This window comes from Pseudonaja textilis, chromosome 2 (assembly GCF_049901715.1).
Source record: "Pseudonaja textilis isolate UNSWEBS1 chromosome 2, rPseTex1.2, whole genome shotgun sequence".
NCBI classification, from domain to species: Eukaryota; Metazoa; Chordata; class Lepidosauria; order Squamata; family Elapidae; genus Pseudonaja; species Pseudonaja textilis.
In genome coordinates, this window is record NC_141991.1 from 41094814 (window position 1) to 41234997 (window position 140184).

General features: G+C 37.5%; 1 protein-coding gene across 1 annotated transcript; it reads left to right on the forward strand.

The window, feature by feature from the left end:
- Nucleotides 1–51721: 51721 nt before the first annotated feature.
- Nucleotides 51722–120088, forward strand: LMCD1 (LIM and cysteine rich domains 1). Its single transcript, XM_026722647.2, has 6 exons — nucleotides 51722–51889; nucleotides 83805–83893; nucleotides 91306–91561; nucleotides 105706–106041; nucleotides 113621–113836; nucleotides 116199–120088. The coding sequence occupies exons 1-6, from the start codon at nucleotides 51863–51865 to the stop codon at nucleotides 116355–116357; spliced, it is 1083 nt and encodes a 360-aa protein (XP_026578432.2). The 5' UTR covers nucleotides 51722–51862; the 3' UTR covers nucleotides 116358–120088.
- The last annotated feature ends 20096 nt before the right edge of the window (nucleotides 120089–140184 follow it).

The window sequence follows — 140184 nt, forward strand, 5'->3', positions numbered from 1 at the left end:
CAGACTCCACTGCTAAATTTTAGGGGTGCGAGAACCGAAATCAATAGAGTTGTTGCCTTTCAGAGGGAGAAGAATTTTAAAAAGGCAATTCTCATTCTTCTTTGCTCTGTCTTGCTTCTTCTGTCTGAAGGCATGCTGGTCTCCGCTCTGGTGATTTGAAGAGAGGATAACAAGACATGCACATTTTCTGCCTCACATCCTTACAGTTGGTGAGAATAAAAGGAATATCCCATAATAAAGGAGAGGGCGGGATTTTTGGTCTAGATAGCCCCCACCAGCAACATCAGGGAAAGGGAAAAAAATTAACCACAGTTTCTCTGTTGCCAAATCTTCTGTTGCTGCGAATCTTCAAGTAAACTAATGTTTGTTAGGGTGTATAACTTTTTGTGTTTCTATACATATACTGTAAAAGTTCAAGTTTCTGTGTGTGACTGTTACTTGAGTGCTGAACTGGTAGAATTAGCTGTATTAACTCAGATGATAGAGAAAAATCTCTATAAAATCAAAAGTTAGCACTATCAGGAAAAATGTTTAGGTAAAGGAAGAAGAGAAAAGATAAATTTTCCCTCCAGTTGGGTTAAATTAAAAAGTTGACTTTAATCTAAAGGGGTAACCTTCAAGTGATCCCCTCAGAGATTAGAATGGCCCCATCCTTTCCAAAGGCTTTTAAAACCTGGTTGTGTTCCCAAGGCCTAAATGTGTTAAGGGTCTCATTTTCTAACTTTGTTAACTGGCCAAGTATTTTGGCTGTTGTATGTATTTATTTTGGATGTTTGAATTAAGTAAATAAATAGCAGGCCTCCACTTGTAGCATTTTTCACTACTGGAGTAAATTCATAGCCAACTTTTCCTCTAGAAATTGAAAATCCTGGACATGGTATTCTTTCCTAATGTTTTGTTTTGTTTTCCCCACACTAATTTTGTGAGGTCATTTATGCTGAGAAAGGGTGACTGACCTAAAGTCACGCGGTCCGGTCTCATGCCTTAGGGAAGATTTGAATCTGGAGCTCTTAACTTAGTTGAATATCTTTATCACTACACCATTATTTTAAATGCTGGTTGGTCTTTACAGGGAGGAAACCAAATCTTCTAAGATGACAACTACAAAATTGAGAATGTATTTAAAAAATTGTCATGAATTCCTTTTTAAATAAAATGCTCTTATGATCCAGCTGTATGAACTCAGCCATAATACAAAAAAATGGAGTCCCCTAGTGTCTGTCTGTTTTCCCTATAAAGTTGTTAAGAAAAACTTCTGTGCATTCTTGTAAAGTACAAAACAACCTATATTTTAGAAAACTGCACATAGTGGCATTCGTTCTTATGAGACACGGGGAAAACCAAACAGAATTATTTCCACAGTCATGTAATTAGAGACTCTTTATTGGCTAATTGGAATAAAATAAAGAAAAAACACTATCTAAAGATCCCGATTTGGATCTCAACAATGGAGGCGATGATACATCCAAACAATCTGCATCTTAACAAGATGATAAAATAGAAAGACCTACTGGATGCACAAGGAACTTCAAAATTATGGCAAGATCTCCAAGAACAAGAGCTACAAACTGACGGGTGGTAGACAGGATAAGAAAGCTTTTGGAATCTACAGTAAGCCACAACAATTAAATAAAATCTTACTAGGTTCAGACAAAAAAAATAGAACCAAATTTTACAACTACCTATTAGAGGCAGAACTAGAGGAGGAAGTAGTCAAAGACAATATGATAGCTTGGAGTAGAAATATAGGACGTAGCATCACCTTAATAGAATGGGAAAAGGTCTGGATCAAGAATAATAAAATTGGCAACATATAAAGAAAATGCCTATAAAATGTTTTACAGATGGCATCTCTCTCCTTCGAGATTAGTGAAGATGTCTCCTAACATGAATCAGAATTGCAGGAAATGTAAAAAGAAACACAGAACATTCTACCATATATGGTAGTCCTGTACAGAAGCCCAAAGATACTGACGGAGAATCAAAAAATGGTTGGAGGAAATAACGGCTGAGCAGACTGAATTAAAATCAGAATTCTTCCTATTAGGGATATTCAATAGGCAACTCCCCACAAAAGCCAAATATATAATATTACACATACTTACTGCAGCTAGATTAGCTTTTGCACAATGTTGGAAACAAGCCTATATTCCAACAGAGGAAATGACTATTCAGAAAATAGTAAGCTGTGAAGAAATGGATAAATTGACCCTAGCATTTAAGGATAAAGATTCATCAGAATATTACAAGAGTTGGGAATGTTGGTATGAATGGATAGAACCAAGATAGATAATATAATAGTAAATATTATTAACCCATAAAAATGGTAGTAACTATATACTCGCATTAAGACTTAACTGTAAATATGACACCAATAATGATAGCAAATAAGGAACCACAAACTGTCTATAATGGAATTGCCTTTTATTCATTTTTTTCTCTGTTTTTCTATGTTGTGTATGTGTTTGTTTGTTTATTTTAATTGTATATAAAATAAAGTTTGCTTTTTTAAAAAAAAAAAGAAAAGAAAACTGCACATAAAATCAGCAATTCCTTGTAAAATGTATATAAAAACTAAAGTTGGGGATACTTGTGCAAAGAGCATGCATTGAGGGAAATATACCGAAAAAAAGATTCAGAATGGGGAGCACCATTTTTTTTAAAAAAAAACAAAACTAAATGTATATATAAATGTATATACAATCTTTTGAACAACTGCAGATTTAGGGACTTCTTTTAAAAAATAAGCTGCATTGAAAACTGATTAACATTGCAGTATGTGCAGCACTTAAAAAAATCTTAATGTCCTTTCCTATGGATTCTTGCTTCAAGATGTAGTAAATCCAGTTACACTTGGAAACACTCTTTTTTGATGAACAGATCAGAGGCGGTATTCAGCCAGTTCTGACACGCTCTGGAGAACCGTAGTGGAAATTTTGAATAGTTCGGAGAACTTGCAAATACCACCTCTGGTTGACCCCACCCCCATCTATTTGCTGCCTCTCAAGTACCAGTCTTCTTTTGTTGCCCTGCACAGGAGAATGGAACTGGAAAGCAGGTTAGTAGGGTAGGGAGAAAATGGGGATTTACAGTATATCCTTCCCCTGCCATGCACACCAAGCCACACCACATCCACCAAGCCATGTCCATAGTGTTAGGAATATGAGTCACCTAACAGGTATTTGGGTTAGAAATATATAAACCAGGATAGACATTTTAATACTGTCTCTTTAAGAGCATGCTAAAAACTGCAGTTGGGTGTTGTTACTCAAACAGCCATAAAATGGAGCCAGAAACCTGGGTTGTTTTAGTCTTAGTCTCAGAAGAGTCTCAGTGAAGTGAGTGAGTCTCTGTTTTTCCTTCTGTTGGAGTGTATTGCAGTTCCTCCATTTTTCCTAATTGACTACTATTTCTGGATTTGATGTAAGTCTGATACTGAACTGTTTTTGATACTGGACTTTGTTATTCGATTATCCCTGGACTAAAAACTGACTGATCTTACCTGTGGATGACTTTGGACTGATTGTGTTGAACTTTGCTTCAACCTTTCTGGAAGTAAAAACCTACATTTACTGTACAGTGTATCTGTGTGCTGTGTGTGTATTATTCAAACACTTCTCTCAATATGTCTCCCTGAATGCGCTCATTCTCCTAACAGGGAATTACCTCAACACTGGTTATGGGCCCAGGCCATACTAGGCTCAGATAACTTATAGTGTGAATGCACAGTACTGTATACAGACAGCTGTTTATTGTTTAATTGTGGTTTACTATCCTGATAAAGATGGCACAAGACACTTGAACAAGTCTATCACTGATAACCCGGTTGGATGGAACAAACTATGTTTCCTGGTCTATGAAGTGCAGTCTACTTCTACGTAGAGAAGGTTTATGGAATGTAGTTCAAGATCCACCAGATGTAAATGCTTGAGATCCAGAAAATGAGGATGATACCAAGAAGATTGCTGACTTTAAACAGAACAATGAACGAGCTCTTTGTATAATTGGACTAACACTGAGTGACCAGCAGCTAGCCCATATTCGTGGAGAAGAATCTGCTGCTAAGTGTTGGGAGAATTTGAAGAGGATTTATGTTCGTGACAGTGTAGGTGCATACATACATCTTACATGTATATTGTTTAGAGCACGTCTTCTGAAAGGTGGAGATATGTTAGCTCATCTAAACTTCATGAAAAGAACTTTTCAAGAGCTACATGAAAAAGAACTGATATTTTCAGAGCTGCATCAAGTTTACATCATTCTTTCCTCATTGGATGAAAGTTATGATGATTATGTATCTTCACTGGAAGTCCTGCCCAGAGATAAACTGGCATTGACTGAAATAACTGGAAGATTGTTAGAAGAAGCAAGAAGATGGCTGGATAGAAACCAACTGAGGAAGGAACAACCACAAGAAGAGGATTTATCTTCAACTGCCTATAATGTTAGGAAATGTTTTTCTTGTGGGGCTAGGGGACATATCGCTAAATTCTGTAAGAAAGGAAAACAACAGAATACTGGTAATCACCAGAAGGCTAAGAAGAATGCTAGTTTAGCTATGACTACCAATTCAACTGTAAACCATGATTTGTGGGTTGTTGATAGTGGAGCATCGCAATGCATTACTAAAGATAAAAACAGGTTTATAAAGATGTCTACAAGTAAACAACATGTATCATTGGCAAATGGATGGAAGATTAACGCTTCAGGTGAAGGTACTGCATATTGTTCTTGTATAAACATTTAACTATGTTATATGTACCTAAACTAAAATTTAATTTATTATCAGTAAGGGCTTTAGTTAATATTGGTTATGTAGTAACCTTTAGGGGAGATAACTGTACAATAGAGAAAGAGGGTAAAAGTGTTACTGCTACATTAGAGAATGATTTATATGTAATACATGGTGATTACCAGTATTCTGTTGTTTTCCTTTCTTACAGAATTTAGCGATATGTCCCCTATGGCTAACTCAGTTTATAACAATGTTAAGCCACATGATGAATGTATACATTTACTACATAGACGTTTAGGGCACATTAATTTCAAAATGCTCAAACAAACTGTTGAATTGTCAGAGGGAGTAAAATTGAAACCCTGTAGCAAGTATTTAAACAGTAATGCTTGTAGCCAAGATAAAAGTAAGGTTACTCCTGCAAACAGACTTAATGGGTTTCAGACCAAAGAACCTTTAGAGGTTGTTTTTGCTGACATAATTGGTCCTAAGAAACCAAGTTTAGGAGGTGCCTGTTATATTTTGAGTATTATGGACCATTACTCACAATATGGTTTCTGCTATCTTATGAAAAACAAAACAGAAACATTCCAACATTTCTTTAACTGGCTAAGGTTTGCTGAGAAAAAAATGAAAAGTAAAGTAATTACTTTAGTTACTGATAATGGGACTGAGTTTGTTAACAAAAGATTCCAAACAATGCTGAAATTGGCTGGTGTTAAGCATAAACGTTCTGCACCTTACGGGACCACAACATAACTCATTTGTAGAACAAAGAGGGCAAACATTACAAGCTATGGCTCGCACTATGTTATCTGATTCAGGTTTACCTGAAGCACTGTGGGGTGAAGCCATAATGTGTAGTAACCATGTTTTAAACAATGTAGTAAATACAACAACTGGAGAATTGCCATTCACTCATTGGCATGGCAGAAAACCAAATTTAAGTTACCTACACACATTTGGAGCCCCAGCATGGGTGCATATTCCCTCACAAGTAAGACTGAAAGGGCAACATAGAGCTAAGAAGTTATTTTTTGTGGGTTACAAGGCCAACCATAGATCATTTATATTTTGGGATCAAGGCACAGCTCATGTTTATTGTAGTGCTAGTTCAAAATTTCTTGAGCACGTTGGGTGGAATAAACTGGAACAGGAATCTAGCAATCATATTATTATTGACACCCAAATAGTCCCTAAAGATAAAATCAGTAAACCCCAAATAGCCATTAAAGAGGAAGAACAGGAAGAAGTAGAAGAACAGGCACAGGAGAAGGTAGAAGAACAGGAGCAGGTGGCACAGGAAAGTCCACCAATAAGCCCTATATTACCAAGACATTCAACCCAAGTAACATGACCACCTGATAGATATCAGACTAGTGTTGTATGCCAAGTGAATACAGTTCCAAGTAACTATAGTGAACTAAAACTGTATGGTGCTAAGGATCAGGCTGCTTGGCAGAAAGCAATGGATAAGGAACTAGAATCTTTAAAAAGACTGGAGGTATACGAAAATGTTAAGTTACCACCAGGTAAACATGCCATAGGATGCAAATGGATATATAAACTGAAGACAGGTATAGATGGGACTGTTACCCATAAAGCCAGGTTAGTAGCACACAGATTCAATCAGACAGCAAATGACTATGATGAGGTGTTTGCATCTAGTCTGAAGGCATTAAGGGCAGCATTAGTGTGGGCAGCTAAGGAGAAATACATTGTAAATCATTTGGATGTAGAGACAGCATATCTGCATGCACCGTTGCAATACACTATATATTTAAAGAAACCTTTACGTCTCAAAAATGATAATACTGATAAAACAACTGATTGCTGGAAATTGAAAAAGAGTCTTTATGGTTTGAAGCAATCAGGATATGAGTGGAACCAATGTATAGTTAAATAATTAACTAAGATAGTTTTTGTAGCTGGCATGGCTGAACCATGTTTGTTTAAAAGAGAAAGTAATGGTATGATTTCATTATTGTTATTATTTACTGATGACATAGCATTAATCACCAAAACTGAACAAGAAGCTACTGAGATAATTTCACTATTGGAAAAGAAATTTAAGACAAAACAGTTAGGAGAAATCAAACAATATCTTGGTTTAAAGATACATAAAACTAGGGGAGGATACAAGATCTCACAGGAAGATAAAATTAACCAATTACTAAAAAGTTATAAAATGGAACTTTGTAGGCCAGCTAAGACACCAATGAGCCAGGAGTTTAGCCATAGTGATGTACAAAGTCCCGGTTTTGATAAGAACATTTATCAGTCCTTGATTGGTAGTTTATCTTCTCAGTAATTGGTCAAGGCCAGATATAACATACTGTGTTAATCAATTAGCGAGATTTAATGCTGAGCCAACTCAAAGGCACTGGCAAGCTGCTAAATATATGTTAAGATATCTGAAACAGACAATGCATTATCCATTGTATTTGGAGCCTAAAGATGAACTATGTCTAACTGCATATGCTGATGTAAGTTTTGCTACAGACATAAATACATGAAAATCTACATCAGGTACTGTTAATTTATTGGGAAAAGCATTGATTGGATGGAGATCAGACAGATTTTAGACAGAAACATCTAAGTTTGTCAACAATGGAGGCTGAATTCTCATGTTTGTCTTTATTATGTATAGATTTAGTTTTGTATAAGCAATTATTAATTGATACGGGAATTAATATAACACATCCTATTGTTGTTTATGAAGATAACCAATCAGCAATACAGATGGCTTCAAATATTGCTGTTAAAACAAGAACTAAACACACAGATTTAAGATATTTAAATATGAGACAATGTGTGCAAAGTAAGATGATTAAGCTAGAATACTGTATGTCAGAAAACAATATAGCAGATCATTTTACAAAGGCCCAAGGCTCTATAAAGCATAAGGTGTGCTGTGAAGTTTATGGACTTAGAATGTAAGGTTGTATATATTGTCTTACCCAAAAGGGGAGAATGTTAGGAATATGTGTCACCCAACAGGTATTTGGGTTAGAAATATATAAACCAGGGTAGACATTTTAATATTGTCTCTTTAAGAGCATGCTAAAAACTGCAATTGGGTGTGGTTACTCAAACAGCCATAAGTTGGAGCCAGAAACCTGGGTTGTTTTAGTCTTAGTCTTAATCTCAGAAGAGAGTGTGTCTCAGTCTCTGTTTCCTTCTTTTGGAAAGTATTGCTGTTCCTCCATTTTTCCTAATTGACTGATATTTCTGGATTTAATGCAAGTCTGATACTGAATTGTTTTTGACACTGGACTTTGTTACTGAATTATCCCTGAAATGAAAAACTGACTGTTTTACCTGTCAATGACTTTGGACTGCCTATTTTGGACTTTGCTTCAACCTTTCTGGAAGTAAAACCCTACATTTATTATACAGTGTATCTGTATGCTGTGTATGTATTATTCAAACACTATTCTCTATACGTCTCCCTGTATGCGCTCATTCTCCTAACGGGGAATTACCACAACACATAGAACTTGTAGTACAAAAATTTGAATACTACGACTAGAACAGATCACAGGATTTTGGTCCCAAGGTCCCATCCTGGTGACATAACTGAGTCTATGGTCTGCAGTCAGCATAAGTCAAGATCTTTATTTGCGTCAGAAGCAAATTCCAATTGTAGACATATAACCTTCAATAATCCAGTCATATGGTTTGTGACACACAAGCCATATGACTTCCTATCTGTGTTTCCTTTTTGATTCACAAGGAATTTGAATTAAGAAGCTTTTTATTATCCAAAAAGAAGCAACATCACTTGAGGGTGAAAATGAATTCATACATTACAGGTAGTCCTTGACTTACGACCACAATTGAGCCCCAAATTTCAGTTGCTAAATGAGACTTTTGTTAAGTGGTTTTTTGGCCCATTTTATGACCTTTCTTGCCATAGTTGTTGAGTGAATCAATGCACTTGTTAAATTAGTAACATGGTTGTTAACTAAATCTGGATTCCCTCTTACCTTTGCTTGTGAGAAGGTTGCAAAAGGTGATCACATGAGCCCAGGACCTTGCCATCATAAATTTGAGTCAGTTACCAAGCATCTGAATTTTGATCACATAACCATGGAGATGTTGTAACAGTCATGTGAAAAATGGTCATAAGTCACTTTTTTCAGTGATGTTATAGCTTCAAACGGTCACCAAATGAACTGTTGTAAATCGACTCTCTCCTTGTTTATGCCTCTTTTTGCTAAGCACAGTTGTGTAGAAGTATAACTGGTATTGAGCCATCCACAGCCTATCCAGGATTGCCTTGTAGGAGATCTATCTGGTACAATCACAGCATATCAAAGACTTGATTATGCTGCCATAGCATCTCCAGCTGCAACAGAAATTCCCCAAACCGGAAATACCATGGTCTGCCTGCAAAGCACATTTAATTAAAATTAATGAAATCTGACAGATTGGAATGACCTTTGTTGTAAAGAGATCCTTTACTTCATTTAGAAATGAAACATTTGGGATAGCATTAATAATGGGCGGTCTTAACAGCAGCAGCAAAATGAAATGGAAGGATAATTGGTGCAATTTGTAAAGCAGTGACAATTTAATTATTTGGAGTTCTAGTTAGGCTATGACAAGCAGAGAAAAGAGGACTGACTGAAGCTTAATACCAAATTGCATAAATCTCTCCAAAAACCCAAAAAGTTTGACTTCCCTCTTGATTGTCAGGGAAGGCCTCTGTCTCTTGGAACTTTATTCCTTGAGATTGATTTATTCCCAAATGTAAATTCTGGCTCTGCATTTACAAAAATCCATTAGAATTAATTGGCATGAAGCTTGACAAGATGTTAAATGAGCTTAAAGCCTGTATTAATTAATATACTTGGGAGACCAGAAACAGACGGAGGAAAATGAATTACTTTCATACAATTTATTGTACTTGCTCTAATAATCTATTGCAAGTTTAATCTCTTTAAGCAAAGTAAAATCCATGATGTTATCCTGTTCGTGAGTTCAGAATAGCCCCCTAGTTATTAACTATACTAACATAGTCCATGATAACATAGCCAATTAAATTATACAGATTGTAAAGTTATGTAATTTATTACCAAGTTTTAATTATTTTATATTACTGCTGTGTATTCAATAATCTCCTTTATTTTGCATACCACCTGGAGTCTAATTGCGGGACACGTAGTCCTCAACTTATGATCATAATTGAGCCCAAAATGTCCATTGCTAAGCAACATAATTGTTAAGTGAGTTTTGCTCCACTTTATGACCTTTCTTGTGACAGTTGTTAAGTGAATCTGCAGTTGTTAAGTTACTAACTTAGTTCTTAAATGAATCTGGCTTCCCCATTGACTTTGCTTGTCAGAAAGTTGCAAAAGGTGATTACACTGCAACCGTCATCAACCATCATGAATACATGCCAGTTGATGAGCATCCGAATTTTGATCATGTGACCATGAGGATGCTGCAACAGTTGTAAATGTGAAAAACAGCCATAAGTCACTTTTTTATAATTTTGAATCTTCACTAAACAAATGATTGTAAGTCAATACACTACCTGTATTTTAATTTTTTAAAAAAAATTAAGTAAATATTAGGATCAGGATGTACTGTTATATGAGGTATGGAACAAAATGCAGTCCAGAGTTGTTGTATCAGTGAGATGGGTGGCATAGAAATTAAATCAATACATAAAAATGGCGGACTCTACCATTTCACATATGGAAGCTGACAAAATAGGCAACTGAATCTTACTATGTACTATAGCAAGCTGAACAATGTGCTCTATCACAGCGAGGAGAATAGTCTAACAATTAGGGGGTGATGTGACAGAGAGCAGATCTTCTAATACATGTTGCAGTTTTCCTCATCCCACAGTATCTGCTCTCCTAGGAGATATTTATTGTCTATCCTCATAATGTTTTATAATTGAGACTATACTGTATTCTAATAGCTATCACCGAAAAGATGAAAGGAATCTAACAATCACTCCTTAGACATCTTAACTATTCTAACTTTAAGCAGAAAGTTAAATTCTAGGCTACAGTACTGGCCATTTTAATTGTTTGAATAACTTTTGTTTGTTTATATATCATTTTAGACTGTTGTATATTTTAGTTTAGTTTGGTTTATTGTCATTGCACTTCGTACAAAGAAATTAAATGTAATTTCAGTGTACATTATAATTATAAAAATAAAACACAAACACATCCTTCGCATTCTATACAATTAAATTGAAAACCCCTGATATTGCATTAATATTGCACTATACAGTAGAATTCAATATAGTTACTGCTCTGGGATAAAAACTGTTTTTCAGCTTATTTGTCCTTGTTTTTATTATCCTGTACCAACTGGCAGATGGTAATAGTTCCAAAAAAAAAAAAAAAAAAAAGGTGCCCAGGATGAGATGGATCTCTAAGAGTGTGTTGAACTCTCTTAAGGCAGAGGGTGCTGAAAAGCTCTTCCAAGGGCAGCCAATGATCCTCTGGGCAATGATGTTAACCCTCTGGAGTGCTGTCCTATCTGCCACTGTGTAATTGGCAAACCATACACAGGTGCAGTAAGTTTAGATACTCTCTATGGTGCAGCGGTAGAAGGTCACCAGCAGTTTTTCATTCAGTTGTTGTTTCCTGAGAAGTCTCAGGTAGTATAATCTTTGCTGAGCCCTTTTGACCAGTGCTGCAATGTGAGCTCCCCAGGTCAAGTCCTCTTTTATGATAAAACTCAGAAACTTAAAACTGGCTGCTTGCTCCTTTCGGTCTCCATTGATAAGCAAGGGCTGGATGTCTGAACTATTCCCTCTATAGTCCACTATAGGCTCCTTGGTCTTATTGGTGTTAAGGACCAAGTTATTGTTCTACACCACAAAAGCAACCGGTCTACCTCGTCTCGATAGGCAGATTCAGACACACACACCTGGAGATGAGTCCCACCATTGTTGTATCATCTGCAAATTTAATCATAGTATTATTTTGAGTTTCTGATGGCTAGAAAGGATGGATATGAACTTTAATGAAACTAATTTTCTTCACTTAATCAGAGAAATTTCTGTAATTTCAAAAGCAAGATAATTTGCTACATCTTTGTATTTTTTCATGGTTTTCTTTTGTATCAACTCTAGTTTTGTACGTAAGACCAAAAAAAAACCATATACATTATTCTTTCTTATTCTTCTTTTTTATCCAGAAAATTAGGGTATACAGTGGATATAGAAAATCTACACACTCCTGGCATGTTAAAATGCCAGGTTTTTAACATGCAAAAAATTAAGATTTCAGATTTTTTCCACCTTTATAATAGTATGTAAACTGTACAATTCCACCAAAAAACAAACTGAAACCTGAAAAAAATAATTAAAAAATAGAATTATAATAGGTGTATTAAAGGTGATTGTTCACTCCAAGATCCTTCTGAAAATGCTATTCTTAAGCCATGTACCACCATACTGTATATGATGACTCCATAGTATGACTGGCTATGTGGTGTCCTTCGCCAATGGAATTTATTGATACATCAAAAAGAGATGAGGGTACAACTTAATTACAAATTAAGAAATCATTAAAAATATAATGGAATTTATTGTCGGAGCGAGTTCAAGGTGCTGATATTAGTCTATTAAAAAACTGCACAGTTTTTTATTTACTGTGACCTGCAATAGTTTACAAATGTCAGGCTGATTATTATTATCTTACTACAAATGTATATATCTGTAAGATATCAATCCTGTGCTTGGAATGATTATCACTGAGATATTGATGACATTTATTATTATTTCACTTATTATTTCAATCTATATTTTATGCAACTTTTAAAAATTAAAATTAAAGAAAATCTGTATGTTTTGTATACATTGTTCTCTACCAAAGTGATATATAACATTTTATTATGTCCTAATTTGAAACAAAATTGCCCCTCTCCTTTTTAGTATGTAAGCTTTCATGTTGCATATTAGACTCTTTCAAATATATTCAGTGTTTATCTCTAGGGGACATGTGCTGAGGGAGGAGATCATGTCCCTTCATTAAACAAATCTGGACTGAATTTTTGTACATCTCTGCACTATGTTGGAAGGAATATTATCATCCATTTGGTTCTTTTCAAATAAGATTGCCACAAAGAAGAAGGAGTTATCCTATTCTCCAAAACACCTGAAGGCAGGACCAGAAGCAATGGATGGAAAAGCAACTGTGAGCTAAGGAGAAATTTTCTGCCAGTTAAACATTTAATCAGTGGAATGACTTGCCTTCAGAAATTGTGGGTGTTCCAACATTGGAGGTTTTTAAGAAGTGATTGGACAACCATTTGTCAGAAATGGCACTTGTCTGCCTGAGCAGAGGGTTGGACTAGAAAACCTCCAAGTTCCCTTCCAATTCTGTTATTCTACAGTATTCTGTTAAGTTATTCTTACTAATAACATGTATCTATAAATTGAACATAAACACAGTTGTCTACAAAGTCATCTTGATAATAGCATTGGAAAATTTGTGTTCACTGCCTAGCATGCCTCTGGAGACATGGGTGGCCATAATGAATGGATGGATGGATGGATGGATGGACCTCACAGTAATCTTTTTGCACACCTTAGCAAGATGACTTTTGTCTACTTATTCCTACTTTCCATTTCCTGTTGCCAGACCAATTAACCAATTGCCAGGCTGCCTGGAACAGGACTTGATGTCCATCACTCCACCAGTCCATCAATTTTATTAGATTTATTAGGCATGGATTGGCCTTGTCTGAAATCAATCAGGCACACAACATTGTTTAACTAGATAAGTATCTTTATTGTAAATCAGAATGAAGCATCATTGAATTATTAATTGCTGTCTGTCAGCATTATGGTGACATTCTCTTCTTAGATCCATAACAGTTTAAAATCATTGCTGCTGCTTCCCACTTTGCTCATGTTTCAACAGACTATTTGCTTTGTGCTTAATGGCCTTGATACTGAATTGTTGTTTACTATTGACATAACTCACAGCTCTACCTTAGAGTTAAGATTCTCAGTTATCTCACCAATTGACAATCCATTCTAGTAGCCAAGTTGTTTCCTTCTAAAAAGGCTTATTCTATGAGTTTCATTGTTTTTCTCTTTAATAATCATTCCCTTTTTAAATCTAGATCCACATCATCATTCTTAGGAATAATTGTTGATGTACTGAGAAATTGCACATATTTGTAAATAGATGAGTAGTTTCACATTTCATATTTCAATTTCATATTCAGGTTCTTTAAGAGCTCATGATAGATAAATTCTGGACCTTTGATATTATTTAAGTTGTCAATTTAGCTTATAACCCCATCTCTCATGTATGTCTCAGTTTAATCTTCCTCAAACATGGACATGTGTTCTCTATATTCTCACTAGTGAAGACAGAAGCAAAGGATTAATTCAATTGCTCCATTATTTCTCTATCTTCCTCTACCAAAATGTCTATTGCATTTAGAATAGAATAGAATAGAATAGAATAGAATAGAATAGAATAGAATAGAATAGAATAGAATAGAATAGAACAGAATAGGAATAGAATATTTATTATTATATATTATTATTTTGACAAGATTTCTGGGTTCTGAAGAAAAAAAGTTTTTTTTCTAATTTACAGCATACCTGACTCTTCTTATTAACAACCTGCTGCCATTTTAGAATCTGTGATGCCTTTTCTTATCCTAAGTATATAGAGCTTCACATAGAGATATACTCTACGTGAAGAGAACTGACCTGGGTTATTTTCCCTTTCAATTTTCTTTTCACTATTCTCTTCGTGGTTATCCTCTTCCTCTTCAAATGTGCTTGTGTTGAACTTGTTCAAAAACAGGGCTAAATCTCAATTCTGCCTAAACAACATTTTTCCATTCCTTGTTCAGTGACAATCACATCCTGCCTTTTAGGGAATGAATGCAGAAGGACCATCTGGAGGAATGGGGTACAATGGAAAAAAGGCTGAAATCATTACCAGAATTTAACAGGAATGGCATAGAAAAGATGTCGTTGAGCACAACATGTGACCATCTGTATTTCACTGTAACTCCAGTTGCCACATCTGCTCAAGGCAATGGGATTGTTTAACCACATTTCTAGATTTCTATAGTACTAAATTATGATTTAGTACTATATTAAATATAGACATAATTTCCCCTAAAATTCCAGATGGTACTGTACATGCCATAAAGCCAAGCAGGCATGTTTTAATGTTTCCTGAGCATTCAGTGGATATAAAGATACATAGCTTTGAAGTAGAAAAGGCTGGAATGAAACTCTAAAGTTGAAGACATTATAATAACATCAAAGTTCTGGAACTAGGAACTAACCGGTCATATATCAATGATATCTCCCTGGTGTTCTAGGACATGTAAGGAACAGTCAGATGAAGATCAAAGACATCCAGCTCTACTATGATGCTAGTAATTTCAAAGGTGACCTGTCTCCTTGAAGGCAGATTATACACTATAAATGCAAAGTAGTAGAATCAGAAGATTGTGATTATTTTGGTGATAGTGAAGGTTTCAGTCTAATAAATCAAAGTGTAGCTGTTATGTCTTTTGTCGCTTCAATTTTGTTGTCTTAATCCTGAAGAACTGTATGACATAGAAAACAATTAATCTTGCAACATCATAATGTCTGCACTTTTTTGTTTTACAATCTAATGCAAATTCTTCTCAAATTCTTGCAACTTTCCCATAGCTAATTGTAGGGAAACAATCAGTCACTTAAAAAGTGAAATGAAATGACCCAGTTCAACATTGGTATGGGATAGCTGTTATCAAAAGGAGTTTTGTAGAAACAGGAAGAGAGCATCATTAGCAATTATACTGGGGCCAGCTTTTATAAACAACAAAACTGAATAAATCCTCTATAGAAGCTTATGAATGATTTATGTATCTGAGTGTGTGGGCACATATGTCTGTTTAGAAAATTCTTGCTTACTTCTCTAGATGGCAGTATTCCTTAATATAACTAAAAGTCATAAGAAACAAGTGCTACCTTAAGACAAAGAATGGAAATTTTTTTTCCATATTTTTGTCCACACTATTCTACTATATATTATTCTAAACTGAAAGAGACACTTACTGGTCCTTCATCATTGTGAGAGCAATATTCTTCACCACTGTGATTTTGACAATTCACTTTCCAGTGATTTAGAAACACATACCTAGTCAAGCCTTCTAATTTTCACAACATTATTACATGAAAAGGAACAGGGAACGAAATGCACAAATTCCTTATGTGATTTGCCACCTCCCTACACACACACACATACACACACACACACACACACCCCACCCAGATCTCTCAAAATTCTAAATAGCGCAGGGTGTTTAGAGATAGGCAGCAGCCTTGTGTTTAGAGATGTTTCCTCCCTAACCCTGTTAAGGATAGTGATGTAGGGGCAAAGCTAGTGATCTTATTTCTCCTCCCCAGAGGTGGTATTCAGTGGTTCTGACCAGTTCTGGAGAACCAGTATTGGAAATTTTGAGTAGTGTGGAGAACCATCAAATACCACCACTAACTGGCCCCGTCCCCATCTATTCTCTGCCTCCCAAGTCCCAGATGATTGGCTGGGTCTTCTTTTGTTGCCCTGCACAGGAGAACGGAGCTGGAAAGCAAGTTAGTGGGGTGGTGAGGGAATGGGATTTTGCAGTTACCTTCCCCCAGGAGTGGAAAGGAATGGAGATTTTACAGTATCCTTCCCCTGCCATGCCCACCAAGCCACGCTGTGGCCACCAAGCCACGCTCACGGAACCGGTAGTTAAAAAAGTTGAATCCCACCACTGCCCCTCCCTCATGAAATTCTACTTAATTGGAGGGGGGAATTAAAACTCCCAAATGTAAGCATTATACTTTGGCTTCCCCGGGCTTTGCACACTATCATCACCAACTGCAACCAACTTTTCACATTTATGACTGTGGCAGCAAGCCCATGGTCACATGATCCAAATTCAAATGCTTGGCAATCGGCATGGTATCCTGAGGTCATGTGACCACCTTCTGATCAGCAAAGTCCCCAGGGAAGCCAGATTCACTCAACAATGCACTTAACCACTTCACTGATTCACTTAACAACTGTGGCAAGAAAGGTCGTAAAATGGAGGAAACTCACTTAACAGCCATTTAGCTTAGCAACAGAAATGTTGGGCTCAGTTGTGGTTGTAAATCGAGGACTACCTGTACATATCAATGTGATGGTGGGAGGGACTGTATAATATTAAGGTAATAACCATCAGTTATGGTGCACACTTTTATATAATTGAGATATTAGCAACAGTGCCCCTTTCAGATACATATATATTCAATTGCCAAGAGTTGTACAGGTAGTCTTCAACACACCACAGTTCATTTAGTGACCATTCAAAGTTACAACAGTGTTGGTAAAAGTGACTTGTGACCATTTTTCACACTTATGACTTTTGTAGCATCCCCATGATCCTGTGATCAAAATTCAAATGCTTCGCACCTGCTTCATCCTTATGACCACTGCTGTATCCCAGGATTGTGTGACTAGTTTTTGCCATCTTCTGGCAAGCAAAGTCAAAGCAGGGAAGCCTGATTCACTTAACAACCATGTTACCAACTTATCAACTGCAATGATTCACTTAAGAAATGTGGCAAGAAAGATCATAAAGTGGGGAAAAACTCACTTAACAAATGTCTCACTTAGTGGTTGAAAGTTTGGGCTGGATTGCGGTTGTAAGTTGAGGGCTACCTGCACAAGATTTAACTTTTTGCTGGAGGCATCATCTCAGCAACATTGATACAAGGTGGAGTTTAACTAGAGCTGTCATGTGACAAATGCCTGAGCAGGGCTACATACTCATCCCTAAGTTCTATCTTAATCCAAAGGGAAATAAATTTAGAGGTGCTTCATTAGATAAATCATACATTTTATAAGACACAAAGTAAGAAAATTGAGTTGAAACGAGGGATAAAAATAAATCTGTGTGAATTAAATCTATGAGCCTCGTATGATTGATTGATTATATGCTATCAAGACATTTTTGATTCCTAGCAATTACACAGAAAGTGAGCCTCATAGGCGCATATATTATTCAGTTTCATCAATTATTCAGCAAATCTATTACAAAAAAAATTACACATCTGTAGTTACAGGGATTTGAAGAGATTTTTTTTCTCAGTAAGAGCAGTTCTGTATACCGCTTACTAACAAATTACATGTGTTTGTTTTCAGCGAATCTATCATGGTGTGCATTTCTTTTGTGAGTACCATAGTAACTGGACTTATCTTTCTCACTTTATCAAAGTGCACCTGTGAAAAGAAATGGAATGTTCCAAAAATGGAGTTTTAACAACTCACCACTCCACAAAATATCCCGAAGAGAATATTAGCATTAGCACTGCGGCACAGGGATTCCAAACTGCTAATCTTTCAATATTGCAATTGGATTTTAGCAAAGGTGAATTTCACAAGGAAATTTTAGGAAAGAGTACTGAATAGAAGAAAATCATTTTCAAGTATTCTCCTGTTTCTAAATATGAACACTGTTGTGAGATGTTTCCACCATCAATATATTTCTCTGAAGCATTTCCCATCAGGTTTTTTGGACCATCTGGTCCAAAATTATCCCATTTCTGCTCCCAAGTCTAATTCAAATGTACACATGGAACAACTAATGAACGTAGACTTAGACTTTATTGGCACTTTGTATGTACACTGATCATACATGAAAGCATCAGCGTACATTAAAATGAAATTTCTTTGCATACAGCTCTCAAAGGGTCTCCACTTTTTAAACATGACTAAATAAATAAATAATAAATAAATATGCATGTATCCACATATTTTATATGACACAGAGAAATAACACAGTGTGATGACCCGGGCATGGCACAAAGGCAACACAGTCAGATAATCAGTAGGAGTCCCTTTATTAGCTCCAACTTTGCCCACAACGTCCTGGTTACCTTCTGGGCTAGAGAAAAACTCTCTCAGAAATAGCCTTTGGCTGCAGAGATTCAAGCCCAAAATGTTGTCAACAAAAAAACTATAAGTTATAATCAAGGCAAGTTGAGGTAATTAGTCTGGCAGAGCAAGAAAAGGAATTCCAGACGTGAAAGAACACCAGTAATTCAACCCAGTTGGGAGGATGCCAGGAACACGATAACCAAAGTCAACACAAGATAAATTCATGTTTGTTCCAGGCAACCGCCGCTCTCAGCTTCCTCTTTCTTAAACTCTCTTCCCAGGTGTGCCTAATGAAGGGAATCAGGGCCCTTTCTTCCCCCATAAGCCATGCAATCCACATTGCTCTCTTCTCCGTTCTTCCCTGCGTGCCCTAGGATGAAGAGCAGGTGGGCCTGGGTCTTCCTCTGAATTCCCTCTCCCTTGTTCTACCTCTTTCCTGCTCTGCCCAGCTGGACTTTGCCCTTTCACAGTTTCCTCCACAGCCAACAGAGCCACATTCCCACTCCCTGCCAGCTGTTCTTCCTCCTCCTTAGACTCAGACTCCGATAAAGGCATGACACACAGTCTAGTTCATGTACGTGGTGAGAGAAACAAATCTTGTGAGTTTATCTAGGGATGGCCTAGGGAACAAAGCTGTTACAGAATCTGCTAGTCCTGCTAGAAATACTTCTAAACCTTCTCCCAGAGGGGGAGCAACAGAAATGGACCATAAAGTGGATATTTATAGGGGTCTTGAACACTGCTTTGAGCTCTAAGCACATAGCACTTATGAGCAGTATCCTGAATAATGGTAAGTGAGCTTCCTATACTCTGCTCCACTTAACAATCTCTGAATGGACTTTCTCTCTGAGGCACTAAAGCCACCAAACTAAACAGTGATGCAGTTTGTTAAAATGCTCTCAATCATGTCTCTCTAAAAAGTGGCCAGGATAGAAAAAGAAAGATGTGCTCTCCTCATCCAATGCGAGAAATGAAGATGCTGTTTTGCATGCTTCACTAAAGATGATTTGTGGAGAGACCAGATTGTTAGTTATCTGAACCTCCAGATACTTAATACTGAACAAGGAAACAGGAAGGGAGAGTGGTTTACGCCATCTTGTAGTTTTAAATCTATAGTACCGATTAAAAGACAAACTGTCTCTCCCAGCATCCAGATAATTAGAGATTGTGTTCTTATTTGTCAAGAGTCTAGTTTGATTAAAGGGCCAATCCAGCTCAAAACAGGGACAGATGTCCCACAGCTGATGAAGCTGTTGCTTCAGTTTTCTTCTGCTAGTTGTCAGCAAACAAGAGCATTACTATTCTAATGATTTATTGGGTGGTGAGATCAGACTCTCACCGGATCACTGAATACATCTGGGCTGGACTAAGAAAAATTATGACAGGTCCACAAATGTTTTAAGCATGATTCACAGATGCAAGGTCTTGTTTATTGACACACTATCTATAATTTCAATAAAATCACCTCAGGAGAGAAGGAAGAGTACAGATTTTTTTTTTCAAAAAAAACACCCTCATACATACAAAGATATATATTATTCCAAGTGAATGGCCCCTTCTTATCCCAGGTTAGAATGCCATCAGTAATCTCATTTTACACTTACAAAGTCCTCAATAGTTTGTTTTCAATATTTAAATCAGTGACATTTTTAAATAAAGGAAGAGAGTTCAGCTTTCCTCCCTCTTTCAGCTTATTTATCTTGGCAGGATACAGCTTTAGTTCTCTCATCCCCATGATGACAAATAGACCTAAGTGAAAATAAAGGGAAACAGGCAAAAGGCAAAATTAATGTGATAAACTTTGGCCTGGTAATGTGAGGGTTAGCCTCATGTCATCATCCAGGATGTTGTGGAAAAATGAAGCATAACATCTTCCATTCACTCCTTTGGTGAGTTTACATGTGCATTCTCACATGGTATGCTTTTATAAGATCAGCATTCAACAATGCATTACTTGGTCAGAACAATAGCTAATTAAAAACATAGTATGTGATGCATTAAAAGAAATCAAGCTGGAAAATGGCCCATCAAAAGCATAGATACTAAAAGGAGAAAATGTGAGAATTTGTTTTTTTTTTATTTTATTTTACTTGACTAAAGTTCAACTGGTCTATGGAGATTCTCAGTCATTTGGGTCATGGTTGTCCTAAAGATGCTTTTTTCAAGAGGCAACTGGACTTTCTGGTTTTTCTTTGAAGACATTTCATTTCTCATCCAAGAAGTGTCTTAAGCTCTGATTGGATAATCGGGAATGGAAGGATTTATACTCCTTGCAGACAGCTGGTCATTTGCATTCTTTTACAAAGTTGTTAAGGCCACCGGGAGATTTATCTGTGTCATTAGGGTCACCTGAGTGGTGCAAATGGGTGTGTATCCTTCTTGGTACATAGGAAAACTAATCCACCAGGACTAGAATCAACAGTCCATCTGCATTTAAAAGACAAAGGCCACTCTTTTGAAGACAGCAAAGTCCACATTTTGGACAGAGAGGACTACTGGTTTGAAAGAGGGGTCAAAGAGGCCACCTATGTCAAAAGTGAACAGTCCTCTTTCAACAGAGGGGGAGGAAAGCAACATCATCTATCTCATCTATAACCCAGTCCTTTCAACAGTTCCAAGAAGGCTCCTCACCCACTCACATCAGTCAGGTGACCCTGATGACACAGATAAACCTCCAGGTAACCTTAACAACTTGCGAAAAGAATAAAAATGACCAACTGTCTACAAGGAGTATAAATCCTTCCATTCCCCACCATCCAGTCAGAGCTGAAGAAGCTTCTTGGATCAGAAGTGAAACATCTTCAAAGAAAAGCCAGAAAGTCCAATTGCCTCTTGAAAAAAGCACCTTTGGGATAATGTTTCACTACAGTCATACCTGATTTTGAGTGGTTTAGCTATCTTTTTCTATAAATAAGGCTACAAAAAATACAAATCATATACAAATAATCCTACCTTACTAACAATACCCCAATACTATTTAAATAAATTCTGAATCTACAACATTCAGAAAGTTAGAGAACAACATTATTTGAGGATACTAGTTCGGCTTCCAACAATGGAAGAACTGGTTCACAAATATTGTTAGGTACAAAGATATTTTGAGTGAAAAGGGGGAACTCAAAACTAAACAAGAACTGAGCAATCAAGGGATTGATATGACATGATACTCACAAGTGCAGATACTTGTGATATGAGAAAGATGTTAAACTATATGGTTTTTATAAAGAACTAATAGAATTAGACAAGATATTAACAGGGACAGAAAAAAAATGATAAAGAAAATGTACATTGCTGTCACATGATGTTTCACAATGTTTTTCCCGTTTGCGGAGCTAGGCTAGGTGTGGCCTGCATGTGACACATCCAGCCCATGGGCTGCCAGTTTGACACCCCTGTTCTACCTGATAAGATCAGGTATGAATAATTGATTGGAAGAAGAAAACAAGCACTACTATGTATTGTACCCAAAAGCAAAATAGTAACTGGCAAGTGGTTTAGTAATTCCTTCGATTATTCCCTACCTTAGGACAGGTCTTCATTTCTTTCTTCTTGTTTTCAAAATACTTGTAAAGCATAGTCTGCATTTCTGCTGAATAGCATGTGATATAATTAACTAATATTGCACAGTTGCAATTTTTTTAAAAAAGCAACAAAATGTAAAGAAGCAATCATATGAATATTTTGGAAGGAAACTAAGTTCATCCAGTTAACTAGACTTTCATTGTGATAGTTTTGCAAAGACACATTAAAGACCTGATCCATTAAACTGGAATGTACCCAAAGATCATATTTTATATTAAAATGAATAAATGTAAAGTTAACACAGAACTTATTTTAAAAACTGTTTTTTTCAAAAACATAAAATAGAGATGAGTTCTTAATCAGCTGCTGTGATTACTCTTGTAGTTAGAGAAAAGAGTTTATGTGAACATACAAAACCTTCAGTTTTTCATGAAGCCTAGATTTTTAAAAAAATTGAAAAACAATTGTTATTTTATTTTTGGCTTTTGCTTCAGTATCATACAGAGTTCCAAGAGCAGTAATATCCATTTTATAGTTTTGGACAAGGACAAAAGTTATACTGAACTAAGAAGTCAGTTCCAAGAGGAGAAACAGGGGAAATCTTACAGGGTTTTGGTCTATTTGGAGAAGGCCCAGTCATTTGTAAGTTGGGGAGAAAAATAATTTAAAAATAAGACCAAGGTTTAGTTGTGTATACTTTCCCCGCATTTTTATATTGTTTGACTTACTGCTGTGCCAAAATCTGTGCACTTTTTTAGAACTGCAAAAAGAGATTTCCCTACTCGTCCATAGTCCTATGGTGACTGAATGTTAGTGTTTGGGGATAAACCCCCTAGCAGAGTGTGCAGCAGCAGTCAAGCCAGGAAGCCAAATGAGAGTGAGGCTGGGCCCTAGAGTATACACACACTTGAGACAAAAACACTGTTTGTGGTTGTAAATAGATATTTAATTCATACAGAGATTAAGAATAGTCATTCAGTCCATATATCAGTATCCAGTATATCAATCCAGTTATCAAGTCTCTTTAAACAGTAAATACAATGTCTTTATCTGCTTGTATATCTTCTTCTTAAGATACCTTTCTCTCAAGTACTAACGCTGAATCCACAGCTCACCAGTAAACAGTCCTTGTGTTCAGGTGAAATGGTATCTGGCACAGTAGCCTCCAAGGTAAGCAGATAGACGTTCCAATAACAGTAGGCAGCAGACCAGGAACAGTAACCAGGTGCATGCAGAAGCCGGACTCAGACAGTTGCATCCAGAAGCCGGACTCAAACAGTTGCATCCAGAAGCCGGGGCTATTACGTTTCCCCTCCTACCTATATGGCTGCCTGCAACCGCACCCACAATGACATTGCAGTTTCTTGTGCTTAAAGCTACATAGCACTTAATCCTAGGTTTATATATTTATTCAACCCAAACCAGTTGGAGTATCCATATACCCAACATTCTCCCCTTTTGGGTGATATAAATATATAACCTTTACATTCTAAACCCATATTTTTGACAACTCTCTAGATGCTTAATGGCACCTTGGGCTTTAGTAAAATGATCAGCTACATTGTCCTCCGACATACAGTATTCCAGCTGTATCAATTTACTCTGTACAGATTCTCTTACATTAAGATACCTCAAATCTGTATGTTTACTTCTCGTTTTAACTGCAATATTTGTGGCCATTTTAATTGCTGCCTGATTATCTTCATGTACAACTATAGGGTAATTTACAGTTATACCCATATCCTTCAACATTTGTTTGTACATAATCAACTCAGTACACAAAAATGATAAACAGGAGAATTCTGCCTCCATAGTAGACAAACTTATATGCTGTTGTCTAATTGACTTCCAGCCAATTAATGTCTTACCCAGCATTATGGCTGTTCCTGAAGTCGACTTTCTAGTATCTCTTTCTGATGCAAAACTAGCATCTGCATAAACACTCAATATGAGATCACCTTCTGGTTCTAAATACAGTGCATGGTGTAATGTTCCTTTAAGATATCTTAGGATTCTTTTCAATGCTATCCAGTGACATTGAAGTGGGTCATTATTGTGCCGTGCCAGCTGATTAATACTAAAAACAATATCTGGCCTTGACCAATTGCTAATATATGATAAGCTACCAATCAAAGATTGATACAGTTCCTTATCACACTTGGGACTTTGAGTATCCATTTTGCAAATATCCTGACTCATTGGAGTCTTTGCAGGCTTACAAAGTTCCATTTTATAATCCATTAGCAATTTCGATATCTTATCTTCTTGAGATATCTTAAACCCTTTCTGTGTTCTCAATATATTCAATCCTAGATATCTCTTTATCTCTCCCAATTACTTGATTTTTACCTTCTTGGCTAATGATGCAATTATTTCATTTGCTTCATCATTAGTCTTAGTTATCAGAGCAATATCATCAGTAAACAACAATAATAATGATACCTTCCCATTCTTTTCTCTCTTAAATAGACATGGGTCAGCTAAACCAGCTTTAAATCCTATATTGGTCAGTTCCTTCACAATATACTGGTTCCATTCATAGCCCGATTGTTTAAGACCATAAAGGCTCTTCTTTAATAACCAACAATCATTATCATTATTATTGTCTCCTTTAAATCCATTAGGCCTTTTCATATACACAGTATGTGTTAGTGGAGCATGCAAGTAAGCAGTTTCCACATCTAAATGGTTAACTATATATTGCTTGCTTGCTGCCCATACTAATGCTGCCCTTAAAGTTGCTGCTTTCAGACTAGGTACAAATACTTCATCATAGTCTTTTGCACTTTGTCTAAAGCCTTGGGCTACTAGTCTTGCCTTATGGATTGTGTTTCCATCCTTATCTGTTTTTATTTTAAAAATCCATTTGCAGCCAATGGGTTTTTCATTACTAGGTAATCTCACATTTTCATACACTTTCATATCCTTCAGAGATTTCAATTCTTTATTTATTGCTGCATACCACTTTTCTTTTTCTTTAGAAGGATACCTTTTTATCTCATCCACAGTAGATGGAACTCTATTTACCTGGCACACTGTATTAGCCTGGTATCTATCAGGCGGTCTAGATACACGTGTAGTCCTTCTGGGAATTGCTGGGCTTGGTTGAGTTACAACCTGTTTCTCATCCTCAGCTATTTCTTCCTCTAGGGGCTGTACTTCATCCTGTACTTCTTCCTTTACTTCTTTCTTAAAGTTACAGGGATACTTAATGGGATTTCTATAGGATTCAATAATCACCTCATTATTGCTATCCTGCTCTAACTTATCCCATCCTACGTGCTCTAGAAATTGGGCATTGGCACTACATAACACTTTAGATGTGCCTTTCTCCCAAAATCTATATGCCCTATGGTTAGCTTGATAACCAACGAAGAATAATTGTTTAGCTCTATGTTGCCCTTTACGCCTGAGTTGTGTAGGGATATGCACCCATGCTGGTGCACCAAATGTGTGCAGGTAACTCAAATCAGGCTTCCTGCCATGCCACATGGTGAATGGTATTTCACCAGTGGTTGAGTTAACCACATTATTTAATAAATTATTAGCACACATTGTGGCCTCCCCCCACAAAGAATCAGGTAACCCAGAATCAGTTAACATAGTACGGGTCATCGCCTGCAATGTTTGGCCTCGCCTTTCAACATATGCATTGTGCTGTGGTCTGTATGGTGCAGATGTCTTATGAGCTATTCCAGCTGCCTTTAATCTACTCTGGAATTTGCTGTTAACAAACTCCGTGCCATTATCTGTCACCAAGGTTATCAGTTGCCTTTTAGCCTTTCTTTCTGCAAACTTTAACCAGTTGAAGAAATGTTGATATGTTTCAGTTTTGCTTTTCATTAAGTAGCAAAACCCATATCTAGAGTAATGGTCCATAATGCTCAGTATATATCGAGCACCCCCCATACTGGGTTTCTTAGGACCAATAATGTCTGCAAATACTACTTCTAAAGGTTCTTTAGTTCTAAAACCATTTAGCCTATTTGCAGGCATTATTTTACTCTTATCTTCACAACAGACATTACAACGCAAATATTTCTCACAGGGTTTTAACCTTATACCTTCAGATAACTCTACTGTACGTTTTAGCATTTTAAAATTTACATGCCCCAAACGCCTATGCAATAAATGGATACATTCATCATGAGGCTTGTCATTATTAAATACAGTTTGTGCCTCCCCTTTCTTACTATCATGTAAGACATACAATGCTCCATTTAAAGCTGCAGTTACCTTTTTGTTATCCCTTTCCAGTGTGCACTTATTATTCTTAATATCACAATTGCCAAACATGGCCAGTTCAAAGGATTTCTTTGGCTTCTTTAAATTCTGGCGTTTTCCTTTTTTGCAGAATCTTGCCAAATGTCCTCTGCCTCCACAATTAAAACACTTTTTAATTGTGTATGCCGTTGAAGATAACTTCTCTTCTTCCGGGTGCTTTCCTTTACACAGCTGGTTTCTCTCAGGCCTTGAAGATAATTTCTCTTCCTTATGTTTATCTTCCCTCAGCTGTTCACGGTCACTCCTTCTCCTGGCTTCCTCTAATAGCCTGCCGGTTATCTCAGTTACTGATAAACTGTCTTTAGGCAATACTTCCAATGCAGTCACAAAATCATCATAGCTTCGATCCAAAGAAGACAATATGATGTATACTTGTTGCAACTCATTAAATATAAGCTCTTTTTCTTGCAGTTGTTGAAAAATGCTTTTCATACAGTTTAAATGAGTCAACATGTCCCCATTTATCTCAAGATGTGTTCTAAACAGCTTCCGTGTAAGATTGATATGAGCTCCTACACTGTCTCGAACATAAATCCTTTTAAGACTATTCCAGCAGTCTGCAGCGTTTTCCACCCCACGGATATGAATGAGTTGCTGGTCAGACAGAGTCAGTCTGCTCATTCTTTCTTTCATAATCCTGTATCAGTTTATAATCCTCTTCATCATTGGGATTTAAGTTTGATACATCTGGTGGGTTTGTAATTATATCCCACAAACCTTCTCTTCGTAGCAGTAAACTACACTTCATTGACCATGAAACATAGTTTGTTCCATCTAGTCTGGCTATCATGGACAGACTTGGCAAATTAACTTGTGCCATTGCTCTGGAGAAAAATAACTATTCAACAAACAGTTTGTCTTTGCAGCAATGTGTAACTCTTGACCAAAACTCTCACTGCTAAAACCTGGTTTGCTAGACTGTACACACTGCTGGGCCCATAACCAATGTTAGTGTTTGGGGATAAACCCCCTAGCAGAGTGTGCAGCAGCAGTCAAGCCAGGAAGCCAAATGAGAGTGAGGCTGGGCCCTAGAGTATACACACACTTGAGACAAAAACACTGTTTGCGGTTGTAAATAGATATTTAATTCATACAGAGATTAAGAATAGTCATTCAGTCCATATATCAGTATCCAGTATATCAATCCAGTTATCAAGTCTCTTTAAACAGTAAATACAATGTCTTTATCTGCTTGTATATCTTCTTCTTAAGATACCTTTCTCTCAAGTACTAACGCTGAATCCACAGCTCACCAGTAAACAGTCCTTGTGTTCAGGTGAAATGGTATCTGGCACAGTAGCCTCCAAGGTAAGCAGATAGACGTTCCAATAACAGTAGGCAGCAGACCAGGAACAGTAACCAGGTGCATGCAGAAGCCGGACTCAGACAGTTGCATCCAGAAGCCGGACTCAAACAGTTGCATCCAGAAGCCGGGGCTATTACGTTTCCCCTCCTACCTATATGGCTGCCTGCAACCGCACCCACAATGACATTGCAGTTTCTTGTGCTTAAAGCTACATAGCACTTAATCCTAGGTTTATATATTTATTCAACCCAAACCAGTTGGAGTATCCATATACCCAACACTGAAAAATTCTTTCCAATTTCTCTTTAAGGAATGTTTTAGTTTCTTTTAATATTGGAGATGGTGAAGTGTGTTACTGATGCTTTTGTTGTGGGTTTTTTAATGCATACTTTCTTATTTGAAGCTGCCTTGAATATACACAGTCTCTAATCTCACAAAGGCAAAGGGAAGATTATGTCTATGATGTTTCCCTTAAAGCCAAGGAAACTAAGATTATTATACAGTGAAAGATCTTATTACCAAATAATACCAGAATATTATGCTTCCCTCATATCTGTGATTCTGCTCTCTAAAAGGAATTTCAGAAACAAATTCTCTTTTGCATGACAGTGGCATAAAAAGTATAGCTATCAACTTCTTCATGGCACTGGGTTTTTCTAACATAGATTTCTTTTTAAATAATGCGTTTTAATTTGTTAGGCTATCCCTGTCCCAATTTTATAGTGGCCAGTATAAAGACATATTAAATAAATAGAGTATAGCCTTTACAGGCAGAAGATTTTATGTTTAATTTTTTGCTTTTCTAGTTAAGAAAACAAAGGATCAGGTAGTAAGTCATGATATGAAAGACCTTTTCTTCTGACCTTAACAGTTGACACTCCTGGACTGGATAGACAAAATAAGGCAGCTCTTTGTGGTCTGAAAATTTTATTTTCCTGGATTATATAGCCTGGGGCATGTGTGGGGGGACTGGTGCAAAGAATGGTTAAATTGGTTTCTTGTCTTTTTTGGCAACTTGCCCTAAATGGTAATAATTTACAAAAACATAATCAGACAGGTGTGCTTTTAAGATCTGTCAATTTTTACCCTGAAAACAAATTGCCACTTAGTTGATATTATTCCACAAAGTTATGTCACAGACTCAACCAAAACATAAAATTGTCAGTTAAAACTCCCATCTCCTATTTCAGCTTGTTCTAATATTATTTCCTTTCCTAATATCTTCAGAGACATTGTGAATATATGGATTGTTTTCTTCTACTCCCGTTGTCTCTATTCCCTAGAAAATAGGAGCCCAATGAATGTTGTTTTTTAATTTTAATGATTCAATGAAGATAGAATAGCTTCATAAGTATCCCTGATAATGATAAAGAGGGGAAGAGGGGAAGTGACAGAAAGCAGAATAACTTTAAAAACATGAAATAAACTGGCCCTACAGATTAGAATCTGCATCTCATATCCTATGTTTAATAGAAAGCTTATCAAAAGATGTCTGCAAGAAAATGGGAATCTTTGAAAAAAACAGTACTAATTGATAATACTGCCTATAAAATATATATTATGCCTTTATAAGTAATGAAAAAGCAGCTTCTATGGGAACTGCTAAGTTTATGGATTGCTCGAAGGAAATAAGCCTATAAAACCAATCCCTAATCAGCTCTAACTTAACACACAGCATGTTTTGTTTTCTTCAAACAGTTGTGTATCATTAAAGACAACAAATATTGGCTGCATTCCTACACAGCCTATTTAAGTCCCATTGAGTTCAACTGAAGCTGTGGTATTCAGCAGCATTGTGGTTCTGAACTTGTCTCCACAGAGTGGTTGGTAAGCATGATCTAATTTCAACCACAGTTAGGATATTCATTCATTGAATAAGTTTCAGGCAGTACCGTAAATGGAGCTGAAATGTATCACTTTCTAGTGAATATCCCAGCAAATTTGATACTGGTTAGTCCTTCCTGTTATTTCACTCTCACAAAGCCCGTGATGGCTGTCAAGACTGAAGCCATCACTTATGAAATAAAAATAGAAACAGGAGTGGGTTTCCTTCAAGATATCTGCTTCTCATTTCATACCTTTATTTTTCTAAGGTACAGTAGGGTAGGGAAGGAAAAGGTAAAGTAGGGAAGGGAAAAATGTGCTGCCAAAAATGACCAATTTTCTCCCAATTTTGAACAATATTTTAGAACAATATTGGCATTCTGGAGAACACAAACTAGTATACACTACATTCCTAGGAATTACCTCACCTTCCTGATTTTGTCAAAGTAGGGATCTTCCATATTTTTTATCTTTCATGAAAGTGCTAATATATATTGTGACCTCCTGTATCATCTTGAAGACACCTGCAAGTAATCCCAGGAAACCGCTACAGGGTTTAAGCATAACTGTTATTTTAAAATAATAACAACAATAAGTTGCCCACTGCACTGGATTACTACATGTTCACTATATCATTAGGCAGTTTCACAGTCTCAAAGCAAAGCAAATTCTGACTGTACCTTCACCCTGAGACTTGCTGTCCTAAGAATATGTCTAAGATGAAGATATTATGGAAGACATTGAGTTCTTTGCTTTGTCTATTCTTAATTCCGCTGGTTCAGTCTTAATGTATTTATTTAAAACCAACATAACAAGTTTAGGCAAGTCAGAAGCCTGTGGTTTTCAAATGCTTTCCAACCAGGCACTCCTTTCCAAAAGATGTGTTGTAATAATCCCTCTATCCTGATGTCAGAACAGGCAAAGTGCTTTTCTAACTGTTGCTGAACTGAAAGGATATATTTTAAAGTGACAGAATTAAAGAGTTGTGGGGTCTTAAATCAAATTAGCAGACGTTTCCTGAGTGTGAGACTCTGTAATATAAACGGGTTGACTTAAAAAAAAAAAAGTATCCACAAGGTGATGAACAAGTCTGGCATTAACCTAAATGAATGAATAGAGATAAACCCACAAGGTGAAATTTGGGGCTCACTGAAATTTGCAGGGTAGTTGTCACTGATAACAACTGAGTATTTCATATATACCAACCCTCCAGATGGTTCTTTTAAAGCACATTTCTGGCAAAAATCTTAACATGAAACACAATATGACACAGTTGGGATTAAATTATTATTAACAAAGTCCCAGGCATCATTAAAAGAAATACAAAAGATTGACTTTCCAGTGACAAAGTTCAAGACTATAAAATTTTGACTATGTTGTTTGAAAAGTATGCATTCATATCTGTTCGCTCTTTCTTGCAATGCAGATGTTCAGTTCAGACCAGTGAGCCTAAAATTTATATTTAGGTATGCATTAGCCAGATGTCTGTAAGTAAATAAACTTTAAAACACAGGCTATAAAAATAAAATTTGGATGTTCTGGGATTAAGATGAGTAGGTTTATTAAATATATAGCCATAGGCCATTATGTATAATTTATACACAGGAAGATACAAAGCAAGCAAGTTAATCTTCACCATATTACCCAGGATGGTCACCATATTATGTGAAATAATGCATTTTAGAATCAACTGCCACAGCTCTTAGTAGTTGGCTTGTAACATGTGAACTAATAAGAAAATAAACCTTTACACTAAAATGTTTCACATCAGACTATGTTAAGTTAAAGTTGCAAATGGGTATATTTTGTTTTATTTACTACTTAGAACCACAGAATCAAAGCAGTATAACAGTTAAGGTCCTGAGCTGAGAACAGGAAATTCTAGGTTCAAATCCCCATTTGAACCTTGAGGTTGCATGAGTGATTTTGATCAATTAACATCTCTTGTGTCCCCGCTTCCACCTCACACATTTTGCTGCGGTGCCATATTATGGCAAGGAATGGACAAAGAATGGTGAGACCGTATGGCAAAAACAGGGTTACCCAAAGTGTGAAGGTCATCCCAGTTGTCCAATTAAAACAAGCAGGCATCTACATTGGGCAGTACAGATATAGGAAACTACCGGAAACAGACAATCACTTTAGTAACAATGGCAATGGCAGAAAGTCATACTGCACGAGAGAAGGCAATGGAAAACCACTTCTGTATTTTTATCAAGAAAACCACATGGATAGAAAATATAAAATGATTGATGATACAGTTCTGGATGATAGGCCCTTTGGGTCAGATGGCACTCAACATGCTACTGATGAAGAGCTGAGAATCTTTCAGAGTATTATTGATGTTTATGATGTGGCTAGATTAAAGCCTTCAGGATATCTTGTTGCTGATGTTATAAAGAAAAAGAAAATCTGAAATTGCCAAAATTACAATGGGAATATGGAACATAAGAAGCATGAGCATGGGAATGCTTAACACAGTGAAAGATGAAATGAAATGACTACATATTGACATTTTAGGCATTAGTGAATCGAGATGGCCTGGAATCAGACATCCCCAGTCAGAAAACCACCCTGTTCACTACTCAGGATATGTAAAATAAAGAAGCAGTGTTGCTTTTATAGTGTGACAAGAACATACTTGGCTATAGTGCAATCAATGACCAAATAAACTTTGTGGACAAACCTTTACTATGACAACTATTTAGGTTTATGCTCCATCCACTGATGCGGAAGAAGATTGATGTGTTTTATGATCAAGATCCATCTAAAACTAACATACAAGTGTTGTTTGTGGTTGGAGACTGGAATGCTAAACTTGGAAACCTTAAAGATGAAAATGTCATGTGATTTTTCTCTTTTTGCATGTCTTCAAGTCAATGTTGACTCCAGACAATTGCCTGGACTAATTCCTGTAGTTTTCTTCGCAAGATTTCAGAAGTGGCTGCCATTGTCCTCTTCCTAAGGCTGTGAGAGTGAATGACTGGCCTAAGGTTATCCATTCAGCTTCATATATGAGGACTAGAACTCACAGTTCCTAGTCTGCTCCCTTTAACTGCTACACTAAACTGGTTTAGGAATCTAAACAAAAGCAGGAGAATGACTTGTAAATTTCTACTACTGCAATCATTTTTTTATTGCTAACTTTGACTTCCAGCAACCAAAATTATGCCTGTGTATATAGACATCAACAGTTCAAGTACATAGAAATCAAATTGAATATATTATTGCAAAAAGGAGGTGGAGGAACTCAATTATGGCATCAAAGACATAGCCAGATGCTGACTGTGGAACAGATCATAAATTGCTCATGTGTTAAGTTCCAGATGCTGATTAAAATTCCGGATGACTATTAAAAAGGCAGAGAACCATGAGAGGTTGTTGATGTACACTGAATAGTTTAGAAAGCCAAAGCATACAACCAATATGTGATTCATTGATTACTGTAGGAAAAGGCCTTTGCTTTGATCATGTAAAGGCTATGGGATGTGCTTAGAAACATCTCATTTCACCATGTGAAGCATATATTCAGGTCAAGAAATTATAATACAAATATGGTAAAACAGACGGGTTCTAGGTTAACAAATAACCTTTGCTTATTTATTCATTTTATATGCTGAATATACATTGAGAAAAGCTAGATTGGAAGAAGATGAGTGTGGTTTTAAAATTAAACCTGTGCTATGCTGATGACACTGCTCTGAAAGCTGAAAATGCAAAGAATCTCCAAATTCTAGTAGCAGAAGTCAAGGAGCACAGTAGCAACATGGGATTAAAATGTTCATTAAAGCAAGTGAAATGTCTACTATGAGCAAGACTGGTTCTCATCTATTTGGGGGAACTAAATAGAGAAAGATAAATGTAACCTGAATTCAGTGGGACAAGATACTGATGAAATATATGAAACATGAAACAAAGAAATAGGATCAAGAATTAATGGGGGCTGAATATATATAGAACTGATCCAAAGTGAATGACCAAGACAAAATAAATGCATTGAGTGTGTTATATCTGGGAGGACGGTTCAAAAACGGAGGCAAGACTCAGATAGTAACTAAAGCTCTTTATTTGTGACTTCAGATCTGAGCAACTAACCCCAGCCGCAGCAGCCCCTTATATAGGGCTGGCTGCGGCTAGGCAGCCAATGAAGGCGATTCGAGTTTGCCGCTCTTGGCAGGGCCAATCGCGGCAGCCCGTTTACTGGCCAATCGCATCAGTCTATGGCGACCAATCACGATCGGCTTTTAGCGGGCCAATCAGATTGGCAGGCTACGAGCCTGCTAGTCTGGAACACCCCTCCCCTCTCAGTTCCGTTTAAGGGGTGGAGTGATATAGTCTCGCAGGTAGGCAGGTCTTCGCACCTGTCTGCCTGACTTATGCAGTTCCGCTTGACCCTGTTCAAACCCAGGTTCAGGTGGACTGCTTGCTGGATCAAACAGGAACGGTGAACCGGTGTCATGGTTAGGGCTCTCCTCTGGTGCTCCTGGGGTGATGGAGTCCTCAACCTCGCTGTTACTGCCATGGCTCCCGGGGCTGGCTGAACCTGCCTGGTTGCTGCTTCTTGGCGAAGTGTTTGATTGTCCAGTCTCAGCTGCAGCTGGTGAGTGTTGCCAACCATGGTGCGGTGATCTCGGTGATAGCTCGGAATAAACAGGTGTTGGTTCTAATTCTGAGTTCACTGCTTCCCCTCCCCCCCTAGTGTCAAAGTTAGGGTCAGGGTTGGAAGATGTGGTTAGTCTGGAGCGCAGTTGGTCAATATGGCGTTTCCATGGTCTGCCATCAGTGGTGAGTAGACAGTAGGAGCGGGGACCCGTAACTTGAGTTACCTGGGCAGGAATCCAAAGGGAATCCCCAGAAAATTTTTTTGCGAAAACAAGGTCTCCTACCTTGAAAACACGGTGCTTGCTGCTGGAACCCAGGGGCTTTTCCGGGGTGTAGGCAGGGTGCAAACGATCTAGAGGCGATCTGAGTTTCCTGGCCATCAAGAATTCAGCTGGGCTTGGTCGTGCTGTTTGGTGTGATGTGTTGCAGGAGCAGCATTCTAGTGACTTTGTCGTGGATGTTGCCTTGATCCATTTTCTGCAGGGTTTTCTTTGTAAACTGAACCATTCGTTCAGCCCGGCCATTCGCCGCAGGATGAGCCGGCGATGTGAGTGCGTGTCGGATGCCCCGTTCCGCTAAATACTGTTCAAAGGCTAAGGCAGTAAATTGGGGCCCATTGTCAGAGACCAGGACATCTGGTAACCCGTGTGTGGCGAAGAGTCTGTTCAGTTTTTTAATGACTGCCTCAGTAGTGGTTGCTTTCATTTTATTGACCTCAAGCCAGTTTGAGTAGGCATCAACAGTTATTAAGAAGGTGTGGCCTCTCGTAGGTCCCGCAAAGTCAATATGAATGTGAGACCAAGGACCCCTGGGTGTTTCCCATTCTGTTGGTGGGGCTTTAGGTGGCGCTGAGTGGTTCTCCTGTCATTTGTTACAAGAGCTGACCCAGGTTTTGATTTGTTTATCTATACCAGGCCACCAGGCATAACTTCTTGCCAGCGCTTTCATACGCACGATGCCCGGGGCGGTATTTTAATTGATAGTCGTAGGCGGCGAGAAATTCTGACCATCGCGTCATTCTGGGGGAGAGAATGTGTGGAGTAGGTTTGTCACCCGCCAGGATCCCAAGTAGTGGCTTATGGTCCGTTATAATAGAAAACGGTCTCCCATAAACATATTCATGAAATCGTTTTATTGCAGAGACAATAGCAAGGGCTTCCTTATCTAATTGGCTATAGTTTCTTTCTGTTCTTGATAGAGTTCGTGAAAAAAATGCAATTGGTGCTTCTGAGCCGTTTGGTAGGACGTGGCTCAGGATGGCCCCTACCCCAAATGGTGAGGCATCACACGTGACAGTCAAAGGTAGTGTCTCGTTATACTGAATTAGTACTGCCTTTGAGGTAAGGAGGTCTTTTACTTGCTGGAAGGCATGTTCCTCCTGACGTCCCCAAATCCAGGAGGCCCTTTTATCGAGTAGTCTATGAAGGGGCTCAGCAACAGTCACCTTCTGGGGTAGGAAGATGTTATAAAAGTTAATAAGTCCCAGGAAGGCTTGGAGGTCAGTTTTGTTTTTGGGTCTTGGGGCATTTTTGATAGCTGCCAATTTCTTTTCTGTAGGGTGGATTCCTTGTTTGTCAAGGAGGTAGCCAAGAAACTCCACCCTTTCTGTGCAAAGCTGGCACTTTTCCTTCTTAACCTTGAGGCCAGCGTTTTTGAACCTCTGTAGGACTGTTCTGAGACGTTTTTCTAATTGTTTTTTTGTGGGTGCTGCTATTAATATGTCATCAAAATAGGGCACGACCCCTTTTATCCCTTGTAATAGTCTCTCCATCAGGCTTTGAAAGATGCCTGGGGCTACGCTTACACCAAACTGGAGCCTGTTGCATTTGAATGCACCACGATGTGTGACTATAGTTTGGGCTTCTGCAGTCTCGGGATCAACTGGTAGCTGTTGATACGCTTGGGCCAGATCTAATTTTGCGAATATTTTGCCACTCCCAAGTGAATGCAGGAGATGTTGAACAACTGGCACTGGATAGGCGCTCTGCTGTAGTGCGTGATTGAGGGTGGCCTTGTAGTCACCACAGATTCTTATGGACCCGTCAGGTTTTATGGGGGTGACAATTGGTGTCTCCCATTGGGCGTGGTCAATTGGTTCTAACACGCCCTGTGAAATTAGTTTGTCCAGTTGCTCGTCAATTTTGGATTTAAGAGCAAAGGGAACTCGGCGTGGCTTTAGGCGAATGGGTGCTATGTCAGGGCAGAGATTAAACGAAATAGGGGACCCCTTGTACTTGCCTAGGCTTTCGTTGAACACTTCTCAGAAATCGTGGACGAGAGCCGCCTCCCAGTCATTTTCTTCAGTATGATGGATGCCAGCCATTCCGATTCCTAATGGCGCGAACCACTGAAGACCCAATAGACTTGGCCGGTCTCGGTCTACGATGGTGAGTGGTAGAATTACCTTATGTCCCTTGAACGAGACCTGCACATGGCGGGTACCTGCGACTGGAATCCGGTTGCCTTGATAGTCTTTTAGTATGAGTCTTTGACTGCTGAGGTCTTGGCGTCGGATGTTGGGGATTAGCTGCTTGAGTGTTCTCCAGGATACCATGGATAGAGATGACCCAGAGTCGACTTCCATGTTGCATGGTTTGTTTTCAATCGTGTCCTCTACTCGGATCTTTTTAGCGTCAAGTGATGAAGCGTGGCCGATGGTGATGGTTTGATGAGCCTCCTCTCGTCTGGGGGCGTCATTAAACATTTGGGCTCTGCTGTACTGGTTCCACTGGTTGCTAGGGCAGTCCCTCTATGTGGTGGCATTGCCATTGTTTCTCTTTGGGCTGTTCCCTCTCTGTCTGGGGCTGGCATTTCTCTTGTTTCTGCATACCTTCCTGATGTGTCCCTGTTTCTCGCAAAAACGGCATATGGCATCTAAGAATCTGCATTCGGATCAGGGGTGGTTTCTGCCACATCCAGTGCATTGGTAGTTGGACTTGCGACCCCACTGGTCCCGTTGCTCATGTTCTGACCGGAGCCTGTGGACTTCTTCTTCCTCGCTGTCTGAGGATGACTCGATGTCTTTGTGATGGGTGGTTGATGTGTACTTGTCTGAAGGTTTCCCAGCATCGTTGGTGGGTTGGCGGTTGGTCCTGCTGGTTCGACGCATTCGTGCTACCGATATATGAGTGGCTTCGGCTGCTGTGGCATCTGCTATGGCATCTGCAAGTGAGATGTCCCCCTTGGCCATGATCTTTCTCTGGACGGTGGGGTCTCTGAGGCCAAGGATGATGCGATCTCTCATGGCTTCTTCGAGGTTGGCGAAGCCGCATAAACCACCCAGGTTCCTCAGGTCTGCCACAAAATCCCCAACGCTCTCACCTTCACGTTGGTCCCTCTGGTAGAACTCATGCCTGTGAATGAGAGTTGGCACGGCTGGGGCATAATGGTTGCGCAGGATGGGAGCAAGGGTGTCCCAATCCATGGTTTTAACTTCAGCTGGCTTGGCTAAGGCTTTAGCCATCTTAAAAATGGCTGGTCCACAATGGGTTAGAAAAACATCTCGTTTCTTGCTGGGCGTGGCATCTTTGAGGTTGTTGGACTCCAGGAACATTTGAAATCTGTCCATGTATGAGTCCCAATCTTCGCTAGCTGGATCGAATGGTGCAGGTGGTATAGCGCTGCTGGCCATGTCGCCGTCGTTGCGGTCTGTCAGCCATGTGCTCCTTCAGCTAGCTCAATTTCAATAGCTTTCGTTGCCTCCATATCCCATCCTCGTCGCCAGTGTTATATCTGGGAGGACGGTTCAAGAACGGAGGCAAGACTCAGATAGTAACTAAAGCTCTTTATTTGTGACTTCAGATCTGAGCAACTAACCCCAACCTCAGCAGCGGTTATAGGGCTGGCTGCGGCTAGGCAGCCAATGAAGGCGATTCGAGTTTGCCGCTCTTGGCAGGGCCAATCGCGGCAGCCCGTTTACTGGCCAATCGCATCAGTCTATGGCGACCAATCATGATCGGCTTTCAGCGGGCCAATCAGATTTGCAGGCTACGAGCCTGCTAGTCCAGAACAGAGTGGATTTGGACATACGGAGAAAATAAGTAAGTAAATTGTAAAACAAATATATGAAGGAAAAGTGATGGGGTCAAGAGGAAGAGAAAGTTGTGGTTGGAAACCAGAAAATGAGAAAGGTGAGAGCTTTAAAACAGAAAAGGCAATGTATAAAGTGACATATGGATATGGTGAAAACCAGGATGATTTGCAATTACAGAAAAGTGTGGGGTGATATATTGAATGGCGCTGATATAAATTATACTTAGCAGTACTTCTTTTGCTTTTAAAATGTTTTAATTTCTTTAGTTTCTTCTTCCTCTCTGCATAATATGACCCTCACAGAAAGAACCCTGAGGGGTATTCTGCATTGATGTTCTAGTCTCATACTATTAAACCATTTGCCTAGCCCAATCTATGGTGTTTCCATGGAATATTGTTTGCAGACATTGTAAATAACGGGGGGGGGGGGAGGTAGTAACAAGTGGTGTGAAAGCTTGAATCAGTTTAAATAAGTTTACAATGGTATCATTCCCACTTGATCAGGACAGTCAATGATCTTGCTGTAAACATTGCTTTTCTTGCAATTTGTCATTTTATTGAATGGTAGCTGGCTATAGTTTTAATTCTATCTCCCTACAAAAAAATTTTTTCCTGTTTTTCCCTACAAATTTTTTTTTCCTGCATTCCAAAATAAGAATACAGACGCAGCTTTCTCCAGTCTCAAAGATAAACAGAGTATAATGTTTCATGCCCAGCGAGACATATTTTAATCTTAACAAAGATCATTTTGTTAACATGCTCTGTGAAGGAAGCTACTTTTGTATAAACCTGTAATTATTTTCCTGATCTAACAATTAAATGAGAAAGATTTACTGCAAAACCTTAGAGTATTTATCTTCTGAAATACTGTAGCATGTAAACACCATTTATTCTTATGTCTGTGAAGAAGCAAAATGAACTTTAGGTAGTACCAGATTTGCTTACATTATCAACAAATTCACTTTTCATAGAAGTTAGGGATTAATATTTATCATTAGCAAATAACAATTTAAGTGTGGCACTTAGAAATTAAATTAATTAAAAGAATACTTACTGTCAGCTAAAGCAAACTCAGATTGTGAGTGGTCACGATAATATAAGATGATTTTATTCTATAAATTATGTTAACAGTTCAGCTATAATAAGGGTGTCAAACTCATGGCTTTACGGTGGCGTCATGTGATGTATTGGGACTTTTCCCCCTTTGTTAAACTGGGTGTAGGTGTTGCACGTGACACATCCGGCCCACAGGCTGGGAGTTTGACAGCATATTTGCAATACGAACAATTATGAACTGAGTAAGAATTATGGACACATTATTTTCTGGACAGGAAAATGATCAGTTCCTGATATAAAGATCAAATTTGTGCAGAAATATTAATATATTGGTTTCTTATTGTAATTGGTTAATTAAGCGTGCTTGTGATATTATATCATTCTTGCAGATTCATTATTCTTCTAGAATTTTCAATAAAGCCAGCAACTGAAAGATGCTTACTCCTGATTCAGGTATCTTCTCTTTGTTCTTTAGGAAAAGTACAAGTGGGGTAACAAGCACCGGATTATTTACCAGGAAATCTGTAATATAAGAACTGAAATGAGATCAGCAGCTGACTACTATCAAAAGAAAATGGCAAAACCATACCAATATAATTGGAGACTGGCTCTGCTGTATCTAATTTTTTCCCCTATTCAATCGTTTCCAATTCTTGGAAATTACCTGGATAACTCCCTATTTTCTTGGCAAAGTTTTTCAGAAGTGGTTTGCCATTGCCTCTTCTATGGGGCTGAGAGAAAGTAAGTGGACAAAAGTCATGCAGCTGATTTCATTCCTAAAGCAGGATCAGAACTCCCAGTTTCCCAGTTTCCAGCCTGGTGCCTTAACTAATTGGCTCTGCATTTCCATAGTATCATTGCATAAATTTCAGCAGCAATTGGGAGATGCCAAACTAAAGCTGAGAGAGTTACAATAAACAACTTGTGCTTGATAAAAGTTATTGCCACTGGAGCAGTCATATTATATAAAGACTTAGAGTCATCATGCCATTCAATCAGAGAGCTAGAGTGTTGAAGGATTTACCTATTAACAGAATTAGAGTTGGAATAGACCAGAGGCCTCCAAACTTGGCAACTTTAAAACTTGTGGACTTGAACTCCCAGAGGGAGTTGAAGTCCACAAGTCTTAAAGTTGCCAAATTTGGGGACTCCTGGAATAGACCTTGGAGGTCTTCTAGTCCAACCCTTGCTCAAGCAGGGGATTCTATAGCATTTCAGTCAAGTTGTCCAATCTCTTCTTAAAACCCTCCAGTGATGAAGCATCCACAACTACTGAAACCAAGCAATTCTACTCATTAATCGTTCTGTCAGGATATGTTTCCAGATTGGTCCTCTCCTTGATTAGTTTTCATCCATTATTTCTTGTTCTGCCTTTAGGTGCTTTGGAGTCTGGACAATAGGTTGATCCCCCTCTTCTTTGTGGCAGCCCCTTAGATATTGGAACATTGCTATCATGTGACCCCCAGTCCTTGTTTTCATTAAACTTGATGTATGCAATTAGGAACTACAAAGTTTTGTTTGATGGCCAGGAATACACCAACAATTTGAACAGCTTGAAATGAGTTTTAACCTTTCCAAACTTAATTTCAGAGCAGATAACTGAAACACATTGGTCAGCCTTCTCAGGTTGTAATAGTTCTTTATTGGACAAATTACTAGCAAAAGGCTGCATTAGGGAGCACAGGTGAATAAGTAGAAACATCAGAGAAAGAACCGGACTTTTTTCTTATATTGTAGAGATTGCTCCTGATGTGATAACAATGGAAAATAACATAGGTAAAAGAAAAGTTGCACCAAATATGATTAGAGGTTCAACTGTAGCAGAAGTAGCATTTACCCCTGAATGTCTATAGAAATTCTTGGTCATCCAGGTTATGGTTGTCCCAAAGGTGTTTTTTTCAACAGGCAATTAGACTTTCTGGTTTTCCTTTGAAGATATTTTGCTTCTCATCCAATAAGCTTTTTCAGCTCTGAGTGAGTGGTGGGTAAATACCAAAGTAACCTTGGGATTTACTCCTGAAGTACATACAGTACAAGCAATGGTTATTCCACAGTCAGCAATATGATCAAACACACCATGTATTCCTGTTTATAATAACAAATGATATCCTATTCACATAGAAAAAACATGGCTGTTATAAATATAATAGAAGCTGCGTCTTGGTGGGCAGAGCTATGTTATATTGATTTTAAAGGTTAATTGGTATCAATAAGAAAGTAAGAACAGAAGAACATCAAGGAAATGCATAAATTCCAAGACCTATAATTATATAGATATTGGAGATAGGTTCTATAATGTTTTCAATTCTACTTCCCAATGCTTTCAATCTTAGAGATCCCTAATGTTTACTTGCTAATCATTGCACAAGACATAATTAAGAAGAAACAGACACCCACCCATAAATCTTCAATTTTACATTGCGTAATTATTTTTGTTGAATAAGAATTGTGAATAGACGTAACATTCCACTGCTCTTACGTTCAAGGTGTAAGGTAACCAAATATGGAAAGATGTTAAAGGAATTATCACAGCCTTTACAGACACTATTTTTGACCAAGATACATTTTCACTCAGTGACTCAGTAGCATCCAGTGACCCTGAGGGGAAAAAAAGTTAGAATGCATCTTCCACACTACCAGTTGCAGTAATACTGCCTTTCTATCAAGGAAATATAATTATGAACAAATAATTGCAACTAAAATTGACATATGAAGAAATCTCTTTACTCACTTTACTGACAGCCATTACTAGAACTGACATCTGAATTTAATTAAATGCTGTACACATAGATACACCATTTCATTATTTTGTTGTAGCCATTGCTCTGATTCATGTTTTCTAGAGACTACAGAATTAGTTCATCGGTACTGATACTCTCACAACACTTCTTAATATTATTATCCTGACTTGGGTGCCGTCTCTGGAGCACATCTAGATGTTGCCTCCAAAACATAATTTTAAAGAAAGGAAAGTGTTTCATGTGATATGGAAATACTTTATTGCTACTTTTAATTGAGTGCAGTAAAATGATAATTTAATAATTATCAGGATAGATTAAATTCACTTGTGTTCCTAGTCCAGTCCATGATTTGGGGTGTGATCCTCAGCACCCTATTGCTGAGGATCACATATTATTCAAGCCAAAGATATGTGTTTTCCATTTCAGAACTTGATCAAAGTAAATGTGGATTATTAAAAAAAATATATAGGAACCTGCCTTTTTTCATTTATTCAATAATTTGTCAACCCTAAAGCTGACCTGACCGGGCCCATTTTGGGGCTTCAGGGCTGCCACAACTGGAGCTAGGGATAGGGAGGGAGGAGTAAAGATAGTTGTGGGGTTTGTAGCCTAAACAAAATATTTTCTCATGGGAACCAAGGATGTTCCAGCAGGTGCTTGAAAGGAGGGGACTGAAGTCACCTAGCAACTGGACTGTATCCTGATTGGACCATGTGATTGATTGTTTTGAGAAAGTGAAAAACTTTTACTTTTAATTAGGTGAAAACCACGGGAATGTTTAGAGTCAGTTTTCATCAGCTTGTGTCAATATGGCATATCCAATAAAACTATTCTTTGAGAAATATACCTGCCTCGGAGTTTTGTTTGCTGTGGGTATGTTACTTGGAACCCCGACATTATCATTCTTCTTATCCAAGTTTGAGCTTTGTCATTCATGTGCTGGGATGAATTTCTATAAACTCTACCCAACAATTATCAAATTTGTAAAAGGGGGAGAGGTCTCAAATGGTAACGAAGTTTCCTCTAGCCACGTACAACTCCAGTGACTCAAGAGCCATGGAGTTACTAGTGATGATGTGACCAAGTGATGAGTGCCTTTCTACACGCTCATTTTCTATGAAACAGACTCAGATAATTGACTGGCATTGAGCAACATCCTGCATCTTTTACTTCAGCAATTCATTGCAAAGAACTATAAAAGGACATGAAAGAGACATGAAGTCTAGGATTTTCTTTCCCAAGTATTTTGTCATTGTAAGAAAGGAATTCTGTTTAGTTATGATGACTCTGCTAATTCCAAGTTTCTACTACTGATTTTTCAATCTTTCATTGTCATAGCAGACTTAAATATGCTTTACTGATTCATGAATGCTCACAAAGAAGAGTGGATTGGAGAAATATACAGGAAATGATCTCCCTGATTTTCCAAAAATTAAGATCCTTTCGTCCTTCATCAGACTTCCCCAGGAAGGTTGCAAAATATGTCTGGTGCAGAAATAGATCTGATAGAATAAAATAATGATGTGGATCCTGAAAAATATGTAAGCAGAATCACATAGTATAAATGCATTTGTCAGAGGTCAGCAGGAAAAAAACAACAACAACATTTTGGAATTCTGCCCTGTCTCAGATTGAATATTTGAATTTCTTCTAGGCTAATGACTTCAGAATTTCCAGTTTGTGTTATGTATTTTTATGTTAATTTTTGACTCAGTGCTGTCATTGCTTTGTTTTTTGGTGTTCAACTACTGTACAGTTTGATGATATTATAGCTAACAGATCTGGATTGCAAAAATACAGGTCATTCCCAGATGGTAGCAGACAGACACAGAAAGCTGTATTGCTTGGTTCACATAGGCAGATTTTTGCAGCCAAAATATGATAGCCCTAAAAGTATAACTTTGGTCTTCATTTCACTGTTCTTTCCTAGGTCTGATTTTAATCTTATTTCTGAGGGAGGAGTTAAATTTAACAAAAGGCAAAAAAAGAGGACATTATGCTTTTGCAAAGTTGATCATAGGGGTGTGGAAAATAAAAACCATAAGTCATCCTACAGTTTTCCTATGTTTGAAATTATGAAGTTACTCATTTTAATAGACTAAACTTTACTCCCCAAAAATCACAAATACCTAAATGTCACTACAGCCTTTCATAAAGGCTTTCTTTTTATAAAGATCCCAGCTCAGTATTTTATTCATTTTTGGAAACTGTAGAACACAACAATCATGTACAAACACATGTCATAAAAATAAATCATGGAGTTCAAGTTAGTTATGACGACATGCTGAATGAGTACAACTCAAAGGGATTAGCAATATAATCCAAGCAAACTCAAATATTTGAAATATATTGCTCTGAATCATACAAATGACCATATCTGGAAACACAGAGGAGACTACACTGAGTGTAGAAAGCACATGATAACTTGGTTATTTGAAGTGGTCATCACATGATGATTCATGACAGTCTCTTAAATGAAAGAATAAGATTTATTTCACAACACTATAATCCAAGTACAATTTTATTTTCAAAGTATTACTTCCCCATTTTACAAATTTGATAGCCAGTTTGCTTGTAGCTGGGTTACAAATATTTAACTAATTTATTACATGTATTATCATCAAATCAAAGTACTCAAGTCTTCCCAGCAAACATCAATGAATTGTGCTTGAAATGTACAGTGTGTTTGAAATTGAGCAAGCTTTTTGCCCTTTGTGATCATTTTTGTCCTCCCTTTTAAAATTGCATTATGTTTCCTCTAAACTGGTCAGACCCAATCTAGAATGAAATGACCTAGAAATCATTTAAATGAATGAATAAATGGATGGATGGATGAATGTTTCTTAGCACTGGACTCTTTCAGTGATTACAGAGTATGACTGCATAAGTTATTTAAAAAGTTGCTTCACACTCATAAGTGAAAGATCTTCTCTGGATCTGTTCTTCAAACCAATAAAGAAACCACAACCAGTTGAAGACTGTGCACAGTAGGAAATTGCAGTTTAATTGTTTACTCAAAATAAAAGTCTTCTAATTTTATTGAGACACTTAGCACAATCCATTGTGTGTTTCTTGGAAACAGATCACAATGGGTTGTACAAAATGTACTTCACTGTGTGTTTATGATCATAGCTTATTTACTAAAACATTGATTTAGTGCTTTCCCCATTGTTAAATTGCTTACAATAAAACTGTCAACAAATATAAAATTAAAAATATAAATATAAATTTAAAAATAGTTTTTTTTTAAATTAACAATATCAAACTTTTTTTAAAGGCAAGAGCATTTTGGAGGTAGCTGGCTATATAATGGCCAGAGAATCAACAAACGATCAACTTTTTAATTCTTGGTGGCAATGCTCCCACAGTAGGAATTCCTACAGTAATCTCAGACAAAATCATCCCATTGAAAGTGTCCACTTTTGTGTAGACATCAGAAGCTCCTGGCATGAGAAGCAAACTGGTCCTCCTCACAGATCACAAAGAGTCAATAGATCTGTACAGAAAAAAAATTACATTTTCTCAGACAATTTGTCCCATGCTGCTTATAGCTTCATAAACCAACCACAATATCTTGAATGCGGTTCAGTAGCTAATTAGACATTGCAACATAGATATTATATGTGAATCAGTCATCAATCCAAATGTTTCATCTTTTGATAGCTATAATATCTGGGTTAGTCTGTAGAGTAAGTTACCAGCCTTTAGGTTTCTAATACATAGATCACTCTGGAAAGGCAATCCCCATTTAAAATAATTACTGTACCTACCCTAACTTGTTTTGGAAAATAGTTTGACCCTCTTGACTTCAAATATTAGCCCTTCAAATATTGGAACATGATAGCACAAGGGGGTCAAACTATCTTCCAAAGCACCAACAGGCAAGTTAAGAAACAATGGTTGGAAACCAACCAGGAATAAATGCAACCTAGAACTAAGAAAACATTTCCTATTGGTGAGGATAATTAACTAATGGGATAACTGGCTTTCAGAAGTTGTGGGTGCTTCATCATAGAAGGCTTTCAAAAAGAGACTGGACAACCATTTGTCTGAAAAGATATAGGGTATCCTGCTTGAGCAGGGTGTTGGACTAGAAGATTCCGGGGTCCCTTCCAATTTTTATTCTATTCTAACCTCCAAAGGTCACTTAGGCATCTAATAATGAGTCTTATCAATATCTCCAGGTTTCACACTTATTTACAACACATGTAGAATGCTGTAAAGGTTCCCCTCGCACATACATGCTAGTCGTTTCTGGCTCTAGGGGTTGGTGCTCATCTCCGTTACAAAGCCGAGAGCCAGCACTGTCTGAAAATGTCTCCATGGTCATGTGGCCAGTATTACTAAATGCTGAAGGCACATGGAATGCTATTATTTTCCTACCAAAGTGGTTTCTATTTTTCTATTTGCATTTTTACATGCTTTCAAACTGCTAGGTTGGCAGAAGCTAGGACAAGTAACTGGAGCTCACTCCGTTATACAGCGCTAGGGATTCAAACTGCCAAACTGTTGACCTCTTTGATCAACAAGCTCAGTATCTTAGCCACTGAGCCACCGCATCCCTATAAAGGCTTTACAAACTATTAAAACTCTGCATTGGTTTGCCTCACCCAATGAGAATTTAAGGTGTTTTTTGCTTTTTCCCCCTCAATCAGGTTATAGTAGGGGTGTCAAAATCACGGCCCATGGGCTGGATGAATCAAATGCTGGTCCCGCCCCCACATGGTTTAGCGAAGATGTAAAAAGTTCCGATAAAACACGTGACACCACCGTGACACCATGAGTTTGACACCCCTGGGTTATAGGAACAAGGCTAAGCAAGCAAAAATGCTTCCTATCCTGAGGAATATAAAGACACTTTAGACTCAGTATCTAGTAGTCAGGAGAAGATTAAACCTTCTGAAGCATGGTAATAAACTATAACCTGTATTACTGGATACTCATTCCAGTATCGAATAGCACTGGAGATATTAGAAATAGCATTGTTCCTATTATACTGACCAAGTACAGATCTTTTAGTCCATTCCCAGAATGAGGCAGTCCCAAGCAACTGTTTTATAAATAGCCATATGCACATATCTTTGTTATCAATGAAAAGACCTGTCATTTTGCTGGTTCACAGAACAGAAAAAAAAATAGAAAATGAGAAAATCTCTAATGAATGTTTGGATATATTGGTCATATGTTTGGAAATATTTAAGTTGCTGTAATCCTTATAGCTTCACCCATTTCTTCTTAAACTCAGAAAGACTTGTTTGTTCAAAAAGTTTAGATAGAGATTACTTAAGGAGAGTTTCACTCAACTCACAGAGTTTGGGTAGAGATTAACACAACTAAGAGGAAATGTGATAGAAACCTTCAATTATAATTATCTAAAGGGAGGGGATTATTTTCTATTTTCCCAGAGAAGGATTAGAATCATTAGATTGAAACTATAAGCAAAGAAGTTGACTTCAAGAGGAACTTCCTGGTTATATTAGCTGTCAGTCAATAGAAAGCACTTCCACATGAAATAATACATTTCCCTTCACTGAGAACTTCAAACAGAGACCATCTGTCAAAAACGATTTAGTGAATCCTCCATTAACCAGTAAGTTGGGTTAGATGACTTCTAAAATTCCTTCCAAATGTATCATGTTTTTTTGTTATTTTTTTTAGATACTAAATGCAGTCATCCCTTGCTCCGAATTAAGATTTGCTATCATAGTGATTAAAGCTGATTTTCTGTCAAAACTAAGGCTTAAATGCCAAACTGAAATGGCCTTAATCGCCTCTGAGATCATTCACAGCTGTGCTGCTGCTACCCTTCCAAACTCCTTGTCAATAGAGAAGAATACTAATACTGATGATGTTAGTTAGCTTGGGTAATGAAATGTCCACAAGAAAACAACCAAACTCAGAGAGCACCAAGACAAATTCCTTGTGTGTCCAATCCCACTTGGCCAATAAAGAATTCTATTCTATTCTATTCTATTCTATTCTATTCTATTCTATTCTATTCTATTCTAGGATCCCTCATATGTACAACCAATCTATAATTACTGTAAATTTATGAATGGGGGGGAAAGTCTGCTACTGTTACCACAATTCTCTCTTGGGGAGCAGCCAACATTACTGCATCCCATTTTCACAACTCTCTGGATTGATCTGGCTAGTCCTTCCCCAGGTCTAACTGAACCCCACCAAAATATCCTGTGCTTTGCTAGATTGCTACAAGATCAGATTAAATAAAAATCATTTCTACAAAACTGGGCAAGACAATTTTGTATATACTTCATTAGAATCTATATCTCTTGGACTGTTTCCTAGAAACTTATTTAAAACAGGCTGAGGAACAAAATACCACCTTTTACGAAGCTGTTCAAACAAATGGAGGTGAGGGGGGGAGCCAGGCCCAAAATTGGTCTCTTATGTTTTTCTCATCAACATGTGAAAGAAATTTGAGAATGACCAAACCATGTATTAAAAAGAGAAAATAGAGGGTTTGAGTTAGGGCCTTTCCTTAAAAACATGAATACATAGGCTAGAGATTAGGAAAATAAATTTGTTATCCTGGATTGTGTCCCACCTTTAAAATTCTTAGAAAATGTGTTTAGACTTTTCCACCAGAGATAATTGGGATGGGGAATTATTTATTTATTTATTTAAATAAACAGAAGAAGTCAATTTATGGTCTTGGTTACAACGTTGTAACATCACTCAACGGAAGTTAAGAAAAAGACTCCTCTGACTTTTCATTTTAAAAACAAGTATAAAAACTAAAGATTTCAAAATCAGATCTTTTTCTAATTCTTCCTCTGCTTTGTAATGTTCAAATCAATAATCTGAACAGCTTTACAATTCTGCCAATATAGGCTCTAATGCAATAAGGTTGGCAACAATTCTATTAGCCTTCCAGAAGATCCTTAAAACATGGTTCTGTAACTGGCTCGAGGAATCCTTGATGGAGTAGAGCTGGGGTGTCAAACTCAAGGGCTGGGAGCCAGATACGACCAATAGTATGCTTAGATCTGGCCTGAGATGCTGCCTTGGAAACAGCAAAGGACCAGCCTGTGGTGCCTCTGCCAGCAAAAACAGAGCTCAGGAGGGGCAGGCATGGCCCTCCTGAGCTCCATTTTTGCTATTAGAGTGCTAGCAAAACAAAGTACTAGCAAAAGTGGCATTTGATAACACAAATGACATTGAGTTGGGCACGCCCACCCTGGCCCCGAGGTCAAACACAACCCTGCTGCGACTCTCAATGAAATAGAGTTTGACACTCCTGGAGTAGAACCTACTAGATGGCATTAGGATAGTTAAATGAATGCTCTCTTGTATGTGTTCCTGCCATACAGATTTTTAAATGGTTTATCTTATTTAATAGCAACAGCACTTAGACTTATATACTGATTCATAGTGCTTTAAGCAGTTTACAGTCAGCATATTGCCCTCAACAATCTGGGTCCTCATTTTAACCGACCTCGGATGGATGGAAAGCTGAGTCAACTGTGAGCCAGTGAGAATCCAACTGCTGGCAGCCGGCAGTCAGAAGAAGTAGCGTACAGTACAGTGTTCTAACCACTGCACCATCATGGCTCTTCTTTAACTGTTTTTGTTTCTGTGAGATATAGATAGACACAAATTCCTTGGACAGCAAAGGCAACCAATAAGTAAGCACTGGAGTATCCACCTCATTTCCCATTCTTGGCTCATGGAAAGTTCTAGAAACTTTGAAAGAAAGCTCTTCTTCATCCCCATTACTGAACTGCACAAAATCTCTGTGGCAAATGATCCTGTAGATTTATTTATTAAGCAGTTCTATAAATCCAGTATAATATTATACACATTGTACACCTCTGGTTTGCAAGCTGCATTTATCAATTTGCTTCTGGGTCGAATTCAAGGTGTTGGTATTGATTTTTAAATCCCTTCATGACATGGGATTGTGATGTTTGAAGGACTGCATTTCCCCAAATTCATCTGCTTGTCCCACCAGATTCAGCTATGCAGGCGTGATGCAAGTTCCATCTTAAGCATGCACTGTTTTCCCCCACTCCCTTTTTCTGGCAGCTAAAATGACCAAAGGAGTATCTTTTTAGTTGATACAGGTCCTACTGCAGGTGGCAGGCCTTCTCTGCAGTGGTAGAGTGGTGGAATCTCTTCTCTATTGAGTGGAGGTCGGCTTTATCACTTCCAGCCTTGTGAAAGTCCCTCAAAACCCGGTTCTGTCCATAGACCTGGGTACCCCAGATGATGGGGGAGGTAGCTTTGCTATATTAACATTATCTTTCACCTTCTGTTTAGTTTAGCTCAGTTTTTAATACAGGTAGTCCTCAATTTAACAACAGTTCATTTAGTAACCATCCAAAGTTACAATGGCACTGAAGAAAAGTGACTTCTGACCATTTTTCACACTTATTGGCCTTGCAGCATCTCGACTGTTACGTGGTCAATATTTAGATGCTTGGCAACTGGCTCATATTTCTGATGGTTGCAGTGTCCTGGAGTCATGTGAACACCCTTTGTGACTTTCTGACAAGCAAAACCTATGGGAAAGCCAGATTCACTTAACAACTATGTTGCTAATTTAACAATTGCAGAGATTCAACTCTGGCAAGAAAAGTTGTAAAATGAGGCAAAACTCACTTAACAAATGTCTTGCTTAGCAACAGAAATTTTGGGCTCAATTGTGGTCATAAGTCGAGGACTTTCAATGTTTTAATTGTTAAATGATTTTTAAGTATTAATTTGTTCTGAGATGGGCAGCTGTTAAATAAATAAATTGGACCTTTATTCTCAATAGAAATAGTGGTTTATTACTACCAATCTCCCTTGCTGCAGCTGTCCTAAATACAGGAATCATTACATAAAACCTAACTGCAGCACAAGGACATTTTATCTGAATGATAACTTCTGTGCCAAATTCACTTGGCTAAAATATTTGAAAATATTTATATTTTAGTCTAAATATTTTATCTGTAACCATGTAGAGATTTACCAAGTGAAAATCACATCATGCACGGGATGAAATAGGATGCATAATCTGCACCTCGTACCACAGTATCTCTTAATCCTTCAGGGGCCAAAGGGCCTTTTCTATTTTTTGCTGCCACAGTCAAAGCATAGCTCCGCTTAGGGCATAATTCCCAACCAAGTATTTTAATGATTTCCCCAAATCATAGATCATCCTAACCTAAACAAGCTTTCCCCGGGCTGGTTCCTCCAGTTCCCACTTCTAATGTTTTTTCTTTTCCTTTTGCATTTTGTTTACCCCCAAAAAAATGTTACCATGGCTTAAAAATATTTTTGGATTAGATAAAACGTTTGCTTAATTCAATGACTTCATCAGTTCCGCCGAGATAGGAATTTATTTTTGGATTTAAAGAGCTAATAATATCGCCCGCTCCGCCCCCAGCCCCTTTGCTCTGAATGAATGAACTTGGCTGCTTTCGCACAACGTCTCCCGGCCTCCCTGTGAAAGGCGAAATAGGGATGCGGGGACTTTCGGCCTCGGTGTTCAGACACCACGTGAAACAGATGTGGCAGACGCCGTCCCCAGCTGGAACGCATCACCCTCCCCGCCCTTTGCTCAGACAGGGTTTTAAAGCAAGCCTTAAGGACCTGAGGCGAGTGATTCGCTTCTCATTGGCTGGAAAAGTTAGAGCCGCTCGCCCGATTGGCTGCGGCGCTGTAAGAGGGAGTTGTGGGCTCCAATTATAAAAGGAACTTCGCTCAGGCGGCGAGGAGATTAGCGGTCCGGATCAGAAAGTGGAGTTTGTGGTACTTGCTGAATCCGGATTCTCTCCTGACACCGCGCTATAGACAAGCCGTTTGTTAGTCGCTGCAGCGAGGCGCTTTTGCAAGCGGAACCATGGATCTGAGTTCAGGGATTCAAAAAGTAGGTACCTTGCCCCGTTTCTTCTCCGGGGAGTCTTAGTTTCTTTTTCGTTCTCCCTCAAAGTTTTTAAAGCGGGTCTCGACCAGGGAAAACTGCTTTTTTAAAAATATATGCGTACCTGTTCATTTACCGGAAAAGCTCATTGCGCTCAATGGGCATTCGTTTTTTTAGCCGGCATCTATAACACTGCGCAGCTGGACCTTTCTTGGGGGAAACTGACGCTGCTATCTGACAAGCCCGATGTCTTAAGAATCCTTAATGTTGTGGAGGTTTGGATAAACTTGTAGGTAGCCCATAATACACTGCCTTAGATTTTATCGGGGAGATTCAGCAAAGGTAACCGTAGCAGCTGGTATGTACGCTGCTGGTCTTCGAGTTAAGTTTTTAAAGCAACGACCTGAGTTTGTTAATGTTACAAAACAGTAACCTGTGAGAAGATGGAAGCTTGCTAGTCTCCGTTTAGTTGTAGAGTTTTGACCTGGTTCCTGGACTCCAGGAGTGCATGTAGAATGTGGTCAAGGTTACAAACTATCATGCAAACAAGGAGTTTGGATTATTTCAACACCTTAATCCGTTTTCCTTTACTAATATTGGAAGCCTTGAATTAAATATGTGGCACAATTATATGCAGCTATATATTCACTTTACTTTCCCCTTGATGCAATAATCTTATGTAGGGAAATTCTGCAGGAATGGGCTGCAATCCAGTACACCTTTTAAACAAATCTCAAACTTTTGGTCTTGCTATGCTTATTAGGGCTTCATTTCCAGGATATGCGAAGAGAGGGTTTAAGTTTTACACAGGATTGTTTTGAAATATATGAAAGGATGTACAGCTCAGTTGCTCTACTTCCTTTTCCTGAGAAACTCTTCATTTAACACAGTTGATAAGTGGAGGGCCTTGACCCCACAGTTCACTTTTTGTAACCACACCCAATATGAAGCTGTATAAGAGGGATAGAAAGTGTGGGGATGGATGGGGGAAGAAATGAAGTGATGGGTGATGAAAGAAAGTTGAGGTAGAATTGGAATAGTTGTGTGACAGGTGTGAGGTCAAATTCAGTAGTTGGATAAGCTTATGTGGTGAGGGAAATATCAACTGGGTGGTGAGAAATGGTAATGTAATGATCAAACAATGGGAGTTTTAGCCAACAGCCCAAGTCTGTTCCCCAAATAGACAATAGGCTAAGGTGCTTGTGCATACAAAACAGGGGTCCTCGAACTTGGCAACTTTGACAAGGCTTAAATATACAGAAGCTGGCATTATTAGAACGAAGTGAGAATGAACGGTGACTTGTTTTTCTCAAGCAGATTATAAAAGCCAATTCAGCTGAGCACTTTTTCCTAAGAGTTAAAAAGGAGCATTTACTTCCAAGTAAATGTGTTTTGTAAAAACTTAGTCCCGAAGTAGAGAGGTTGGAGAGAAGCCTAACTTTTATTATGGCTCCAATGGAAAAAATAAAATTAAGTAGAGTGAATTTAGTACTCAGAGGAGCTCCAATTTTGAAAGCCATTGCAAATAAGTTTACTTGGATCTCAGTCCAAAAGTCTAGGGCTTGCACTCAGAGGATAGTAATAGAAATCCAGGGAAATAAAATTGTGAAAGTAAAGTAAATAAAAATGTAGAGTTAGGTTTAGGATTATAGTAATATATGTGAATAAAGATAGAACTAGACAACAGAAACAAGTTTCCTTGCTAAACGCAAGATTCCTTTTTACATAATAAAACACTCTGCAGTGGAGCAAAATGCAATAAAGCCTCTGTGGTTTGTGCCAACTCAACAGAGTTCTTGCAAATGGTGTTAGTATCAGGAATAGGAATGTGTGCATGAAAAAAGCTCAGTCTCCCAGAGAAGAAGCATTTCCTTACTTTAGTTGGAGAAAAAATACAGAATAAGGTTACCTAAAATAGTGAAATATATGATGTACAGGGATTATTTACAATATTATTAATGAAGATTATAATTACCACAAAAACTGAAATTATCACAAACTGAAAAATGAATAAAAGGAAGAATAAAAGGTGTAGAACAAAAAAATGGAGAAATAAAAAAAAGATGCACTTGTCAAACTCTTTATACAAATATAAAGTATAAGTTTTAGTAACTTATCGCATTTTTAAAAATTATGTCTTCTTCCCATTTCTCTTATCAACAAATCCATACACATTTTAACATCAATGATATCAGTAAAGATTCTTGTAAGAATTACATGAAAAACCTATCTATTTTGATCCTTGATCAGAAAAACCAATGTTATATTCCTTTTACTGTCAATCTTAATTTTTAGTCACTTCAAATAACACATAACTTGAGCTCTTTCCATTTTTTCTTTGACTTAATATAATTCTTTAAAACTTTAATAAGCTGCATTTGTAAATGCCATATAGGAAAATTATCCAGGCCACTCTTTTGGTTTATTTTAAATTCTCCCCTTTAATTGTTAAAACATCAGCCAGGGTTTTTTTTCTATCCAATGTAACACCTTTTTTTCTTATCATTCGTGAGACAAAACACTTGGTCCCAGTCTTGTGAGAAAGAATTTGCTTTTTTCCAGGGGAGTCAAATTCACGTGGTCATGTGACATATCACAACTTCCCTCCCCCCCCCTTTGTTAAGCTGGGTGTGGGCTGAGAGTTTCACAGCTCTGTTTTAAACACAGGGTATCTATTAAGGCAGACATTTTTAAAATTAATTTCAGGATCCGTTGATCAAAAATATCCTTTAATATGTCCAATGTTAAAATTTTTTACTTCATTCTGTAATTGTAAGTTGAATGAAACTGTTCTTTTGAATTGTAATCTTTAGTTCCTTCTAGTGACCTAATTGTTAAAATCTTGTTTTTTTTTTTAAAGCGTTTTCCCACAGGAATGATTATAAGTATTTTCAAAATCTTATTTCAAATTTATTTGGACTCTTAGTCAATTTGTAACTTTCTAAAATCAAAAGTTTTAATCACCATTTTATAAGTTCTAAGATAACCCATTAAAGATCATTATTTTGCAGTCTCCTCACAAGCAGCTGTATGGAGCATTTGTGGGCAATCTCAAGCTCTCTCCTTCTCCTGAGAAGGGTTGACAGAGAGCTGGTCTACTTGTCTGTTCTTTATTCTGCAATCATTGGCTCTTCTCTTCACAGAACTGTCTTCATTCTGCTATTTCTTTCCAGAAGTCCACAAATTTAGAGACATTATTTATAATAATCAAAAAGATGGTTTCATCCTGTGACTGGATAAAATATACATGCATGGCCAGGGTAACTCCCTGTTTGATCACCAGAAGGATAAGAGTATGCATCAGTCTCTTTCCATTTGTTATCCATAGTTGTAAGGGGTGGAGGAAATAAAACAATACCATTATGGAAGAATAAAATATTAAATCCATAGCCATTTCAAGATTGTACCTACAACTCTTGAGAAGGAAATTGAATGGGTTTAACTCTCAGACCTAAGGAAAAATGGCTGAAGCCAGGTGAAGGCACCCAGGAGAAGGTTGTACAAGAATAATTTATGCAAATATTGCGAGGTGCACTATATTTTTGTATGCAAAAATGTCACCCCGAAACAGAATCAAAAATAGTTTCCAGTAATTCCCTTACAGTAGCTGAGGATGATTTACTGCTGGGGAAGCTAAACAGGGACAAATGGAGGGCCCCCAAAAATCTAGTGAAACCAAAAGCGGTATTGTAGAAATCTTAGACAAAGAAGAGCTACGGGTGAAAGATGCAGAAGATCCCTATCAGGGACTGCATCATCTAGATTTGTCACCACCTGGTGAAATCTACAACTCCCAAGGTCACTTTTCACTGGTTCTCCTGAAGCCATCAGTGTGGAAGAGAGTATAGTGTAATATGTGACAATTAATGGGGAAGAGATGAAATGACTTTTGGACCAAGGGACTATAGAGTTGTTCTTTTGTCTTCAGGCAGAGAAAGAAGCACTCTTCTAGTGAAGGAGCTCTTAACCAATAAAGGCCACAGCAGAGGTAATGGCTCAAGGCAGAGAATCATATGAACAGAGCTATCCAAACTCCCTGGAAATTTACTGTAGCCATGATGGCGAACCACACGTGCAGGAAGTGGCACACAGAGCCATTTCTGCCGGCACCCAAGAGGTCACCTGGAAGAGCCCCACTGCACATGTGTGCGCCGCCTGACAGCTGATTGTTATCTAGCATGCATGTGTGGGGGACGTGGGAGACACATGCGCATAGGTGCATGATGCGTGGGGGTCTTGTGTGCATGCACATGCACAGAGGCATGCGGGGGGTCTCATGCGCATTAAACGATGGAAGAAAAAATTTAAAAAATATAATTGTCTTGAACCAGGACATTAGCAAATCATAAACCTTATAGCTGCGTACATATTTTCTTAAGTTTAGGCTTGTTGTAAAAAGCAAAAATGAACTATTTGGACTGTTTTCCCTACAACATATGATCACTTTTCCTCCCATAGAATGTTGATAGGAAATTTATTTACAAAAAAAAGGGGGGAGGAATGGCTATTTAATATATACATGTATATTTACCATTTTTTTCAAGATGCATAAATTGTATATTCTTTAGTATAATAATGGCTAGGATTGTACCTGATAATATGGAATGGAATAGAATTCTTTATTGGCCAAGTGTGATTGGACACACAAGGAATTTGTCTTAGTGCAAATACTCTGTCATGCCTCTGTTGGAGACTGGCTCCAAGGGAGAGGAGGAACAGCCAACAGGGAGTGAAAGTGTGGCTCCAGAGGTTGTGGAGGAGGTTGGGGAAGGGCACAGGCTGGCTGGGCAGTCAGAGGAGGACCCAGGCCCATCCCCACTCCATCCTAGGGCATGCAGGGAGGAGAGGATAAGGGAGAAATGTGAATGGCGTGGTCTATGGGGAGGAAAGGGCCTTGATCCCCTTCATGGGCTGCAGCTGTGAGAACTATTTAAAACAACAGACTGCACATGAGCCGTGCAGGAAACAAAGCATGAAAATATTTCTAATCTGTTCATTCTTACCTGAGTTTGGTGTCCTTCCCAGTGTGTATTCCAATACCTGTGGACTTCTTCAAGCCCTTATCTTGCCTGGCTTCCTTAATTGCTTCAGTGTGGTTTGTGTTGTTTTTTTCTAGTTATAATTTATAGGTATTTTTAGTTTAATCAGCATTTCCTCCTTTTTGCAACTCTTTGTGGGGGAGCTTTTCGTCTCCAGTCAAGGATATTTGGAGCTTTGAAACCGAGTTGAAGGAATTAAAGGGACTTCACCCGTTTTTGTGCCTGTGTTGTTTTTGTATCCCACCCTGGGTCATCACTTACTCTCAGTATACATAACAGATACATTCGTCAAGAATCAGAAGGTACAACACTTAATGATAGTCATAAGGTACAATAAGCAATCAAATCATACTAGGAAACAGTCAATATAAATCATAAGGATATTTACATATTTACTGAACTGTGTATTGCAAGGTCTTTGACTCTATCTGTACCAAAGAATCTTTTTTATTTTGGCGCAACTTTTTAAGCATAGGTACACTTATGGCATAATTCTGGCCAAGTATTTTAATGATTTCTCCAAATCATAGATCATTATTAGCCAAATTAGGTTTACTCATTCTAGTTCCTCCAGTTCCTACCTCTTGTTCTTTTCTTCTCTTCTGGAGGAAACCACACAAATGTTACCATGGCTTCATTTTTCTAAGTACATAAAACATTTAATTAAAGCAATGACTTCATCTGTTCCACCCAGATAATAATTTATTTTTGGAATTAAAGATCTAATGTTTTGGCTCCCTATCCACCCCCTTCCCCTTGGTCTTAATGAATGAACTTGGCTGTTTCAGCATGTTTATCAGCCATGCTATGAAAGGTAAAATAAGGATGTGGGAGTTTCGGCCTCCATGTTCAAACACCATGTGAAACAGATTTTATTTATTTATTAAATAAATGTATATGCTACCCATCTCACTGATAAAATAACTCTAGACTGCAGTTGTGGTAAATGCATTTCCCATCTGGAACATGGCATGACCCCACCACCTACTGAGAAGGTTAAAGCAAGCCTAAGGACCTGAGGGAATGTTTTGCTTATCATTGGCTGAAAAAGTTGCACCCACTCATCTCATTGGCTGTGGAATTGTGGGAGGGAGTTCTGACCTCGAATTAAAAGGGGTTCACTCAGGCAGTGAAAAGGTCATTGGTCTGGATAAGAAAATGAACTTTGTAATACTTTCCTCCCAGCACCCTCAACAATGAAGTTGCTTCACATGTTGAAGTGGCTGAACAAGAAAGGGAAACATGGATCTAAATTCAGGGATTCAAAATGTAGATACCCTGTTCCATTTCTTCTTCTTCTCCCCTCCCAAGTTTCTCTTTCATTCTCCCTCAAAGCCTTCAAAACTGCTTTTGTCCTTGGAACCTGCCCTTTTATACTGGAAGACCTCTACTTATGATTGCAACCGAACCTGGAATTTTGGTCATAAGTCCCTGTGGTTGTACACCAAATCACCATATGCCTGGACTCTATTCTACAGCCATTGTTACAATGGTTTTTTAGTGAATCAGATCATCATAAGTCCAAATCCAGCTTATCCAATGGGTATTCTTGCCTGCAAACAGCAAAATAGTCACAACACATGATCCTGAGACACTGCATAGTCATATATATACTTCCGTTGTCAAGTGTCCAAAAAGCAATCACATGATCTTGAGGGTGGTGTGGTAGTTGTAACTTTTGAGGACAGGCTGTAACATTTTTTTCAGTCCATCATAACTTTAAATGATCATTATGCAACTGGTTTTAAGTCAAGCATTGATGATTGGACATTATATAACTTAAATAGCATTTACATGAAGACCATAAAAAGTATTGATATTTGTAGATGTGTAACTTAGAATACATATTTATATAAAGACTATACAAGAAGAGTTTAAGTCCTTGGTTTTAATAACATAATTTCATATTACTTCCATTAATAGAGCTTTTTTACATTTATGTAGTAGTGTTGTGGAAAGTGGGCATCTTATACAACTGATATTTAGAGGGGGACAATACAAGGTCATCCATGTGGAAAATAGAACTAATATAACCAAAGTGAAAGCTAAGTTGGAATTTTGCTTCCAAAGAGAGAGTGATGATGCCATATAATACTGCCTAGAATGTAAATGTAATAGGAGTGTACAACCTACCTTATCCAAATAAAATGAGAGGCATCCTAAACATCAAATGGCTAGAAAACAGTAATGGGAATACTATTAGTGTTGGGTTAAAATAAACTGGACTCCACCATAATGGAATGAGAAGCATGGTGAGAGTTGGCTCGATAAACTTTCATAGTGAGTTCTTAAAGCCGCTATCCTAATAGTCAGACTTGGAATGATTATGCCGTAAGATCAGTTCCACAGCTGACCTTGTGCATCTTTGGTTTATAAATTCAGGCTGTGGCTGGGTTTGTATAACATAGTATGCTAAAACAGCCAGTTTGTGACATGTTGCATAGATCCCTGCAATTAGGGTAATTCAGTGAACCAAGAGTAGATAACCCCAATTAGTCTATTGTGCAAACAGAATTTTGAACTCAGTTTATGAGCTTTAACTTGCAAACTGTAATACTTTCAAGAATAATGTGATGTGGTCTCTATGCAGCAAGCTTTTGGAATAGGCTAATTATGTGGCTGTTCCTCAGGTCAGCATAACTTCATGGGTACATTCAGTGCTGGAAAGAATGGGTACATTCATGGGTACATTCAGTGCTGGCTTATTCCAGCAAAGGAACATATATATGTATGTCCTAGGGAAGAGAAATTGGTTGCTCATCTTCCCTCCTAATCCTTTCATTTTATTCTAATGCAATTATTACACCTCTATCAATTTGCTCCCCTAGGAATAGCTTGCATCTTCAAATGTATCCTGTTCACATCTTAAAACAGATAACATATAATGTGAATTGGAATGGACCTTGTAGGTCATCTAGTCCAAACCCCTGCCCAAGCAGGGGACCCTACACCATTTCTGATAAATGGACGTCCAATCTCTTCTTGAAAGTCTCAAGTGATGACAGTCCCACAACTTCCGAACAATTGGTGTGAATCAATAGAGATTGATTCTACCTGTCTGAAATGCTGTAGGCCGGTCTCCTGCTTGAGCAGGGGGTTGTACCTCCAAGATCCCTTCCAACTCTGTTATTCTGTTGTTCTGTTATTCAGAAACAAAAGATTGGGGCTTTTTAAATTATTATTGCAGGAATAGCTGCAGAAGAATGCTATCAATGGCAGCTTCCAGTGATATAGTCTGTTAAAAACGGTACTGAGAGACATGCCAAATGTAATGGTGACATTTTCTTTATGAATCAAATGTAATAATAGTGGGTTTTCTGCAAATACCATGGAATGAAAGTCTATGGATGGTTAGTTTCATTGTCAAAATTGGCTGTTTCATCTCATAATATGTATGTGATTATTAGCTGAGAAAATTTCAATGCTGCTGGTTACACTGGAAAGTCAAATACACATTCTGGATGAAGACAGTGCAAACCACTTCATTAATACTTCTAAGAATATTTCATGATTTTTTGACTCCTAACTTGCAGGAATCAAGCTTAACTTGAGAGTGTTTTTATCTTTTTTTAGAGATCTGAAAAACATTAAGCACTGTAATTAATTTTTATATGACAGGAGGTAGAGTGAAATAATATGGACTCCACCACAGTGAATGAGGCACATAGATAGCATATAAAGTTGTTATGGAGTGTTCAATATGTCATTTCAGTAGAGAGGGTTAAAGAAAAATGTCAAAACTAAGAGCTGGATTATGAGAAGGAAGAAAAATAACAGATCTCTTCAGTCTTCAAGAGAAATTTAAATTCTGTCTGCTTCCTCCACTTCCACCAGTACCATCCAATTCTAGTTTTAGTGCTGGAACTTTTTTTTTTTTTTGCTTACTAATTTTGGGAGGGAAGGTTCTTAAACTGAGAAAGGTGATATTCCTTTCAGGTAAATGTTCATCAAACATAATAGTTGTCTCATAGTTATATTGAGTACTGGCAGTTATGGTCATAGCTACCTCCAGGAATAAAGTTGGGGTTAGGTGTCATCTGAATAAACTTGATGCTCAATTCCAGGTTGGTTGATGAAACTGTATTATTACAAAGACATTTGGGGTTTCCTTTGTCCCCCATGAGGTACTCATTACCATTTCCCCCCCTTGTGGGCTGTTTTCTCCATGCAGGAGAAATAAGCACAATTTGAAGTTCACCCCCTTTATCAAGTTACGTAGCAATGTTTAAACTTAGCTAATCCGGCAAGAGAAGACTGAAATACCAATGGAGGCAAAAATATTTGACCTTACGTGCCTTAAACCTACAGTGGGTCAACTGGGGTTTGGGTAGATGTTAGAGATGTGCAGAGCCCAAGAAGATGTGTTTTATTTCAATGCTTGTATATAGACTGAGCAGTTTTCAAGTTTAGTACATTTCTAAGGATTTTGTTTTAAGTTTGGAAAAATATTTCTTAGTGTGGGTGAAATTTATTCTTGTGTAATGCTCAAGTCAGCTGTGCTAAATAACTCCAAGATATTTTGCAGCATTTTGATCTCCTGTCCCTCAGTTTTTAGAAGGCTTGAATTGCAGTTATAGGAAGCATTTGTTGCTTTGATTTCCTTAGTGCTTGTGGGATTGCTGTCTGGCTACTTCAAAAACACCCACCTCAATGAGAAAATGTTAAATTACCTGGTATCTCTAATTTGAGCAATCAGTGAAGTAGAGCAATTCCCAACCTTGGTATTACATTTGTGGAAGGGAAAATCCCTTTATTAGTTGACTTCTGCTTAAGGCAAGTGTTTGTTTTGTATTGTTTTAATTATGAAAATCCAATCCCTGATAAAAATCTGAGTGATTCTTTCAGTACCTACTACTAAAAAGAAGTCAATTTGAATTTTGACACTACTTCTCCTCTCCAAAAGAACAAGATCAAACAAGATCATAAACACAAAATTCCCTTATGCTGCCAATTTCCCTGCTTTCTCATCTAGCGGTTGTCTACTGCCACTAAAATGTATGCAAGATAGAATCGTGTGCATTTATGCATATTTATGTTATAGATAAATGTACAGAGCAGGGGCCATATTAAAAAAAACCCACAGGAGCAAAGAAATAAGGAACTCTACATCTGTCTCTCCCATAGGAATGCATTGAAAAAATTTTTTTGCATCAGCAGACTGGAGGCACATCTGGCCCATTTTTCAAGTCAATGTTTCTTCCCTCCTGTAATAAATTTTGTTCTGTTCAGTTTTCAAAGAATTATATCCAGACTAATGGACAAGATCTACATTATTTCTTTCCAATCTTCTGTTGGCTTGGAAGGAATAAAATAATAGTTGTAACCAGTGATTAAAATAAACTGCCTTGAAATTAAGACATTCTTTTATAAAAGCATTTGATCTCTCCATATGGGTATATAGATACAACTGTTCTGTTTTACATAAAAAATATTCTCTTACATAGGCAAAGATATATGTATAGTTAGAGGTTGTAGGAATCTGTATTCAGCAAGTGTATATTTATACTTATTCTAGAATATACTTATTCTATAGCAGCCTAATGCAATCCATGCTTCCTACTGGTAAGGCCTAATGTAGTCCATGCTTCATATCCCAGGTAGGTATGATTAATTTGGCTAGGAGATGGCTGCTTCCTCAAATGTAAATTGGCTGGAAACCAGGAAAGAAATCTTTGGGGAACCAAGCAGTTTTTTCTTTCCCTCTTCATAATCCCTGAGACTCTCCATGATCAGAGATTCTGATTTTCCATTCCAATGTAGAATTTCCATTGACCAGAGACTAGCCATGCAAATAATAATCTACTTCAAATGAAAGGCAACATAAAAGGAAGGCTAGAAGGTTTAAACCACTGTTTTATCCATCTTGGCAGTCTGCTTTCTGTTTGCTTTCATTATTTGCAATCCCTGCCTGTTTGCTTCCTTTCAACTCCCTCTTCCTGTTAACTCTAGTCTCAACAAATGAAAGACAACCTGTTTCTTGTTCAGATGTGCAGATAATGATTTGAGAGAAAACTTAATCATCCTTCCTACTTAAAGTCAAAGATTATGTAGAGAATATACAGGGTGATTTGCTGACCATCCTCTTCTCACATTGGTTTGTTTTGAAACCAAAATTGGGGGGAAGGAAAGAATACTGATGTATGAAGCAAAGAGGGAGATAGTGGTATCATAATCTTAGCTATTATTTCTGGGCAAAAATAAAGATGATGTTTATGTGCATGCCTAATGCATTCCAGAATAATAGAACAATTAATATCTGTTTTTTTTCTCTAACTATATTATGCAAGAAAATATTAAGATACAAGATCTGATCTTCCTTAATGGTGGAAAGGGAACAGCATTGTCTTCTCTATTTGTACCTTCTTGCATCAATAGAGTTGAGAATATTGTGAGGCTGCAAAGCTTTCCTAGTCTACCAGCTTTAAGTGGATTTCTTATTTCTTCTTTTGTCTGTTTGTTTTCTTGTTTTTGTTTTGTTCACTTTTGTTTCTGAAATACATTGGGTTTCCCAGAGACTGTAAGAACCTAAAGTACATACATACATACATACATACATACATACATACATCTTTGGTTACTCGGGTTTTCTCCCACGTAAAATTGGAAGTATCATGGTGATGTTTCGACGAAGTCTCATTCGTCATCTTCAGGCTTGTGTCTTTGGCTTTGTGCTTCTCGGAGTAATGTGAGCTTGCTGCTGCTGCTTTCTTTTAACTGCTAGTGGGGGTGTGACTTGATTGGGTGGCGGCTTGGCTGTGTTCTGATTGCGTGAGGGGTGTTCTCATTGGGGGGTTTGCTGTGTTCTGATTGGCTAGGGGTGTGTTCTGTTCAGATGGGGGCTTGGTTGTGCTCAGGTTAGTCTTAGTTGCTGGGGGTTTTGAGCTTGTGAGCTGTGATCCTGTTTGGCTTCACGTTCGTGGTCATGCCACATCTTCATGGTGGATGTCGGTTCACTTCATGTATGGGTCGGAGGGGTTTGAAGCGGGTAGTGATGCAGCTGTGGTACGGCTTCTGGCCTGTGGTCATGTCTCATCATCTGTGTGGGTGTGAGTCTGTTTTCTACATGGAAGTGTGGTGGTAGCATCTTGTGTGGCTCTCATGGATGTGAGTCTGGTGTCATTCTTCATGTTAGGTACTCGTTTGTTAATGAGGGTGGGTTGTGTTTTTGGAGGATATTGCTGATTTTGTCTGTAGTGCCTTTTATATATGGGAGGAGGCTTTGCCGTTCTCTTGTTCTCTGTCTTGGATTTTTTTATAAAAGGCACAACAGACAAAATCAGCAAGATCCTCCAAAAACACAACATTAAGACAGCATTCTGCACAAACAGAAAAATATCCACCATCCTAAGAAACCCTAAAGACAAAATTGTGTTAGAAAACCAAGGAGTATATGAAATCCCTTGCACCGCCTGCCCCACCACATACATAGGACAAACTAACAGAAAAATAAGTGCTCGCATTGAAGAACATAAGAACTCAATCAAAAAAGAAGAACTGACCTCTTCCCTGGTCCAACACCTCAAAGCCACAGGACATGAGATTGATTTTAAAAATACCAGAACTATCGCCAAAACCGAACACTTCAACAACAGAATAATCAGAGAAACCATAGAGATAGAAAAACGCCCACATAGCATGAATAAATGAGATGACACCTCCCACTTACCAGCCATTTGGAAACCCGCCCTCACGAACAGATGAGTATCTAACATGAAGAATGATACCAGACCCACACCCACGAGGGCCACACAAGATACTACCACCAACTTCCATGTAGAAAGCAGACCCACACCCACACAGAAGATGAGACATGACCACGGATCAGAAGCCGCACTGCAGCTGCATCACTACCTGCTTCAAACCCCTCCGAGCCATACATGAAGTGAAATGACACCCACCATGAAGATGCGGCACGACCACGAATGCAAAGCCATACAGCAGGATCACAGCTCACCAGCTCAAATCCCCAGCAACTAAGACTAAACTGAGCACAACCAAGCCCCCATCTGAACAGAACACACCCCCAGCCAATCAGAACACGGCCAACCCCCCAACCAATCAGAACACAGCCAAACCCCCAACCAATGAGAACACACCCCCAGCCAATCAGAACAAAGCCAAGCCCCCACCCAATCAAGTCACACACCCACTAGCAGTTAAAAGGAAGAAGCAGCTGTAAGCTCACATCACTCTGAGAAACACAGAGCCGAAGACACAAGCCTGAAAATGATGAATGAGACTTCATCAAAACGTTGCCTAGATACCTCCAATCTTACACGGGAGAAAACCCGAATAACCAAAGATCCGGGTCTTTTCCCGTGTAAGATTAAGAGTATCTTGGCGATGTTTCGGCAAGGTCCCACTCGCCATCCTCAGGCTGGTGCTTTCGGCTTCGTGCCAGTGCAAGCAGTCTGTGATCGGAGCTGCTGGGTTTTTCTGGGCTTTGGTCTGGCTTTGAGTTTGGGGTCTGGGTCAGTGTTCTTGGCATGTGTCAATTTGTTTGGCTTTGGGGTCAGAGGGTGCGAAGCAGCCATGGTTTGGTTTCTGGATGGTGGTTGTCCTTTGTTTATAGGGTGGGTTTGGGCCTGGGTCTGATGAGGGGGATTGGCAGTGATGTCCCATGTTGTTTTGGGTCTGGTGTTGGTTTTTGTGGCTGGGACTCGTTTGTTGATGAGGGCTATTTTCCATGTCTGGTAGGCTGTCACACCCCACAACCCCAAAACCAAACAAGCTGACACACACACCAAGAACACAGACTTAGACCCCAAACTTGAAGCCAGACCAAAACCCAGAATGCCACATCACAGCCACTCGCTCAGGATATCACATCAGAAAACTCAGGAAATTACACCACAAGAACTCAAGAAGTTGCAACACAGCAAACGACCAACCAAGGATATCACAGCAAGAAAACTCACCAGGTCATCACAGCAAGAAAACTCACCAGGTCATCACACAACCCATTATCCAAGCGGTTACAACACAGGAGGCTAATGGAAAAGAGATCAAAACACAAACGACCCAGGAGATTACAACGCAGGACCCAGGATACCACAACAAAAGAACTCACAAGGCCATCACACAGCCCATTATACCAACATCAACTCCATCAACCAATCAAGAGGCAGCAGCACAGCCAACCAGCCCAGCACACCAGCCCCCCACCCCCGTATTTATAGAGAGACGACAGCTTTGATCACACACTGCTTGCACTGGCATGAAGCCGAAAGCACCAGCCTGAGGATGGCGAGTGAGACCTTGCCGAAACGTTGCCAAGATATTCTTAATCTTACACGGGAAAAGACCCGAACGCACCTAGACCAACACACACACGCGCACACACACACGTGTGTGTGTGTGTGTGTGTGTGTATATATAGATACTTCAAATCTTACGCGGGAGAAAACCCAAACAACCAAAGATCCACATAAATACCCATAGAACCTCAGAAAACATATATATATATATATATATATATATATATATATATATATATATATATATATATATATATATATATATATATAATTTTTCTTAGAATGTGAAATCTGCTCTGATAAAAGCATTTCAGAAATGAATTCTAGCTCAATAATTTGTTTATATGCGACCTTGATTGCAGCCAGTTGATGAGCCAGTTAGCAGTTTGAAATTTTGCTCAGCAGTGCCACACAGGCATTTGGGCTAACATGTGTATACAGAATCTGGAATTCATTAAGACTATTTTTAGGGTCCTCACGTTTCCACTGTTTGCTCATTTTTAGGCTTAAAAATTATTGATGTTTAAGCGGAAAGAATATTCTGTAAGTAAAACAAAACGAGTGGATAGAATAGGATTCTTAATACTAGACTGATCTGATTTAAAAATGAAATATAAAGAGCCTTAAAGCAGAATTCAACCTTTGTTGACTTCTTCAGAGGGAGTATGTTTTTTTTCTTAAGCAAAACTCAAGACAATTGGTTTCAAAACTGGATTTTAAAAAAAGTAAAAAGTTGTCTTTTTTCCCTCTAAGTATAGATAATTGAACAAGCTGTAATTCTGAAGTGTTCAATTGCTAAAGTACAACCTAGCTGCTAAGTGGCAGTGTAATGCATAATATTAATAAAAAAATATGTTGTTGTTAGTCATAAAGTTGTGTCCGACCCATCGTGACCCCATGGACAATGTTTCTCCAGGCCTTCCTGTCCTCTACCATCCCCAGGAGTCCATTTAAGCTCATGCCTATTGCTTCAGTGACTCCATCCAGCCACCTCATATTCTATTATCCCCTTCTTCTTTTGCCCTCAATCGTTCAGTAAAAATATAGTCATATAGTAATAGAATAGAACAGAACACAACAGAACAGAATAGAATGACAGAGTTGGAAGGGATCTTGGGAGTCTTCTAGGTCAACCCCTGCTCAGGCAGGAAGCCGTATACCATTTCAGAAAATGGTTGTCCAATCTCCTCTTAAAAACTTCCAGTGTTGGAGCATCCACAACTTCTGGAGGCAAGTTGTTCCACTGATTAATTGTTCTAACTGTCAGGAATTTTCTCCTTAGTTCTAGGTTGCTTCTGTCCTTGATTAGTTTCCATCCATTGCTGCTTCTCCTGCCTCCTCTTTGTGCCAATCTCTGAGATATTGGAATACTCCTAGTCCTTCTTTTCATTAAACTAGACATATCCAATGCCAACAACCATTCTTTATATGTTTTAGCCTCCAGTCCCCTTGTCATATTTGTTGCTCTGCTGCTTTTTAGAGTTTCAAAAGAGTATAGTATAATAGTACTAAAATAGCATAGTATAGTCAGCAATGACTACCAGAGTAAAATCTGCAGGGACTCTGTTATCGTCTTTTTAACTTTCATTTTTTTAAAAATATATACATTTAAATTACATGTTTGTAACCAGTAAATAGTTATAGAATACATCCTTGTTCTATACTATAGGATCACAAACCTGGGATGTCCCAAATGTCCTTTTTTAGGAGGTAACTAGAATTTCTTCTTTTTTCTTTTGAAGAAAAATTTTGCTTCTTATCCAAGAAATGTCTTCAGAAGAAAAAACAAAGTCCTGTTGCCTCCTGAAAAAGTACCTTTGGGACAATCATGACCTGAATGACTAAAAATCTCTATGGACTTTCACAAACCTTGGACAAATTGGTTTCTTGCCAGTAAAATATACTTCCTTCCTTCCAGTTGCCAGATGAAAGCTAAGCAGAGAAATTGGCATTTGTAACAACAAATGTGGCAGAAAAATGCATAATTAGAGCTCTTCTTTCCACCTTTTCAAAAAAGTAGGTTGGGCTAAGTTTTTAACCCTAAGTTAAAGGCCAGCCATTAAATGTTTGGACTTGCTTATCATTTGAGATGATAATACTAGCTATGCTTTTATTGAGGGATGAATAATCACCCCAAATACTAGTTTCTGTGGAATAGAAAACTGAGGTTTCAGATAGGGTGTATAGGCTCCTTAATGGACCATTATACTAAAAATGGTTTGATGCTTTCCAGCTGTTCTGAAATCCAACTCTTAGATTCCCAGGCAACACGCTCACTTGACGTTCTGGAAGTTACAGATTTAATACATCTGGAAACCATGTCGGCAAATGCTATATTGAACTAATAGTTAACAGTAAAACAAAACTTATTAAAAGATGTATTCAATAGCTGAATTTGTCATTATATGCAGGTGGGTTATTCAAAATTCAAGGCAAAAAAAATTGTTGAAGACTGAACTGCAAATAATATCCTGGTAAATGTCTGATACATAAGTTACACTTGGGAGAAAAAGCCTTCCCAGCCAGACTTTTAAAAACAATCATTTTATCGCATTTATTAGTTATACATTACCGTTAGTAAGTTAGGCATTGTTAAATAATCATTACAGACAGAACTTAGTCCAATATACCTTCAAGATGAAAAAAGTCAGAGATAAAATCACTTTGGGAAAATAGAAGAGGTGTTGTGAGCAATCTGACTCTTTTACTATCTTGTATCACAAGTCAGAACATGTTTTCAAAATTCCAAATGTGTCCCCTGGCCTGAAATACTACATACAGCAACAAAAGAAGTTATTAGTGTAGAATTTCCTAATACTAGCTAATGCAATTACAACTATCAACCAAGAAAAAGAACGAATTCACTCTGTCCAATTAGAATTCCTAAAAGCAACAATACCCGCATCACTAAAGTCTATTAAGAAAAGCAAAACCGAATGCAGCATGCATAGAAGTGTTCACAGAAAAACTGGTGAGTTTTTCAAAAAACACATATAACTTGAGAAATGAATTGCTACCAGCAAGTTGAAACCTATCCTATATTACTGTTTTCTGTTTAGTGCCCAGGATCCTTTTTCAAAGTATCCATATAAATCCAGTTACTGGAAAATTCTTCCAGCTCTATTTTTAAAAGCTGCTTTTCTCCCTTATCATGAATTCACACATTGTAGTTGAAAAAGGCATCCTGCCAAGTATTTGCATTTAGAAGAGTACAGTATTTGCAGAGACTCGTGAGGTGTTTTGACTTTGTCACACTGGAGATCTTATGGCAGCTATCTGAGCTTTGGTTTTCTTGTGGTAGCAGTGAGTATGAGTGGCCAGAATTACTACGGTGACCAAACTGTAGCTTGCTTTGCTTCCTAGTGCTGTTAGCCAATCAAATGCTCCTAAACAATATTTATGGCAGTACAAGTAGTCCTTGACTTACAACAATTCATTTAGTGAATTACAACGGCACTGAAAAAAGTGACTTATGACAATTTTTCACATTTATGACCCATGGCCATGTGATTTACATTCGAATGCTTGACATGTGGTTCACATGTATGACGATTGCAGTGTCCTGGGGTCATGTGATCCCCTTTTGCTACCTTCTGAAAAGAAAAGTCATTGGGGAAGCCAGATTCACTTAACAACATAAATTTTGGGCTCAATTGTGGTCATAAGTTGAGGACTACCCCTAAACCATATTTTGTGTTTCTATACAAAATTGTTCCAGTTGGATATTGTTGGAATAATATCTGTTTTTGTATCCTGTAATGTTAACTGCACTATAGCTATCATATCGGCACATTACATTTATTTGTCATTATGAAATCAGTTGTGAATTTCATTTACAGTTGTTCTCAATGAGGAAGATTGTTATAGTCAATGCATAAATTTATCTGGAGATTCTTTAACAGGCTGAAAATTAATCTGGACTAAAAGTGATTCTAATCATTCATATATTCTCCACAAAATTTTAGGAACTAATACTGAAAATATATGGTCCTCATGTAAATGTTTAAAATTTACTAGAGTTTATCCATTGGGCTCTCAGTTTTAAACTGCTTTTGTCTGTAGTATGCAGTTCTAAAAACAGCAAAAATAGGCTGTGGAACAATTTGCTATGATTGTGAACTTGTGCAGGTACACAGAGAAAAAGAAAGTGCTGTATATTTTAACTCTTAGGAATGAACTGCCTTATCGGCAATACATAAAAAGCTATTGAGGATTGTACAGATTAAATATCGCTATACCATACCAAATATAACATGCCAGAAGTTGGTTCATTTCACTTGTGTTGGCCTGTTTTATATCACATATTGTAGAGCTAAAATGTGATTTCATAATTTTTATTAAATTTTCTTTTAACATCCAGAGGTCAGAAGATTTGAATTTGCTTAAATATATTTAACAGATTTCAATTTACCAAATATGTTGGATTTTATGAGATATTTGATTAGTGCTAGTAGCAGTGGTGGGATTCAATTTTTTTTACTACCAGTTCAGTGGGCATGGCTTGGTGGGTATGGGAGGGGAAGGATACTGTAAAATCTCGAGTCAGAGGTGGTATTTGCCGATTCTCCGAACTACTCAAAATTTCCACTACCGGTTCTCCAGAACTGGTCAGAACCTGCTGAATACCACCACTGGCTGGTAGCAAGAATTTGACTATATCAAAAATAAAATGCTTCTGGTATCAACATTAAAATGTTTCTGGTAATGGGACTTTTAACTGTTACTAACAGAATGGAGAGTATTAAACAAAACAAAAATATTTAGTTTAAAATAAGTAATTGAATCAAATCAGTTTTTTCCTTGGGTAGGGTTAGCAAAGATTGAGGGAGCTTGAAATAACAAATGGTAGATTTTTAATAGCTTGAGATAATAAATGGTAGATTTTCAAAGGACTGCAAGAAGAACCGTGATTATCAAAATTTATTCAGCTGGTTGTTAGGGCTCTAGGAATTAAATAATTTAATTTTTAAAAGTTAATTAAGCCAAGTTAATCTTAATAATTTTAAAATTGCTCACTCCTAGCATTGACAATATTTATGGAATACAGATTATTGTGGACAAAAGTTAGGCTTAGGTTTTCATACTTGAACTGTTCATACTTGAACTGTTCTCTTAATTCTCTCCTACCATGGAGAGTAAAAGATCTTAATATATCATATGTGTAAACTTTATGCTGAGCAAACTAGGTATTTGATATTCAGAATAAGACTACTATTTAGTAAATATGTGCAGAATTAGTATGCATAAATCATTTTATGAAATAACTTGGAAGAAGTATCAAATAATCATTCAGTACAATGAGATTGATAAATGTAGTATTTCAAAACATAGTGAGATATCAGAGGAGAACTTTCAGTGATTAAAATTCCTCAGTGTGTCTCAAACATTGGAGAAGAAGTATCAATAATCAGTATGTCTATAAAATGATACTTTTATAGATTACCAGCTCATTTTTGCTCTGCCATATCTATGGAGATTCTCAATCATCCAGGTCATGGTTGTCCCAAAGGTGCTTTTTCAGGAGGCAACTGGACTTTCTTGTTTTTCTTTGAAGTTCACTTCTCATCCAAGAAGCTTCTTCAGCTCTAACTGGATGGTGGATTGAATCCTTCCATTTCCCACCATCCAATCAGAGCTGAAGACACTTCTTGGATGAGAAACAAATATTTTTTTTAAAAAAAATCCAGTTGCCTCCTGAAAAAGCACCTTTGGGACTATCTTTTAGCATAAACTTTAGCATTCCCCATTAGGAGAATGAACGCATACAGGGAGACGTATTGAGAGAAGTGTTTGAATAATACACACACAGCACACAGATACACTGTACAGTAAATGTAGGTTTTTACTTCCAGAAAGGTTTAATCAAAGTTCAAGACAATCAGTCCAAAGTCATTCACAGGTAAGGTCAGTCAGTTTTTAGTTCAGGGATAATCCAATAACAAAGTCCAGTATCAAAAACAGTTCAGTATCAGACTTACATCAAATCCAGAAATAGCAGTCAATTAGGAAAAATGGAGAAACGGCAATACTCTCCAACAGAAGGAAAAACAGAGACTCACTCACTTCACTGAGACTCTTCTGAGACTAAGACTAAAACAACCCAGGTTTCTGGCTCCATCTTATGGCTGTTTGAGTAACCACACCCAATTACAATTTTTTGCATTTTCTTAAAGATACAGTTTTAAAATGTCTATCTTGGTTTATATATTTCCAACCCAAATAGCTGTTAGGTGACTTACATTCCTAACATTCCAAACATTTGTCTGAGGATTGTCTTCTTCCCTTACTCTCTGTCATCAGTACCGTCTCCTGTGTATCCCTATCAATGGGATGGGAAATTTTAGAATGGCATTTTAAAAGTCTGCTTGCAAATCTTTCTTCTGTGAAAAAAAACTCTACATGTTTTTCTCCTGGGTTGAAAAGAGAGAGGAGAGGATACTAAGTTTTTTTCCCTCCAGTATTCCCATGGCATTTTCAGTCCTATTCCAATATTCTCTACAGTCTTTGCCAGAATGAAGCTCTAGGAGTGAATGAAATTATTGTATGTTGAAACTGTTTGCACCTCCAATATTTGCTCTGGTTTTGTTCCTCCCAGTGAAGCTTTGAGCAAGCTGTTGGCTTTTTATCCAGACTTGGTCTGCCATATTTTTCACCTTGGATTCAAAGTAAACTTTAGAACACTGTATCCTGTATTCATTAATATAGGGACAAGTTCAAGCAAGGATAGACTGTAGACAAAGATCTCCTGTTTCTAGTATAGGACAACAGGCATAGCTGTTTCAGGAATGTTCTAACTTGCGTTGGAGTCTTTGAAAGTCTAGTAACTTTTTTTTTGCTTGAGGGATTTGATTTCATGAGCTTCCTAATCCTGCCACTTCATCACTGATATTTTTTATTGGTATAACTGACCTACTGAAATAGGCTGGATAACAGAGTTTAGTCTATAAAAAAGCCAGCTGTAGTCTATTGGAGCTAATCAAGAAGCCTCTTTATTTACATGTAGCAAGTTGCTATAAAGAGCACAACAAACAATAAAGCGATAATCTATTTGTTTTTATTTAATTGTATTTATTTACTAGTTTTCCCCCATCTTTATTGCTTTATAAGTAACTTAAAGCAGTAGATATACCAGAGGCTTCCTTGTTTCCCCCACAAGAACTTTGTGAGGTGAGTTGGGCCAATAGTCACTCAGCCAACTTTCAAGCCTAAGGCAGGACTAGAACACACAGTCTCCTGGTTTCCAGGACAGCACCTTCACCACTTCACCAAACTATGTTTTAATCCTTGCATTAACACCAACATGTCCATAGCTACATTATGACCAGAAGCGCTTATGTTGGATGGAAGATCCGCCTTTAAAGGTAGAGTCTATGGATATTCTCAGTCATCTAGGTCATGGTTGTCCCAAAGGTACTTTTTGTGGTTTTCCTTGAAGGTGTTTTGCTTCTCATCTAAGAAGCTTCTTCAGTTCTGAATGAATGGTGGAGGATGGAAGGATGGACGCAAAATCTCTTCAAGGAAAAACAAGTCCAGTTGCCTTTTGAAAAAGCACCTTTAAAGGTAAAGGTTTCCCTGTCCAGTCATGTCTCACTCTAGGGCATTTTGCTCATCTCCATTTCTTGGCCGAGGGAATCACATTGCCTGAAGACAGTTCCATGGTCATAGGGCTAGCATAGCTGTACACCAAAGGCACACAGAATGCTGCTACCTTCCGACACAATGCAAGAGGCCTTGCGAATAAAATACCTGAATTTCTCCTCTTACTAAATATGGCTAAATTCGACATCATATTTGTCTGTGAAACATGGCTCAATGCATCTCTCCCTGACTCCATTACCATAGTAAGAGACTATCATGTTTACTAATCAGATCATGAAATCCATAGAGGAGGTGGTGTTGCTATCTTCTATAAAAAGTCCTTACATCTAAAAAACATCCAAGTTACCCAGGAGCTTGCTCTTCCTGAGACCATAATCTGTGAACTACCCTTAAATATCACATTTCAATTCTTACTATGTTACAGAGCACCTGATTATGACATCGAACATGGAAACAAGCTAAATACACTACTCACATGGGCAGCATCCTGCCCACATGCTTTTATCTTTCTTGTTGACTTCAATCTACCTCATATTGACTGGACCCTAAATGAATGTACAACTGAACCCATACACACAACCTTCTACAATGCTGTTACAAATCTGGGACTGGAACAACTGGTAACCAACAACAATAGACTAAATAACTGCCTCGATTTCATCTTCTGCAATAGTTTGAATTTAATTTACGGAATACAAACTAAAGAACCCTTTTCCAGCAGTGACCACAATATGATTGACCTTTGTCTCAACATACACCCACACAAAAATCATCACAATGACATAATCCCCAATTATGATTTCAAAAAAAGGGAACTATCATCTTATAGACAACAATTTCTCATCCATTGATTGGCAATCTCTATTCACTGGATGCAGTACTGTTGAAGACCATTACAACATATTTTTACTGGAAGACAAAAGAGTCATCAAACTATATGTACCAACAACAACTCCCAAAACAAAAAACAAAAAAACAGATTACCCATAACAATAAGGAAACTCCAATCAAAAAAGAGATCACTCTGGGGGAAAAACAAATCTGGTCACATTGCCAACTTCAAAAGCCGATACAAAAATTTATGTCACCAGATAAAGACTGAATGCACCAATTATCACATTAAACAAGAGGAAAACCTTCTACCCACCAATTCCACCCACGCTTTTTACAATTTTGTAAACAACAAACTAAAAGACTCAAGTCCATCCCATTCCTGATAGGACCTAATGGTAAAGACTGCAATGACGACACCATTAAAGCCAACATCTTTAACACATTCTTTGGCTCAGTATTTGTAAACAGCAATGAATCATGCTCAGTATTTCCTAGCCAAACCACAGAAAACTACAATGATCTAATACATATCAATTTTACAGAAGATAATGTTGAAAAAGCACTACGCAATCTAAAACCATCTCTATCTATTGGTCCGGACGGAATATGTGCCTACTTCTTAAAAAAGCTATCCACTGCCATAGCAGAACCTCTAAGCATAATCTTTGAAAAATCTTTCAGGACCAGCTCCTTGCCTAACCTATGGTCACAAGCCACGGTCATCCCCACCTTCAAAAAGGGAGAGCCCAGCCTAGTTGAAAATTACAGACCAATCTCCTGTAAAGTCATGGAATCAATTATTAACCAATCCATTATCCTCCACTTAGAGACAAACAACCTACTCTTCAAGAAACAATTTGGTTTCAGGAAAAAACTATCCTGTAATCTGAAACTCTTACACTGTAAAAACATATGGACTATACAACTCGATCAGGGCAAAGCAACAGACACAATCTACATAGACTTCTGTAAAGCCTTTGATTCAGTGGTACATGACAAACTACTCCTAAAACTAAAATCTTATGGTATCTCTGGACAACTGCATAACTGGATAGAAGCATTCCTGTCAAACAGACAACAAATGGTCAAAATTGGGAGTGTCCTATCAAATTCTGTACCTGTCAATAGTGGTGTCCCCCAAGGCAGTGTTCTATGACCAACTCTCTTCATACTCTACATAAATGACCTCTGTGATCATATTAAGAGCAAGTATGTTCTTTTCGCTGATGATGTAAAGCTGTTCAATACTACAGACAATACTGCTACCCTTCAAAAAGATCTCGACTATGTATCAGAATGGTCAAACAAATGGCAACTTCAAATCTCAACAAATAAATGCTCTGTCTTAAATATTGGCAAAAAAATCAGAAAATAAAATACAAGCTGAATAGTCAAGATCTTGTTGATGATCCAAGCTCTGTCAAGGACCTTGGAATACTCATCTCTAATGATCTAAGTGCTAGAGCCCACTGTAACTACATAGCTAAAAAGGCATTAAGAGTTGTTAACCTAATCCTACATAGCTTTTTCTCTGGTAATATCACACTACTAACTAGAGCATACAAAACATTTGCTAGACCAATACTCAAATACAGCTCATCAGTCTGGAACCCACATTATGTATCTGATATTAGCACAGTTGAGAAAGTCCAGAAATATTTCACAAGAAGAGTTCTCCACTCCTCTACTCATTGTGGTCAATGTCTGGAATACTCTACCTGACTCTGTAGTTTCTTCCCTCACCCCCAAAACTTTAACCTTAGACTGTCTACTATTGACTTCACCCCTTTCCTAAGAGGTCTGTAGGGGGCGTGCATAAGCGCACCAATGTGCCTACCGTCCCTGTCCTATTGTTTCTTTTATTTTTCTTATATGTATCCATTTCATGTATTCATAGCTATACCTATTATCTTGTAAGCAATTGACAAATCAAATTAAATAAATAAATAAGTGGTACCTATTAATCTACTTTTATTTGCATACCTTCAAACTGCTATGTGGTCAGGAGCTGGGGCAAGGAACAGGAGCTCATCCTGTTGCATGGGTCTCGAACCTAGGCTATCAAGCTCAGCGTCTATAACCCCTGTGCCATCGCTCACCCAATCCTTAATTTATCATTCTTTAATTTAGTCCATTTAAGGTTCAATAGAGAGCACCCAAAATGTGGAATCAACAGCACCTTGATTGGGCATTGCATCTATTATTACTTTTGGTGTAGCTAGAAAAAGAGATGTAGGTATATTCAAGTTTCAAATAGTGCTACACATAAAAATAAAATGGAATTTTATTTAGTATTCTCTTGAAACAAATGTCCATGATCCAGTTGCCAAAGGGGAAAAAAAAACATGTTTCCGAGGCTTTCCTTGTGCTGTGAAAAGCTACAGCACAACCATTTGTATGAATGATTGCCCTTTCCTTTTATTGCCCTTGTATTTTATGCCTGAGTTGCCTTAGTCTGTCAGCAGGATTTTGATGGATTTGGTCTGCGTAATGGTGAACGTTGGAACAAATTCATCTGCCTCAGATACGTACCTTGGGAATCCTTTCAGTCGAGAGGATTAGCGTTTGAATATGGCAAGCCGTTCATCAAAAGTATCTCCCAACTGGGTTTAGAGATTCTAGAAAATCATGATTATAATAACAACACATTCTGAATCTGTTTCACGTCAATTGTTTCATGTTAGGAAGAGTGTTTTGATTCATTCAAACTACCACAGGGGTGGAGTAACTTTGTCTGTGGGGAGTCTTTGTTGGTTTCTGCTAATGTGTTCAACAGTTGGGAGATGATAGAGTTCAGGCCTCTCTGTAACTCTTAAAAAAAAACTCCTGGAAAAAACCCTTTATTCTGCAAAACCCTCTACTATTACATTGCTTTTGACATTAATGAGTCCAATTTATTATGGTAGCAATTAAGTTCTAAGGAATGGAAGTCCTAACAGCTGCATGTCAATTTAGCCGCACAAACCAATATATTTGTCCATAGTCTAGAATCAAAATACTTACAAAAACACCCCACATACACAAGAAATTTGAGCTTATTCATTCTAAGATTGTTTTGAAAGCAATGTTTAAATCAGCTTTTCTTCCCTTCTCTTGTATTTTTTTTATTTGCAAATGAACTATTTAAATTGACAGTCTTATCTGTCTGATGTTATCCAAATATATTGAAATGACAGTTCCAAGAATTCCTGGCCAGAATGGCATAAAATGCTGGAAGTTGCAATCCTCAAACAATTGGAAAGTAAATTGAGGATGTTTCTTCTATATTGAACTTCTGATGTACAATTAAATAAATTAAAAATAAGAAACAAATGCCAGTGGCCAATGAGATATATTTACAATGAACTGTGTTTATGTACATAAGTACTACATAAAGGCCATAGTTGTTTTTGCTTGTATTCCATCCCAGAAATATACAGCCATCTTGGCTAATAGCCACTGATAGCCTCATCCTTCATTAATTTCCCTCCTCCAGGACTTTGTCTGGTACATTTTTAAAAGCCAGCCAAGTTGGAACCACTAACAGCACATTCCTCATGTGTTGTGCGAAAATGCATTCCCTTTTTGTTCTGATTCTCTCACCATTCAGTTTCATTGGGTGACTCTGGGTTCAAATATAATGAAGAAGGATTTTTTTTCCTTTTCCATTTGCTTTGCATCATGCCTAATTTGACATTTTTATAATGTCCCAACTTACTCATCATCTTATTCCCAACCAAAATCTTTTTGTTTGTTTTGTACTTCTGAGCTACCGATAAATGAACACTTATGTTAAAAGCATTTTGTCTGGGTGCCGATAGCACTTTTAATTTCTAGACAGATTAGAAAGCCAGCAAAACTGGTATGATTAGAAACAACAGTGACTGAAAGGAGTATCTATTTGCTAAGGGGAAGCTGCATTCTAGCAGTACAGCTTCCTATAGTGGTGGCCTCTCTACACCAGTGGTGTGCTGGTAAATGTTTAATAATAATTTATCAACATACCACCAAAACCAAACCCCATATTCCAATGCCTCCACATCTCACTATCACTGCTGACTCCATTTCTCCTACCATGCTATGCTAGCATGGTTAGCTGAACAATTGATAGGCATCCCAGCAATGTGGCTCAGGTTTGCTCTTAACAAACCAGCAAAATTCCAGAATATTTAACTGTTCACTCTTATGAGACAGTACCAGCTGTCTCTGCCACACCAATGTCCCTCTAGCTAAGTATTGTCATTGATTTCAGCTCTAGGAATCCAAATTCTGACCAAGATTCTTAACCTATATCTGAATGTTCAGATTTCACGTTCTTTGCATACCATTGAGGTGTACCACTGAGCTACGGCTAGTTTCTTTAAGTTCTTTTCTAGGTTATAATGTGAACATTCAACATAGCCTGTAGTTTTAGCTAGGGTTGGCCTATATTTGTGTATCTGGTCACTACTGTAGTGTCAGAAATAACACATGAAATATTGATTTATAAAATAAGGAAAATACATGTTCCAATTTGTTTGCCTTCCTCTCATTCTCCAGATACCAGATATCTAAATTTATCTAAGGGATTATATATTTCTGCAGGATTTTTCATTTTTATTTTTTATGTAAAACTGAACTTGATATTTCATTCAGTTAGACTTCAGTGAGTACTTTTATGTTGGCAGAACTGGCAAAACTCAAAGGATAAGAATCTCCATTTCTTCTTTGTCTTTTGAATTGTGTTTTCCCTGGGTCAAATTTATCTTTTCAGTTACTCTCTCATTTCCTTAAAGTTTGCCAACAATTATGAGACTTCGGAACACAATTTAGAGATCTGTATTTCTGCACAGCAGGTTTTTATAAAACACTCTAAATGTAGACAAAGCCTTGTTTGCAAAGAGAATATTTGGCAGATAGTATTGACAGCAGGGGTTGGTTTAAATCCAGATTTTGCAATCTTTGCCAACTCCTTAAACCATCCTCTTTGCTGTATATCGTGTGCAAGCATTCAATTAAGATAATATTTATCATCTGTGAAAAAATATTTTCTGAAATTCATATTCAAGATACTAAGGAAGAACAATTTTTTGTCTATTATTGTGAGTCTTATGTGAAAAGTGTAAAATTTTGTTGTTGTTCAGTTGTCAAGACATGTCTGATTCTTCACAACCCCATGGACCACAGCCAGGCCCTCTGTCTTCCACTATCTCCCAGAGCCTGCTCAAACCTACTGTGTTGATGACAGTATCAAACCACCTCATCCATCCCCTTTTCCTTTTGCCTTCAATCATTGCAAATATCAGGGTCTTTTATAATGAGTCCTTTCTTCTCATTTGATGACCAAAGTATTTTAGCTTCAGCTTCAATATCTGTCCTTCCAAAGATCAGTCAGGGTTGACTTTCTTTAGGATTGACTAACTGGATCTCCTTTCAATCCAAGGGACTCTTTAAGAATCTTCTCCAAAACCATAATTCTAAAGCATGAATTCTTTGGTGCTCAGTCTTCCTTATGGTCCAACTTTCCCACCTATACATTACTACTGAGAAAACCATAGCTTTGACTATATATAGACCTTTGTTGGCAGGATGATGTCTCTGCTGTTAAAAGATACAGCAAAGGAATATTTTCTGAAAAGTAGTAGTGTCTACTTCACTTACGTTGTACAAATGTTTCAGAAGATCCATGTATAAAAGAATATATCAGTAGAATGAACTATAATGAAGAAAGAATAGTAATCTGAAAGCAAAATAGGTTTGATCTTTAGCAATTATTACAAATGTTTAGGATTCTTCATTGTAAGCAGAAGAACATAGAATCATAATGTTGGAAGGGACCTTAGAAGTCTTCTAGTCCAACTCCCTGTCCAGGTCAGGAATTCTCATGCTATGCCAGAAAAATAGTTGTCCTCACTTTGTGTGAAAACTTCCAATGATGGTGCACCCATGACTCCAGGAGGCTCCTCCACAACTTAATAAGCTCTTGTGGTCAGGAAATGTCTAGTTTCAAATGAGGAATTTACTGACCAAATGCCTAGAAGGAAACAGGATGATTAGTAGATTGACACACAGAACTTTGTGTATATTAATGTTCCTGTGACACTTCATTTTTGTGTAATGATGGGAAATTAAAAATAACAGAGCAATCAGCTAAAGTTCATACAGTAATGAGAATTCCACCCAGTTCTGTTCTTCTGCCCAAATGTCATCAAACTAGATTTTTATAATTACATCCTGTGCTAAGAACATTGGGCTACAAGCCTATCCACAGTTCTCAATCTGCAGCTACAACCTGCATCCTTCCATTTAACATTAATGTTTTTAGGTTTTCCTGAAATGTTTGGCACCAGGTTTTCTTTGGCCTTCCTCTTTTTTTATGACCATTCGGTGGTATCAAATTTATGCTGGACATTGCTCACTTATGGGGAGCATATGTCCAGCAAAGCATATGTCCACACTCTTTGTTCTGTCACTATCTCAGACAGTCTTCGGGAATTACGTCTTAGTAGAATTTTCTCGTTTGTGACATAGTCATGATATGAGACCCAAAGGCAACGTTGTTGGAAAACATTGATCTTATGAATAATTATTGTTGTCTCACTGGCATAGATGTCAGTCAGTATGACAATGGCATTAAATAATCTGATCTTGGTTGTTATGTTTATGGTGGTCCATACTGAGCGCATTTGTTGGAAGATAGGAATTGCTTTGGCCGTTCAGCAATTCACATCTGCTTCTGTTCCCTCCATCTGTATCCATGATGCTCCTTCCAAGATAGTTGAATTGTTCTGCAGATTGTAAGGCATTGTCTTGAATAATGTCAATTTGCATCTGCAACTAGATGGTTGCATTTGCTCTTTTTTTGCTACATCAAAAGCACATAAATCGCATTATGCTCAGCCACAATAGATGAACTGTGACTTATTTGACAAACTGTTAAGCCTTGTCTTAGCTCTACGTGCAAAACCATTTAATTGTAAAGCCTAGGCTGCATCTTCTGAGCACCAAGTGAAAGGTTTGAAGAGTATGCTGTTATGGCAAGCTATTTAGAACCATACATGATTAAGATTCAAAAGACATGTAGAAAACAATCTCCCTTGGGACCGTGGGCATTTCTTGAGTCTCTACCACAATGAGCTAGTAATACCCAAATGGGAGTTGAGTATTCGGTGTTTATGCTGACTGGTATGTATATTAGCAATCTCTACAGAAACATAAATACATATTACTTACTTTGCTGGTTTTCTTTAAAAAAATAGATACAGCAAAAAATAAAGGAAAGAAAGAAAGAAACACCAAACTGGCACCTTTCTGGTTAAGATCTTGAACAAACAGAGTTACTTGCCAGATCTGAAGATTCAATCTTTAGATTTTTAGTCTCTGCAAAAGTTCCTTGGGCTAGGGAATAAGGTGATGACAAGGCTGATGATTATGAGATCATTCCATGCTATCCTTTTCTCTACAATGTTTCCTTTTGGTACAGCTTAACTTTTGGCTCTTCCAGTACATTTTTTCCTTTTTTTGACTCCACTGTCACATTTAATCTGCAGAAAATGATCAAAGGCAAGAATGCCTTCCAATTTAGAGACAATGGTCAAAACACTTGCTTCAAATAAACTCAAAACAGCCTCTGTTCTTCAACATGTTAAAATTAATTTCAACTCAAATTGCTTTTATAGGCTGCTTTATAGGACAAATCACCTATTGTTCCATCAAGAAAAAACAGAACAGTATTATAAAACTAACTTTTAGGACATCTGAAATGACTGGGAATCAGGGTATGGATGTGAATACTTGACATTTATCAAGTTTCTAACATTACACTTGTTACATTGTGGATCTGTTATGTGTGGTTTCGAAGGCTAGACATTGCTACTTTTATAACTCCAACTAATATAAATCATGGTGTGGTTTTTGGATTTTCATTCATGTGTTTCAGACATTAAAAATGAAAACATTCTATAACCATTGATAGGACATTTAACATTTAAGCTTTTGAGCTGTCTGCTTTTTTCCAGATGCAATTTTATAAAATGTATGGGATACTACTGTAAGCTAGAGCATATCCCATGTTTTTGCTATTTCCATATACAACTTATGGGAATAATCAAGGGAAGGTAGATTTAGGTTCTTGGTTAGATCACTGGGTATTTTCCATGAATTTCAAGAAATTCTGATCAGTAGTTTAAAAAACAACTACAAAAATTGTTCAATTCAAATTATATTTTTAAAAAAGATATATATCTTTTGGGCATATACACAAGTAAATGATAGAGAGGGAATCCATTCAGTTACTAGTACAACAACATCTCTAAGCCTGAATTTTTTTCAAAGCCATTCCATACTTTAACTATAAAGGTATAGGATGACTCTTGCACCTGGAACTTGTTGGTTTTGGGTTTCAGATACAAGATAATATAAACCCAGCAACCCTAAAATATTTCTACTCTTTACCCAAAGCAACTGTTTAGTTTTTGCTGCATTTTAATAAATCCTTCTGTTTTTGCTGCATTTTAATAAATCCTTCTGTTTGTATATATATGGCCCATTAAGAAAGGCATTTTCTTCCTGAAGAATTGGAAAGTTTCCTTGAACAAGCTTACTGAATATCTTACAGTGAAAGTTCTATTTGGAAAAGGTGATGGAAATTATTAAGAGTAAACCTATATGAACTTGTCTCTCTTTAATCACATTTGGTGATTTTATGGATAAGCAGAGTATGCAAATCCACAACAATCTCCATTTCTAGCTAACAGTAAATGGAATTTTAAATAAATCATACTGCCAGATCATAGTTCATATTCACCAACAATGATATCCCCTTGGGTTCTCACATTATGCTTAAGTATAGACATGCTATCTACCATGGTTAAGGAATCGAAAACTGCAAAGATAAAATGGTGCTCAAGTTGACATTAAGCAGCCAAAGCAGCAAAATGTGTTGTCCGGTTGACCTAGCAAATTTCATGGAAGGAGAATATAGTCTTTATAAGAGACTTGAATTCATCACTTACAGAGAATTTTGAAATAAGATTAAAGGATGTGTATGGCCAAATAGCAACACTTTGTATACCACTGATTAATTATATTTAGTTAAACTTGCTTTTCGCTGGACAAATTACAGCTGCTTTTTCTCATTATGTTTTTAATATTGTGCACACTAGTCATAATGTATACTAATTAAGCCTAGTATAAATGAATAAAAATAGATTTAAAAAATATTCTTCTCTTTAGGTCTCAATTACCCATCAACCATCAGGAAGAGGAGTGCCTTGTTTGAAATGTAGAGAAAAGTGTGCTGGTTTTGAACCACATTCTTGGAGGTAAACATTTTACTGTTCCCTTTGCTCTTATTTTCTGCTCTCATTTACTTTGTATTCAGGGCAATTGTAAAGAGCTATGGTAGCACAGAAGTTAGAATGCAGTATTGCAGGCTAAATCTGCTCACTGCCAGAAATTTGATTTTGACTGGCTCAAGGTTGACTCAGATTCTATCCTTCTGAGGTCAGTAAAATGAGGACCCAGATTGTTGGGGGCAATATGCTGACTCTGTAAACTACTTAGAGAGGGCTGTAAAAGCACTATGAATCAGTATATAAGTCTAAGTGCTATTGCTAAATGAATAAATATCAATTGTTCTTTAGGGTAGAAACTGTCAGGTTTGTGTTAGTCTGTTGTATTAAAAATCTTTCCCCACTACACATTTTATTAAAAGGTGGTGTATCTGATAAAGTGAGCTGCATGTTTTATGAAAATATTTAAAAGTTGAAAAAGGTGACGCCTGATTATAGGTGAGAAGGAATACTAGTGAAATCCATTACTATCAGAGAAAGGGAGTATTGTTGATTTGCCTTTGCCTTTTCTATCAAATTTGCTTTAGTAATTCCCATCTGTAGAAGTCGTTACAATGTAAAAATAATGGTGTCAAAGTTTGGCTGGTTGATTCATTATTTTTCTAAAATTTTGATTTGGATGCTTGACTTCCCTTACATTAAATGTCTTCATTCCTGTTAACAAACACCTAGTATGACATGTTATAATATTGACATTAAGAACATATTAATACATGTCTACAATTCAGATCATACATGCCCATATTCAAATCTAGTGGATTTCATTTCCATTAAATCAAAACTAGAGAAATATACTGGATGCATATTAACAATAAGTGCTTAGTGGAATCTCTAGCTTTTAAAAAAATCCTGTTAGAAGCAGTGTAGACAGTGTGTGTATAAACTTCCTTGTATAACTGGCAATAATCCACCATTTGTCTTTATTATGAAATAGAATAAAGCAGCCCTATTCAAGATGCAAATTTTTATTGAAATCTTCTTTCACTTTCACCATTCAGATAATGGGGAAGAATCTTATTAACTTTAATACATTGTAGAACAGACTGGAAGTAGTACAGTTTTTTTTTCCTTCAGAAAATGGAAATCTAGATCAATGTAGCAAGGGTACAAAACTGCATTGTGCCCTTGTCAATTTTCCAGATCAGTAGCATTATGCTGCTGATTTTTTATTCACTGCATTTGAATTGTTATGTTCTTTGTTAAAAGGTCAGCTTATATACAGTAATTGTGTATCTCTGACTTCTGGCATTTCCAACAGTGGGTAGCAGCTCAGATAGTTCTGTCAAAGGATGCCAGAATTTTAGCAGTGATGTCATCTATAAAAATGTCACATTCCCTGAAACCTTCACTCCTACAGGAATAATTTAGAAATATGCTAGTGACTTGGTTGAGTACAAATATTTGAACCCTTTGATTATATTGATTCACTTACTTTATGTGAATGCTGTTGGGCATGTTGTGATTTCAATTTGCTTTGGTTTCAATGGAAAAACATTTTCAGAAGAGTGTTCCAAAATACACATAAAGGTACAGTACCATTCCTACCTATATTTTAATCTTACACAATTGGCAATGGGATTTCTTCCTCAATAATGAGATCTTTGTAGCTTTCTAAGAACTACTCGAATAATCCTTCCTCTCAGAGGTTGTATTCAGCAGGTTCTGACCAGTTCTAGAGAACCGGTAGCGGAAATTTTGAGTAGTTTGGAGAACTGGCAAATACTCCTTCTGACTGGAGATGTACAGTATCCTTCCCCTTCCACACCCACCAAGCCACACTCACAGAACCAGTAGTAAAAAAGTTTGAATCCCATCACTGCTTCTTCTGCAATTTATCATCATGATCTTTATTAATATACTGTTCTTGCTAAATGCCAGCTTCAGAAATGATATTCAGCTGGTTCAGACCAATTTAGGTATACCAGTAGCAGAAATTTTGAGTAGTTTGGAGAAACAGCAAATACCACCTCTGCCTGGCCCCACCCACCTGCCACCGCCCTTGCCCTTTCCTGCCCTAAATAAGGCTAAATTCCCTTGGTTTTTTTAGCTTAGCTTATTCACATGGCAGAGTGGATTGCCATCCTTAGCTGAGCTAAAAAACAGCTCACCTCACCAGCACTGACACCAAGGGCAGTCTTTCAGTGTTGTGCTGTGCTGCGCCTATGTGAAGCGTGCTCTCATAGAACTAATTGCACCAATAGCTGGCCCCACCCAACCTGCGTCATCCCGCCCACTCCACCCCGCCCTATATATCTTGCCTTTGCCACTTGGCCCAGCTAATCTCCTCACCTTCTCACCTCGCCACCTCTACTCACCAAAGGTAAGCAATGCATACCACTGCCCACTCACTGTTTCCTCAGCCAGGTTGGGAAACACACCATTCCCTGGCTCCAGCCTTGCCTCCGCCCACTCGCTGTTCTCCTTGGCCGGGTCAGGAAACACACTATTCCCCATCTCCAGCCTTGTCCCGAGCCTCTGCCTGCATGCTGCTGCCCCACTCTGGCCTCAAACTACAACCTCATGGCCCAAAGCAATTTATTTGGCCTGCAGCCTGCTGCACTAGGCCGAAGGACTGGCGGGGGGCACAGGAGGGCTAAAGCGGTTTAGGAATGGACTGGATGGTTCTTCTTAACTTTAAAAAGATCCATCCAGAAAGCACTACAGCAGAGATCTTGCATCTGCTTCTTCCATTCCTTGCCGCTGAGGCTTCACTTGTGGAGATGCTCCATGTGTTCTCCAGGTTGGCAGCTGCTTCTCTCCACTGCTGCTCTTACTGGGAGAGCAGACTGCAATTTAGCAGCTGTCAGCTGCCGCTTTTGGTCCTCTAAGTCCCATCCGGAAAGCGCTGCAGCACAGAGAAGCAGCAGCCATATTGCATCAGCCACAGCGCTTTCCGGATGGGACTTAGAGGACCCAAAGCGGCGGCTGACAGCTGCTAAATTGAAGTCTGCTCTTCCAGCAAGAGCAGAAGCAGAGAGAAGCAGCCGCTGCCTGCCCTGGAGAGCAGAGATGGAGGGAAGCAGGCCCCGAAACGCTGCTCCATTAAGCCTCACCATGTGAAAGCCACGCATGCACAGAAGCTGTGTGCGCGCACATGTGCATGTACTCACATTTTGGGCAAACCGGTGATGGGTTTACTTGAACCCCACCACCGGCCAGCTTCCTCCTACTTTCCATCTATTAACTGATTCTTATGTTCTGAGCACATGTTTCTGCCTCAGACTAAAAGAAAATGTAAGGCTCTTCCCACTCCCCATTGGGATACTTCCTCAAGGTTTCATGCCTCATTTTTATGACTTAGCAGTTTTTTTTTTACTCTCTATATGTGAGTGGTGTGATAATTCTTGTATTTCAACTTCCAGGTTTATTTCAAACATTTAAAAAATGAATTTAGAGATAATTTGAAGAAAGAAGAAGAAATATGACAAAATCAGTTCATTTAATCAAGGTTAAAAAATAATAAGTGATGTTTTTTAAAAAAATGGAGACTGGACTTTATTTGAAAAAAAGAAATGAAGGAGGGTCTCTTTAAACAGAAATGGAGATATAAATATTAAATATTAAAAGAAGGATTCAAATTGGGTGTGAATTTTTTTTGTAGTTTTTCTGTATTATGTAATTTTATTACTTTTATCTGTCTAATGTAGTCTTCAGTAAAATTATTTGGGGGAAAACCTTTTCATCCAATTTGAATCATGATTGTTTATCAGTGAGAGTTATTTGGATAAAGATTCTTCCAGATTTCAGTTGTAACCAACAAGAAATCATGAAAAAATAGCACCCTAAAATTTGGATTTCTTCCATGTGAGCCCATCATTGAAAAAATATGAGCTTCATTTCATAAACAATTATTCCCATTCTGTGGATGAGACTGAAATATGGTTTCAGTAAAGCTTCTAAGGAAACTAAAATCTAGATTAGAATCATTGGATATGTTGATTCCATTTGCGGCTAGCTTATACTTCCAATATATTATTCTTCCCACACAAGTTCAGCAGCGCCAATGTTATGGTTATAATGAACCCAAAATAATTTTTAATGATATTACCATTTGTTAATCAAATGAACTTCCAGGTATAAAACTTGGAAAGTTATGCTCTTTTCTTTATGATTTTGCAAAAACATAGGCTGTGTGGATCTCAGTTTTCTGTAAATTTAGTTCTGCTTAAAATATGTTTTCCCCTCAAACATTTCAAACATTGAAATAATCATAGCTCAGAGTAGAACATAATGTTCAGCACCCAGAATCAATCCTTCTTTCTAAAAGGATTTTGTCTGTCTGTGTGTCTGTCTGTCTAGTTTATTGGCCACCCATCTTGCTACAAGGTAACTCTGGATGGTCAATGATCTTTATGATATATATACTAATTAGAGTTGCAAAAACTCTGCTTAAGACTTGAGATAGAATATCTCTTTAAAGTAATAGCTTAACTATTTTAGGGGGATGGTGTAGTTCTAACTTTCCTGGAGAGCTATAGAAGACAAAACAAGAACTAAAATCCAACAAATAAAAATACACCAGCAGTTAAGGAAATACAGCAATCACTAACACAACCAGGAAACTGTTATCACTTATATTTTGGGGGTTAATACATTCCGCTAAGTTATGAATTTTTTTAATTATAACTTATCAAGTATGCTGTAATTGTCCTAAGTTCCTGTGAAACAGTGGTGGGGTTCACACAGCAGGCTAAACAAAGATAAGTTTCTATTTCTTCTGGGCCTCAAAAATTAGAGGGGAAAACCAGATTATTTCAGTCTAGCCTAATTCCAGGGATATCTTTTGCACATAAAGTCAACTCATGTCCTCTCTGGATTGTATTTCAAATACATATTTTATTCAAGTTTAGTGGAATAGTGCCCACAGGTGATTATTTTCTATGGTGGCCATCACCTATGAAGAAGTTTCTCTCCTAAAATTAGTTCATCACCATCATTGGTGATTTTCAGAAGTTATTTAAGACTAAAGTCTTCTGTTTGGTCTTTGAGAAACATTGTTGCTGTTATGCTAAGTGTTTCTTCCTCCCTTATTTTTATTTCTGCTGTAGGGTTATTGGTAGGATCCCTAGTTGTTCACAGTTGTAAACATCTGGGAGCACAAGCTGATTTAGCAGTATATAAGTCAAATTAGCAAATTAAGTATTCTCTGGATAAGTATTTCTCAATTTCAGCAACTTTTGTGTTGATCTATTTGATGTGTAAATTTCAGTTCCCAGAATCTCAGTCAATCTATTTAGCTTCCAAGTTCAGATAGAAATCAGTCAGATGTTGTCACTTGCTATAAAATATTTAATATGGATGTTCTCAAATTAGCCTTATCTCTATTGTTATATAAATAGATAAAAGATCTATTTACAGCTGAGGTGTCATTCCCCTATTTACACAAAGAATTAATAAAATATTTGATGATAATAATTGTTCATGTAATCTGAAATTGAAATAAAGTATTAATGAATGAAATCTTGGTTCTTTTAGAATCAAAGACATCACATTGCTTCTTTATGAAGCATTAGCCATCTCTGACACTAAAAATTCAGGTTGAAAGCAGTAAATTTAATTATTCAAGAAGTAAAAAACATGAAGAATTCAAGAGTTGGGGTTTGGCCTAAATAAGTTAAATTAGGCTTATGTTTTAATTAATACTTCTTGCTTTTCTCATTCCTAGGTAGGCATCCCATTTGTTGCATCACAAACTATTTTCCACATTGTACAATATTCTGTATTGTTTGGCTGTATAGCTGTTTCTTACCAGGACTAGTTTGGTCAAGATTTGTTCGACATTTTCTTTGAAGTTTGAGCTTTGATACAGGCAATCTTTTGCAGCTGCTGACTATATTAAAATAAAAATAAAAACTGATTTCTGAGAACTGCAGAGGGTATAGCTGTGAAATGTAAAGATGAAATTTAATTTGGGGGTGGGTAGTTAATGAAATAACTTGTGATGAACCTAGCAGAGGCTCAGTATACATATTATATTTCTCTCAGTGAAAAAAATCAATGCTGAATTACTGTGTTTTGCCTCCAAATTTTTAGCTGTGGCCCAGAGTGACGTTCCCTATTTTAGAACATAAATCAGCATCAAGCCCTTTTCTTCAGCTTTATTTAGAGTTTGACATTAACCTGTTACTCATATAGTTGAAAAATATAAACTCTGACAACTTGAGTGAATACATTTTTGCCAGGTATTTTTCAAAGCAAAAACATCCTGAAATAGCCTTATCCTACTACTTGGGCAATCCTTTGTAGCCAATTTTAGGAACTATGAATAGTGCCTTACTGTGGCAGCTGCAGAAAACAAAAATACATATCCTGTTGCTTTATGATGAATATAATTCTATCCCTTTATTATTTCTCACATTTTGTCAACTAAAAAGATACCCTAGCTAGAGACTTTTGCTTTGAATTGAGGGCGATTTGTTGTAGCCCTGACACATTTCCATTTAGGATGAGGAACTGATTTGTACAATGGAATTCGTGAAGTGACACTGAAATGATTTCTTGGTACTCAACAGTGTTTTCCCAAAAATCTCTGTATACTATTTTTACCTCATAAGTGAAATGTAATCACCTCGACTCAATGTACTTTGGAAATGCACAAAACAGAAATAAATATCAAGAAGTCCTTGCACTTCTTTTGTAATGCTAGCACTCATTCAGGATTGAAGTTTGGCAAATCTCGTTGGAACAAATATTCTTTTATATATATATATATTCCTAAGAGCCTATAGTTTCATTTCAGCATTTTAATACTGGAATGTTCACTATGTGAACACTCCATTTAAGCCCCATTTGTCTTTATCAATGTTAGCTGAAAACATAGGCTTCTGTGTAGGCCAACGTTTATTAACTTTAGCAATTTTAAGATGTGTGAACTTCAACTCCCAGAATTCCACAGCTGGTGCAAAAGGGGTAGGTATTAAGACTGCAAAAAGGGCCCATTTATACCTATCTGTTTTTATAATTGGAAACAGAGCAAGAAACTCCCCCATTTTGTTTAATTAGACTGCTACAAAATTCTGCATTTCCATATTGCCTGTGTGCCACTGAGTGATTAATACAGATATTGAAGTTTAATAATTTGAATGTTTTCCATTGTGAAAATCTCAGAGCTTCAGTCATTGAAGGCTTTTTTCCCAGGGTTTTGACAGTGTGGCTTTTTATAGTCTTATGTTCTACACCATTGCAAATTCTGTTAATCCTCGTTACAGATTTTCCTCTCTGGATAGCATTTGACCAAAAAGATCTTTTGTTCTATGTCATAATCCATTTTGATTTATAACCTTGGCTGTTTATTCCAAGGTTCACCCTTGAGCCACCAAAAGAGCACATACCTCTGAGGGCCCAAACTTATATCAAAATATGACCTCATTTGTCTCTCACAGGAAAATATGCAAGTCATGCAAATGCAGCCAGGAAGATCACAGCCTGAGCTCTGATGCAGAAGATGATCGGAAAATTGGCCGCTTGCTTGCTGATTCAAAATATTCTTCACTCACTGCTCGGGTAAAAGGAGGCGATGGAATCCGCATCTATAAAAGGAACCGCATGATTATCACTAATCCTATAGTATCCCGGAAAGATCCAACTTTTGATACTGTTACGTATGAATGGGCTCCACCTGGATTGACTCAGAAACTGGTAAGAAAGTGTGCCCAAGGAGTGGGAAGAGAATGTGGGTGGAGAACAAGGTTGCATAACCATCAAGCAGTGCATACATTTCAAGGAGACGATGCCAGAAGGCAGATAGGGAGTCACTGGTCTCTGGAGCTTCAGAAAGCCCCTGGCCCATCCCTTCATTGCCATTGAAGGCCTCCTTGTATTTTTCTCCATTTCTCTGCCATATTTGGGAAGACCACAAAAAAGAAAAGCTAACATTGGCTCTGCCTTTCTCAAGAAGCTAAATCAGTATGGTTGGTAAAGTTTCATTCACATGACATCCTTAACCAGCTAAACCAAAAGTTAATTGAATGCGTAGCATCTGTATTTGTGCTATATGCTTAAATCTTAGTTCTTTTTCTTCTTTTTCCTTGGTTCCTTTTGCTTGGAATGTTAAGTGAATCCAGCTTGATTCATTAAGATCCAGTACATTATACAAGCCTAGGAATTGGGTTAATTCAATAACCAAGCTAAACTTGTTATGCAAACATAGCCATTTTGGAAGAAATGTGATATTTAGTATCATATAATTAGGACTTTTCAAAGACCCAAGTATGTTTGCATTGAAATTAAATAGTTTTTCCAAAGGAATGCATTATTTAATATCACTAAAACCAAGTAAAGCCAAACATATTTGAGTGTGGTAAATATCCCTATTCTTTGGGAAAGCTTCTTTACACAATATAAACTTACAGTAAAATAAACCTGTTACTGAAGAATAATGCTAAAAATAAAAAGTAAAAATAGTTGGCAACATAGTTTTGTAAAGAAAAATGATTAATGCAAATTGTTCACCTGTTTGAAAACACCGATTAATCTGTATTCTCTGTTTAGTAACAGAGATTATATTTACGTGAAAACTGGAGTCCTTGGTTCTTTGCTTCACTCTGTTTATTTTCTTCACTCATCCAAATACGAACACTTAAAGGTGCAAAAAACTTTTTCCTTCACTTTCACACAAATAAGTTTAACCATAGATTTTAAGATCTGATTCTTGTGTTGATGCAAATTAAATCTGAACTTTCTACATCTTTCTAAAGTCTTCTTAAGGAACGAAAGTCTTCTTAAGGAATTAAGAGAGATTATATTACAGATCATATTGTGCTGACTAGATTAAATCTCTAAAATGTCAGTACTTGGCTTCTATTATTACAATGCCCATTGTGTTCACAGTAAGTAGCAATAGACTGGAACAAACCTACTGCAGTGATATCAAGTAACCAGTGCCTTGTACTCTGTAAAACAAAGAAAATGCTTAGTGTTATGTTTATAGTCTGTAAATTAAGCAGAACAGTGCAAGCCCGATCATTTATGCTCTCTTCAATGGGGAGTTAAACCCACAAAATGGAAATTTTGCTAAGGCTGATAAGGTTTTCTTCCAATTATAATTATTAGGGTGCAATACCAGCCATTTTAGCTATAGAGCTATGTTTACTAAATCCCAAAGCCTCTTTCCATAATTCTCTAAAAAGTTGTACTACATCTTTATATTAAATTGACTACTATAAGAAGAGACTCATGACTGATTCTTGTTTCCTACAAGGGGAAGCTGGTACACTCAGGTGAATACCATTTCAAAACAGGTCTATTGGACCATTCAGGACTCCTAATCCTAGTTACCCAACGTAATGATGATGTTGACCTTAAACCAATAAACTGAGTTTATTATTTCAGCAGCATGTAACAATAGAGCAACTGCTGACTATATTCACTTAGAAATCATGAAATCGTGAATATGTGAACCATGGTATATATATGCAACCTGAATTTAAATGAGATAATTCAAACAGCTGCTTTAAAAAAATAAAAGAATAAAAAAATGAAGTCTAAAATTCAAATCTACATGAATTTGCCAGTTTTAAATCTATTTTGGATTTCAAAATGTCCTATCTTAAAGGGTAAGGAGAAATGGACTCTTAGGTTCCTTGGGTTCTTAAGACAGCTTTGGTTTTTATGATTTTCACTTGAATGAACAATGTGATTTAGAACTAAAGTTTGATACTATTTACCTATTTGGTAACAGTGACTTCTACCTTTTGTAAATTAATCTACTGCAAACCTCTATTCTCTTATATCCCCTCCTCCAAAGCTTTCTCATTTCTTGATATACTCCTTCAATGGGAGAGGCAAAAAAAAAAAATGGCACATGAGCTGACAGATCATCAATCCTTCCTTCCCATTGGGATGAATGAAAGTAAAATGTGTCTTATAAAAAAAGAAAAAGAAACCTCCAATTTCCCATTAAGAACAGCAGGGAATAAGACATGATTGCTCATTTATCATAGTTTCTGTGTCTATTAGATTGTTCTGCCATTTATTAAAATCATTACCTTCTTTTTTGACTTTTTTCATTAATCATTAAAATGACTTTAAGAAGAACAGTTCCATCTGATTATTAAAGTTATCGTTTTATGTTGAAATCACACAATAGTAAAAATCATACGTCTTCTGTTTCATTGCTTTTAAAATTTGGAAGTTAATCTAGGGTGGAGTTTTATAAACTTCTTTAGACCTAGGTTTTTAATCACTGCTCTTCTCTCATGTAATTTATTCATACATCAATTTGAGGTCAGGGGACACAATTTTTATCGATGACCAGTTTTCTTTGGTGGGTAATGTCAAGGGGCCATAGTATCAATGTACAGAGATGGTGATCAATGAGCAACACCTTATATAAGAAAGATTATTCTAGAGTTGCTTTGGATGACCTTATAAAATTACAGTTCATCTCAACCCTGCATGTTCATTGTCACTTGAAAGGAATGAAACTGGGATTCTTGAGATACCTGTTAGCCTCTGGTACATGTCCGTATTTCCACTACACTTGTGGGGAGGGAGAATGGTACTGCATTGTGAAATTAGTCCAAGATTTAAGTAATATAATTCAGGGGCTCTGTTCTACCTGAAATAGTTGAAATATATGAATATTAAGTCATTCAACCATAGAACATTCATAATTGCCCTACTATCTAGTTAATTCTATTGATCTTGTCTTATTCACACTACAGGTCATGAAACTAAAAGTACAATGTTGATACAAAGCAATAGAAAATAGTTCTTTGTGCCTGGGAGTAATGTTCTTAAATGCTCCTATACTTATTTGTGGGCATCCAATTTAAATAGAGTATACAATTGGAGATAAGTAGGAAATTGAGTGTAAGCCTTCAGCTTTTGCTATCTACTTGATATATTGACTGGCATAATTCTGGTATGCATCTACAGATGTGATTATATCGGTTTCCTAAAAAGTGTAAGAGCTTGTGTCTGATTCAGAATAAAATTAAAAAGCAAAAAGTTGATGTCCAGCACAAAAGCTATCTGATTACATTAATGAGGACCATATCATTTAGCAACAAGGCTCCCTTTTGGAATTAAAATAGAGAATTTAGAACTGATCTATATCTACTGTTGGAACCATCACTTTTCAAAATGCTACACTGGCCACTACAGATGGTAAAGCAGCATTACATATCTGTTATACAATTACTGTTTTGCTCCCTTCCTTCTTTCTGATAGCAAACAAATATTGTTGTTGTTTTCCAAATCCTATAGGTTGCTGCCTTTATATTTCTTGGTGTTCTTCTATCCATTTACTAACAAAACCTGAACTCCTTAGTTTTCATTCTTCACTACCAAGCCTAAATTCAACCTCCCAGATTTCTGGCCACTTGGAACAGAGTATTCCCAGTAGCTATTTATGAAGTTTCTATATCTCTAGAATGCATTTCCCTGCATCAGCATTTTGTGAGAATTTTAATTGTCTCATATTTATTATAAATGTTTTTCTTATATCTTTCAGTGCTTATAATAGTAGGAAAATTGTTGAATAGAGTGATTGGAGGGTTGGTTTTTATATTGTGAATCTCATGTGAGTGAACTTCAACAATCAAGTAACACTGCAATTTTATTCATTGATGAAACTTTTTATTCTCAAGACTTCCATTAGCAATCAGTAATATTTCGTAAGTAGCATACAGTAGTCTTGGTTCTTAACAGAGCAAGAAATAACATTTTTATTTCAAAGCAATGAAAAATGGAGGTGGGAGGAGGATACTTTTTCCCCCAGTATTCTCAACCTGGTGTCTTTCAGCTGTTTTGGACTTTTAGTTCATGGCTTGGGACCTTGGGAATTGACATCTGACTTTTTGAAGAGCATCAGGCTCAGGAAGTGCTCTGTCTTTCATACCATCAAATAGCTTAATAGGACAAGTATTCTTTTCCATGTCATAAGTCAATTTACTGGAAATCCCTTTTTAATGACTAAGAAACTATCTTCTGCTGGGTATTTTCCAGATGCGTTGGACCATGACATAAGTTCTGTCTCATAAATATTCTGGCTAGGAAATATGGGAATGTAGTCCAACATCTGGAAGGCACCAGGATGGGAAAGACTGTCCTAGATAATAATATATGTCTAAGGAAGACAGTATTGAGAATGTAAACATAAAATAAACAGGCATAAATTAGGAAACAAAGATTGTATTTATAAAATTACTACCTAAATCAGGGGTCCACAACCTGTGGGCCATAGCCCCCTACCAGGATATGGCCTAATTGTCACCAGCTATGTGAGTGGCTGTCTGGTGCATGCACGTCTGCGCTGCCTCACTTGTGTGAGCATAGACGCAAGCATCGCCAGCAGTTGTGGCCATTTGCAGTCCCATTCGTGCAAGCTTCAGAGCTTGTGGCTTCATTCTCATGTTGCTGTGAGCATTGTGGGCTGTCATTGATCCACTTGCACAATCATGATTGCAGGTACTTGTGATCCCAGTGATGCAAGCCTTGTCGGCAGTTGTGATCCCACTCTGTGAGAGCATTGTTATGAGCAGTCAGGGTCCCACTCGCATGAGCCTCATTGCAGGTGCTTGTGACACCACTCATGCACATGAACCTGCCCCTCCCACAAAATCATGCCTCTTTCCCCCTACTCCAGGCCGCCAAACTGGAAAGGTTGGGGAACTCTGGTCTAAATGACATACAAAACAAACAAACCAAAAAGTGACCAAAATAGTTTACTTTTCAGGTATCATTTTGCCTTTTTGTCATTCTTGCATACAATCTTTTAGTGAAAGGTATTTGTAATGGGTGTTCCTTTATTTGAATTAGTATTGCATAGAAATTTGTTTTTGCCATAGAATGATTTTATGACCTGTAAAGTAGCTCTTGGTTTGAGTATCTAACAAAGCAGTGCAACATGAGTGTATTCAAAAAGTAAGTCTTATATTTTATGGACCACGAAGCCAACTAAATCTGTGTAGGAATTCAGCCTAGAGCACATAGATTTAAAGGTAATAAATCAGTTTTAGAATACATTTGCAAATATATTTGCAAGTATAATACTTGGAAATAAAAATCTGTGCAAGATCTGTAATATATTGTACAGCCAAAGTGAAAGCGACAAGAGTAGATAAACTATAAAGTTTCTGTATGAACTGTGTTACAATTCAAGTAATTGATATTCCAAGAGTAGCTGAAGAAAAATATGTTCAATAAAACAGAGAACTGTTTGTTCATGCATGAGGAAGCCAACATTTAAGAAGAAAAATATGTTTTATGTTCCATATTTTCAGTAGGATTCAAGTGTGATGCAACTTAATATAAAAATCAAAAGACATCACATCCATCTTCCAAGTTGTAGCTACTGTACTTGGATCAAATAATTGGTCTTAGGAGTTATAATAATATGTTGTTTTTGTCATATAGCCCAGGGTTTTTCAAATTGTTTCATGGAATTCTGAGTACTGCAAGAACTTAATGGGAATCTATGAGAAATTTAGGGCAAACATGTAAAAAGTTTGCTCAAATCTTTCCAATTTTCAATTGCTAAAACTTTGTCTCTTGATGTGAGGTGATTCAGGATATGTGTGAAAAATTCTGGTCTAGCCTATTTAATAGTTGGTTACATAGAAACCTTACATAAAAAACCTTCTTAAACAGCATTTCAGTGAAGCATGTTTTATAACAGCAGTCACCAACCGGTGGGTCGCGGCCCACTGGTGGGCCATGGAAAAATTTTGGTGGGCCGCAGAAGAAATGGCCCCAAAAGCAATTAATCCGGTCTGTGCAGTTCTCTCGCCTTCCGGCTTTTCAAGGAACCCCAGAGTCAGGTTCCTGAGATGCACATGCTAACCAGCTCCCACACACGGAGGTGGCAACAACAGTCCCCACCCCCAGTGCCCACTGTTAGCTCTCCCCATTAGTTCTCTAGTTTTGAATTGCTCCCGCCTCTCTTTCCTCCCCCCACACGCCCATGTGCAGGCAGGCAAGGAAAGGGAGATGGAGCCAGACGCAGCTCTCTGCTCTTCCAGCCCTTACTGCTTCTCCCAACATCAAAGCCTCAGAGACGGAGGCAAAGCTGCTGCAGCAGGAGCACCCTGAGTTGCCTTAGCATGCTCGGTTAAGTTAAGAATCACCTTACCCAGAGAAGGAGGTGCTGGAGGAGGGGACTTGTTGCCACCACCGCTGTGTGTGGGAGCGTGCATCTCGGGGACCTGAGCCAGGAGGCATGGGAACTGCAAGTAGGAGTGTTTGGTACTTTTTAAGATCTCCTGGAACGCGGTAGATTGGTGTTTTGTAGATCTCGGTGAAAGAGTGAGTTTTGTTTCACGCCCTTTCCTCTCCTGGTAATGCGAGAGATGCTATCTCTTGCTCTCTCTCTCTCCCCGCTCCCCCAAATAATCACTGGCTGTGGCTGGCAGCAGAGTGCCCTCAGGGACACCTTTCCTTGCCTGTCTCCAGGTGAGTCTGGAAGAGCCACCTCCCCCCACCTAGCTTTTCCTCGGCTGCAGATCTGAGCTCTCTCAATCCTCCACCTGGCATCTGAAAGGCTTTTCTGTCCCTTTGGAAGGTGCAGGTGGAGGGAGGCTTCCAGCCTAAAACTGTAGGGCAGGGAAATATCCAAACGTTGCAAAGCTACAGCACCCAACATCTTCATGTGCTATGCTAACCATGCTAGCTAACAGGCAGTTGGCTTTCTACCTTGCTGTAGTGTACACTATAAAGCCACAGAGCTAGTACTGGTCAAATGGTCATTAAAATAACATTTCATTACTATAATCTTCTGATTAAACAAGAACTGAAAAGTTTTTGCATATAGTCATAATAAGCCCTGGTATGTAACTGGACAGATGTTTACCAAGTACCATGGCTGGTCTTGCACGCTATGCTAAGTTGAAAACTCTCGAGCCATCATGGTTTATATTTTCTGTGAACCCAGTCTAAATATAAATGCTGTACCTCAGAAATTTCAAAATTCTTAAACTAAATCTAACCATAGTAGTATTTTTTTATACTACAGCTTTCATTTATAGGAGATTTATAGTAGAGTCTTTTTCTTAGTAAACTTCAAAAGCTTTGTTTCATGCAATTCCAGGCAGAACCAAGAAAAAAATATGGTTGAAACTGCTAGAAGAACCGCTCAGTGTTTATGCATAGGTAGTACTGAGTTGCCTAGGAACACTTTTTAAACATTGCATCAAAAGTGCTAAAAATTGTGGTGTTTGTATTATGTTTTAAAGCTGAATAGTATGCTTCATCTAAGAGGTATCGATGTGTATCATGCAGGCAGTGGATGGCATGCTGGTACTATTTTGGATATAACCCCTGCTGTATGTCTGAAAAAGTGTGTCTTCTAAGCTTGTGATAGATGCTGTGCCAAACAGGGTCATGTCCATCATTTTTATTCTCAGCATCAAGGTCAGACACCACAATTGGTGGGAGTGGGGAGGGAATCTTCCAAATTTGGCTTTCTTTCATCTCCATGCGGACTGTGGCCCCGAAAGTGCTCCCTGTACTCCTACTCTGAACAAATATTTCTTACCAAAGGCCCAGACATGCTTTAAGCTATTCTCTCTCTGTGTGTGGCCCCTTCCATTCAATGTTGATTCCCGATGACTGCCTGGACCAGTTCCTGCAATTTTCTCAGCAATATTGTTTGGAAGTGGCTTCCCATTGCTTCCATCCTATGGGGCCGGCGAGAGTGATTGTCTCAAAGTCACCCAGTTGGTTTTATACCTAAGGACTTAGAACTCAGTCTTCTTGTCCCAAAGGTGCTTTTATAAGAGGCAACTTGATTTTTCGGTGTTTTTTTTTTAAGACATTTCGCTTCTCATCCAAGAAACTTCTGCAGCTCTGACTAGATTGTGGGGAATGGAAGGATTTATATTCCTTGCACACAGCTGGTATACATATAAATCCTTCTATTCCCCACCATCCAGTCAGAGCTGAAGAAGTTTCTTGGATGAGAAGCGAAATGTCTTCAAAGAAAAACCCAAAAGTCCAGTTGCCTCTTGTAAAAGCACCTTTGGGACAATCATGACCTTGGATGACTGAGAATCTCCATAGATACTCACAGTCTCCTTGTTTCCAGCCTGGTGCCTTAACTTCTCTCTAAGCAAGACCTGGCCATATGTGACCCTTTGGTCCTCTGTGTTTGGCTCACGTGAGCCAAATTAGAAATCAAATGCAAATAAGTCCAGACCAGGGACAGGAGCAGAAGATGAATTAGGTACACCTCTACACAGTTGCTTGTATACTACTTCAGTCACCTGCAGCCACAGGAAGGCAATGAGAAAAGGTGTTTTTCTGCATCTGTGCAGTGCTCACCCCTCTCCTGGAGCAGCTTGAGAAGTTGAGGTCACAGAGTTTGAGGTCATCAAATCAGGTTACATTGGTTCAGCCTTCCGCAAAAATTCCAGTTTTTCATGTGGCCCCCTAAGAAAAGTAATTACTCACCCCTGCTCTAAGCTGGGTAGATTCAAGTTTTCTACACTGAAATCCATCACACTTTCCTGTTAACTCTTACCAGGCATAGTGAACAAAAATTGCTTCCTTATCCACATCAAACTCTTCCACAGTTATTTTTGTTGATGTAGTTATATACTTTGCCTATTGTACTGATATTTGGGCAGCAGATCTTTGGTTTAAAGGCTTGAACTTCACATAGAGTGAAACCTCAGGCAAGTATAAATTAAAAATATTTCTACAGTTCATTGACAATTTGCTGACCAAGATGGAAATAAATTGAATTAATACAGCTGGAAGCCTTTCTTCTAAAAACACTGGTTGGCCAACTGGCTGCCTCTGAAGAATTTTCACAGCAGAAACACAAATGTCCCTGTTTTTTCAATCCTGATCCATCAGCTGTGCCAACAATAGCTTCTCCTTAAATGTTAATTTAGAATTAATCACCCTGTTATCTCTGCGAATTAATCTGCAGAGTCATTCAGTTGTTGCTACTGAATGCCTGGTCACACTATAATGCTTCTCTCTGTAATTTCATCATGGATGAAGGCTGACTTGGCATGTATTACTGGGTTCAGAAGAGGATGTTCTCCTCTTATAAATGTATCCAGCTGGGTTTCAAGTGTGGCATCAATCAAGATTCCAGATTTGTAGTAGGGTTAACCATCTGGGAATCTCTAATGGTTCTCAAGAGAGATTATCCCACAGGTCACCAGATGTGAGACACAGTTTATTAAGCTGGATTCTAGGGAATCAGTTGAGATTGATGCTAGTAGCCTCCCTGCTACATATAGTGACTTCTCTGACTGAGCTCCTTGACTCATCTTCTGGATTGCACATAGAGTTCCTCAGGCTTATGGTTCTAGCAGACTTCAGTCTGACTAAGACTACTCAGGAGTTCATGACCACTATGGACCTGTCCTAGATCACCTAGGGCCTGACTCATGACAATGGTCACACACCTAATCTGGTTCTCTTGTTCAAGTGATAGTAAGATAATTGGGGCAACTTTCTGTGCTTTGCTGACATGGTCAGACTACTGTCTGGTAACCATGAGATTGTCTTTCACTGCACCACATTACAGAGAGGTGGGACTTTTTCAATTGCTCCACCCTGATCAACTGATGGACACAGCTGGGCTCCAAGCAAAGTGGAGATTGTTCCTGAGGGTCTGCTATATGATACAGTCAAGGTTAGTTGATACCCACTCTGGAATGGGAAGGGAGCTGGGGCTTTGGATTAGTTCATGACAGTGCAGCTTTTCTTTTCCCGTGGATCCCACAATTCCCAGAAAATGAGGAAAATGAAAAGAGTTATAAGACACTTAGAACAATGATGGCAGTCAACAAAGAGTGAACTTGACTAAACAAGGTTAGAAGTGCTATTAAGGTCTACTTTGTGATGGTAAGGATGGCAAAATGTCAGTATCTCTTCGTTATTTCAGTTGGATAGAGAGAACTCAGATTCATCTATAGGTTCACACAGAAGAAAATGCAGGCTATTTGTTGGATGAAATCGCTTGGATTCACTCTCAGTTGTACACCAGCCTTGATGCAGGTCCTATAGAAATTCACGAAGCATTGCCTTGTTCATTCTCTGGGAGGACTGTTGGGCCTGCTAAAATGGACCGGTCTTCATGACTATGTGCTTAGCCATCTGTTTATGGTGTTTAGATCCATGTCCATCCTGGTTGATAAAGGCCTCCCAGGAGATGACATTTGGTTGGATTCTGGCAATATCAAATTCTTCGAGGAGAAGGGGTTGTTCCTCTTCCTCTCAGGGAAGCCATGGTTCACATACCCCTCAAAAGCCTTCACTGACTCCAGCTGTACTTGATAACTTTGATCCAATATCCAACCTTCCCTTTTGAGGGAAGGTTGTTGAGAAGGTGGTCATGCAACAGGATGCTTCATCCATTCAAAGGATCATGGATGAAGCAGATTATTTGAACCCCTTTCAATCAGGTTTCAGATCTGCACCCATACACCTCCCATACACATGAGATTACATTAATCTAAATGTTGCTGGCCCTCAGGAAGTCTCTTAAGACTTGGAGATCAAGTGATGGTGTCAAGCCTGCTGGTCAGTTGCACTGTTAGCAATTTATTGTTTTAATTAACTGCTTTAATTGGTTTAAATGGGATTTACCTTGCTTTATTCCTAATTGTTGTTTTAATTATGTAAGCCACCCCATTCCCCCCCACCCCCGACAAGAATAGCAAGAATGTTCAAGAACAAATCTGAAAAGTGCTGGAAATGTCATCAGATACCTGGCTCATATTACCATATGTGGTGGGCTTGTGAGGATGCTAGAAAATATTGGACTAAAATTTGCATATGGTTGGAAAAAATGATAAAGACACATATAGACTTGAAACCGGAGATTTTTTAATTGGGAATCTTACCTGATACATATAATAAAAATTTGAAGTATTTGATTGTAAATGTGTTAACAGCGGCTAGGATTGTATTTGCTAAAAACTGGAAGAGTGAGAAACTTCCATCAGAGGAAGAAATTATTAAGAAAATATTGGATTGTGCTGAAATGAGTAAATTGACATTTGAAATTAGAGAACAAGAAGATAAACAATTTTATGAAGTTTGGGATCTTTTTTATCAATGGTTAGATAATAAAACACAATAATAGAATATTTAGATTTTGGATATAATTTCTTTTTTTTTTTTGATATTATTTTTATAAAACCTTATTAAGATAGATTTGGTATGATCTTATGATTTGTTGCAAAATAAATTAAGTAAATTATAGCTATCTCATTAAAGCATGAATTAATAAAATTATAGCTAAATGATTTCTCAGTAATGATACTAGGTTATACAGTTGTTGATTGATAATATGAGTTATGTAATATAACTATATTAGCGTTTAGGAAACGGATGCACAAAAGAAAGTGGTAAACCAACTGATACACTGTTTGTAAATTTACGAAGAAGGATGATGTTTTTATGTTTTGTGTCGTATGTTTTATGTGGTTTTGTTTGTTGTGAAAATAAAAAACTTTTTATAAAAAAAAATTATGTAAGCCACCCAAAGCCACTTAGGTAAGATGGGAGGTGGTATAAATAACCAACTAAATAAATCAGGTTTACTGATAAACTGTTCTTGCTATGATAGAAAAAAAGTGTCCAAGTAAAATATTATTGTTATCCTTTTCTCTTGTAGCATTTGTCTGAATGCTTTTTTTTTTAATTGTCCTTTATTGTTGGTAACCATTCTCCACTTCAGATTTTTCCAGGAATTTGCATTAAAAAAGTAAGTTGTGCTGGAGAAGCGAAGTAGCCTTTTCTAATTTAGCCCTATTTAGATGTGTTGAGATTTCATTTCCCAGAATTATTAGGCTTCAAGGGAGGCCAAGTTGGTATATATTGGCTCTTTTTCTATCCTGCCCTTAATAGAAGGCAGAACAAGAAGCATTTTAGACACTCCACAAGCCTGATATTGTTTCTGCTTTTCCTTAAGTATTAAGTGAGAACCATTAATATCTCACCAGTATTATTTGCGCACCACAGGGAATTTATAAGGCATAGCAGCTGGTGATTAACTATTACAGCAAGCTTGCTTTTTAATGGCTTTTAGCCAGCTAAATGTTGGCAACCACTTGAAAGTAATCTATCATAAATAGGAAGCATGTCCCCAGGCTCATAATTAATATTTGCAAGACACTAGAGATTCCAAAAAAGTAAAAGAGACTGAGATTTTTACTGATTTTTCCCCCAATTTTGTAGTGCTGGGGCTTTCAGAAATGTGTTGTGTTTCTAGAATGTCATGCAAATTGGGACTGAACAAGGCAGAGCCAAGCTATTTGCATTTTCAACAACTGGCAGGAAAATGGTACAGTATGCTACCCACAAGTGGAGAATAGCAAGAGAAGTACCCTTAAATGATTGTGGTCCATGTTTCTATTCTGTTCCAGAAAAATATCACACATGCAGACCATATCACATATGCAGGTTTTGGGTGCTTTTGGTAAACAGCCACTTAAAAAGCTTATTAACATTTTAAATGTTTGAGTTTAATTATAAATATAAAATTCATTCCCATGGAAGCCTTTAGATTAAGCTTTCTGGTAGCCAACGCTTGGTTTCCCAGATTCAGTGGTCCTTGCATCTGAACCTAACTCATTCCATGATTCCATCTCTGCTTTAGTTGAAAAGAGGAAAGGTCTATTCAACATTCCCCTAACATCAGGGGTGTTAATTTGAAGCTTGTGGGCCAGATTAAACCCACGGGGTACTTAGATCTGGCCCACGGAGCCACCCTGGAAATAGCAAAGGACCGGCCTGCAGTGCCTCTGCCAGCAAAAACAGAGCTCGGGAGGGCCATATGCAGCCCCCCCAAAGTGCCATTTTTGCTGGCAGAGGGTTGCAGGAGGCCGTTACAGCCGAAAATGGAGCTTAGGAGCCCATTTTTGCTGGCAGAGTACTCGGGCCATCACAGGGGCTCCCAACACAAGTGGCTCCCAACACATGCCCACTCTAGTCCCCCAAGGTCAAACACAACCCTGATGCAGCCCTCAATGAAATCGAGTTTGACATCCCTACCTAACATGATCCTGTATCAAAGTATTTGGTTCCTTGTGGCAAGGTAACAAAGGATATGCCAAGCCTTCTTTGTCTTCACTTACCCAAATACCAAGACTCAATATTCATTATGCGGGTACTCCCATAACCATTTATTTAGTGACCGTTTGAAGTTACAATGTCACAGGGGGGAGGGACTTATGACTTTTTCACACTTAGATTATTGCAGCATCTCCATAGTCATGTGATCAAAATTTGGATGCTTGGCAACTAGCATGTATTTATGACAGTTGCAGTGTCCCAGGGTCACCTTTTTGTGACCTTCTGGCAAGCAAAGTAAATGGAGGAGCCAGATTCACTTAATAACTGTGATACTAACTTAACAACTGCAGTGACCTGTCTAGCAACTGTGGCAAGAGTTGTGAAATGGAGCAAAATTTACTTATTAACCTAGTTAGCAATGGAAATTTCAGGCTCAACTGTGATCCTAAGCCAAGGACTAGCTATACTGTACTGATGTTGCATGTTTTATTATGTACAGATATTAGAATATTTATGCTGAAAGAATCAACTGCATAATTAACATGGTTGACTTCATAAAAAACAATTCTGCTATTGTTTCTGTTCTGAATCAGCATGAACAGAGTACTTACTGTTAGGGTAATGTCCTGTGGTTGGACAGCAGGAAAGAAACCCCAGGTATTTGGGCTGCTGAACAAAAAAATAACTGCTCAAACCACAGCTTTTGCACTCAACTTGAGAGGACGAAGACTTGCTGTGCTTTTTCAAGGCTGTGATTGTGTGTGCCTCTTTATGCTGAATTTGTGTTTCCCCAATTTCTTCAGGCGACCCAGTATATGAGTTTGATTTCAAAGGAAATGCAACCCGTAGCTGGCACAGAAGGTGCTTATTACCGTCGTAGAAGGTTGATGAGGCAACTTCCTCTTTATGATCAGGACCCTTCCCAATGTCGGGGCCTTTCGGAGAATGAAATCAAGCTGATGGAGGAGTTTATAAAACAATATAAAGACAATGCTCTTGGAGTCGGAGAAGTTGCACTGCTGGGTCAAGGGGGAGCTACCAAAGAGGAAGGAAAGCAATCTGATAAAAACACTCCAGCAAGTGAGGAAGCCGCTTCAACCAATGGCACATTGGGCCATCCATCAAAAGGGCAGGACTTGGTAAGTCCTCGGCACAGTGTTGCAGAGTGGAAAATGCATTTTAATAATAATAATAATAATAATAATAATAATAATAATAATAATAATAATAGGATGTAACATAGATATTCAAATATGAAATGCATAAAATACTATCAAACCTTGTTTGATTGAAAGATGGTGAATGGGGATAGATGAAAAAACTGCAAGTAGCTTTAGGGAGTACAGAACCTATGTGGAGTTACAAAATTAATCATGTAATTGCACCCAAAGTTTAAGCCTAATAATTAGTTCACAAACATAATAGCCATGAACAATGACAACAATAATGCTGCCAATACAAATGGTAAAAATCCAGCAGCAGAAGTATTAGACATGAAGTAACTGTCAGAAGAAGTGCTGAATTAAACAAAGCAAAAATATGACAGTGTTCTGCCTTGGAAAGACATTCTATGAAATCCCTTCCTGGCATGGAGCTGAGTTATTTGGAAGACTGCCTCTTCCACTCAGGCTTGGCAGAAGAGGTATGTTGTGGGTCTTTTTCTACCTGAACCCACCCTATGGAACATCAACCCCCCACTCCTCCTGGGTGAGATTGGCCTCATTCCTGTTAAACTTCCTGAACTCCCTCAAAACTTCCTGAACTCCCTCAAAACTGTGCTGTGTTAATATGCCAGGGAATCTTAAGGAATGGTGAGATGATGAGATGGCTCCAATGTTTGTAATATCTAATGCTTTCTCCTAGCCTTCTAATCCTAATATTAATATTTTTAATCATAGACATTTTATATTGCTATTTTATTGATATTGTACCCACTTAGAATCACATTTTGGGCAGCTGTGTAAATTAGAATGATGTTTGATGGATAAATAGATTAGATTGATGGAAAATAAATAGATGGATGGATGGATGGATGGATGGATGGATGGATGGATGGACGGACGGACAGACATCCCTGAAGCATTTTAATAGATGAAAATCAGACAGAGATCATCTGAACTGCTTTGATCAAAGTGTTGATGTTAAAATTATAATCGGCAACCTGTATAGGTACTACTTTCAAAATAGCCAGTTTCAAAAACAGCAGTGTAGAAGAGGATTCTTTTTTCCCTTGTAATTTAAATCAGTGCTTCAACCTCAGCAGCTTTAGGATATTTGGACTTCCATCTCCCAGAATTCTCCTAACATGATTTAAAAACCATGAGCAGAGACAGTAAATAGGAAAGTCGTGATTGTAATCTGCTGCATAGGTTTTGGCAATACTTCCCCAGAGCACAAAGAGATGTTTTTGCTTGTTGGTTGGTTTAGAGAAACATATTTTTCTTAGTCTACATTATATGTTGTTATAGAAGCAGTTCAGTCTAAGAAAGGCTGTGTCACCCCAGGAAATAAAAATGTACTTGTGACAGAGGCTTTTATTAAAGGTATTTATGAATACCATCATGGCCTGATGAAATAATTTTGACTACAAGATCATCCCTCAAGTAAATATGTGTTTGTGGTGTTTATTTTCTGGGAGATTTAAAACTTTACTTACTATTCTATAAGCACCAGTGGAAAGCCTAACTTCATTTAAAAAAATAATTGTACAGCTAAATCCTTCCACTGAAGTGTTTTTTGCATTCTAAGAAAACAACATTAAGCATTTTGAGACTTGTTTCATGCATTCATTTAGACTTTTAAGGCTGTAGTTATTTTTATTGACGTTCATTTCATCTTTCTTACTATATCAAAGTATACTCTGATTCATAATTTCCAGCACATTTCTACAAGGATCCGTATATTTTTGTAATTATTTAAATATTTTGAGATTCTTAGTAGAAAACATCATAGTATTAAATTTTCCATTATTTTCTTAATCTTTACACTTCTCATTCTGATACTCTTTATCTATCAGAACAATGTTGGAATTTTGTGAAAGGTGCCAAAATTTTATAGGACAAAGTTCTGTTATTGCTGAACAGTCACTGTCTAAAGCTACAGACAACATAGTTCTTGTTTTTGATGAAATGGACTTTACATTCCAAAACATCCTTAATGAAGCCCTTGCTATCTTCTGGATTTTAACCCCAGTGCAGGAGATCGCATAAATTCTGCAGAGTGTCTTGTTTTTCTGATAGAAGAGGAATTTCATCTTTCTTACTATATCAAAGTATCATCTGAATCATAATTTCCAGCACATTTCTACAAGGATCCATATATTTTTGCTTGAACTAAGAGCTGAATGTTCTAATTCATTTGTTTAAAACATTTGTATAGCCACTTATTTTATAATCAACTCTGGGCAGTTCCTAGTCAAAAATCTATGGGTTATGTACTGCATGAAAATAACAAGTAATTATTGTTGCTGAAGGAGCAAAACAGACTGGGTTCCCAAAGAGAGGGATGGTATCCTACTAATGATTCAATTTTAAGCAACCCCAAATTCTTAGCTTTCTAGTTTGGCCAAAGCAACTCTTTTTCTGCCCTGCTCCAATACAATAATGTGGAAGATAAAAGTAAAGCCTCCTTCAATTTGAGCTCAACTCTTGATGACTTTATTAGTGTAACGTTCTTGGCAACAGTACAAAAGCGTTTAGCTATTCTTGTTCCAAGATGTTTTTTCAACTCCCCAGTCTAGCCTGCAAGTCTGGACTTGATAATTGTTTGCCAATCTCCTCTACATTTCCAATAATTGTTAGAGCATAAGTTGAGGTAAAAGCTTGCTTCTAAGCTGTTTATTTATTTGTTCATACGTACATACATTCCAGGCATACTTAAAAAGATTTATATTCTGTCTATCAAATGCTTTAAGGATTACTCAGTGCAGCTTTCCAGTATTTAAAATAATAACCCAAATTGAAATGTATAAAAGACAAAGCAAAATTAACAAAAAATACACTTACACAGAAATTGCTTATGCGAATTATAAAACAGTCAGAAGCAGCATATTATATTTTCTAACAGTTATACTGCCTGTGAAGGAAAGTCACTCATTAGCAGAAAAGCCATTGGTGTAAACGTGGCGGCCTACGTCAAGGAGGTTCAACTTTGAATGCCAATGCTGAGAAGCCTGTTCCAAGTAGGGACACTAAAATGCTCTTTTCTTGTATTAAACACATGATAAGCCCAAGTGAAGGACTTTCCATCAATTTTTAGGGAGCATAGAAGTTGATATAAGAGGAGACAGTTCCTGAAGCTTCCTGTAGATAATCTGAACTACTTGGGATGATTTCATTATCTATCTGTCTGTCTGTCTGTCTGTCTATCTATCTATCTATTGTATATAGCCATCCTAGTAAAAGTGACTCCAGGCAATGTACAAGAATAAAAGCAATACAATCCTCTAATATATTCCCATCCATCTGAAAACAACAATCAAACCAACCACTCAGCCCCATATCACCCTGGGATCCTCAGGCCCATTAGCAAAACTATAATATGTTTTCAGAGTTTCAAAAGAGCTTAAAGTGGGGGCCAATCTTACATCAGGTATGATGTTCCACGGGGAGGGAGCCATCATGGAGAAGGCCCTTCTTGGTCCTACCAGATGGACCTCCTTAAGAGGGGGAATCAATAATATAACCTGCCTCCCCACTCTGAGGGGTCAGGTAGATAAGATGCTTCTTCAAATAACCTGGCCCCAAGCCATTTCGCTTTAAGGTGACAAACAGCTTCCATGTAGGGTGCATTGTGGGGTATGCCAAGAACCTTAAATCAGTGTACAATCAGTTGGATATTAAACTATCTTGATTCAGTTGTTTGGCAAAAACATGAAGTTTAATCGTTATTGTCCTGAAAAAATAGTATATTCAGTACTAAACAACTAACTGGTGTTGCTTTCTACTCCAGTGCATTTTTGAAGCCAGAAGCCATCCAGTAAAAAGTAACTGTAAAAATGTCAGCATTTGCTTAACCACAATGTCTTAAATTTTCCTGGCATAACAAAGTAAATCCTAATTCCAGATCTTGAAATCATAGGTTGTACTTCTCTATGTGTCTCTTAAAAAACAAAACAAAACATAGTCTTCCATAGTCTTTAATATTGAAGCTTTGAAGTATTTCTTAGTCAATCAGGTTAAGCCTATTTGATAACATTACAGGACATTCAAGTATTTCCTGTCTAATGTGACAAAAAGGTAATTGAAGGGGCTCCAGCAATTGCCTATTTTGGGGAAATTATGACCTGAATTATGATGCTCCATATTTATAGTGCTTTGTAAATGGAATATTGTCTGTCTGTTTGTCTGTCTGTCTCTCTCTCTCTCTCTCTCTCATATCATTCTGTTATTGTACTTTCCCCTTTTCTTGTATTCAGAAGAAGAATTTACTGGAAAATATTAGTGGGACTCTGGGGATAAAGCTCAGAGGTGAGCACATGGAGTCTGGGACTCTGAGCTATGCGCCTCTACATGATTCCATTAATCTTCTTGGAATGTGGATCTTGATTTAACACTGCAAGGAGATAAAATGCCCAAATAACTTTTATGTCTCTTGTCACCATCTGCTCACTGACTGGATAAATCTTTCTAATTTATTTTAAAGTTTTAGTAGTAATGATACAAATCATTACTAGAAGACTTGCTTTGGATTGCAGGCTTCTAATGGATTAAAGGAGAGATGTGTATTGGCCACCCTGGTATTTTCCTGGAGAAATTTACTCTGGCCTTTAACAACAAAAAGAACAACAAATTGACTGAGACATTCCATCATGGACCAAGTTTAACTTCCTATGAAAAAGGGATGTTGTGGGTAGAAGGTTTTTCTGAGGAAAATATTTTCATTTCTCCTGAAACAAAATGAAAGTCTTGTCAGTATTGACTAAGGAGTTGGCATTTGGAGAAAACAGTACAACCTTTCTGTACAATTTTGATCCAAGCTTAGACTTGATGTTTGGCTAGGAAGGAAGTATTTGTTCTTCACAATATCTGATCTAGTCTCTTCTTTAACAATCGTGCTTTTTCATTCTCAGTTCCAAAGCAAAATTGTTTAATTGTATGAAAAGATTTAAAATATGTGAGGCCTTATGGGAAATTTAGATTGGGCCTAGGTAAAAAAAAATGTGAGTGAAATGTAGATCAAGGAGTGGATAATTTGTGGTCCTTAATCTAATTTCATGCAGCTGTTTCCAAAAGCTGATTCAGCCAGTCCATTCTGACATTGGAGAACAGCAGGAGCAGGCATGAGAAGCAATGGTGGGATTCAATTTTTTTTACTACCGGTTCTGTGGGCGTGGCTTGGTAGGTGTGGCAGGGGAAGGATACTGTATAATCTCCAGACAGAGGTGGTGTTTGCCGGTTCTCAAAATTTTCCAGTACCAGTTCTCCAGAACTGGTCAGAACCTGCTGAATACCATCTCTGATGAGATGGCAATGTCAGGATGGAGGATGAGGGAGAAAAGTAGTAGAGAGAAAATGGAAGAGCTATGAAGTCCTGCCGCTAAATTTGCCTGCCATAACTATTGTAAACTTTAACAGATAATCAGAGTTGGAAGGGACCTTATAGGTCATCTAATCCACCCCCCCCAAGGGGGAGACCCTACACCATTTCTGACAAATGGCAGTCCAATCTCTTCTTGAAGGTCTCAAGTGATGGTGCTCCCACAACTTCCAAGGGCAAGCTATTCAATTGGTTGATTGTTCTCACTGTCAGAAAGTTTCTCCTTATTTCCAGGTTAAATGTCTCCTTGTTCAGTTTCCATCCATTATTCCTTGTCTGGCTTACAGGCACTTTAGAAAATAGTTTGACCCCTTCCTCTCTGTGGTAGCCCTCAAATATTAGAAGACTGCTATCATGGCTCCCCTGGTCCTTCTCTTCACTAGACTAGCCAAGCCCAGTTCCTGTAACCGTTCTTCATATGCCTTAGTCCCCTAACCATCCTGGTTGCTCTTCTCTGTACTTTTTCTAGAGTCTCAACATCTTTTTTATAATGTGGTGAACAAAACTGGATGCAGTACTCTGTATGATTGTTTTGCTTCCAAAGATATATTTATCTGTGCTGAAAGATGGCCTTGGTATGCAAATTACTCTGTAGCTCAATGTTTCTCAAACATATTAACATTAAGACTTGTGGACTTCAACTCCCAGAATTCCCCCCACCAGCATGACTGGCTAGGGAATTCTGGGAGTTGAAGTCCAAACATCTTAAAGTTGATAAAGTTAAGAAACTTCAGGGAAATTGGGGTACTGAACTTCAAATGCATCTCTAGGCTGTCATAGAAGAGTTGTCTACAACAGTCTACGGTTTTAGATTACCAAGACAAAGTGCCTGAAAAATGCACCTATGAAGTAAAAACTAGGGTGCATTGTATAAGCCCCATCCAAAAGGAAATAAAATCACATATTTCATTTCTCTATGACTTAATACCAATAAATAATTCTGAATCATTTAATAGGAAGAAAGGTGGAAATCCTAGTAATAAATAGGGGATTTTTAAAAAGAACTTTGACAGTGTCATGAATCGTATTTTGATAGAACAACAGATTGTTTACAATCTGTACAAGGAAATATGCATGTATATGTGTGTATAGATCTATGTATTTATTTATGTATGTAAGAAATTGGCATGTGGCTCACTTCAGTTAGTATCTGGCATGTATGGTTTACAAAAATCCTAAATCAACGTATAGGAAGCCAATAGAATAAAATTATTGTTACTTCTGGTATTGGAAGAAATGTGAACCTCTTGCCAACTGCTAGGTTTTTCTCAGGCTTTTTCTATAGTTACTATATGTTTTAATACCATTCATTATGCTGCTCTAAAGTAGCGATCCATTTAGATTTCTTTATTGCTAAATCTAATATTAACAGAGACAATTTCACGACTATTTTGTTTTTACTTAGGAGATTCATTTCTGAACATCAGAAGCATATGTTTTTGCAATGCATCACAGAATGTTTCCACAAAAATGACTAAAGGGAGAAGTCCGTCTCACTGGATGGATACTTTTGTTTCACTTGGGTGTAAAAGGCAAAAAAATATATGACACCATTGACTTCTAAGCATGGGGCAGGCCAACATGCTGTCATCTACTGTGGGAATCTCTCAAAATATACTGTGTATAACAGGAAAAATCTCTAGCCCTTCACATGCTGCTGAATTATCACTTCAAGCAGCCTCTGCCATTAGCTATGCCTGTTGAGGATGCTGGGGATTATATCAATATTGAAAATTTTCAAGTACAATGTCTGCACTGCTGCTGATCACCTTTTAATACCACTGAGTGCCTAGCAACCGATGACAGGTTTATACATTAAACTGACATATTCAACACATTCATATATTGAGGCTTGCTTGTGGATGTTCCATTTTGGATGCCTTAAATATATTCAACTCTAAAAGTTAACTAGAACATTTCCTGAATATATTAATTCAGCAGAGGCCTAATTCAGCAGAGTTCTTTTTGTTTTAAATTATTCTGTTTGCTTCACCATTTTCTATATCAGGCTACTTTTTTAATGATATATGGTAGCTTTTTTTTTTTTGTTGGGCAACCTTATAATATGCTACACATACATATATCAATGGGAAATCCCTGGAGAAGAGCAAAAGGTCATATGTTTGGCTGTAAGCTGATTGAGAGAAATTCATTATTATGTAACTTTGATTTCCTTCCTAGTGTTGTGACTTCTGTAAGCAGGTGTTACCTGCTGAGCTTCCGGTAGTGTATGCAGATCGAGCCGGCTACAATCACCAGTGGCATCCAGCATGCTTTAGGTGTTCTAAGTGCTCTGAACCACTTGTTGACTTGATCTACTTCTGGAACAATGGAGCCATCTGGTGTGGACGGCATTACTGTGACAGCATAAGGCCACGCTGCGCAGCTTGTGATGAGGTATGATTACTCTGAAAATGGGTATTCTTTTCTAGTCTGTGTTGGATGCAATTGTGAGATGGTCTAAACAGATGAAAGGAGTTAGACATTTATTCAATATCTTTCCTCTCTTTTTCCCTTTTAAGCAGAACCTATGTTGACTTGCCAAAAAGGTATAAAAAGTGTGCAGAGTGCTTTTATATAGGGTAATCAGTGGGATGATCTTTTATTCATTTATTCTGGATTTTTTTAAATTACAAGTGAATTTTCCACTGCATATTTATTTTATACCATGATGTGAAATACATATATTTTGCTTGAATTTATGCTTAAAAAGTCTAAAACAGACTTCATTTTTACAAGAAAGGAAGGTGGAGAAACTTTATAATCTGTTGCCATTCAGAAATAAGCTTATTTCTGCCATTCCATGCCATTTGACTTCTATTCCCTGTCTTATCCTATTTCTAAAAGAACTGCTCTAAGCTTGTGATAGAATTAGCTTACTTCTCTTTCCCTGTTCCCTTAATATGTGCACATAGGCTATTTAGTTTGTATTGATCTTACTAAAACCATTCCCGGGATAAATATTTTATTCCTTCCAAATTGGTCCCTTGAGCCTGATATTAAGTAGATATACAGTTGAATGTTTTACAGCAATATATTTCCAATAAGCATTCTTGAACCTCTCAGATCTGTCATCATAAATGTTATTCAGCATATAAACACATCCTTCAGAAAACCGTCCCAGCTGAGTTTATAGTTCTTCCATCTCTGTGTTTCTTTTTTAAACAATTTATCAAAATCTAGACTTGCAAATAGGGCTTGGTTTCTCATTCTATGGAAATCTCTGAGGATTCTTGCTTTTCTATAAAGGAATAGCCATCCGGAATCCAAGCTTAATTTTTGCCACAGCTCACAATCATGGTGCATATTTTCAAAGCCAGAATTATATGAAGTAAAGTGGGATATGGGAAATAAGCAAAAATAAACAAATCTTTCATGTTACTCAATAAATGCTAAATTCCACAGGCTAGATTGTGGGGAATATTTAAAAAAAAAACTAGTTACAAAAAGATAAATACAATTAATTCAAATTTTAAAAATATCCTTTCTGCATCCCATTTCCTCTCTCTGCCAGTTGACCCATTATAGAGTTGAAAGGATCTTGGAAATCAAATAAATATCTGCTCAGTATAATAAGTAGTCCTTGGCTATGTTTGTTTATTGTTGTTTTTTCTCACAGCAGCTGATAAGATGGTTCTTTTTTGTTTGGACATAATATCCTTTTTTGACACCTATGTAGCATATATGCATGAGACTAGCCAATTTTTGTACATGTTAACCATTGCACTGTGATAGTTAGGATTGAATAATGTTTAGTGTTAACCATGATCAGAGAGATTTGGCTATGTTCTTACTATGCTATAAAGCTCACTAACAGCTTCAACTCCTTCCTAGGTTTCTATAGGAAGAACAATATACAACATTCTGAGCTTCCTGAATTATGATACAGTAGCTGCTATTTCAAAAAGGGAACTCTGTGTAGTGAGCGTGGACTATTGTTAAGAGAAGGAAATAGAATTTAGAGAAGGCATAAAATACATAGAGGCTAGTGTTCTGTCTTTAACTTGCTAGCTGAATATAAAGACAGTTAGATAAACTCTATAAAGGCTTCCATACAAAGTTTCTTTATTGGATTGTAATAGGCATCCTCAAGGTATAACTCACAGTTATGTTGAAATTCATCTAATGTCCAATCTTTGCATAGTCATCTTCATAGTGTGAAAATATAGTTATCTTCATCCCATAACGATGGAGCAAAAGGAAAGACACCAGCACAATGCTGGGGTCCAAGCAAGAATAAAGGAAACTCCCTAAACCCAACCAAGGGTCAATTCAGTGACCAATCAGGATTACGGATGTGACCACATGACATGAACTACATTTCCCATGAGGCATTCCCTTAAGGGAACAGCTCCCAATTCCCAATTAACTATATACTGTCTGAACAGCACAGCACAACATAACATAAATTACTTAAGGAATTCCTGCTTCAGGTACATATTGTATAAAGAACACAATATATTTCAGTGAATTCAAAAAGTCTCCTTAGCAAAGGTATTTTTGAAGCATTTGTTTTAAATGAATGCTTCCTTAATGCTTAGAATTAAATTTAAACTTGTTCTGCAGCTTGGTTGGACCAGAACGCTGTTCTTTATAGGAATGTGTAAATATTTATTTTCTGTGCAAAGCTAAGTAGCATGGATGTACTCTTTATACTGTTGGCTTGTCAACAGCATTGTGTTTGTGTTTCTCTCTGTGATGTTTTCATAATAAAGACATTCAGGAAAGGAATGACAAATGGACTTGTTTACTTTCACAGATAATATTTTCTGATGACTACCTGCAAAATGAAGGCCTTACCTGGCACAAACAGCATTTCACCTGCCTGGAATGTGAGAGCTCGCTGGCTGGCAAACCCTTTATCCTGGAGACAGCCAGCCTGTGGTGTACCTCTTGCAGTAAAAACAAGCTCTCTTAAACTGGGTGTCATTTCAGTGCTGATGTTTTTGTGTGTTCTGACTTGGAATGGACTCATTGGTGGGGAGGTTTTAAGCCAAAGAAGTTGCATCCTTAGGATTTAGAACACTAAAGGTTATTTTCAATCAAGTAATTACAGGAAATGAGATGGGAAATGATAACTCAGTATGAAAAGAATAGAGGGATGGAATGTTCTAGGTCTTTCAGGAAAGACTTTAAATGTAACCAAATGTACTGAAAACTAGGCCCCATTATGTTAAATTATTTCAACTTTGGCATATTACAAAAACAACTACTCCATGAGGTTGAGAAATATATACATAGAATTATCATTGTGTTGCTGGGTTTTGCTGCTTTTTGGGTGGGGAGGAGTAACCAAAGGAATATATTTCTAAACTAAATATCACAATACCATTGCCCACAAATGAGTAGTTTTAGAAATATATGTATAATGATATAGTGCGAAAACAAAACCACCAATATCTGCAAAAGAAGGGTTTTCCTTCCCCTATGTGTTATACACACATTCCCTCCAAGAAACATGGTTATGGTTTGAAAAATAGATGATATAAGAAATAGTTCGACAGCTTAAAGAACCTGAAAACAGAGTCACTTGTGAAGGATCACTGGAAAAAATAAAGGTTATAATGGATGGTTTTTCTTTTAAAATGCTATCTAGAAGTAGAATTAAAGCAAAATATATATTTAATGAACTTTCTGGATTATACATGTACTCAATGTTTTGATTATTTCATTCTGCCCCATCTTTTTTCTCATGGGGGGGCAACAAACAGATGAAAATATTTCACTTTAGTGCATTTAGAAATATATGTGGAGTGGTCTTTTTGCCAACAACCACATGGAGGGAGTAAAGGCTAATAAATCTCAGCACATTAGTACTTGATCTCTGGAGGCACTGCTTACACAACATTGCCTTCATAGACTAGGAAGAAGAAATGACATAAAATCAGCTTAAATATTCTTGATAACTTCTCCCTCCCCCAGTGTTGAACAGTTGTGGCAATATGATTGATTCACATAGATGACCTTTAAACATATGAATAACAGCGTGGCTTTGTGTAGCCCCTAAAAAAGACTGCTTGATAGTGCTTAAAGCGTTCTTTATGAGATTGGATTTTGTTATTGCCACCCCAGCTAGTGAATGGTCAACAATAAGAGGAGTTGGGTTTGTATTACATCTGTATGGAGAAAAGAATTTAACATGTATATAGAGATTATTAATATTAAATTCTCAATTGCTGCATCCCATCATAGATTTTGAAATGGGCAGTAAAACTTATTCTTCCTAATATTTGTGATAGGGCTTTTTTGGCTTTAACTGTAAGAAAGTTTTTTTTTTTTAAAAAAATAATGGGCTATGTGCATAGCAAGTGAGTGCATGCAAAGCGATATTGATTTTCTTGGTAAGAATACATTGAAATTCTAAAAGCTAGCCAATTAATTCTGCTAGGGTTAGCAACGAAGTTTATATTGGCTAGATTTGCTGTTTCAACTAATACCACTACTATAAATATTGGATACTTTGTTAGCAAACAAAAACATTTGTTGTTAAATAACATTAGATGTGGTCAATTAGCAATGACAATTTATAGAAATCTTAACGCAATAAAAGGAATTAAGACAGACAACTGGAAAATATCTGTTTGGTTTTAGACACAACATGTATTAAACATTTTTGTGTGTTTGAAAACAAATTAGAACTTAACCTTTTATGGGAATTAGAGATTTGTCCCATTTGTCCTATACTGTTCACCTAATACAAGCATCTCCAAAAACTCAGTGCTGAAGACACCTTGCAGATACAAAGCTGTTGTACCTTTCAATGTGCACAGTATATACAACAGAACTCCATGGGTATTTATGAAGTGTGTCTTTCTTTAAGAAAGTGTTCCGTTCAGTAATGTAGGCATCTCATACATGTTAACAGAACTGCATCTCAATGTCTCTTAAATCTGTATTTGACACTCAGAGCAGTAACTAACTAACATGAGTGTTAATGTGGCAGGATCATCTACAAAAAGCTAACTTAAGTATATTCCTGTAAATTGGAAGAGAGAGCCTATGAGTAGTGAGTATCTGAAAGAACTTCCTGCAGAAGTCAGTCCTTAGGTAGAAAAATCTGAATGCTAAATCAGTTAACTAGAAGTAACTTAGGCCAGGTGTGTCAAAGTCGTGGCATCACGGCGGCATCACGTGATGTATTGGGACTTTTTCCCCCTTCGCTAAACCAGGCAGGGGCACGACCAGCACGTGATGCATCCGGCCTATGGGCTGCAAGTTTGACACCCCTGGCTTAGGCCAATTTGACCTTCATTTCCTACAAAAGAGGCAGTCATTCAGGTACATATCATATTTTTGAGGTGCTGTTTATCCTAGAGCATTATTAATAGTTATTGACTACCATTAATGACTGGTAAAATAATTCTCAAAATACAGGAGAATCTGATTATGATTCTCCTTTATTTCTTTTGTGTTTACTTTAGGTAACTTTATGTATATGTAGTTGATATGCAGCTATTCTACTTCTGATCATTGGTCGTGCTGGTGATTTGTGAGAGTGGAGACCACAACAGCTTGCCTTCCTACATACTGTAAGGATCAGCCAGACTATCACTTCCCCTAGTTACAGTGTTTGTAATTTAGCTATTTTCAACTTAATGTCTCTAGAAGTACTAAAATCAAAGTTCTTCTCATCCCCAACCAACAAGGTCAGTGGGGATAACATGAATTAATAATCCAATGGAGTTGGAAAATGTCACTGTTGAAAAGATTTCTATTAAACTTTATGGAATTTTTTTTATCTAATTGTCAATGGGATGCTATAAGCAGCATAATTAAATAGATGGATTTCATTTTATTTTGGTGGAATACTAAATGCATTCTGGACTGTGCTTAATAGCTTTTGTATGTTGATGAGACTTAAGTTCTATAATAAATTTTCAGAAATTTAAGTATTTGTGGCAGGGAAACTTTGCAGCTGTGTGTGTTTGGAGGAGTGAGCTTTTCTTCAATCACAGGTCAAAAACTACGTTTGTGTTTAATTTCCAAAGGGAATCATTGGATTTCTACCTTCAACCCAGTTGTTGGTTTCCACTGTCTAGCATTCCTCCTTATGTCTATGAAATATTCTTCCAGTCATGGTTCTCATGGATATGGAAGGTCTACCAATCCAAATACAAAGAATTTGCAAGCCATTGTTTAGGTCTGAATGAGAACAAGGAAGCACACAGGACATACCCCCCTGTGTTATGGCCAGCAGGTTGCAACATTCATGCCAAGGAAACTTCATTAAGGTCATCTGCTAGTCTTTTTGCATCCCTGTAGGTTTTAAAGATAAATAAATGGTTTTTCTAATGTGGATCGAGACAGATCACAAAGGTTGCTCTGGCATCATGTTCTAGGAATTGCACTCCATGATATTGTGTCTATATGCAAGAGATGTTAAAGTCCATGATTCCAGAAGCAACCTGATTGATATCATTTCAGTTTTGATTCCCTGGGAATTTTGATAGTCGTGGAACTTTTATCAGCAATGGAACACAGTGTGCTTAGCCTTGTTTCCCTACAACAACTTTTCCGTTTTGTTTTGTTTTTTTCTTTCATTGGGAATTGTAGAGCTTAATGTATCTAATATTTTTTCCCAAGAGGTTAACTGACAAGCCATGGAAATGTATCTAAATGCTTCAATAAATAAAATATTAAAATGAAAGTTGTTTGAAATGTTGCCATTGAATTAATCAACAAACTTTAAGTTATTCCAAAGAAAGCTCCAGTGGATAGAACAGAAGTGAATAGAAGAAAACTATAATTAAGTAACTTCTTAATGAGTGAGTCACCAACTGATGGTCTGTGGACCACTGGTGGTCTGCAAGAAAATTTTGGTAGTCCACAGAAAAATTATTTACATTTTTTATATTGCACTAAATCAGGGGTCCTCAAACTACATCCCTGGGCTGGATATGTGCAATGAATATTTGTGTTGTTGCAGAGAGTCTCCCCCTTCAGGGTCTTTTTGTGTTGGTCAGAGGAGGGCAGAAATACCAACTTGGGGTCTGCTTCAGCCTCCTGGTACAGGGCTTTGGACAAAGGCTGGAGGGAAGTGTCACTGGTAGTGAAGAGGCGGAGGGCCTTGTTCCAGTTGCCTGCACCATGGCCTGGAACTGGCTGACCATCTCAGCCTACTGAGCCTCTAGGCGCTGGTACCTGGCCTTGCAGTCCTGCAGGTCTTCCCTCTGCTTGGAAAGCCTATGCTCATAGTTCTCAGTGAGGTGCTTCTGCTGAGCCACCTCCTTGGTCAGATCCAATTTGAACTGAGACAGCTGTTTTGCCAACTCTTTCTTGTGTGGCTGCTTAACTGCTTCCTGTTGGGGCCCTAAGGAGCCCAGGCAGGCAGGCAGGCAGGCAAGGAGTGGCTGGGAGGGAAGGGGTGAGTAGAGGCCAGCAAGTCACTCCACTACGTGAGAGACATAAAGTCGGCTCCGCCCATCCAGTCATATGACCACCTAGCCATGCCCACCCAGCTGGTCATTAGGCAGATCATATTAGTTGTCTGTGGGATTTAAAATTATGAATTTAGTGGCCCCTGAGATCTGAAAGGTTGGTGACCTCTTGCTTTAAATTCCCCTTTATACTATGACTTTGCTGTTAGATAACATTCTAACATGCTTTGTTTATATGAGTCACTCACTTTTGTTTTCAACCAAAATTCATTCTTGAACCTTGCTATTCATGTTTTACTCCACATACTGAAAACATTATTCCCATTTCATTCAATTTAGCTTTATGTTTCCCCAGATCTATCCATCACTTTCAAGTAACAAACTAATGTACAGGAAGTCCTCAACTTACAGTCAGAGTTGGGACCAGAATTTCAATCTGTAAGTGATGTAGTCATTAAGCGAGTCATCATAACTGGAGCTGATTTTTATGACCATTTTATATGATCATTAAGTGAATCCCATTATTGTTGAGTAAATCTGGCTTCCCTGATTGACTTTGCTTGTTGGAAGCTGGCTGGGAAGGTCACAAATTAGAATGATGTGATCACAAGATCCTGCAGCTATTGAAAATGCAAGTTCGTTGCCAAGCATTCAAATTATGAACACATGACTGTTGGGGTTGTACTGTAGTTGTAAATTTGAGGATGAGTTGTAAGTCATTTTTTCTGAGACAATCATAAGTTTGAACCATCATTAAACGAATGGTTGTAAGTTGAAGACTACCTAGAAAAAGCATGCACTTATATGCATTTTCTCCTTTTTTTTAACAAAGATTTGTTCCTCTCACATGCTACTGTTCTACCAATATTTGCACAATTTAAATTTCTCCATCTATTTTTTCATATTTAATAAAATTTATACCAAGGTGAACAAATAATGTTCTGCTTTTTCCAGAACTTATATATAACTTGCAATTATTCATTCCCATGTCATAATCACTTTGATCTGGTGGATTGTTATGATCCATACTCTTCACTGAATCATATGGCCTGGCACTTCCTGCAAATCATTCCATGATCTTAGCCATCACCCATCATCAGCTGTAAAAAAAGGTGCTTGTACATCCAAGTCCCCAACCATCATAAATCCAACAACATAAGCATTCCTTACATATCTATTCAAAAATTTATTCATAAACAGAGAGGCACAAACATATCAGTTCCATAATCTGTTGAATTATATAAATCTGCGTACATATAATGAAGAAGATAACATATACTTACCTTGCTACTTTACGTGTCCTCTTAAAGTGTGCTTGGTACCTGAACAGGGTGAATTCTCTCCCTTTTCCAAGAGCTGCTGGAGAGTTAAAATATCTAAAACTGAAAAACTGAACTGAAAAAGTGGCAAAATTTAATTTCACCAACATATTCTCACTCTGTTTGCAGCACATTAAAAGTTACAGCATCTTACTTGTTGATTTGGATTGCACTTTGTGGTAAATCAAATTTTCTTAATCGTGATTTGAATAAGCTACAGTTGGCTCAGCTGACACAATTCAATACTGCTAAGCCGTAACAGAAGATGGATTCAATAACATACTAAAAGGTAGCTTAACTATATTAAGACCAAGTACAATGTATGCTTACACTCATATTTGAAATGAAACAAAGCTACAATTGTTGAAGTTCTACATTGTCAACCTTTCCTCGTATAAATCTGATAGGCTGTATGTTTGATGATAGAAAATGGGATGAGAGTATGTGAAGAAATGTTATCTTGTTGCTACCTCATCAAACAATTGTTAGATTTTTTTTCCATTCTACATTAAAGCCTTGTTTGGTTTGGAAGACATCTATATCTAACCCAGTGTCAGAACACATCTTTTATTTAACAAAAAGTTATAAATTCAGTTCCAAAGCTGGAAGAATCAGCCCCAAACTCTGATTTGCCCTTGCCAGTCCATATTGACCTCAGTAAACCAAGATGCCTTAATAGAAAGCAATTTCCTATTTTGTTAAATCCATGACTTTTAAAGATAGGCAGAGTCTTAAAAGCCTGCCATCTGCTTGTAATTCAGGACACACGAGGTCAGCACAGCCCACTTATCATACTCTTGGGTTGTTTTAGCTGACGTTTGATAGTGCTCTTAGCCTTCTGAAATTTAATTCTTCACAGGATGGAAGGAAAACTCTAAGTAAACAGTCTAATCCAATGTCAGATTTATTCCATAGAACTGCCGCCTGCAGGGCAAATTGTACTTGGGCCAAATTAACTAATTGGCATAGCAGAATTCAATCAATAGCAAAGATATAAATACTACATCTGTTTCGTATTGACCGCTGCAGACTGAAGTTTCATCCCAAATTGCCTTTTGGAATTTATAATAAGAACTGGTCCTGATGATGAAATGCCCATTCTCTCTTTGGACATGAGCATCTTAGATGAAGTAGCCTCCTTGCAAAACTTGGTAGTCCTCAAAGTCAGTGGCACTACTATCTAGAGAAATCTAATCTTATTAAAGATAAGAATAGGAGAAACTTTGAGTAAGCCAGAACCTCTAGCCCCATGTTAGCCCTTGGACACACAACTCCCTCTGACTCATAATTAAAGTTATTGTGACAGCACAAACATAATGGATGACACAGGTAGCTCTCTTTGATTTTTTATGCCACCCTTTGTCATGTTTTCATTTGGAGTAGCTTTTACGCCTAAATGTGTTTGAGTGATTCTGAACCAGAATGAGATGATTTGATTCCCCCCGCCTCATGTTGTGTACTAGGTTCATGTCTCATAAGTTTCCAATATATTTTACATATACTGTACATTGTATGTCTCCTTGGGATTTTGCATAGCAAAGATAGAAGATCAGTTTCTTAAAATAATATTTGGAGCAATGATATTACATTAAAATATGTGAACTACCCTCTTGTGTCTGATAAATGAATATGCAAATATATCTTAATTACTTGTTTCATTCTTAGAATTTATGGTAAGTATTTCCAGATTTTCTGGCTACATTAAAGCTCTAGTAGTAATCTATCAGCCAGGAATGTCAATTTGCTCTGCAGATCAATTAGAGCAGGAGCTATGTGTGCTGTGTGTTTTCATGTATGGTATGCAAGCATCATTTCAAAAATACCAATTCTTTAATTGTTCCAATCAGGATATTTTATTAGAAAAGGGAAGTTTATGTTGCAACAAAGAATATTTCCAAAAATATACAAAGATAAAATAAAACTTAAAAACTTCCTTGTATTCTCATAAAAGACAGGCAAGGCAGTTTATGGATTAGAATGAAATTATTCTGTTATCTGTTATTGTCCAGCAGCTCTTGAACATCCTAAATATGATTTTATAAGCCCACTGTATGAGTAGTATCTTAATACAATGTTTTCCAGCATCATTTTTCTAAATCCCATCACCTGGAATCATGTCTGCAGAGCAGATTCCAAAGCAAATATTCTGGAAAACAAATATTAATTTTAAAAAGAAGAATGTTTTAATGATTTTTTAAAAATCTGTTAATTAGGCATCTTCACAGTTGTGACCTATTTAATTCAGCAGCTAATAAAAAAGATGTCTGCAACATTATTTCTGGAAATGTAAAAATTTTCACATGTATTAGCCAAACATATTACTCCTGGGCCATGCTCATGAGCTACTGCTAAAATTAAGAAGTATTTGCATAATCAAATCCCAATGCTATTGTTTTCTTTTATATATTCATGAAGTAAGCTGGTGATCTTACTACTTATCTTCATATACCCCGATTGATTTTCTCCATTGACTATAGTTATCTCTTCCAACTGAAAATAACCCTTCAGATTATTGTCCAGAGATTCTACCCATCATTCACTAATTGGGATTTGATCTAGACTACATATTTATATTATGACACACTATGCAAAATCTAGTACTAACAATGGAATATCCACTTGGCTTATCTATTGAGACCCATTTAAAGCAGCAAAGTTCAACCAACAACAATTTTCTGCTTAATAAACTTCGATTTACAACTACAATTGAGACCAGAATTTCTGTTGCTAAGCAAAACAACTTAAGGTTATTAAGTGAGTCACACCCTACTTTAGAACCCTTTTCTGCCATGGTTGTTAAACAAATCACTGCAGTTGTTAAGTGAGTCATGCAGTCGTTAAGCAAGGGTTGTCAAACCAGTGGCATCACATGACATATCATGACTTTTTTGCTAAACTGGGTGTGGGCATGGTCAGCGTGTAAAGCATCCAGCCTGCTGGCCATGAGTTTGACAGCTGTGCAAATGCAGCCTATCCCATTATTGGAAGACATCTGAGAAGTCTACAAATGACAGTCACATGATCTGAGTTGCCAAGAATCCAAATTTTGATGACATGACTGTAGGGGTGCTGCAATGGTCATAAATCTGAGGGGTGGTTGTAAGTCGTTTTGTTTTCAGTGCCATTCTAACTTCAACAGTAGCTAAACAAATGGTTTTAATTTGAGGAGTACCTGTTCTTAATTTTTTTGGCCTATATTCCACCTACCTTTGATTAGGGTGGCCAACATTTCCTGATGTGTTTATGTTTAAGGGGGGAAAACATCTGATTGAGATCAGAACCATCCATGAAGAAATGAACTCATGGGAGAGAGAAAGAGATGAAAAAATGGAAGCAATAGTGATATTCTCCCTGGAGTGACTTCATTTTACAATCTCTAATGGTTCTGTCATTCTATGGCAGAAAAGATTATCCCTACATTCAATATATCACTTTGTCTGCCATTACACTTTGCTGATAACTAAAAGCTAGAAACAAATGTAAAAAGACAAGCATAATCTCTAAGGAATTTTCCCCCCTGACTAGACATTTACAAATAACAAGGAAAAACTTGCATTTTGTTTCATTTTTTTTTTCAAGGAAAGAAACATGAACTCTAGAAATAGAAACCGGTGTACATTTCATCAATGTACAACCAATGTTTCACTTTCAATATCAGATGTTAAATACACTGGGCATTGAAACTGAGGTCATAAGTGTTTGGGATCTTTTTCATTGTTTTAGGTATCTCCAAGTATTTTCATGAGAGGAATGTTCTGGATTGGGTTTTTGTAGCATCTTGAGGTGAAGCAAGATTTGATAAGTAAAACATATCAAAAAGAATATTGCTTTAAAAAAATAGCAAGAGGGATTAGATTTTCATTAGGATACTGCTGACATTCATTCATTAAGAAGCCCTTCTCTTATGCTGCCACATCTTTCACCTTGGGACATCTTGAAAAAAACTAAGTTGGCTAGTAGTGAGGTGTAAGATCACTAGGAAGCCCCAAGGCTGCAGGCTAGACTTGAGGTTGAAAAACATCCCAGGAAAAATAAAACAGTGGCAAGGAAGAGTTATCTAGTCGCCAGAAGCTTACTTTGAAGGAGATTTCATTTCCTGCACCCCCATTTAATATTTTATCCAGTTGAAGAAAAGGCAATAGCATTTGACCACTCACCACTGCAACATCACCACTCATTTAAAGAAATGTAGGGTGTAGTAGCAATGGAGAATTTTGAAGTTTAGGGACTAACTACTTATTAATGATGAGATAGAGGGGGGAATTCATAATTAACAATAGCTTGATGAACGTGCATTAATGGCTCTATATCTCTGAAACAGGCGACATTCCTTATACAATTATGGAATGAAATCATTTAGATTCCTTCAGTCTCGTATTATGACAGTTCCCATGCATTGATTCTCTTGCAGCACTTTCAGAGGCAGGCTGTCAAAATTATTGCCAGGTTTTATGGCACTAGAAGAGACATCGGGCTAATGTTTGCTGTCTTCCGCTGGGATATTTCCTTTTAATTCATTCAAGTGCAGGGTGGGGGACATTAAATGACCCAGTGCACTTGCCTTTTCTCAAGACATCTGGAGATTGTTATTGTACTGTTCTGAATTTAAAAGAAAAAGAGACAAGGGATTTTGTTTTAAGAAAAGACATGGTGGTCCCAGTCAATCGAAATGGAGTATGTCCAAACAATCTGATACCTAATGGCGCACACATGGAGGAAGGCAATTATGAGACAAAAAGTATTGACACATGTGTGTTGCCATAATATGCCAGCTGTCCCCACCCTTGCAGAGACAGAGGAGAGTTTGTGTGCTTCCTGCCATTTAATACTACGACTAACTGTTGTTTTTAAGAAAATTAATGGTTGCTTTTAAGAAAATTGATCTGCCATATAATACAAGCAGTAACCATGCAAAAAAAATAGTTTACATGTGATTCTGCTGCTTTTCCAAGACACAGCTGTGTTAGGACAGAAGAATAGTATAGAATTCTTTATTGGCCAAGTGTGATTGGACACACAAGGAATTTGTCTTTGGAGCATCTCAGTGTACAAAAAAAGAAAAAGAAAAAAAAATATTCATCAAGAATCATAAGATACAACACTTAGTGGTAGTCATAGGTTACTAATAAGCAATCAAATCATACTAGGAAACAAATAAAAACAATATAAATTGTAAAGATACAAGCAACATAGTCATAAGTGGGAGGACATAGGTAATAGGAAGGATGAGAAGAATTTACTAAGAATAATTATCTTAGTAAATAATTTGACAGTGTTGTGGGAATTAGTTGTTTAGTAGAATGATGGCATTCGGGGAAAAACTGTCCTTGTGTCTAGTTGTTCTGGTGTGCAGTGCTCTATAGCATCGTTTTGAGGGTAGAAGTTGAAACAATTTGTGTCCAGGATGTGAGGGGTCTGTAAGATATTTTTACAGCCTTCTTTTCTTGACTCTTGCAGTATACAGGTCCTCAATGGAAGGCAGGTTGATAGCAATTGTTTTTTTCTGCAGAGCCAAACCAGACAGTTATACAGGTGCAGATGACAGACTCAATAATTCCTCTGTAGAATTGTATCAGCAGTTCCTTGGGCAGTTTGAGCTTTCTGAGTTGGCGCAGAAAGAACATTCATTCACTTCACTATTCAGAGATCACTAGCTCAAACCATGCAAGTTACATCGGTTAAATCATGATATGTAATTTGTGCCATTTGTACAATATTGACACCTAAACTTATGTCCAAAAATAGCCAGTTACCCCTTATCCTCATGAGCCAAGAATGCTCACCTGAATTTACAGCACAAATATTGTTGGCATCGTAGGGCTTTCTTCAGGTTTGAGGTTCAAGTATGGCTAATTTCCAAAGTGCTAATTTGCTTACAACTCAAAGATAGAAATCCAATTCAACTGAAGAGTAACCAGCAAGCTGGAAAATGGCATTGGACCAAAGCTTCCAAATAAAGTATTACTGCAAAATCCCACTCTTTGAGTGTCGTCCACAAGATTTTCTTTCTTGGTAATCAAGAAATCAAAAGATGATTGCTCGCTACCTTCTGTGGAAAGAAAAGTGTCCTTTTCACCACTGGGCAAGACACTTTCAGACTTGTGTATACCTCCACATTATCTTCTCCTTTATAAGATTTCAGTGGATAGCTTAAACATCAACGTAGGCTAAGGCAGCCTTCACTTCCCGAGATGTTCCCCAAGGATTTCAACTTCCACAGTGCTTATCCTATACAGTAGTCAAGGCTGGTTGAAAGATAATGGCAGTTGAAATGTAATAAGGAGGAAAGAGGAGACAGAATCTCAGAGATAAAGACAAAATAGCAAACCACAGCTGAGCCAATGGAACATCTGCAAATGTGGAGTATCTTCTCACCAAAATATTGAGCTGAAGTTTAGAAAGGGATATGATTTCTTTTATTTGAGGGGATAGACAGGAGTACTCTGTACAGTCCTATCATTCTCTGGATTAGCCCATAATCTATCTTGATTTCTTTTAATTTCTTGTCACAATATCTAAAACAACACAAGACCTATAAAATAATTGATAGGTATGATCCTAATACTGTATATACCATTACAAGTTTTTAAAATATTCCTTTTAAGAAAGATGAAGCCATCATCTGCTTTTATCAGCTTGTTCTCACTGAATCTAAGACAAGGATCCCTACTTTGAAGAGAAATTATTGTGAGGGGAATAATCTTCTAGTATTTTAGATAGACATAGCACAATATTATGGTGTAGATTCTAGCTTCTTGTACTTTTGTTTCTTCTCCACAGCATTTTCATCCTTCTATATTTCTTGGGCCCCGTCCATTTCCTATCTCCTTTCATCATTTTCCTGGTTTTTCTACCTTTTTTATTCTCTTTGTGCTGCTCAAAGTCCAACTTGACTTGGGGGAACAGGGGAATGTTCATCTGCCCTCAGGCTTGTTCAGCACATTACCAACAGTTGGAAAATATTAACAACACAGAGATATCTGCAACAAAACCTATACCATGTCAGTACCATTTTTAAGTGGAATGCAATGATGCTGGTAAGTGCCTTCTTCTAGTGTTAAATTTATATTTACCAACAAAGAAATAAAGGGATACTAGTATAGATCTATTTCAAACTATTTAGCTCTCATCAACTAGCCATACCCTTTCTGGGATTTGAACCTGGGCTGCTTACTTGTTAGGTAGATGTATTAACCTATTAGGTAGTTGTGTTAAAAGCAGAAGCAGTATTATGCTCCATCCCATATTTAGGTAGCCCTAATAAAAAACACTTCTCCTTCTTCTAGATTCTGCCTTCTTCGCAACAGCGATATTTTATAACACTTTGTAAAACTACTTGTCTTCCGTACAATCTGTGATGACCAGGGCCATGGCACAAAGGCAACACAGTTAAATAAGCAAGAAATGTCCTTTTAATACCTCCAACTTTGCTCCCAATGTCCAGGTTACTTTCGGTTGGAGAAAAAACTCTCCCAAGGACAGTCTTTAAGTGGAGGAAATTCAGTCCAAAAACAAAGTACATACAAACTGTAAATAAAAATCCACACAAACCACACTGCAGTAATTAACTTGACAGGGCAGGAGAAGGAATTGCAGACTTGAAAGCCCAGCAAAACACACACAGTTGGGAAGATGCCAGGAACCCAGATAAGCCTCTACGATACCAGATAATTCATGATTTGTTCCCAACAACTTTGCTGTGCGCAGCTTCCCTTTTTAAACACTGTGTTCCCAGCTGCAACTAATGAAGGGAATCAGGGCCCTTTCCTTCCCCATAAGCCATGCAACTCACATTGCTCCCTTCTCTATTCCCTGCATGCCCTAGGATGAAGAGGCGGTGGGCCTGGGTCTTCCTCTGAATTCCCTCTCCCTTGCTCTACCTCTCCCCTGCTCTGCCCAGCCAGCCTTTGTCCTTCCCCAACTTCTTCCACAGCCAACGGAACCACACTCCCACTCCCTGTCGGCTGCTCGGCCTCCCCCTCTGAATCAGATTCCGACAGAGGCATGACACCATCTCTTAACAAATAAGAGCCTAATTTCCACTAGTAACTTATATCACAGAAAATGTTAACTGTGCTAGGAAACAATAGAAAATTGATAAAAATAAAATACGAACAAAAAAATGAATAACATACACAAGTATATTTACATAAAACATTCAAAATATAGTTTCCCTGCCTGCTTCTTTAAATCACATTTACCCCTGCCCTTTGAATCGGCAGATGAAATGGGAGGTGGGGAAGAGTTTCTTTTTATTTATCAGAACACCCTAAAGCTCTGCTTTCCTTTTTTTTTTAACAGATTAGCTGGTTCCAGGCACAGAGAAATCTGTTTCAATTGGGGAAAAAACTAAAATGAATATTTTGATAGCTGAACTTGGTCTAAGGAAGTAACGTTCTAAATCCTGCCATCATAAATAAATGAAACCCAGGCCATTTGATTTCATTGCAATGAAGAATAGAGATTATTGAAGCATTCGTTGGGGAAATCTGGGGAGACGGTAGACCATTAAGATCAAATTTTATCACAGGAAAACAGGCATTAAGTCAACTGAGATGTGAAAGCAAAGATAATCCAATAAGATCAGAATCATACAAACCTTGGTTTTCCCTGTGGCAGTCTATGGAAACAAAGCTGGACTTTAAAGAAGCAGGATAAGAGTATTGGCACTTTCGAACTTCAGCTCCTGAGAAAACCATGGACAATAAATAAACTATTGAGCAAATCAACCCAGATTTTTCAGTCAAAGTATAAATGAGCAGACTCAAATTAGTCTACTTCAGGCATATTATATAAAGATATCTCTCTCTCTCTCTCTCTCTGAAGAAAGGGGGAAGGAAAGAGAAGGGGATAAATAGCAGCAAGATGAAGAAAGTCAGTTACAGTGACAATTGAATATGCTATTTTAAGATCTGAAGGACCAAGTTAGGACAGGTTGTCATGTAATCAGTCTATGTGCTCACTAAATACAGGTAGTCCTCAACTTACAACAGTTCCATTCAAAATTACAATGGCGCTGAAAAAAATTACTTTTGTCCATTTGTCACACTCACAACCATTGCCATGTGACCCCATGGTCACATGATCAAAATTCAAACACTTGGCAACTGTTCAAATTCAAAATTCAAATGCTTGGCAAATAATTATGACCGTTGCAGCATCCCAGGGTCATATGATCCCCTTTTGCAAACTTCTGACAAGCAAAGTCAATGGGGAAGCCAGATTCACTTAGCAACCGGGTTGCTAACTTATCTAACTGCAGCAGTTCACTTATAACAACTGTGGCAAGAAAGGTTATAAAATGGGGCAAAACTCACTTAACAAATTCTCACTCAACAACATCCATTTTGGGCTCAGTTGTGCTCATAACTTGAGGGCTACCTGTACTGAAAGCAATTTGATGTCACATAATCAAAATAATAAAATGCTTCCAATAACAGCAGTATAGTGTATTGACTACATATGTATTCAAATGTGAATCTTCAGGTCTTTAGCCAGGATGGGTACAACATTCATTTGTTGCTTCTGAAAATGTAAGAGTAGAATCTGTTTGTTGATCAGAGAAATGTAACCTAGGAAGACTTGCACATACAGCAATAGCACTTAGACTTATATACAGTGGTGGGATTCAGCCAGTTCGCACCACTTCGGGAGAACTGGTGGTTAAGTTTCTGAGCAGTTTGGGGAACTGGTTGTTGGAAGAAATCATTAGGGCAGAAAAAAGATTGTTAAATTACTTTGAATCCCACCACTGCTTATATACCACTTTACAGTGCTTTTGCAGCCCTGTGGTTTACAGACTCAGCCTATTGCTCCCAACAATTTGTGTCCTCATATTACTGACCTCAGAAGGATGGAAGGCAGAGTCAACCTTGAGTCTGGAGAGATTTGAACTGCCAAATTTCAAGGTGCTGGCAGCCAGCAGAAGTAGCTTGCAGTACTGCACTCTAACTACTGTGCCACCACAACTCAACATAGAGGTTCAAAGCCTTCTGAGCATATTTTACAAGAGCAAGAAGCAACTGCTCCCCATTACAAGGGGAACTGCTGATGTCAATGAAGCAGCAATCTCCACAGGTGACATGTTCAATTTGACTTGGAAAGGGGAAGAAGCTGCAAAGGTGTCTCCCTGACTGGGTGGTCAAAAAGGTTAAGGCAGTAGCTGGGACTGTGTGATCAATGCTCTGCTTCATATTTTTTCTATGTCTACTACAAAACACATTTTAAAAGAGGTGGCTTTGATTAACACCAAGGTTTCCCAACATTGGCTGGCTGGTGAATTCTGGGAGTTGAATGCGTCTTAAAGTTGCCAAGGTTGGGAAACCCTGATTTACACAGTTATAGTGAACAAAATGATGTTTTGGGGTGTTTTTTTTTTACTTCTTCTTGTTCATGGAAGGGCTGTCCATCCATCCTTGTGTTTATATACATTGACATATTAACCTGAAGAATAAATCTGTGGACTAATCTTTTCACAGCTAGGATTCTTAAGCAGATCTTTCCCTTAGGAATTCCCTTACAAAAGACTTGATGGTTTTTGTTTGCTTGCTTTTAAATTTGTTCTTGTTTTGTACAAACAAGTCAGGGATTTGGGAGTATAAAAAAAATCCCCTCTTTTACTCATGGACAACATAAAAGGAATAATACAAAGTTACCCAACCATATCTGAGCAGTGACTATTTACCCTGCCAATCTATCAGTATTGTTAAAGGAAAATGTCCAGGCCTTAATAGGATTTGAGCTACCTTTTTATTTACTGCTCAGTGAATGAACAAAATTCAAACAGAATTTGGCGTATGAGCAGACTAAAAAACATTATGTAAGATCAAGGCACCAAAATATTTTTTTTGAAAAACCTGGTCTGGCTTCTTTTTGTTTGGCTCTGAGAAAGGAGGGGAAAGGAACTTGCCAGTTCATTCTCTTAATACCACAAAAGACCTTCTTTCCTTTTATAGAGAATAACTGCCTGTTTTATTTCCAAGTATACATGAGGTCTAACATACCAGGCTGGGAATGCACCCTTAATCACATCCACATGTTGCAGCAGAATGAAAGATCTGCATACAAACACATACATGTCAGGGACATATGCTTACATAGATCCTTAACATTATCTTAGCATTAAAATTTAGTTCCGACACTTAACATTACAATTATCTGTTCCAATATAAGAGACAATTAAATCTACATCTAATTGTTGGTATATTGAAGTTATCATTGGCTTTTTTCCCTATGGGGTGGGCAAATGTTACAGAAAGGAACATCCAAGAGTAAAAAGCAATATATGTATTCATCAGTAATTTTAAGCCCTCCTTTTAGCTAGTAAAGCTGGACTTGGAAAAGGAAGAAGCAACATGATAAGATTGGCCAAAGAAATGTATTTTACCCTACTCTGTAATACAAATTCTTGGGTGCTTGGCTGCTTATTAATGAGACAGACCAACATGTGATTGATAGCTTATAATATTTTTATTTTTTTAAAAAATACAAAAATAAAAGACAAATCTAACATGACAAAACAGAAAAATAAGAAATAAAGAGTACAGGAAAAAGTGCAGGAAACAAACAACTATGAAAAAGAAATAGAAAAAAGAAAAATAAACTTAGAGAACACAAGTGACAATTTCCTTCTTTAGTTTTACAAAAATTCATTCAACCCCTTGTTTAATCCTTTTTCAGTTATCAAATCCATACATTATCACTTCACTTTCCTCTATTTTACAGCAAACAGTCTGTAAAAAGTATCCAATCTTTTTTAAAAAGTACTTGTTTCTGCCTTGATCACAAAAATCAGTTTTGCCATTGCTTACAGTTCCAACATCTTAGAATAGAATAGAGTAACAGAGTTGGAAGGGACCTTGGAAGTCTTCTAGTCCAACCCCTTGCCTAAGCAGGAAACCCTACACCACTCAGACAAATGGTTATCCAACATCTTTTTAAAAACTTCAAGTGTTGGAGCATTCACAACTTCTGGAGGCCAGTTGTTTCATTGATTAATTGTTCTGCCTAATCTTGTCAGCCCATTCATCTGCTGTGGATTTCCACCATTCCCCTATTGTTATGCATATAATAGTCTGACCAGAGTTACTACATACAAAACTTCTACTACAATCTTCTATGGGTTTTTTTCTAATTGGTTATCCATAAGTCCCAATAAGAAAAGTCTGGTGTTTATTTCAACATTAATCTTTAAGACTTTTTTTTATCACTGTAAATATTTAAAATATTACTGTATTTTATAGCTTTTTTGTACTGAATTTTATAGCTTTTTTTACAAGTCCACCATGCAGGGTAAAATGTTTCTTCATGTCCCAAAGATGCTTTTTTCAAGAGGCAACTGGACTTTCTGTTTTTTCTTTGAAGACATTTCGCTTCTCATTCAAGAAATTCAATGTAGAGAAAAGTAAAGTCCTACACTTAGGCAAGAAAAACCAAAAGTACACATATAGAGTGGGTGAAACCAGGCTCAATAGCAGTAACTGTGAGAGGGATCTTGGAGTCTTAGTGGACAACCAGCTAAATATGAGCCAGCAGTGTGCAGCAGCAGCCAAAAAAGCTAATGCAATCCTAAATTGAATTAATAGAAGGATACAATCGAGATCAAGTGAGGTACTAATACCACTCTATAAATCCTTAGTAAGACCACACCTAGAGTACTGCATCCAGTTTTGGGCACCACATTATAAAAAAGATGTTGAAACTCTAGAAAACGTATGGAGAAGAGCAACCAGGATGATTAGGGGACTAGAGACTAAGGCATATGAAGAACAGTTACAGGAACTGGGCTTGGCTAGTCTAGTAAAGAGAAGGACCAGGGGAGACATGATAAAGGTCTTCCAATATTTGAGGGGCTGCCACAGGGAGGAAGGGGAATTTTCTAAAGCACCTGTAGGCCAGACAAGGAATAATGGATGGAAACTGAACAAGGAGAGATTTAACCTGGAAATAAGGAGAAACTTTCTGACGGTGAGAACAATTAACCAATGGAACAGCTTGCCCTCAGAAGTTGTGGGAGTGCCATCAGTTGAGACTTTCAAGAAGAGATTGGACTGCCATTTGTCAGAATGGTGTAGGGTCTCCTGTTTGGGTGGGGAGTTGGACTAGATGACCTATAAGGTCCCTTCCAACTCTGATTACCTGTTAAGAATCTTCTTCAGCTCTGACTGGATGGTGGGGAATGGAAGGATTTAAATTCCTTACAGACATGGTTGTCCTTTGGAGACTGAGAATCTCCATAGACATCTCCATAGACATGTTTCTTTTTCATATGAAAAAGGTTTTTTTTATTTTTTACAACAAACATAACAAATAAAAGCTTATTTCATTTATGCAGTTTGTCGGTTGGTACATATGTATTGTGCACAATGTTTATGGTCCTTTCCTCTTAGTTTTACATTCATATTACATTAATTAACTGTCCATATCATATTATATTATTATTACACCATCATTAGACTTTTAATTTCAGATCCATATTATCCTTTAGAACAAACCTCACTTCTTAATAATTTTTGTTCATATTTATAACTATTTCAGAAATAATCAATTACAACACATCATTACTACTATATTATACATCAATTTCCTACTTTTCTGTCTAACCATTGGTAAAATAAATCCCATATCATATAGTATTCTTTTTCTTCTTGTTCTCTAATTGCTAATGTTAATCTACTCATGTCTGCACATTCCATTATTTTCTTAATCATATCCTCCTCTCTCAGAATTTTCTCATTTTTCCAATTTTGGTCCTTCTCTTTACTAGACTACCAAGCCCAGTTCCTGTAACTGTTCTTCATATGCCTTAGTCTCTAGTCCCCTAATCATCCTGGTTGCTCTTCTCCATACGTTTTCTAGAGTTTCAACATCTTTTTTATAATGTGGTGCCCAAAACTGGATGCAGTACTCTAGGTGTGGTTTTACTAAGGATTTATAGAGTGGTATTAGTACTTCCCTTGATCTTGATTGTATCCCTCTGTTAATACAACTTAGGATTGCATTAGCTTTTTTGGCTGCTGCTGCACACTGCTGGCTCATATTTAGCTGGTTGTCCACTAAGACTCCAAGATCCCTCTCACAGCCGCTGCTATTGAGCCTGGTTTCATGCAGTCTATATGTGTTCTTTTGGTTCTTCTTGCTTTGGTTTTTCACTCCTAGTAAATAGCTGTATTTTTAATCATCCTCTCTTTAGTACCCATTAAAATTTTATCTAATTCAATAAATTCTTTCCTTCTATCTTATTATCTTTATCATATTTAGAACGTATTTGCATATGAATACCAATTCATATTTATTCCTTGTTCATCTAATTCTTGCTTTGTTTTTCACCCTTTTCATTTAAAATCTCACTATATCTAACAACGTGTTCCATTTTAAAAATAATTGGATATGCAAATGCCTCTATTGTTGATAACCAAACTGATATTTTCAAATAACGTTGTTTCCCTATTTTCTCCCAAGTTGATAGCAAGATATCTCAAATATAACGTCTCTTAAAATACGCATGTGCTTTACTTTCTTTATACCATAAAAAAGCATGCCACCCCAATGGCCTTCCAGTGTTAACAATCTAACATTTCTCAAATAATCCATTCTTTCACCCACATCAGTGTTATAGCCTGGTAATATAATTCCCAACTGGGTAGTCCAAACCATCCCCTCATTCTAGCATCCTGTAATAACTTATGTTTAATTCTTGTCCTCTTCTCTTTCCAAATATATTTCAATATTATTTTATTTAAGTCCTCAAAGTATTCTTTCCCTAGTTTAATTGGAATCTCCATAGACATGTTTCTTCATGGGTTGCCTATTTTCAACATTGATTATACATCTTTGATAGTTTTTCCAGTGTCATATAACAAAAGTACACTATTTTATACAAATTCATTCTTAAATTATAAAGCAGTATGAATTTCAACCCATTTACTCACATTTTTATCATACATATTGTATTATCATACACTTATTATACACTAATTATCATACACTAATTATTATACACTAATTATCATTCTTAACTTGTTCTTCAGTTTCATGGAAGCTTATACATTTAATAAAAGCTTATACATTTTTGCAATTATACATTCATCGTTTGCACTTAACTAATTTTTAAATTATTGATTAATTCCAATCACCATTTTGTCTATACTAAAGCTTTCTCTTAATTGTGCATATGAAAACCACTGTAAGCTATATCCCTCTGCAGTCGGTTATTCTCTCGACTTAGGTTTTACCTCTTCCTGTATTAATAGGAATCTTAATAAGCAATCCATTTCTCTCTAACTGCCATTCTTTTTTTATTAGATGCTGCCTAGGCTGAGACCATAAAGGTATGATAGCTTACTGCATTTTGTACATACCGTAAATTTGAAAACATTACCTGAATAATAGCTTATTCTTCTGCCTGAAAATAATACAAAAATTGGGTTCTGAATGAAACTAAATTCTGATATTGATATAGTACTGTCCTGTCCTGTTTTAAAGCACATGCTGCATAAAATTACTGCTATTAGATGTGAAACTGTATTTTTTCCTGTATCATAAACATACGCATAAAAAATAATTACTTAAAATTATCTCACATTAATGGAAGGGAAGAAGAAACAGTATTTTTGAAAGGCTTATAAAACAGCAAGCTTAAATGAATTCTTGCACATGTTCTTTAAATATTATTCTGGTTGCTTAGCTTGAAAAGATACACAGCTAGGAGAAAGGAAAATAGGGCATATTAGGAAACAATGTTTAGTGATATAATTTTCTTCAAAAAGCTCTTCCTTTTTACTTTGTGAAATCTAAAATGATAATGGGTATAACAGTAATAATAACAATATATAAAGAAGCAATCTGATTTTATTAAGTCAGCATCTGGTTGGGTTTTTGATAGTTATATGACACTTGACTCAATTGGGCAATTTGACTTGTCATGTCAATAAATGGTGGGTTAGACAGGATGCCAAAGATTGACTTGGTTTTTCAATCAGATGCTCTGAAGATGATGTAAGCATGTTTTTTTTATTCTACCAGGAAGAAAATGTGTAACTCCAAAAGGAAAAGGACAAATATGGCAATAGATTAGCCTGCAGGCATGTCCTAAAATGGGATCTTTGATTGAGATTAATAAAGGCACTCTTCAGACAGGGTAGACTACATTTTTAATGCAAAAATTCCTTAAATGTATCTATTTACTGGACAATTGGGACTAGGAGGGAAACCACTATGCTTTGGAAAGCCAAGAAAACATCCAATTCATGGCATTTTTTTCCCCGCAAAAAAAGAGCTAAGTCAGAAGGTCAGTATGTGAAGAATTTCAGAGCTCAAAGAGTAGACCAACACACAAGATACATTTAATTTACATTTTTCACTTCATCTCAAAAGCTGCAGGATTTTTCTGCATGTTGATGTGAGGGTCTTTTATCCATTTGTATTGCTAGGATAAAATCCTACAAATTCAACAGTCTAACATTACAGCTACATGGTTTGATGATGGTGGTGTAGAGAGAGGAAAACGGAGAGAAAGGGAGAGGGGGAAGAGAGATTCTTTTTCTATACATGAATAAAGAATAACAGAGTTGAAAGGGACCTTGAAGGTCTTCTAGTCCAACCCCCTGCTCAGACAGGAAGCCCTATACCCTATACAATTTCAGACAAATGATTGTCCAATCTCTTCTTTAAAATCCCCAGTATTGGAGCACCCACAAGATCTGGAGGCAAGTCATTCCACTGATTAATTGTTCCATCAGTTAAGTGTTGTAACTGTCATGAAATTTTTCCTTGGTTTTAGGTTCATTCTCTCCTTGTGTATCCCTCAGTTAAGGTTTTCCAATTCAGTTTATGAAGTTTAGAAACACACACACACACTCACACTTACACAAACACCACAACACTCCTGCTGAGTGCCAAAGAATACCTGTATAGAACAAAGAGAAATGTTTCTCTTTTCATGTTATTCACCTTCCCTCTACATGCAGTTAATTTATACTGTAGGAATGAGGTGGGATAAAATTCTTTTTATTGACTCTTTAGCCTAAAAACTACAGAAAATTGCTGTTTGTTCATGTAGGCATATGGGTAGTTTGAAAATATTTTAGAATTTTTAATGTTCCAGGAATTAAGAAAAGGAATAAGATTTTCATCCTCCCCCGCTTTCTGCATTTTAATGTATCAGTTCAAGGGAGAGTCTGCTTATTGTTATTCAACAAAAATGAAAATCATCTGCCTTTTCCAAGAAAGATATTTTAAAAAATATTGGTAGGTTCTTAGCACTTTTTTGCTGCTCACTTTTGAAGAGAGAGGCAGAGTGGAAATTTCTTTTCTCTAATCCTGTCAAAACCACCCAGAGATTAGTTATTGGTTTCTTGTCTTTTGCCAGTAAAGGCACTTTCATTGCAGACAGCAGGATACCATGCACTACAATATCAGTCACAATAATGAATGTATCATCTTTATTGCCTAAAATCACATTTTAGAAGTTTTAAAAGATATTTCACAATAATACTGTACAATGGGAAAGCCTCCAAATAGGAATATTACATCTGAGAAGCAATCTTCTGAAAATAATATAATGTAGGTGGTTAACCTGTGACTTTCTAGCTGTTGCCAACCCAGCCCATATCACCATATGGGCTGGGTGTCTTTGGGATAGAAGCTCAATTATTCTTGGAGCTTCTCAGGTTGCCAGGTCCTGTACTATACTGTATTGTACTATATATATAAATATGGCAAGCAGTGATTCCACAGGTTATCATCCAGAAGATCCTCTCTCACTGCTGAGACTCACTCTAGATGCATTTCAGAGTTCCTTGGAAAAAAAGACGTTGATCTTGCAAAATAACAATTCTATCTATAAGATCCGTGGTGGCACAATGGCTAGAATGCAATATTGGAAGCTAAGTCTGCCAACTGCCAGCAATTCAATCCTGACTGGTTAAGGTTGACTCAGCCTTCCATCCTTCCCCAGACAGTAAAATGAGGACCCAGACTGTTGGGGGCAATATGCTGACTCTGTAAACAAATTTAGAGAGGGCTGTAAAAGGACGATGAAGTGATATAT

Excerpts from the sequence above, each read along its gene's own strand:
- LMCD1 (XM_026722647.2), top strand. The coding sequence starts at position 51,863 with ATGGATCTGAGTTCAGGGATTCAAAAA. Across the intron at positions 83,894-91,305 it reads TTTGAACCACATTCTTGGAG|GAAAATATGCAAGTCATGCA; the intron begins GTAAACATTTTA and ends TGTCTCTCACAG. Across the intron at positions 91,562-105,705 it reads CTGGATTGACTCAGAAACTG|GCGACCCAGTATATGAGTTT; the intron begins GTAAGAAAGTGT and ends CAATTTCTTCAG.